This window comes from Xenopus tropicalis, chromosome 7 (genome assembly GCF_000004195.4).
Source record: "Xenopus tropicalis strain Nigerian chromosome 7, UCB_Xtro_10.0, whole genome shotgun sequence".
Classification (NCBI taxonomy): Eukaryota; Metazoa; Chordata; class Amphibia; order Anura; family Pipidae; genus Xenopus; species Xenopus tropicalis.
This window is the reverse complement of record NC_030683.2, coordinates 80,899,098-81,016,041: the sequence shown is the minus strand read 5'-3', so window position 1 is coordinate 81,016,041 and position 116,944 is coordinate 80,899,098. Positions and strand designations below refer to the sequence as shown.

The 116,944-nt window shown below is 40.4% G+C and overlaps 5 protein-coding genes across 12 annotated transcripts; 2 read left to right on the top strand and 3 right to left on the bottom strand.

Moving 5' to 3' along the window:
* Nucleotides 1-9,153: 9,153 nt before the first annotated feature.
* On the bottom strand, nucleotides 9,154-19,068 carry trappc4 (trafficking protein particle complex 4). 2 transcript variants are annotated; one of them, NM_001142905.2, is made up of 5 exons: nucleotides 18,483-18,673; nucleotides 17,159-17,333; nucleotides 11,861-11,964; nucleotides 10,900-11,026; nucleotides 9,154-9,541 (listed from the first exon to the last, which is right to left on the bottom strand). In NM_001142905.2, exons 1-5 carry the CDS (start codon nucleotides 18,655-18,657, stop codon nucleotides 9,463-9,465), a joined length of 660 nt encoding a protein of 219 aa, NP_001136377.1. In that variant the 5' UTR covers nucleotides 18,658-18,673; the 3' UTR covers nucleotides 9,154-9,462. The 2 variants fall into 2 exon arrangements, with proteins under 2 accessions (NP_001136377.1, XP_017950916.1); XM_018095427.2 differs by having other exon boundaries at nucleotides 9,448-9,563; nucleotides 18,483-19,068.
* A 138-nt stretch (nucleotides 19,069-19,206) lies between these two features.
* rps25 (ribosomal protein S25) lies at nucleotides 19,207-23,187 on the top strand. The gene is made up of 5 exons (NM_001005084.2): nucleotides 19,207-19,241; nucleotides 20,289-20,384; nucleotides 21,198-21,381; nucleotides 21,515-21,613; nucleotides 23,118-23,187. Exons 1-4 carry the CDS (start codon nucleotides 19,239-19,241, stop codon nucleotides 21,607-21,609), a joined length of 378 nt encoding a protein of 125 aa, NP_001005084.1. The 5' UTR covers nucleotides 19,207-19,238; the 3' UTR covers nucleotides 21,610-21,613; nucleotides 23,118-23,187.
* An 11,650-nt stretch (nucleotides 23,188-34,837) lies between these two features.
* On the bottom strand, nucleotides 34,838-52,327 carry ccdc84 (coiled-coil domain containing 84). Of its 7 annotated transcripts, none has more exons than XM_004916062.4 (11): nucleotides 52,116-52,321; nucleotides 49,141-49,307; nucleotides 48,107-48,205; nucleotides 47,156-47,222; nucleotides 46,068-46,184; nucleotides 42,298-42,359; nucleotides 41,360-41,486; nucleotides 40,462-40,492; nucleotides 37,707-37,799; nucleotides 36,298-36,430; nucleotides 34,838-35,145 (listed from the first exon to the last, which is right to left on the bottom strand). In XM_004916062.4, the coding sequence occupies exons 1-11, from the start codon at nucleotides 52,233-52,235 to the stop codon at nucleotides 35,085-35,087; spliced, it is 1,077 nt and encodes a 358-aa protein (XP_004916119.2). In that variant the 5' UTR covers nucleotides 52,236-52,321; the 3' UTR covers nucleotides 34,838-35,084. The 7 variants fall into 7 exon arrangements, with proteins under 7 accessions (XP_004916119.2, XP_002932971.3, XP_004916118.2 ...); XM_002932925.5 differs by having other exon boundaries at nucleotides 46,122-46,184; nucleotides 52,116-52,320; XM_004916061.4 differs by lacking the exon at nucleotides 36,298-36,430 and having other exon boundaries at nucleotides 52,116-52,327.
* A 7,205-nt stretch (nucleotides 52,328-59,532) lies between these two features.
* Nucleotides 59,533-86,624, bottom strand: upk2 (uroplakin 2). Its single transcript, XM_004916059.3, has 6 exons — nucleotides 86,337-86,624; nucleotides 66,731-66,841; nucleotides 65,311-65,448; nucleotides 63,105-63,237; nucleotides 60,224-60,282; nucleotides 59,533-60,021 (listed from the first exon to the last, which is right to left on the bottom strand). Exons 2-6 carry the CDS (start codon nucleotides 66,783-66,785, stop codon nucleotides 59,894-59,896), a joined length of 513 nt encoding a protein of 170 aa, XP_004916116.1. The 5' UTR covers nucleotides 66,786-66,841; nucleotides 86,337-86,624; the 3' UTR covers nucleotides 59,533-59,893.
* A 90-nt stretch (nucleotides 86,625-86,714) lies between these two features.
* On the top strand, nucleotides 86,715-116,688 carry bcl9l (B cell CLL/lymphoma 9 like). Its single transcript, XM_002932924.5, has 8 exons — nucleotides 86,715-87,100; nucleotides 104,527-104,833; nucleotides 104,915-105,037; nucleotides 106,117-106,321; nucleotides 106,596-106,680; nucleotides 108,134-110,255; nucleotides 113,668-113,832; nucleotides 114,377-116,688. Exons 2-8 carry the CDS (start codon nucleotides 104,575-104,577, stop codon nucleotides 115,264-115,266), a joined length of 3,849 nt encoding a protein of 1,282 aa, XP_002932970.1. The 5' UTR covers nucleotides 86,715-87,100; nucleotides 104,527-104,574; the 3' UTR covers nucleotides 115,267-116,688.
* Nucleotides 116,689-116,944: the final 256 nt, after the last annotated feature.

Sequence of the window (116,944 nt, the reverse complement as noted above, 5' to 3'; positions counted from 1 at the left end):
GTGGACCCAGGAGAATGGAGTCTGCAGACGTAGGTGTTTTAACTGCTGACCAGAAAATAGGAAGAACCAGAAATCGACCTAATGGCGTCAAGGCAAGACAGAAAGGTGCCCAGATTCTTCGCAAGATACAGAGATCCCCTAGCGGAGGGTGTAGATGCCATGACAGTCCCATGGCGATTCAAACTAGCTAACGTATTTCCTCCTCTTCCCATGCTACCACGGGTGTTGCAAAAGATTGCCAGGGAGCCCGTCACAGTAATTTTGGTTGCTCCCTGCTGGCCCAGGAGGTCCTGGTATTCAAATCTACTAGATCTATCGCTGGAACCTCCAATTCCACTTCCCTTGTCCCCTCATCTACTCGCTCAGGGACCACTGTTTCACCCCAACCCTTCACCTTAATGGGATGGCTCTTAAGGCAGCAATCCTAAGACAAAAGGGTTTTTCAGAGGAAGTAATATTGACCATGATTAAGTCACACAAACTCAATACGTCTAAGATATACCACAGAACATGGGAATGTTACAGATCTTGGTGCTAAAGGGAGGAGCACTGTTTCCAGAATTTCGACTAGCATGGGTTCTACAGTTCCTACAGGATGGTCTTCAAAAAGGCCTCAGACTGGGGTCATTGAAGGCCCAAGTGTCAGCCCTGTCCGTTCTATTTCAGGAACGCTTAGCCCTCAAGGAAGATGTCCGTACTTTCTTACAAGGGGTTTCTCGAGTCTCTCCTCCACTCAGACTTCCGGTACCACCGTGGGATCTCAATCTCATATTGTCAGTCCTTCTGGACGTGCCCTTTGAACCACTAAGGGAGGTGGGAATGGAGTTTCTCACCTGGAAAGCTGTGTTCCTGGTCGCAATTTCTTCAGCCAGGAGAGTGTCTGAGTTGGGGGCATTGTCATGTGCAGAACCATTCCTGAATTTTCATGAAGATAGGGCAGTACTTGGTTCAGTTCCAGGGTTCCTTCCTAAGGTTGTATCATCATTTCAAATCAACACTGATATTGTTCTACCATCCTTCTGAAATAGTCCAAAGAATGAGAAGAAATCCAGACTGCACCACTTGGATGTGGTCAGAGCCCTTAAGGTCTGTTTCTCGGACAAGGTCAATTCGAAAAACTGAAGTACCCTCAGTAACCTCAGGGGCACTCAAGGGCCTTCCAGCCACAAAAACCACAATTGCTAATTGGATAAAGGAGACGGTGAGGCGCACATATCTGGTGTGGAAGAAGGCACCTATGGCAGATATGCAGAGTGGCCACCTGGTCCTCTCCACACACATTAACAAAATTTTACCATTTCAATACTTACCTGTCTGCAGAGGCAGCCTTCGGACGAAAGGTGCTCCAGGCACTTGTTTCCTAAATTGTCAGAGTTCTTCCCTCCCTACTGTGGGCAGCTTTGATACGTCCCCATGGTCCCTGTGTCCCCCTAGATGTGAGAGAAAAGGAGGTTTATGTACTTACCCTTAAAGCCTTTTCTCTACAGTCGTAAGGGGGACACAGGACTTCGTTTCCCTTGTTCTATAGTTCATTGTTTTTTTAAGATTTTGAGAGATGTTCTTAGAGTTCTCAGTTACTTGTTACAAACTGGCGCCCTTCAGGGGCAGCAGGGGATAAAGGGAGAGTAGGAGGGTCTTCAGCTCTTATGTTATCAGTGTCCTGCCACTTACACCTGGGCCCACTGGGAGTTTTCCTGGTATCCTGATGGGCCAGTCAGACACTGCCTGGAATATTGCAACAGGGCCATGTCGGTGTGGGTAAAGTTTTTGCTAATGTTTAGGGTGAAGACACAGAGCTACTAGTAGCAGCTACATGTCACAGATACTATAGTAGACAATGCTGATAATCTACTGGTAACTGTCTCTGGATGTGTTTTAGCAGAGGCAATTCTCAGTATAGTCTATGGCAGAGTATTTTCTGGCGTTTATTAGCTGTGACAAGTAGCTGCTAATAAGTAGCTCCATGTGACTACACCCTTAACTTCAAACTGGGTCTTTTCCATATATGGAGCATCCTGCAGATATGGCAGGCCCTTCATTTTAATCAACTGTAAGAGCTTAAGAGTTTTACAGTATGATTGTTTTAATTTCTTTCCCATTTTAATTTTGGAATCATTATTTTTATAATTTTTCTGTTCCCAGGGCTGTTTAATCAGGAAAGCACACCTGGGGATCGGGCCTATTTTAGTAAGCACAGATCATTTCTTTACTTCCTCTCTTACTTTATTGAACTTCACGTGCTTGAGGTTTATTCTATCACAAATGTCAAATTTTGCCCAGGGCCCACTGGTACCATAAAATGGTTCTGACTACGACTCCTGGATGATATATAGATATATATATGATATATGGATGGAGCTGGTAAACAGCTTGTCAGGACTGTTGCCTTAGGTTTAACATGAGATAAAATATGTTTAGTCTGTGTCCAAGAGAAGGCTGACCTGAAGTGGTGTTTTTCCAGTTTATATGTTAGTATAGTCACAATGTAGTGTGGGTGGATGGCTTGGATGTTCATTTTTAGGTGGCATACTCCATATGCTATGATTATTGTGCTAAGTCAGTAGTGTAAAGTAAGTAATGTAATACCAATAATCATTTTTTTTTATTTAGAAACATTAGGTTTATACAAATTAAACATTTAACTCATCATTGGAAATCAGTAACAACTTATAAAGAAATAGAAACCGTTTGTGTATACACTTGATATATAGAAGTTTGTTCTTTGGTGTGATTTTTATGTGTTTAGACACAACAGGATCAAATGCAGCAAAACTGCTCAGGGATCATCCACTCCTCTTCAAGGTTGTCATCAAGTACTTGGCCACTTTACCACTTTATTTTCTTATAATTTACAATTTGGTAATTTCCCTATGTGACCAAAGTGTAAATTATATCCTTATAAACGGTGCTTAATGTTGTAATTTCAGTGACATGACTCACTAAACCTTGTGTATTATAATAAAGTACCCCCTGTTGTAAAATATGAGGATATTACAAGTCACCTTGGAGTTCTATCACCTGTATATGTTCATGAAACTCATGGACCCTATATTTTACAATAGGGGGTACTTTATTCACTATATATGTTTAATGTATACACCCATTTATTGTATTACACTGCAGAATATGTTGGGTTGTATAAATATGTGTTAATAATAATGGTCAGTGACTACTGACCCCCCTGCTACAACAGCCTGCCATTTAATCTGAACATTTTGAATTTAGAATTTTATAGTATTGAAAAACTGCTCTGCAACACATTCTGGCAAAGAATAAAACCTAGGGGTTCCACCCTCTTGCTTGAACCCATATCTCTTATGTTCACATAACATAGGTTATGTAGGTAGGCTGGTAGGCGATTTGCCGAAATTGCCTGAGCAGCGTGTGCCATTCCACCGGCAACTTACATTTTCACCAGTGGGATGGTAGTTCGGGGAGATTAGTCGCCCGTGACAAGGGAGATTTGTCGCGGGCGACTAATCTCCCCGTGTGCCAGAGCCCTAATGAGTGCTCTCCTCAATTTCAAGTGCTTGTAATTGCACAGGATAGCAGTATACCTGTTTGAGGATTGCAGCACTCTATCTCCTGTCTTTTTTGGGCAGTGCGCTAATATTTTCCAAATATAGCCTGGGTTATATTGTAAGCAATTAAAGCCACTATGAGGTGTCTAGACTATTACCACCCCCAGTGAGTTTACATTTCCTTTTTCTTTAAAGGAGACAGATTGGATAAATTGGAAAAACCATAATTTTGTAGGCAATTATGAATAATATATGGTGCTGGTTTCAATTTGGGCTAAAATTTAATACTGTCTGCAAAAATGGCCCCTTTATTAGAGCTCCCTATAGATCCTATCAGTTCTGTCACTGTTTCAAATGAGAGGTGGGCGTATCCTAACAGTCCCTGCCAGAAGCACAGTAGGAGGGAGAGAGCCAATCACAGCCCTGCACTCACACAAACAAAGACATGCTTCAGTTCCCCATCAGGTCAAGCCTAGCTGCTGATTGGTTCCTATCCTACAGTGCAGTGTACTGAGAGCCGCCGGCTCCCCTGCACATCTAGACAATTCAGCCAGCAGGAAGTGGAACAGATGGGCGGGGCTACTGGGGTTTTCGTGGACTTTCTCAATAAATCTGTCTGAAACACAACTTTTTTTTTAAGCACAATCTTTCTATATTTAGAGGAGTATAATTCACTGGTACATTCTTAATTTTTTATAGTATATGTCTCCTTTCAATAGATATAATTTTGGTCAAAGCAGAACTTGTATTGCCAGACAGTTTTTGAACATTTTGCACTGTTTTACTTTAGGGGGCCTTTCCTCGGGGGGACTTTTAGTTTACCCAGGTAAACAATATATCATTTTTTTTCAGGACAACCTAAGCTTTCAAAATATAGTAGAATTTTGGTGTAATTCCAATTCTGTAACAAGATATAGGCTTTGAAATGTCTAAAATTTTTTAAAAAAATCATATTTTCCATAATATAAACACACATACCAGAAACAAAAATTATTTTATGCACAAAAATACAACTGATTTGGAAAGTCCCATGTCTCCTGAACGTGCCAATATATATGTATATATACGTATATATACATACACTGTATATACTCGAGTATAAGCCGATCCGAATACAGTGGCTTGCAAAAGTATTCGCCCCCCTTGAACTTTTCCACATTTTGTCACATTACAGCCACAAACATGAATCAATTTTATTGGAATTCCATTTACTAATGACTAAATAGAGTGCACCTGTGTGTAATCTAATGTCAGTACAAATACAGCTGCTCTGTGACGGCCTCAGAGGTTGTCTAAGAGAATATTGGGAGCAACAACACCATGAAGTCCAAAGAACACACCAGACAGGTCAGGGATAAAGTTATTGAGAAATGTAAAGCAGGTTTAGGCTACAAAAATATTTCCTAAGCCTTGAACATCCCATGGAGCACTGTTCAAGCGATCATTCAGAAATGGAAGGAGTATGGCACAACTGTAAACCTACCAAGACAAGGCCGTCCACCTAAACTCACAAGGCCGAACAAGGAGAGCGCTGATCAGAAATGCAGCCAAGAGGCCAATGGTGACTCTGGACGAGCTGCAGAGATCTACAGCTCAGGTGGGGGAATCTGTCCATAGGACAACTATTAGTCGTGCACTGCACAAAGTTGGCCTTTATGGAAGAGTGGCAAGAAGAAAGCCATTGTTAACGGAAAACCATAAGAGGTCCCGTTTGCAGTTTGCCACAAGCCATGTGGCGGACACAGCAAACATGTGGAAGAAGGTGCTCTGGTCAGATGAGACCAAAATGGAACTTTTTGGCCAAAATGCAAAAAGCTATGTGTGGCGGAAAACTAACACTGCACATCACTCTGAATACACCATCCCCATTGTCAAATATGGTGGTGGCAGCATCATGCTCTGGGGGTGCTTCTCTTCAGCAGGGACAGGGAACCTGGTCAGAGTTGATGGGAAGATGGATGGAGCCAAATACAGGGCAATCTTGGAAGAAAACCTCTTGGAGTCTGCAAAAGACTTGAGACTGGGGAGGAGGTTCATCTTCCAGCAGGACAATGACCCTAATCATAAAGCCAGGGCAACAATGGAATGGTTTAAAACAAAACATATCCATTATCTAGTAGAATTAAGTCTAAAACAACTGGACTTTTCTGAGTTTTTCTTGAAAAACGTTTCACCACTCATCCAAGTGGCTTCTTCAGTTCAAATGACTGGTAGGGAATTCCCAGGTATTTAAACTCTTGATGGTAGTAGAGTCACAGACATCCAATCACAATGGTTCCATTGAACTTGTTCAGTTAGGTGTTAGCTGAAACTGAAACTGACAGGTGTAAGAAGGTATGATCCAATCACAATGGTACCAAGATTCTCATTGATAAAGGTGTTAATCCTTCAAAGTACATGACTGGAAGTGTGAACTGTTGTGAAACTGCCGTTAGAATGGCCCAGTCAAAATCCAGATCTAAATCCAATCGAGAATCTGTGGCAAGATCTGAAAACTGCTGTTCACAAACGCTGTCCATCTAATCTGACTGAGCTGGAGCTGTTTTGCAAAGAAGAATGTGAACGGATTTCAGTCTCTAGATATGCAAAGCTGGTAGAGACATACCCTAAAAGACTGGCAGCTGTAATTGCAGCAAAAGGTGGTTCTACAAAGTATTCTCAGAGGGCTGAATAATTACGCACACCCCACTTTGCAGTTATTTATTTGTAAAAAATGTTTGGAATCATGTATGATTTTCGTTTCACTTCTCACGTGTACACATATTTGTATTGGTCTTTCACGTGGAATTCCAATAAAATTGATTCATGTTTGTGGCTGTAATGTGACAAAATGTGGAAAAGTTCAAGGGGGCCGAATACTTTTGCAAGCCACTGTATATATAATATATATAGTTTTATGAAGATTTCTCATTTGTATAGGTCAAAAACCCAGCAGTACACTACCAAATTTCAAAAGCAATGCTTCAGAAAGCTGCATACTTCAGATTTCAAGGCCAAAAATTCCACTAACAGAAGTTTATCCCAGAAAATTACACATTTCTGGAAAGAACAGATTCTGGGGAATCCAGAGTAGGCACAATTGCCTGTCTACTCCAAACTATCAAGTCGCAATGCTTTCCTAAAGTTAGTGGTCTTTATCGAAAATGTTTTTAAAATTCGCTTCAAAGCTTTATCAATTATAGGTCATAAAGTAACCAAATAAAAAACCCTAAATATGAATGCCAGGGGTCCACAGGCGTTAGGTTTACCTAAGTATGTGGCATGTAGGGGCCCCAATGTGAACATACCCCCATATGTACTGTCATTTCAGCTCCTGCAAAATCAACACATTTACCTCATTATATGTGGGATAAAGCTAGTAAAAAGTACGCTCACCCCAGAAAGCCATATATTTTTGGAAAGTACACATTCCCCCGAATCTAAAATGGGTACCCATTATATCTGGATATAGTTGGCAATTTTGATGACATTTCTAAAAATCCCCTCAAAGCTTCCACTTTGCAGCATCTTTTCTCCCACATAGCATTAGGTACCAAGAGAAAACACTGTAAATTGAACAGTCTGATGCCCCAATGGGAACATACCCCCATATGATCGGTCATTTCAGCTCCTGCAAAATCAACACATTTACATCCTTTATGTGGGATAATGTTACAAAAAAAGTACACTCACGCCAGAAAGCCATATATTTTTGGAAAGTACACATTCCCCCAAATCTATAATGGGTACACATTTCTTTTTACTCCAAAGTACCAAACCGCAAAGCTTTCCTGTTTGCCGATTTTTATGACATTTCAGAAAAATCGTCTAAAAATGTTGCAATTTGCCACATTTATCTAACACAATTTCTTGCATACGGAGACAAATCAACCCAAATAGAAACACCTAAGGTCTACTGAACAGTTTGATGCCCAATATGCATAGATATACCAAAGTCTGCGGTATGTACTGATCCAAAAATGAAAATGGCACATATGGATTTCTCACCTGCCAACTCAGCTTTTGCACACAGAGCCCCCCTGTCAGCGTATTATGTGCCCTAGCACCCCCTAACTATACACAGACCCCCAGAAAACCAAACATTTCTGGAAAGTACACATTGTGATGAATTCAAAATAGGTAAATTTATTTTTCTACACCAAAGTTACACATGGCAAAGCTATGCTAGAAACAGATCAGGAATACTAATACAGGGATAAAAATGCAATAAAACCACAAAAATTGTGCAAATTAGTGAAATGACAAAATAAGTCACATGACAGTGTAATTAGTGGTCAGAATATCTGATCCAATAGTCATGCTGTCAAAATAAAGTTTGTGTATATGAGTGTGCAAAATGAAAAACAAAACAAACCTGCAAAATTGTGTGCTGTATGTGCGTGTAAATGTGTGTAAGTGTGTATAAATGCACCCTTACCTTTCCTGAAGCTTGCCTGGTCCTCGGTGCTGCAGTCCTTGTCCTCCATGTCGCATGACTCAGTGGGCTGGCGCTGGGAGGGGGAAGCAGGACCAAGCAGCAGACGCGATCATGTCTGCTGCTTGGGGGTCGGTCTTGCGAGATAGCCCCCCTGGCTCGTTGCCCAGGGGGCTGTCATCGCTAAAAACAGAAGCATGAATAAAAAAAAAAGACTAAAAAAATAACCATGTGCCGCTTCTGCAGAGAGTATCTTTATCTGCCAAACAAAGTACGGCGCACGTCGTTGGCAGATAAAGGCTTTTACTGCGATGCCGTACGTCTTTGGCAGTAAAAGGGTTAAATGTGTGGTTATATCTAGAAAGTTTGTTTATATTGGCTAATCAGTCTATAATTCTGTATGGTTTCTTCCACTTCTCAGCTGTCTATCTATATGCAGCTTTGTGTTTGAGTCAGTTCTAATACATTGTCTAGGCAAACAGAGCATACACCATAGATGTATTTGACCTCGCCATAAAAATCTCACTCTAATTCAGAAGACATTGCTAAGAGACAAATAATGTAGTTTTCTTTTCTCCAATTTAAGAACCCGACAATATTAAATGTTTGTGTGTTCATGACAGTTACAATTTAAAGACTCAGTTTCTCAGTTTGCTCTGCTCAAGAATTAACCAGGGTTAATATTAACTATACCATAGGCATTTTTATCAGAAGTCCTATATTCTTAACTCATGTTAAACAAAAGGGTTTGCCACCCCTTTTAGGAATAACTATCATTTAAGAAATGAAAAACTCTGTTAATTACAGGTGCTAAAAGGGGTTGTTTACCTTTGAGATTTTAATTGGTCTTCATTTTTTTTTTTACTATTTCCCTTTTTTGTTAAGCAACTCTCCAGTTTGGAATTTCAGAATCTATCTGGTTGCTAGGGTTTGTGTGTGACTGGAATATAAATAGGAGAGGGGCTGAATAGAAACAAAAGTAAAAAAATACAATCACAACAAAATGATAGCCTCACAGAGCAATATTTTTTGGCTGATGGGGTCAGTGACCCCCATTTAAAAGCTGGAAAGAGTCAGAAGAAGGCAGCAAAATAATAAAGACAAAATGAAAAGTTGCTTACAATTGGCCATTCTATAACATACTAAAAACAAACTTAAAGGTGAGCCACCCATTTAATTCACTAAGAAAAATATAAGAATACAAAAACAGCAAGTCACTTTTTTTTACAGAATAGTTGTATATTTTACAAAGATGTTAAACAGTACATTAAATATCTCAGTGCAGGTAACATGTTAGGAAGATGTGTCTTCCAACTCATTTTTACAATAACATACTTTAAAGCATTTAATATTACAATATATACAGTCTACCCAGTTTGCCATAATGCTCTTTACTCTAGCTGGCAATTTTGCAGAGAACCACTTTTAACAGTTTAGGTCCCTTTTAAAAACTGTAGTTTCTCTTCCACTTCTCATTAAAACTAAGCCTGTACAATTTTTTCAGAATGAATGTTGTCCTAGAAAGGCTCACGAACTAGGTCCAAATGTTCCTGCTTTCTCTGATACCTCCAAAGCTGATCTGAGGTTTTGGTCAAAGAGTTCACACCTGCAACAGACAGAAGGCTTTACTGCAAGAAAAAATGTATCTATTACTAGGCAATGTGACATTCCTAATTTTCAAAAAAAATAGAATATTTTGCTTCTGGAAAGCTGACTAAGCTTAGGCCACACAGACATAACATTTAGTATCCTGAATACAAGTAACTTAATCTGCATGTATGCTATTAGCCTCACAGTGGAGAAGTATGGACAGCACACTGATTAAGCTGATCCAAATTAAAAATCCTTTAAAAATTCACATATCACAACAGTACCAATAAATGTTAAATAAAGTAATTATAACTTGGATCTATTATCCAAGCTTCTCCTTGTTAAACATCATTGGGGGGGTGACCACTGAGGGGCTTGCACAAATGTATTTAAATGGCCAGTTTACCAATGTTCAATATAAGTTTAATAAATCCGGTTTATGTCAAGCATACTTTTTCTCTATTGTCACAAAAAAAAATCAATAGCTACATAATTAGATTACAAGTACACCGATAATCCTCCTGCATAATGCTAACTAAACAGGCACAAGAAAGGGAAGGGAGGGGATTGTATACTGGTATTTATCTGCCTAGTAAGGACCAAACATGAAGTAGATTTAAAATCCCTGTTTGCCTTTGTTTGCTCTATAAATAACAAAAAACAAAAGGCAATAGGTATAAAGTATGTACAGTACAAACCCTGTTTATTGCACTCATGTTTAACAGGGGGGATATACCAGCCCTTTAAGCCAGTGAAGTGCTGACTTATTGCTGTTTGAATTAGCCTAAAGCTGGCCATACACTAATATTTTATATAAAAGATCCTTTAGTTATCGTAGGATCAAGCTTACCCTGAAACGATCATTCAAAAGTACGATTTTGTCCAACAAAAATGACCATTTCAAGCAAAATCTTCAAGTTGAAGCTAGGAAAATACCTGCTTGGTTCTGCAAACAATTGGACAATGGGCAAATCTCATTTTCAGCCCTGCTGTTGGATGACAAGTTGCTAGATGTGTAAAAATACACATTCCTTTTTAATGTAAATATGCCATTTAATTCACTATATTTACAGAATTCATAATTTGGCCATATTCTGAGGACTTTGTGCAGGATTCAAGTCCAGAACAATCTTTATTGCTTAACCAAAATTTAAAAAGGTACATGTCTTTAAAGCACCTGAGACTTGAAGGCAACTTTTTTTTCCCCCAAATGACAGTATTTCAATATGCAAATTAGGTTGTGGCTTCTACTTGGTATTTATCCAAATCTTTTGCGGACTATAAGGGATGCACCAAATCATTTATGCATTTACCAAATATCAGTGATCATGGAATAAATTAAGACTTGTTTTGCTGTGCAGCTCTATTCCTTACCTGATGGGCATCTCCAGAGAGTAAAATGGATTTTTAAGAGCATAATCAGAGTACAATTCATAGATCTTGCGTAAGAGAGTGTCTATTCCAGCCTGGCGGGGGTCTGACAAAACCATAAACTTAATGCCTGAAACAAAACAAGGAAATTGTGAAATTTAGATTAAAGGAGAAAGAAAGGTAAAAACTAAGTAAGCTTTATCAGAAAGGTCTATGTAAATACAGCCATAAACACTAACAGAAATGCTGCACTGACTTCTCAGAAAAAAGATTTGTTGTGTCTGTAATTCCTGTGCCAGAGACGTGCAGCTCTCTGTTCTCTGCTCTCTCCTGCTCCCCCCTCCCTCTTTACACAGCTCAGCGTTTTTTCTTCCTGTTTGGCTTCTGATCTTCTGAACAGGTGAAATATGGGGAGACTTAAGGGCACTATTGAGACAACTGAAGGTATGCCTGCAGCTTGAGATTAACTCTTTATTAGCCTTTCCTTCTCCTTTAATAACTAAACCTAAAAAAGACAATATACAGTTAGGTCCATAAATATTGGGACAGAGACAACTTTTTTCTAATTTTGGTTCTGTCCATTACCACAATGAATTTTATTATATTATTTATTATATATTGTTATATTGGTGTATAGTATTCAGAAGGAGCCAGCATTACACATTAGAACTGGTTTCAGGTAACCTATTGTTATCTGAGTGCCCACTTAGTTTTTATGCTGCATGGTCTGGGGCCAAAATGGAAGGAAATGGTGCAAGAAGTAGATAAACTTACAGACCAAGTGGTGGGTAAGGGTGTGTGTGACCTGAACTTGCAGAGGTAGTGACAGTGGATAAGAAGGGCACTAGGCCAAGAAGTATTGCCTTGGGTGCCAATACTACTTTGCCCCAGCTCTGGCTCAGAACCCATGCCCACTCAGTTTTATTATACATAAGGATATATTTGCATATGCATGCTTTCTCACCAGTTAATGTCTGAAAGCAGTGTAGCTTGAATGTGTCAGTTTCTAACATCTCAATGCCAGAACTTCCTGGCTCGGGGGAGAGCTGAGATCCAATAGCAAACAATCTGTATAAGACAAAAGAAAAACACAGTAAGGCAGTGTGGATCTCTACGCAACACTGGGGATGCAGAACGCGTTCTCATGCACCTCTAAAACTGCTAATACCAAGAACAAATCAGTTTTTACTTTTAAAACTGTACTTAGAAATATTATCATGTATACATTCATTGATTCAAGAATTAATGTACATTATTACACTTTGTTTTGCTTACCTACTTTTTTCTTCTGCATGTATACACTTTTTTTGTGTTAAATTAAAAGCAATAAAAATATTTTAAAAACTAACTGTATTGTATTGAAATATAAAAATGAATTAGTTTCTAAAGGGTTAAAGTAATTCATTCTACAATTTGCAAATTGCCTCATGTGGCTTAGGATGCCAGTTACACGTACTGGCAAGGGTAATAGTGTAAAAAGAAGTAAATACAGTTTAGTGGAAAAGTGGTCACTCTTCTACACTAAATAACCACAAAGCCCAATAAACTATGTGCACATCTGTTCAACACTTTGGGGCACATTCATGAAAATTAAAAACATCTAATCTTGTAGGCAATTATGAATAATATATGGTGCTGATTTAACTTTGGTCTAAAAATTCTTTCTTTAAAAATGGCCCCCTTATTGGAGCTCCCTATAGATCAGGGGTGCCCAGACTTTTTCCCCCGGCAATCGACTTTTGGCTCCTCCCCACATACATACACAACGCAGCATACGTACCCATATCTAATAAGCTTGTGGAAGCACTGCACTTCCTGGCTTCAATGCGTTCCACCAGAAATCCACGGGAGATCGACTGGTGGACCGCGATCAATGTTTTGCCCACCCCTGCTATAGATCTTCTATGGTTCCTGTCCATGTTTTAAATGAAAGTTGGGCATGTCCTAACAACCCCTGCCAGAAACACAGTAGGAGGGAACTAGCCAATTACAACCCTGCAGTCAAACAAGCAAAAACAGGCAGGCTTCAGTTCCCTATCATGTAGCCTAGCTGCTGATTGGTTCCTATCCTACATTGCAGTGTGCCGAGTGCCACCAGTCCCCTGCACAGCCTGGGAAAGGAGGCAGCAGGAAGTAGAACAGATGGGCGGGTCTAGTGTGTTTTTTTCGTTAGCCCAAAACGCTACTTTTTAAAGCACATTTCTTCTATATTTAGAGGTGTACAGTTCATTGGCACAATATTGTTTTTCAAGCAACATGTCCCCTTTAAGTCGCCAGTTCTGCTTCACTGGAATGTCTATTTATTACTGTTTTTCTGCTTTTTTATCTACTCATAAATGTGTTTACTTGTATTTAACAATTTTCTGTGTTGCAATACTAGCTTGCAGAGAGTCAGGCTGTGCCTCATGAACGCATATTGACAGGATGGGGCAATCTAAGCCTGCTTCCACAAAACACTTTGGATATTATCTGGTCAGTGTACATACATAGTAACATAGTAAGTTAGGTTGAAAAAAGACGTACGTCCATCATGTTCAACCATAATGCCTATATATAACCTGCCTAACTTCTAGTTGATCCAGAGGAAGGCAAAAAACCCCATCTGAAGCCTCTCAACTTGTACTAAGAGCTATCTCCCATAACCCTGTATTCCCTCACTTGCTAAGAAGCCATCCAGCCCCTTCTTAAAGTTATATAATGTATCAGCCAGCACAACTGATTCGGGGAAGGAATTCCACAACTCGCACAGTAAAAAATCCTTTCCGAATATTTAAACAGAACCTCCCTTCTTCTAAACGGAGTGGGTGCCCTCATGTCCGTTGGAAGGACCTACTGGTAAATAAAGTATTAGAGAGGTTATTATATGATCCCCTTATATATTTATACATAGTTATCATGTCACCTCTTAAGCACCTCTTCTCCAGTGTAAACAGACCCAACTTGGCCAGTCTTTCATCATAACTGAGACTTTCCATACTCTTTACCAGCTTAGTTGCCCTTCTCTGGACCCTCTCTAATTCAATAATGTCCCATTTAAGCACTGGAGACCAAAACTGAACAGCATATTCTAGATGGGGCCTTACCAGCGCTCTGTAAAGGGGAAGAATAACCCCCTCCTCCCAAGAATCCATGCCCCTTTTACTACAGCTCAAAACCTTGTTTGCCCTTGCAGCTGCTGCCTGGCATTGCTTGCTACAGCCAAGTTTATTATCTACAAAGGACTCCAAGGTCCTTCTCCATTGTGGATTTGCCTAGTGCAGTCCCATTAAGGGACTTAGTGGCTTGCATATTTTTACATCCCAGGTGCATGACCTTACATTTATCCAAATTAAATCTCATCTGCCCTTTAGCTGCCCAGATTGCCAGTTGGTCAAGATCCTGCTGCAAGGATGCCACACCCTGGATAGAATTGACTGGTCTGCAGAGTTTTGTGTCATCTGCAAACACCGATACATTACTTATAATACCCTCCCCCAAGTCATTTATAAACAAGTTAAACAAAATTGGACCCAGTACAGAACCCTGAGGGACCCCACTGAGAACCTTACTCCAAGTAGAGAATGTACAATTAACAACCACCCTCTGTACCCGATCCTGTAGCCAGTTTTCTATCCATGTGCAAATGACTTCACTAACACCAATAGACCTTAGTTTAGAAAGCAGTCGTTTGTGGGGAACAGTATCAAATGCGTTGGCAAACTCCAAATAGATTAAATCTACTGCATCCCCACTGTCCAGCTTCTTACTTACCTCATCATAAAAAGCAATTAAATTGGTCTGACATGACCTGTCCTTCATAAAGCCATGCTGATTACTGCTCAAATTGCCATTCTCCAGTACATAATTTTGTATGTGTTCCCTTAACAAGTCTTCAAATAACTTGCCCACCACGGATGTCAAACTTACGGGCCTATAATTGCCAGGCTGAGATCTTACTCCCTTTTTAAATATAGGAATGACATTCGCCTTCTTCCAATCCCTAGGTACCATACCTGATGAAAGAGAGTCTGAGAATATCAGAAACAAAGGCCACTGTAAATCTGACCCTAGCTTTCTCAGTACCCGAGGGTGTATTTCATCTGGCCGAGGTTCCTTGTTTACATTTATCTTGTGTAACCCTTTAAGCACCATATCCTGTGTCAACCACTGCATAGTTGGAGCTGAGGCAACAGTGCAGCTATTGGGTGGGACTTGGAACTCTGGCTCCTCTACTGTATACACAGAAGAAAAGAACTGGTTAAGCACATCTGCCTTTTCTGTATCCACTGTAACCATATTGTTACTATAACTCAATGGGGCCACACCCTCAACCTGCATCCTTTTACTATTAATATACTTAAACTTTTTGGGGTTAGTCTTGGCCTCTGCCGCAATGCGCTCCTCATTTACTATCTTAGCCTTCCGGATTGCTGTTTTACAACACTTGTTATAGTGTTTATATTCATTAAACGCAGCTACTGTCCCCTCTGACTTAACACTTCTACTTTTTCTTATTAATGGAATAAATTGAGAACAATAATGATTTAATATTTTAAATGACAACCGTTTCTGCTCTGTGTTTTATCAGAAAACATAATGCCTCAATCTATGCCCTGAAGTGCTGCCCTTATGGGGTAAAATTTGCCTTTCTAAAATTCAGTGTCTTTGTTGCCCCAGTGTAAATTTATTTCCTGCACCAAACATCAAATGAAATAACATTATGGTCACTGTTACCCAGGGGTTCAAACACTTGCACATTTGCTATACGCTCTGGGTTATTAGATCCAATATAGCATGGTTCCTGGTTGGCTCCTCAACAACCTGTGACATAAAGTTGTCATGCAGCAAGTTTATAAACTTGTTCCAATTTACTGACCTGGCAGTACTATGGCTCCAGTCAATATCAGGGTAATTAGAATCCCCCATTATTTTCACTTGCCCCAAACTAGCAGCCTTTTCTATTTGCAACAGGAGTTGGGCCTCCTCCTCACTTACATTAGAAGCTCAACCCATAAGGATTCAGCTCCCTCTGTTACCCCCATCACTTCCTCCTTAATATTTGCTTTTAATTCCTGCTTAGAGAACAGACACACTCCTCCTCCTTTTCTATTGCCCCTGTCCCTCTGAAACAATGTGTAACCCGCAATATTAACTGCCCAGTCATGCGACTCATTCAACCAAGTTTCAGCAACACCAATCACATCATATTTCCGCTCCAACGCTAGTAGCTTCTGCTCTCCCATTTTACCAGTCAGACTCTTTGCATTAGTAAACATTCATTTAATACTGGTAAACATACATTTAATACTGGTGACATACATTTAACACAGTGGTGTTCAAAAGTTTTGCCACTCCTGATCAATTAATATGTTAGGATCGTGTTTACCTTAGCAACCATCCAGTGGTTTAAATGAGATACTGTAATATGAATAAGAGGAACTGAATAGAAAAATAAGGAATAAAAAGTAACCATAATAATAAAATTGTAAGCTCACAGAGCAATAGTATTTTGGCTGCTGGCTTTAGAGACCCCATTTAAAAGCTGGAAAGATGTAGAAGACTAAATAAATATAAGAAAAAATACAAAAACTATAAAAAATAAATAATGATGGGCAAGTGCAAAGTTGCTAGGAATAGGACATTTTATAAAATACTAAAACTTAACGTAAAGGTGAACCACCCCTTTAAGGTTCAGGTCTGGCTAACAGCTGACAATCATATTTATCCCACAGTTATTTCAATTATTTGAGGTCAGATTTCCATGCAAGCCAGTCAGGAAAAACAGACTTTAATTTATGTGGTGAAACAGAAGATGGCCTTCCCAAATTGTTGCACCAAACTAGGAAGAATGTAATTATCATTGTAAGTATTTGGGTCCATGAAAATCTGCACCAGAGCTTTATTTCTCCTCCACCAAAAACTTTATAGTCAGCATTCTCCCGACTTTAAGACGGTTGCTTTAAGAATGACCTACTAGTGTGCCATCCATACACTTGCCACACTCTGTGCTGAGGGTTAGCGTGCTATTGTATGTGACATCATTCTTTCCACACAATAAAATGACTTGTTTGTCCAAATCTAGAATTTTCTTTTACAGCACCATAAATGTACTTGTTTTACAAAAATACATCTGTATAAAATAGTACCAAGCTGATAAAACTAAAGGTGGTGAGGCACTAACTTTCCTTATGATGATATAGGGCTCAAAACTGTCCTACGTCTGTCACTGTCCCATAATATAGACTGTTGCAAAATAAAAAATAGGCATTACAAATTTACTCACGAGTGAAACATCGAAGCCAGCATAAGCTTTTCATTGGAAGTGAGCCGAGGTCGACCAAACCGAATGGACAACGGATAGTTAGAAGGGTTACCAAGATATTCCAAAATTTCTTTCCCATCTGCTGTATATCTGCCATTCACATCGATCCCGTTAATAGACAGCACAGCATGTCCAACTACAGGAGAGAATGGAATGCACAAGTATTTCACATCGTCAAGTCTCTTAATAGTCAAATCTCTCCCCTCTTATCTACACTTAATGAGTATGGGATGTATGATCACGATACCAATCATTGAGAATGCTACAAAATAGAGCACTGCCATTTGCCACAGATGTAACCTACTGGAATATAATTATATATATATATATATATATATATATATACACATACATACATACATAGAGAGAGTAAATATTGCCCATTTTATATCTTTTCCTTTGAGCCACCATTTTGTGATGGTCTGTAAGTTCCCTCAGAGATCACCTGACCAAAAGCAAAAGACAGAACTCTGTCCATTAATTGGCTGATGTGACCTAACATGTATCTGTTAACTTGGTTTGTTTGTGTGCACTGTAAATTGTAAGATGAGAGCCCTTACTACTTAAATTGTTAATTTTCTATTTAGGATTGCCCAATGACACATACTACTAAAAAAGTAGATTTTTCTTAATTTTTTAATTAAGAATTGTAATGGGATTGGAATGGAGAGGGGTTGGTGATATGGGCGATAAAAAACATTCTCAGTAAACGCTTTATGGTGATTGCAGCTGCATGTTCTCATAGACCCGATTGTCGTTGAATGCTGGGTTTTCTGGTGCATATTCTAAAAGGCCTTTCTGTGACTAGAGCGGCTCTGCGTTTCAGCAGGAACTGGGAAGCAGTGTTCAGGTGAATAAAATATCATTGCTCATTATACGTGTGTGCAGTGCTCCTATATGGTCGCCAACCTTATCATGCCATTTAGTGATATGGCGCATGAGTGCAGGGACAGCAAAAGGTTAGTAGGGGTGGCAAAAATGAGTTGAGTTAGGGGTGAGTTCATTTTTTTTCCAGTAAAGCAGGGTTTTACATATGAACTGGTTTATGCAATATATTTATATAGAGACATACATTGCTATGGGGTATAGTTTTCCTTTAAACAATTCTTCAGTTTTAACAGCTATGGAATTTTTAATAATTTCGTAACTAAGTTAGCATAAATTTATAGGGGCAAAATCGTCCTTTTATGATGTTTTCCGTAGCAATGGTCCAAATTATTTTAACGCCCTTAGGAGATTGCCTAAGGAGATAAATATGTTTTTCAAGTACATCTTGTCGTCTTACCTTTTATTCCGTCACGTTGGCCAAAAGACACAATAACTCGCTCATCGTGCACCTTAAGCACCAGATCCAAAGGAAAACTAAAGGTTTTCTCGGATTCCGATCGCGGACTCTGGTTGTCCAATTGGTAAATTAACCCACCAGCCTTGTTCACGACATATACACTAAAAATCGCCATCTTGCCAGGTCTCATTAACCACCTGACAGCTCTGGTTCGTCATTTCTGGTCCTAGCGCATGATGGGATATGTAGTCTCCCGTACCTTATCTCAACTGATTGCATTATGTCTCGTAATGGATTAATAACAGGAGAGTTGTCGTTATTTTGTGTCCTTTACGTAGCCCATTTTTCTGATAGTTTTACATAGATTATACATTTTTCGGTGTTCACCCCCTGCCATAATAAGCTTAAAATAGCATCCCTATGTCAACAGTAGAGGTGTTCGCCCAAACTGCTAATGGCACTATTGTGAAAGCAAATGGCTAAAATGGCTTATTTTTACAGTGGCATTACCATCTCCACACTATATCGATAGTATTTAGGTACAATCATCCTGACCAAACCTAGTCTAGAAACCTGTAGCAAAACATTACATGGCGCACATGATCACGTGACATTAAGAGCATCCTGGGAATCGTAGTTTCTAGCCAAATCAAGCTGTAGGCGCTCCGGCGGAAGAACACGCCCCGCACGGGTTCTCCCGGCCTGATTGCGCGGCCTCTCTTCCTTTCTGTCCGACATCTTTGAAGGAGCAGCAGCATGGTGAGAGCAGAGAGCAGGAAAACATTCCGATGGGCTCCGGGAATTGGAATGGAGAGGGGTTGGTGATATGGGCGATAAAAACATATTCTCATTAAACGCTTCATGGCTCTAAATCGTGTGTGGGACGCGCGATTGCAGCTGTATATTCTCATAGGCCCGATGTCGTTTAATGCTGGGTATTCTGGTGCATCTTCTAAAAGGCCTTTCTGTGACTAGAGCGGCCCCGAGTTTCGGCAAGGACTGGGAAGCAACTTGCTTTCCCACGTGTTCAGGGAATAAAATGTCATTGCTCATTATACGTGAGTGCAGTGCTCGTATATGGTCGCCAACCTTATCATGCCATTTAGTGATACGGCGCATGAGTGCAGGGACAGCATAAAGATAGATAGTAGGGGTGGCAACAAATGAGTTGAGTTACGGGTGAGTTCATGTTTTATGCAATATAGTTATGTAGAGACATACATTGTTCCGGGATGTATATTTCCTTTAAACAATTCTTACGTTTTAACAACTATGGAATTAATTTTAAGTTTTTAGTTGGTGTGGCAAAAAATGGCTCATTATGAGATACAGGGATTATATGCTTGGTGGGAATCTCGTTCCTTTCCTAGTGCTAGAGAGGAGTTACTTAGCTTAAACTGGTCAGATAATAACACCACCATACCATGTTTTTCTTTCTTTACATTTTTGGGTACATATTACTGTTATGGGTGCCCGGGAGCTGGTAAAATGACTTGATGTCTGTGTTTATTAATGGGAAAGAAATGTAAAAATATAGGAAATTGGTATATCCTGCAAAATATGGTAACCATAATTACCATACAGTATAGACATTAGTTTGCCCTTGGATTTGTAGGTACCCAAACTGGGGCAGCCTGATATAATGTTTAGGTGCCCAACATAATACTACTGTGTTTATAGCTAAAAACAGTCACTAATGTTTACTCTTTCTACTGGCTTTTCAATTGTTCTCCAATTTGGACATTTTGCACACTGCTTCAGGCATCAGAGTCTGAGTTTTGCTTAATTCTTTTAATTCACATCTAGCCGCCAAAGGACGATAAGAAGAAGAAGGATGCTGGCAAATCTGCCAAGAAGGACAAAGATCCAGTTAACAAGTCTGGAGGCAAGGCCAAGAAGAAGGTAAGACTATTCTCACGGTTATTAAAGACTTCCAATATTCTTTTCTTAAATTAATTTCCTGCAACTGCTTAGATATATCAACTGTACTGGTTAACTGACAGCAGCTAAGAAGCACTATTTCTTCTCATTTGGATGATGTCTGCACTTGATGCCCTTCCTTCACTTATGGTGTGGAGTAGTCATTGTTCAAGTTGCATGTCCATTTTTGCCAGATGACTTGAAGGATCAATTGGCATTTTGCATTTTATTGTTGCCCACCCATATACCTGCAATTCTCAGGGAATCTTCCATTAATATGGTTGCTGCATCCTTACAATGCAGTGATGTAACTTGTCACATCTTATTGAAACCTGTGATAAAGATGTACGTACCTGATGTTCAATGTTAAGACATTCGATTTCATAAGACATTTCACTTTGTAGTCTTGTTTCTTTGGTATTGGAAATCACTTTCTATGTAGTACTTGAAGTAAATGCTTAAGGACAGTGGCACATGGGGAGATAAGTCGTCCACGATAAATCTTCATTACTGCAGGCGACTAATCTTGCTGGTGGGATGGCATACACGTCGCTTCAGTTTCCCCGAAGTTGCCTTGGGCGATAGTGAAGATTTATAGCAGGCGAATAATCTAAAGGTGAAATCTTGGATATATCATTTTAAAGCTAAATCTTAGTATCCATCTTTTCTCCATCACAAATAATAGGATGAAGTGTAATGTAAATAAGACAATTCAAGACAGATATTACAGTGGGAGTGTATTATTTACTTTGTATGTAACAGCAAATAAGCCCTTGTTTTTCTTCTCCTGAGTAGAAGTGGTCCAAGGGGAAAGTGAGAGACAAGTTGAACAACTTGGTGCTCTTTGACAAGGCCACTTATGACAAGCTGTGCAAGGAGGTTCCCAACTACAAGCTCATCACACCCGCTGTTGTTTCTGAGAGGCTTAAGATCAGGGGCTCACTGGCCAGAGCTGCACTGCAGGAGTTGCTCAACAAAGGTAAGAAACCTTCCCAGGTCTTGACTTTTAAGCAGTTTGTGAGATTCTTTAGTACATGAAACCTGAAAGAACTTGATCAAAACAGCTGTTTATAGCTTATGTAATTTTCTTTTATTATTGTGTCCTTCCCCAGGTTTAATAAAACTTGTGTCAAAACATAGAGCACAGGTTATCTACACTAGAAATACTAAAGGAGGAGATGCTCCTGCAGGAACAGAAGAGTCTTAATTCGGTGAGTTTAACAATTTTACCTTTTGAAGAAACCATACAAAACATATTACTGTTGGTCATTACTTTGTATCTTCACTGCTGCATTTTTTCCCTTTAAGCTAAAACCGCTCTATACAAACCCATATTTTGTTGTTCACCATGCAAGTGAACAACAAAAGATCTGTGAGATACTGTATACTATTTACCATATCAGCCATTTAGTCATAGTTTCAAAATGTGATCACCCCATATCTCCCTTTAAATTACCACCTAGCTAGGTATTTTCTCCATTTGGCTTCAGTCTTAGGGGGGATTTATTAACCTCTGCATTTATTTATTTATCTTTTGTGCCAATTATAGTTATGGCTCAAACTTTTAATATCTGTTAAGTGCAAAAAAAATGCAAATTTGATTGTAAAAATTTGCCATCTAAAAGCCCGTGAGTTTCTATAGAAGTCAATTTGCGTTGTCCTTTGCAAAAGTCAATCCGTATTTTTAATTCAAGGTTTTCAAGTTTTGATTTTGTAAACTCAAATTTGAGGTATTAAAGTTTTTTTTTTATTATTTGCACTAGTTTACCCCATTAAGAATATAAGTGTGCATTTGATATGCGATTTAGAAAATCACTAATTCACAAACTCTCATACTGATAAATAAGCCTGGCAGAGCCAGTACCACGTTTTCCGATCACCTGCTTTAAACAAAACATGTTATGAACATAACATGGGCTGCCATGATTCCTTAAAGACGAATGATACAGTTTATTCAACTTAACATCTGGGGCTTTTGTTAATTAATCTGCCTTGCAAGGACCAACAGGGAGTAGCTTCAGATTCCCTGCTTAGCTTCAGTAAATATAATACCAGTACACACAATAAAGGACTAGCTTCAGTTCTGCTATTTGCCCAGTTTAGCCCATAGAAATATAAGTATTTATTTTTCATGAAACAATAGGCAAAATGTTCCCCATAAGCCCTATTCATTAAACTAATGTTGAGGGAATATGCTGCCCCCTTAATACATTGCCATTTCCTCCTAAATCACTTCCATTTGTAGAAAATTTAATTTTAAGATGCTTCATTATCGTTTTTTTGAAGAGCAATCTATTACTTTCTGCTTTACAGAAAAGGTGCTCATGCATGTAAACCTGCATCACGTGCAAGAAAACACAATTGATTGGCAATTGCATAGCATATTAACCTACCAGCATGTGTTTTGACAGAGGGAGAAAATAAGTACCTGAAGGAAGTTAGTGTAACAGCATGTTGTGGCTGAGATCAAAATTGTACAGTTTTTTTCCCTGAGCAGATTTTAAAATGAAATTGGTGCAGCTTTGGAGAGGGGCTCAGTCCTGGCCATTAGGCATCAGTAAGTGTACAGTAGGCTAGCTTTAACTGTGCAGCCTAGTGGCTTTAAGAGTCTACATTATGTTGGAATATTAAACCTGTAACTTTGCTTAATATGATTTAGCGGTAAATATTAAACATTTTAGCTGTCAATTAATTTTTCTTTTTTTTTTTCTTTAGAATTGGACTCTTGACTGGAGAATTTTTCTGTGTAAATGTGATTACAAAAAATAAACTGTTCTGAGAAAAATGCCTGTTTTGTTTACTATTTAAAATAATGTAGTGTAAATTGCCATTTCAGCCTCCCCTGCCACACTGTCGTCCAAAAAGATGGCAGTCCCTGTGCTTACCTTTTCACTGGTAACCTGTGGGGCGCTGCCACCTGAGACAGGTTTCTCAACTTGCCTCGTGGCTGGAGCACCCAAGTGTAAAACCAAAGTTCCAATTGTCACTCATGGATGAACTTAGGTTTTCCTCCAGCAGTGCCCCACTACATTCTGATTCAAAGATTTTAATATTGCTTCCTTAGTGGGCTTGGTGATAAATGTAATTGCTGAACAACAGTGTGATCTCTGGGGGTGCTAAAAATGTGAAAACACTTCCCCATGTCAAATGTTGTCATGGCATAGATATGGCCCCTGGGCCTCTTGTCTCTTCCTACTGCTTATTTCCTAGGGACGGGGAATGAAGAAATTACTGGCTGTAAAAGCCTGTGTTTTGCCTCTGCACTTAAGTGGTTCTGATCGTAGAATCTATGATCAGCAAAAAAAAAAAAAAAATAATATACAGGTATAGGACTTGTTATCCAGAATGCTTGGGACCTGGGGTCTTTCTGTAATTTGGTTTGCCATATCTTTTCTGCTAAAATCAACAGACCCTTCCACACAATGTTTCTCTGTTCAGTCATGTGGCATGGGGAGTGAACAGGGTTTGATGCAGTACTGCCAACAACATGCAGGGGGTGTGCTTATAATAAACCATGCTTTCCCATTTAAAAAAAAAACAAAAAACCTCAATTTTGTTGGATCATACATTTTTTTTTTTTTTTTTGTTTTTCTCTTCAGTCTCCCACTTGTCAGGTAAAATAGACAAGTGTAGTGAGACTTCATTAAAGTGGAACTATTTTTTTTTATTTTAATAATGAAGATATAAAGTCTAGATAAACATTTTGACAATTTTGCACCGTTAAGTTATAGCATTAAAGCAACCTCCCATCCCCCACCTTCCAGAATTTCTGGCTCCCTGGTCTGTTAGTGACCCAGAAATGTGTGCGTGAAAGCTGATTTCCTATGGCAGTGTTGTCCAACTTCTGTGGTGCCGGGGGCCGGAATTTTAACATCCTACATGGTAGAGGGCCGATAATGGAAGCCAGTTTTGACCACTCCCCTTTTTTAGACCACACCCACTTGAAACCACACCTATGTTATCACATGACCATACCCATATTAATGGTGGTAGTACAGCAAAAACCTGCCATACTCTGCCTTCCTTACCCTGCCTGTGTGTGCCATACTCTGCTTGCCCTACCCTGCCTGTGTGTGCCATACTCTGCTTGCCCTATGCTACCTGTGTGTGCGCCATACTCTGCCTGCCCTATGCTGCCTGTGTGTGCGCCTTACTCTGCCTGCCCTACCCTTACTGTGTGTGCAATACTCTGCCTGCCCTATGCTGCCTGTGTGCTGGCACTGCTCCTACAGTTTGCACAATAACTATATATTAAAAAACATTTTAATTGCAGTACCACCTCAGTATATGCTCTTTTTGTAGTGTGCAGGGATTATTTGTGGGTTTCTACTGCTCCTACAGTCTGAGGTGTGAACAGGGGAACAATGTGGGTGATTATAGCCTGAGCCTGAGGTGAGAACCATGCAGGCGGACAGTAAATCTCAGTACTGATACCATTTAAAGCTTACACAAAGGTAAGCCATCAAAGCAATCAGACAGGTGGGGGGCGACACACAGTGGGGTGCGGCCCGTGCGCCGCCAGTTGGACAGCCCTGTGCTATGGCATGTCATGAGGCCACACCCCTCAAAAGCAAACATGTGCAAAGGGAAAGTAAAGGAATGGATCTGGGCTGGGTACTAATGGAGCTGCATTTGTTTTGTTTATAACCGTAAAGCAGTTTATATCTTTCATATACACAGCATTTTAGGCTCTTGCATTTGGGTTTTTGGGCTGCTCACCAGCAGGCTTAATTCTCCTGCAATACAAATCTTAATTCAATAGCCAGTTACAGGTGTAACAAAAGAGTGTATAAAGTAGACTTCCTCCATACCAGTGACGGCGACACATCAATTGCAGCAATATTACAGACCTCTGCATATGCAACTGTGTGTACAGGCACATAGACTTTTGTATGTTGAATCAGACACCTCTCTGTCTTAGTCAGAGCTCTTCTGTAGACTGACTAGCCAGGCTTTTAGGTTTTTTCATTAGCCAGCTGATTCTAATCAGGTCCACCTGGTCAGTAGGTAGCATTTACTCTGCTATAGTCAGTCCATGTTTTCTTAAAGGAACAGTAACACCAACAAATAAAAGAGCTTTAAAGTAATAAAAATAGAATACACTGTTGCCCTGCACTGGTAAAACTGGTGTGTTTGCTACAGTAACACTACTATAATTTATATAATAAGCTGCTGTGTAGCCACGGGGGCAGCCATTCAAGCTGGGAAAAAAGGAGAAAAGGCACAGGTTGCATAGCAGATAACATAAGTTCTGTAGAATACAATAGTGCTTTATCTGTTATCTGCTATGTGCCTGTGCCTTTTCTCCTTTGAATGGCTGCCCCCATACTACACAGCAGCTTATTTATATAAATTATAGACTTTCTGAAGTAAACGCACAACTTTTACCAGTACAGGGCAGCAGCACATTATATTTTAGTTACTTTTATACACTTTCATTTTTTGGTGTTACTGTTCCTTTAAGAATTGGCTATACTATTGATTAGCTTATATACATATAAAGAGTGACTACAATTTTATTGCACAAACAGTAGCGCAAGTTATAGTTCCATCAACATTTATGAGTTATACAAAAGGTAGACTGTAGTTTTATAGGAATAAAATGTTTTATTACAACTCCCAGCATCACCTGCCAGCTTACTTGGCATGTATGTTTAAAATTGCTGGGCCTTTGTGCTAAATTGCTTGATTACTGCTGCTCAAAAAGCAAGTGATATGTGGTTTCTTTCATGTTTTTCTATTAATTAAGAAATAAAGTTCTAGTTGTTTGTTAGTGACACAGGTAAATGAGAAGATAATGAAGTGTCAGACAATGTTAGTGAGAATTGGGTTGAATTTTTAGACCTTCTTCAAAGTCTTTTCCAGGTTTTCTATCAGATCATGAAAGATGGGTAGGTGGGGGTTGAACTTGTCAGTCAAGAATGGTTGGACCCTGCCACTCTGTTTAGAACACAAGCTGCCTGTCAGAATTTAGCCAGAGTAAGCAGATTCCCATTCATAATAGTTCCCTTTAAGCAATGTTTTGTGTCTTTTCAATGCAATTTAAATTGCTTTGCAGAGACCTGTTTACACTTTGATATGGAAGTCTATTAATCAGTGACAAGGGGGGGAAACCCAAATTACGTGTCCTACGACAATAAAACTTCCAATATTTATAGGTGCTGTATAATCAGATTCTCTCAAATCAAGTTCACAGTCTGGTTTCTTTTAGCGTAGTTGGACAGATTTGACAGCTCTAAAGGTGGCGATTTTTGATCTTTCGTGTGACCATCAGTCTCACAAAAGATCGTTCCCACCCTCCACAGACGTTCAGGGCTGAATCATCAGATATGGAGGTAGAAACAATAGGATTTCTACCTCCTCCTGCCGATTCAGCCCTGATTTTGCTCAGGCGCCTTCAATGGCACCGAGTCGACCGTTATCCGCAGCCTTCCGCAATATCGGTCGCTTTGCCGAGTTGCCATACACACAGCGAATATCGTACAAAGATATCATCGGTGCGTGTATGGCCAGCTTAACAAGTTGGCCTAGATTAGTGGTGTCCCAACTGGTGGGCGCACATGTTGCATCTGGCCTGTGTCCCCACACCTGTCTGGCTGGTGTGACTGCTTACTTATGTCTAAGATTTAAATAGAATCAGTACTGGGGTTAACTGGCCCCCTGCATTATTCACACCTCAGATTCAGGCTCTAAGACCTCAGACTGTAGGCATCCGCATTGTTTACCTGTTCACACCTCAGACTGTAGGAGCAGTGCTGATATTGTGTCCTGTACATAGTACAGTACAAACTGTTCTTATTGGAGTGATCTTGATCAGTTACTTGTGTATTCATGAAAAGTTTCCCTGTCTCCTTCCCTATTTTGCCTGCTCTGCTCTTGTGCAATACTCTGCCTGTCCTATGTTGCCTATGTACTATACATGGCCTGCTGTGCTCTACCATGCATGTGTGCCATACTCTGCCTGCTCTGTGCTGCCTGTGGGAGGTGAACTTGGCAGGGGTTTGTTCTGGGAGTTTGTTAGTATTTGGAAGTCGTTGTTAGGGGGTCCCTAAGGTCTGTAATTATGTGCTGGGGGTTGCTGAGCTACCCACAGGAAAGGCGGCAGCATATGGATTTAAGGTTGTGACATAATAAATGTATTTAAGGTGAAGAGAATTCCTGCAGTGAGCACCAACCATTTAGGTTTTTGCTGTGCTACCATCATTAATGTAGGTATGATCTTAAAAGCTCTTGTGATTACATAGGTGTGGTTTAAAAAAATTAAAAATGGGGGGGAGTGGTGAAAACTGTCTTCCATTATCAGCCCGATTTGGAGAGTAGTAGTCAGCACCAAGCCTTGTGATTAGTTAGAAGTAGTGCAGGTTCCCCAATGGCCAATTTCCATCGGCATATCCTGGTACAGAAGAACAGGAACAGCACCTCTTGTCTTTGTAGATTAAAATGCCTTTATTGCAACATTTTTTTGGGGCAAACAACAATAGCAGCCGTTTCAGGTCACATAAGACTTTTTATCAAGCTTGATAGAAGGGTCTTATGTGACCTGAAACAGCTGCTATTGTTGTTTGCCCCAAAAAAATGTTGCAATAAAGGCATTTTAATCTACAAAGACAAGAGGTGCTGTTCCTGTTCTTCTGTTCCATTATCAGCCCTGCAACATGTAGGCCAGAGAAAAATCTATCCCTCAGTACCACAGATGTTTGACAGCACTGGCCTAGATAATGCATTAGAGCAGTGATACTAAACCAGTGGCTCAGAAGCAACATGTTGCTCACCACCCCCTTAGATGTTTCTCCCAGTGTCCTTAAAGTAGGTGCCCCTTTTTAAATCTCTGGCTTGGAGACAAACTTTGGAAGCACAGAGACCGTTTTTCTTCAAGCAGAGCCTGCAGGCTAGCAGTCCACACGGGGCTACCAAATAACTAATTACAGCCCTTATTTGGCACCCCCAAAAAACTTTTTACATCTCAGTGTGGATCACAACTGAAAAAAGGCTAGGGATACTAAACGTCTAAGGATGCTCTATACCACCTATGGTAAGCCATTTTAAGGACTGATCTCCCCCCCAGTACACACTATATGGGCCTCACCCCTAAATAAAGCAAAAACTATAAGTAATCCCATACTGGTCTCCAAAGGTTAGCCAGCATATAGCCATGCCATCGGCCTCTGTTCAACAAATGCAGATTTGGCAAAACTGGAAATTAAAGTGAATTAATGGAGAAGGATCTAGGGGTTTTTGTAGATAACAAGTTGTCTAATTCCAGGCAGTGTCATTCTGTGGCTACTAAAGCAAATAAAGTGCTGTCTTGTATAAAAAAGGGCATTGACTCAAGGGATGAAAACATAATTTTGCCCCTTTATAGGTCCCTGGTAAGGCCTCACCTTGAGTATGCAGTGCAGTTTTGGGTTCCAGTCCTTAAGAGGGATATTAATGAGCTGGAGAGAGTGCAGAGACTGCAACTAAACTGGTTAAGGGGATGGAAGATTTAAGCTATGAGGTTAGACTGTTGGGGTTGTTTTCTCTGGAAAAGAGGCGCTTGCGAGGGGACATGATTACTCTGTACAAGTACATTAGAGGGGATTATAGGCAGTTGGGGGATGTTCTTTTTTTTCCCATAAAAACAATCAACGCACCAGAGGCCCCCCCTTTAGATTAGAGGAACGGAGCTTCCATTTGAAGCAGTGTAGGGGGTTTTTCACGGTGAGGGCAGTGAGGCTGTGGAATGCCCTTCCTAGAGATGTGGTAATGGCAGACTCTGTTAATGCCTTTAAGAGGGGCCTGGATGAGTTCAGAATATCCAAGGCTATTGTGATACTAATATCTACAGTTAGTATTAGTGGTTGTATTTATAGTTTATGTATGTGAGTGTATAGATTGGTAGGTGTGGGTTGTGGGTGCTGGGTTTACTTGGATGGGTTGAACTTGATGGACTCTGGTCTTTTTTCAACCCTATGTAACTAATGACCAATAGTCTCAAGTGTTGCAAACGCCATTGCTTATCTCCCCTATATACAAATACAGAAGAACTAGAACTGTACCTGATAAATAGAGCTTATTATACTATAACAATATAAAGACCGAGTCCGCAACCTTAAAAAAAAAGTTAAAATTAAACATCTTTATTATAATACATTAAACCAAACCCCATGTACACAGCCTGACGCGTTTCATGCTAATCCAGCACTTAATCATAGGCTCAAAGAGTGATTATTTGTACATCTATAAATACATGGTATAAAGCACACCCACCTGATTTAAAACCAATCAATGTAGAGCAGTGCTGTCCAACTTCTACGGTGCCGAGGGCCAGAATTTCTCTAGCATACATGGTGGAGGGCCGCTAATGGAAGCCAGTTTTGACCACTCCCCTTTTTGAAACCACACCCACTTCAAACCACACCTATTTTATCACAATGGTGGTAGCACAGCAAAATCCCAAATGCTTGGTCCTTACTGTGGGGATATCAACCATCATTCATATGTGAAAGAATTATGTCATATTAAGATATACCCTTAAATTCCATATGCCTCCTCCTCCCCTGTGGATAGCAGAGCAACCCCCAGTACATAATTACACACCTTAGGAACCATTTAATGGCTATTTCCAACTGCTAACAAACTCCCACAACAAACCCCTGCCAGGTTCACCTCCCACAAGCAGCATAGGGCAAGCAGAGTATGGCACACAAAGGCAGCATTCTGCCTGTCCTATGCTGTCTGTGTGTGCCATACTCTGCCTGTCCTACCCTGCCTGTGTGTGCCATACTCTGTCTTCCCTATGCTGCTTCTGTGTGCCATACTCTGCCTGCTCTACCCTGCCTGTGTGTGCCATACTCTGCCTGCCCTACCCTTCCTGTGTGTGCCATACCCTCCCTGACCTATGCTGCCTGTGTGTGCCATACTCTACCTGCCCTATGCTGGCTGTATGTGCCATACTCTGCCTACAGTACCTATATCTGAGGTGTGAAGAAGTGAACAATGGGAGTGATTACAGCCTGAGCCTGAGGTGTGAACACTGCAGGGGGTGAACAATGCAGGTATTAAAAGGTGTGAAAAACACAGGGGATTACATTTTTAAACAATACAGAGGGATTACAGCCTGAATCTGAGGTGAGAACCATGCAGGGGGCCAGTTAATCTCAGTACTGATACCATTTAATGCTTACTCAAAGGTAAGCCATCAAAGCAGCCAGACAGGTGGGGGGCCACACAGAGGGGGGTCGCAGGCCGCGTGCGGCCCGCGGGCCGCCAGTTGGACAGCACTGATGTAGAGCAACTCACTGCCCCTCAATTGCAGACATTACCATTCATTAACTCTATCCAGTAAAAAGTCAGTTTTACCAAAGTTAAAAAATACTTACCACAGGGTTACAAAATGAAAATACATGAAATGTAAATAAACAAGTTTTTCACACAAAGCAAGTAACATCAACAGTAAAGTTGAAACCTAAAGGGTATACGTGTATTAAGATAAAAAATTCAAAACACTTCACGTTCACGGAGTTGGGTATCTCCTCCTCTCCTTCCAGTTTTTATTTGTTCAATTGCTTGTACTGATAAAAAGTTTTTATTTTTATATTGTTGCACTCTGCAAAGTGTCTAGTGACATTGCAACAACAGTGATGAAAATTCTTCTCAGTACAAGCAACTGAACAAAAATTGGAAGGAGAGGAGGAGATACCCATACCCATCTCCGTAAACGTGAAGTGTTTTGGATTTTTTATCTTAATACACGTATACCCTTAGGTTTGAGCGTTACTTTTGATGTTACTTGCTTTGTGTGAAAAACTTATTGTGCATTTACATTTTATGTATCTTCATTTTGTAACTTTTAAAAAATTTTTTTACTGGATAGAGTTAATTTAATGAATGGTAATGTCTGCAATTGAGGGGTAGTTAGTTGCTCTACATTGATTGGTTTGAAATCAGGTGGGTGTGCTTTATACCATGTATTTATGGATGTACAAATAATCACTCTCTTTGAGCCTATAATTAAGTGCTGGATTAGCATGAAACGTGTCAGGCTGTATACATGGGATTTGTTTTAATGGATTACAATAAAGATGTTTAATTTTAACTTTTTTTGATGGTTGCGGACTCAGTCTTTATATTGTTTTGGTTTCCCTCTTTTGGTCACTAGAGGGCCAAGTCTGCATGCTTAAAGGAACAGTAACACCAAAAAATGAAAGTGTATAAAAGTAACTAAAATATAATGTGCTGCTGCCCTGCACTGGTAAAAGCTGTGTGTTTACTTCAGAAAGTCTACTATAATTTATATAAATAAGCTGCTATGTAGCCATGGGGGCAGCCATTCAAAGAAGAAAAGGCACAGGCACATAGCAGATAACAGATAAAACACTATTGTATTCTACAGAGCTTATCTGTTATCTGCTATGTAACCTGTGCTTTTTCTCCTTTTTTTCAGCTTGAATGGCTGCCCCCGTAGCTACACAGCATCTTATCATATAAATTATAGTAGTGTTACTGTAGCAAACACACCAGTTTTACCAGTGCAGGGCAACAGTGCATTATATTTTTATTACTTTAAAGCTCTTTCATTTTTTGGTGTTACTGTTCCTTTAAATTTAAATTCAATAGCCTTTTTTTCCTTTTTGGCTTTTGTGTAATATTTATTATACTAGAACCCTACTGCACAAACTCAACCAGGAGATACCCTCACAATAGTGAAAACTCGACCTGCACCCGACCCTAAAATATGGCAGTTATGGATCCAAGAAATTATGCAAATACCCTTTTATAAATATACTATAAATCCACTATAAACTGGCTGTAAATCTTACTATTATAAGAAGATTGTACTGATGTTTTTATTCGTCGTGTGTATACTATGCACTAATAAACTTACCTGAACCAGGAAAAGAGGGTCCATCACTTTTTAGCAAGTGATAAATTACAGAAATACTAAAATTAGCTTTTGGCAAAAAGTTGATTCAGGGTCTGTTTCGATGCCAACTTGGATTAAAAAAGATTTTTTTTTTTTTGCAGGATTAGGCACAATGACCAGAGATTGCTGCCTATACATCAGTTAGAGTCCTGCACAGAACCAATTTTTGAGATCCGACCTGGACCCGCAGCCCACAACTCGTGACTCTAACCCGCTACCTGACCTGCCTTATCCACAACTTTCTGACCACCATTAAATAGGAAGTGCTGTTCCTGCAAACTATACAAAGTTTAATTTAAGCCAACCTAAAGGTGGCCACACACGTGGCGATCTGACGATCTTTCGTGCGACCATCGGTTGCTAACCTTCAGGGCTGAAACAGCAGATAAGGAGGTAGAAACAATAGGATTTCTACCTCCTTCTGCCGATTCAGCGCTGAAGGCAGATTTTGGTCAGGCGCCTGATCTTTTAACTGGCCCGATCGGCGAGTCGATTTCTGCAATATCGGTCGACTCGCCATACAAGCACCGAATATCGTACGAAACGAGGTTTCATACGATATTATCGGTGTGTGTATGGCCAGCTTAAGACCCCTCTAAATTTGGAGGAAGCTAAAATATAAATTTAAACAGTTCTCCAGTGTGAGTGAGAATTGGCCTTGTTGGGATGTCAGCAGACTGGCCTTAGGGGCAGTTCTTTTATAGGAACTGTAACACCAAAAAATAAAAAGTGTTTTAAAGTAATTAAAATATAATGTACTGTTGCTCTGCACTGTTAAAACTAGTGTGTTTGCTACAGAAATGCTAATATGTGTGTTATGTGCTAAGTAACGTGTGTCTTTTCTCCTTTGAATGGCTGCCTCCAGGGCTACACAGCAGCTTTGTTTATATAAACTAAAGTAAATACACTAGTTGTACCAGTGCAGAGAAATAGTGCATTATATTGTAATTACTTTTATACACTTTCATTTTTTGGTGTTACTGTTCCTTTAAAACAAAACCGCTCAATACCATTTTCAGTTGTGCTCCCGGGTACACACATATGCTGCCTACCCCTAGTTTTAGCCCAATTGTAAATGTTTTAGCAATTGTTGCCGGTAGTGTTTCTCCTTATAATCATTGGAGGAAGATCACATAACATCCATGAAAATCTAATACACAGACTATGCTGAAAGTCTGTGCTATAGCAGCTGACAAATTGGCCTCAGACAGACAGACCAAACAATAGAAGGGCATCAAGCCCACATTCACACTGTGGCCCATGATTTTAAATCATGAAATGTACAATGTTAGACTAAGGGCAGTTTTTACAAATATAAATAAGTGCAATTCTCAGTGTATGCTCCTGACTTCAGATACCTTGTGTCCCAGGTCAAATAAAGTTCAATAAATTACTCCAAAGTGCCCTCTTCTGCTTTAGACTTAGCGATGAGGTCTTATAAGGAAAAGAAAAAAAAAATATATATATAGTGCAATACTGTTATTACTTCACGATGTGCACTCTCATGTGCTTTTTAACACCAGTGATGACTTTTACTTATATCACCCTTTTGTGATATCCCTTTCCGATTACCAATCTACTTACAGACCCCCTTGGGTTTATATACGCTGACGCGTTTCGCCACTTCCGGCTTCCTCCTGAGCGATCAGGGAAAGAAAAAGGAGCAGCCACCTGATCCATACCAGTGACTCCTAACATGCGCATCCTATACTCTGTTTGTGAGTGTATTGGGAAGTTTTATTTATATTAAAGTATTTAAGTTTTTACACATATGGCGTATGCATTTATCCCACAGTAAGTGCACAGAAGGGGAAGGGAAACAGAAAGGTCGTGGAATTAACCTAAAGTTGGAAATTTACCTATGTGAAGTGGTTCCTAACACTGCCTGAAATTAAGAGGTGGGAAAGCAGAGAGTCGTGAGCTACAAGCGAACCAACTGGATGCCATATAAACCCAAGGGGGTCTGTAAGTAGATTGGCAATCGGAAAGGGATATCACAATTGGGCACAAAAGGGTGATATAAGTAAAAGTCATCACTGGTGTTAAAAAGCACATGAGTGTGCACATTGTGAAGTAATAACAGTATTACACTATATATATATTTTCTTTTCTTTCTTTCTTCTTTTCCTCATAAGACCTCATCGCTAAGTCTAAAGCAGAAGAGGGCACTTTGGAGTAATTTATTAGACTAAGGGCAGTGGCAGACGCGGAGATTAGACGGAGGAGATTAGAATCTCCTCACAATGCCATCCCACCAGCAAGAATGTAAATTGCTGGTGGGATGGAATACGCGTTGCTACAATTTCCTGAAGTTGCCTGTCAAGGAAACTTCGGGCGACTTTGGGAAATCATATCGATGTGTATGCCATCCCACTGGCGATTTACATTCTTGCCGGGGGGATGGCATTGCTTCTTCTTTGCTGGAAGGACTAATCTCCCCATCTGCCACTGCCCTAATAGGGTAATACAATGACCACTGGCATGTATGCCAATGAGACGATAAAATAAATACCTAATTAATCAGCACATATTCACAGGGGGATCCATCAGACTTCATTGTATAGAATAAGAAACCACCATCAAAAGCATTTAGTTACTCACAAACAATACAAATTACTAACTGTAGGTGTCAGCACACAAAATACATACACATACATACATACATACATAGTGTCCAATTTGTGTGCAAATTATATTTCATTGTCTGGAGCCACACAGAAATATTGCAGAATGGAATGTGCTGTAAACAGTTTATTTGAAACAGATTGTTCTGCCAATTAGTCCTCATCACGCCTCTTCTTTTTTGCAGCTTTGCCTTCCTCACTTCTGTATTGATGTCTGCAAGAGAAAAAAAAAAGCAAAGTTAAAGGATTTGCCCTTATGTCTAACCATTCAGTTCTTTCTGAAGATCCTACAAAAATCTTTCCTTGTATTATACTTCAGTTTCTTTAGTTTAAGCTCTAGTAGAATTCCAGGATCTTGTCTGCCTCCATGTACTGCAGAGGAATCACTACCATAGCAGATTCAGAACAGACTGGAATATGCCCAAAACAGACTGCAAACATTCAGCTGCCCATGCAGAGTTATAAGATAAACTTTTCATAGTATAGTGAGTATAAGTGTTTCCTATTTCTGAATTACTGGTTGTCATTTTAAAATAAATTGAAGCTTTGATAGAAAAGTGAGGCATAATTTAAGAAGCCAGGGGCAAAGTGCAAAAACAGGCACAAAATTGAGTTTTTTATTTTTACACTTTGTCCCATAACTTGCATCAAATGGCAGGTGTTAGGTACAGAAGGCAAGGTTCAGAGTACAACTATTGCCCCTGTTCAAAGGCACTAAAGGGGGACAATATTGTACCGATTAGTGTCCTGCACCTATAAACAAGAAAACGGCTTCAATAACACACTGGAATGTCATCAGATATCTATTAAAACTCTACTTTATTTATCCATTAAAATCATTACGCCTACGAGTTTTGTGCACATGCGCACATAATCATACTCATGCACTTGCATCTAGGGGGATAGACCAAAAAATGGTTTGGGTGCCTTCTTTCTTGTCATCCACATATACTTGTATCACCAATGCCTAAACGCTTCTTGATCTAAGGCCATAATCCACTTGTATTATGCAGAACAATATGTTGGCCCCTAGAAACATACAGGGTCAAAACATCTTACTCTATATACTGACAAGCTTTCCGCAAGTGATACGGCCCACTTGTGGCTAATCTGCGAACAAACGCTCAACCAGCTGCGACAGGCAGCCAATATCCTGCCAATCACTGCTGTTGATACTGGCACAGTTAGTAACACTGAGCAGCAAGAGGATTATTATTTAAAAAAAAAAAAAAAAACTTCCATTCAAAGACATCAAAGTTCCGGGAATGATGGAGGAATCAAGCATGGAAAATAGTCTCTCACAACCAGTACAACCCACCACTCAAAGATGGAACTAAAAGTTAAAAAATCTAAAACTGCCACTGACCTAGACTGCCACCTTCTTCCACTGTTCCACACCCTTCCAAATGAGGGGAGCCAATCTTCATCTGTAATGGAGCTGTGATCAAAGTTTGCACCTACTCTGTTAGGAGGAAGTTTCTTTAGCTTCATCTTCTCCTCTGTTTACAGGGGTGACAAAGCAGATGAAAACAAATCTACTTAATTAATGCTAAACAAGCATCACTAAAATAATTTTAAAGTAGGACTCTTTAAAAAGAACTCTTTAAAAGGGACTCTTAAAAAGAATACTCTTTGTAAATTGAAATAGCTGCCTAAGATGTGTCATTGTTACTAGTTATTTGGTGTCAGGGTTTCTTAAGGGTATGCATGTAACCTGTCACTGGATGGCACCCAAATAACAATGTCTGGATGCTGAATGGGCAGGCTGTATACATACAAGGAATGGATGGGAGACGAATCACCAGGATACTGCTGCTAATACCATGGGTAAGCAAAATGCTGTTTTGGGTGAGCATGAATAGAGACAGCAGGAGGTGGTAAAATCGGCATTATCCATGTCAGCCTAAATGGGAGTGGGCATTGTAAGTATTGTATCAGTGTTTGCATATGACATAAAACTATGCAGACCACTTAATTCCATTCAGGATACAGCATCTTTGCAGGAATATTTGAACAAAAATGCCAATCTGGGTGGCAGTGACAGATGGAACACACTTATACCCTTAATGTATAAGGGTATAAATAGGTTTCACATTGAACTAGATAAGATGCAGATGATGTTTGGCTACTGGAACATGATGATACACCTCCTGCAAATTCAGAGAGGCTAACCAGTCCCCTGTAGCCAAGGCCGTTGTTTCATTTCTAGAGTCTTCATTTTAAGCAGTAACCCCTCTAAATCGATTGGCTTACATGGAGGGCCAGGACAGACTTTAGGGAGTTGTAAAACAGGGAAACAAAGAGGAAGCAGCATAATAGCTTGAAATGTTTGGATGATGGTCCATTTTATCATCCAGTGCTGAAACTGGACAGCTTTTGCCCCCAGGGCAGGCGGGGAGGATTAGCAAGGGGTAATGCAGTCAGGGGCCCCCATAGCAAAGGAATAATTTGCTAAGTGTGAGTGAGTGGCCAGGGTTTACACAGCCACAGGCATAACTGGAGCATGGTCTGGGCTACTCCACTGATGAAGATAAATCATTAGCATAAAATAATTCAAATGTGTTTTGCTATGTTATGTTGTTTTTATAAAATATAATGTTGCCGAATTGGTAAACCAGAAACATGAGATGGTAGTATAATATGTGCAAGGTCTGGTAACCTAAAGCAACTAATCAGTAGGTTACTACAAGTTGCACAGTAATTAAACAAACCTTAAAGTGTTTGAGAAATAATCTCCTCAGTGATTTATTCACTCTTTCTCCCAAGGTGGCTTACTTTGTTTAAGAAATTCTTCAAACGATGGGCCAATCTCTTGCACCGCCTCAGTCCCATCTTCTTCATCAGGAATCATCCAAGGTGGGAGTGCACCTGAAAAACAACAATAAAGTTTGCCTGATGTTGTCTAGGATTGCACTTTATATGCTTCCTTTCTACATTCAGCACTCTCAATTCTTGCCTTTATTAAACATCTAGATAGATCAGAGGATCCCCAACCTTTTATACCCGTGAGCCACATTTAAATGGAAAAAGTGTTGGGAAGAAACACAAGCATGAAAAAGTTTCCTGGGAGTGCAAATAAGCTATAATTGGCTACTTAATAGCCCCTATGTGGATTGCCAGCCTACAGAAGGCTCTGTTTGCATTATACTTGGTTTTTATGCAACCAAAACTTGCTTTCTTACCAGATATTCAAAAATGAGCACCAGCTTTGAGGCCACTGGGAGCAACATCCAAGGGGTTGGTAAGCAACATGCTGCTCATGAGCCACTGGGTGGGGAATACTGCTCTAAACCATTCCTAGGAGGCAGACTAATTAGTGATATTTCCATGGCCTTATGGCATATTGCAATGGCAGAGGTGCAAATTAAGTTGAGCAGGAAAAAAACACTTCTTCAGAAAATGTTTCTGTACTCTACCCAGTGAGATACTTCGCAAAATATCAAACCCCCTCTTTTGCAATCCCATTCATAAAGTACTCAGATGGCACAGCTGCTGATGCTACAGCTAGTACATTTGTGGGACACTACAAAGCACCGTTCACTTTCCACTCAGTCCCAGACCTACCCGGGTATATAGGAGGTATCCTCCTATCCCAGCTCTCACCACAACAAGACCTCCTACCTAGACTAACCAACCACCAAAAGAGTGGACAGGCCATTAATTCCCTTGCCCCTAGTAAAACACCAGGACTATGGATATAAATGCCTATATGACCATCCAATCCCCCCTCTGATAACCACACTGTAAATGGCAACACAGACTCAGTTTCTCTATCTTTGAAGGCAGTAATAGTCCTCATATTAAAACCAGGTAAAATCCTGAACACTGTAGCTCCTACAGACCCATATCATTGCTCAACACAGATGCCAAAATAATGGCCAAAATACTGGTGTATAGGCTGATAAGAGCACATACCTGATCTGGTATACCCCCGCCAGTCAGGCTTCATGCTAAATAAAACAACAGATGTTAATCTGACAAGTCTCTTTCTTAACCTTCCAACAGTACACAACAACTCTAGATCCCGCGTAATTGCCTCCTTAGACTCAGCACGGGCATTCGACTCAACAGAATGGCCAAATCTATGGCCAGTTTTATACATATTCGGATTTGGATCCAACTAAATCATATGGATAAAACTGCTCTACTCAGCCCTAACAGCTGGGGATGCCCTCTCTCCCTGCTACTATGTGCACTAGCCACAGAGTCCCTAGTATCTCTTATCAGACACTCACCTCCATCTGGAGGGGTGGCTCCTGGGGCTGGTGGTGAGAGGGTATCTTTCGATGCCTTAGACCCCCTGGTCTACTTGGCAGATTCTGGCCCTCTCTAAAGGCCCTAGCTGAGATCATCACACACTTTGCAAAATACTTGGGTTTCTTGGTAAATTGGAATAAATCATCTCTGTTTAGAATCAATCTGACACACCCTTCCATGCCTACCGCAGGAAACTCCCCTTGTGACAGTAGAAAATGCCATTATCTTGGAATTCAGATACACACGGTCCTCTCTGTCTTCATATTTCAAAACGTATGTATTATTTAGAGATGTCATTATCGGGTCTACCCGTTTGCTCCAAGCTCCCACTGACCCGTGGGAAAGAAATAATGGTATACCTACCTCAACTTCTCTTTGTGTTCCATAACACACAATAGAGATACCCAAATTCCTTTTTAAAACACTGTACAAGTTATTGATCCATTTTAAATTGGGAGGACAGACTCGATTTGATTTGGACCCCTACAACCCCAACACAACTTTCCGGTAGGCTCATGGAAGGCACTTCCCCTCTACATTTTGAAAACTTGTGGAACATATGGTGGGAGGCAGTGGAATGGTCCACTGCATTTTAAAAGGAGAAGGAAAGGTAAAAACTAAGTAAGCTTTATCAGAAAGGTCTATGTAAATACAGCCATAAGCACTCACAGAAAAGCCTCTGTCAAAAGAAACACATGATTTCTTGTCTCCTTTTTGGGGAACATGTTCTTCGGTATCAGACTTCCTCTCTTTAGGGCTCCTTCAGGTTTGGGGCACGAGTCTGCTCAGTTCTCTCCTCTCTCTTCTCCTGCTCCCACCTCCCATAAGAACTCACTTTCCCCACCCTTAGGATTGTGTGATCTGAGCTTCCAACAGCTATAACTGCAGCAGGAAGCTACCAAGATCAAGCTAAAATGGCAGCTGCTATCAGAGGGAGCTTCTAGGGCTCTTTACTCAGGTATAGTAAAGCTTTCTGCTGAATATAGTGTTTTAGGTGACACTAATGTGGTGAATCTGTTGGCAGTAAAATGCCAAATGTATTTCCTTCTCCTTTAAAGGTTTCTTTATTGTGCACAAAATGGCATAGTTTGTGACAGGGTAACTGCTGTTTTCTGTTGTTGTGTACTGGAAAATTAATACAAGCTTTCTATGGAAAAAAAAAAGATCTAGCTAGGATGACAATGTGATGGCATATTTTTTCCTGTAGATATATCTTTTGGTAGACTGATTATCCAATGTTTGAGAGAGATAACTCATTATGACATTTTCTTACCTGTGTGTACATTCCCCTTCACTGGCATCTCCTGTGGGAACACACAAATGTTAACTGTAAAAATTAAAAATAGAGCCTATAAAAAAAAGAGCTATGGGGAATTTCTCAGCAGAAAAGCATGATGACAGCTCAACTAAGATAAATGAAAAATAATGAACACAGGGATCATTGTACATCAAAACTGTGTAAATCAAAAAGACCAGTAACTAAGGTGCATTTTTTTTATCTATCCAACACCTACAGAAAAATAATTTCTTGGAAACATTTCTTCTTTTTAATATCAGAAAATTGTATTTTAGACATTTATCTTATCTTATTTAGACTTATCTGTTATTTTGAAGGTAATTTCGCACCTTATAGTCCTATTCAGCTTGAATGTCTGCCTCCATGGCTACACAGCAGTTTAATTATGTAAATTTATTAAAACCTCTGAAATATGCAGTTTTTACCAAAGAAAGGTTATGGTAAGTTTAGTGCACAATGCAGTTAAGACACACACTCCACAAAATCTGCTCTTAGGGCCTAGTCACATAAAGCAGAAAGTTCACTTCTGTCTGCCTACATTTCATAGGCAGCAAGAAGCAGATCTGCTCCTACAGTATATGCTTCTGCATGTAGCTCGACTGACAGACACGACATCTGCCTGAGTGCAGCTACATGGAGCAGAGATTGGTCTGAACAACACAAAAGTAATCTCCACTCCATGTAACTGTACTCTGGCTAATGCTGTGCCTGTCATTGGGGCTACACACAGTAGCATATAGGAGTGTATACGCTTCTCTCCTCTGCATTTTTGAGGCTGTGTAACTGTGCCCTTAGCCTGTACTGAGTAATTAATAAATTAATTAGGATTTTTTAGATAAATGTGTCTTTAAACATCTTTGAAGGGGAGACTTACCTGATGCCCGACAAATGTAAGACAAGGTCCACTTCCTGTAGGAGGAATTCCAAGTGCTTTATTGTTGATTCCACTGGGCCCAGCCTCATCACAATCTGTTGGTACTGCTTCTATACAAGTGGTAGCTCTAATAAAACATTTGTTTATTGCCAAACAGAAGAAACACAGCTCCCATTACTAAGCAAACTGGCACAGAGCAACTACAGCGAAAATTTAAATTGCAACATTAATGTATACATTCAAGCCTCTATTTTTACATTCTCACATTCTACACCATTTTTTTGCAGTCCCACCAATTTATAATACATTTCAATGGGTAGTTTTCCCAGATTTTACACCAAAATTATGCCATGGTGTTCCTGTTTGTCCACTGTGAACCAGGCAGTGGTTTGAATGAGAAACTGGTATATTAATAGACAGTGGCTGAAAACAAAGATAATAAAAAAGTGTCTCGAACAATAGCTTTAGGTTGTTGACCCCCTTTTGAAAGAGTCAAGAAAAAGGCAAATAATTTAAATGCTATAAGAAATAAAAAATGAAGACCAACAAAACTTAACTTAAAAGGTAAACTACCCTTTACATTGCTTTAACTTGTTTCCCTGATTTTATACAATTTTTTCCGATCCCCTGAATAAAATAAAATGGAGGTTCTAATATATGTTAAAACTCTGAGATGAGCAGGCCCTGGCTAACAATCTGCTAACAGACTATATTTTATGGATAGGGACAACTTCCTATACACAACTTCCTGACTGATAAACAATGCAACTCACCCAGTGTTTTTAACAGTATCATACTTGGGCATGCACAAAAAAAACAATACACAATTCCTACTATGTGATAAACATGCGATATAGTAAAATGCTCTCAGAGTTAACAAAAAATGCTTTATTAGATGCAGTAGGCAGAAATGATACATTTTTAAAAAGAAGTCTTACCTGCCTGTTAAATGAGCATCATTGCTCCAGACCTCTTCCTCTCCTGTAGGCTGAGTCACTGGCTGGGTATGATTCAGGAAACATTAACAATTTGCCTAGTATTTGCTAATATTACAACTGCAGCTACACATTAGAGATGGAGCTTGGTACACATGCAAGCAGTTATACCAATATTCAGCACATTCCATCCATTTGAGTGAATCAAATAAAGTTTACAACTAAATTAACAATAAATATGTGATATTATATATCCCTACATAATTCAGCAACAAATTTGTAAATAGCTATAATGCAAATAAAAACAAAATATGTCAATGATGTTGAGAATTCAAATGGCCTTTAAAGGAGAAGGAAAGGTAAAAATCACTGGGGGGTGCCAAATGTTGGATACCCCCAGTGACTGTAATTGCTTACTTTTTACCCGGGCTGGTGCTCCTGTTAGGAGAAAACCACACCAGCCTGGAGTAGTTGCGAAGGAACGATCCTCTTCCATCTTCTCTTCATTTTTATGAATACCGGGGCCGGTGCACTCAGTAGGGTGAAAATGGCAACTTTCTTGTTAAAGTTCGGCTTTTCACTCTACTGCGCATGTGCAAACAGTGCAAGGACAGAAAAAGGAAGAGGATGGCTCCCTTGCAGGTACCCCGGCCTGCTGTGGTTTTCTCCTAACAGGAGCACCAACCTGGGGTAAGGTAAGCTATTACAATCTCTAGGGGGTGCCTAACATTTGGCACCTCTAGTGATTTTTACCTTTCCTTCTACTTTAAGGCCTATCATATATATTTTAAACACAATAAGGAATACTTGGACAATTAATTTTTTAACTGAGGGAAAATAAACAGAGTTTAAAAATTAGTTCAATGATGTATATTATGCCTTTAGAGGCAATATAGGTCCAGATTACAACAACTAGTCCCTACATTTGTGCTAAAAGGTTGATTTAGCAATGGTTGGGAAAAAAAAATTATTTCCTTTCACATTAAAAAGTCCATACCAGGATTACTGAGCTGCCAGACTCAAACACCAGAGAGAGTAAAACATTAAAGTTTAAACCTTTCACTGTCAGCCGTTTTGGACAAAGTGGAACTTCTACTGCCAGACAATTTTTGAACATTTTGCACTGTATCACTTTAGGGGCCTTTCCTCAGGGGGACTTTTAGTTTACCCAGGAAAACAATATATCGTTTTTTTCAGGACAACCTAAGATTTTAAAATATGGTAGAATTTTTGTGTAATTCCATTTTTGTAACAAGATATAGGCTTCTAAATGTCTAAAAAATGAAAAAAAAAAATATTTTCCATAATATAAACAGATACACCAGAAACAAAAATTATTTTATGCATGAAAATACAACTGATTTGGAAAGTCCCATGTCTCCTGAATGTGCCAATACCAAATATATATAGTTTTATGGAGATTTCTCACTTGTATAGGTCAAAAACTCCCTGCAGTACACTACCAAATTTCCAAAGCACTGCTCCAGAAAGCGGAAGACTTTAGATTTCAAGGCCAAAAATTCCACTAACAGAAGGTTTATCCCAGAAAATTATACATTTTTAGAAAGAACAGATTCTGGGGAATCCAGAATAGGCACAACTGTCTATCTACTACTAAATACCAAGTTGCAATGCTTTCCTAAAGTTATTGGTTTTTATCAAAATTTGTGAAATTTTTTAAAAATCGCTTCAAAGCTTCCAGTCTATAGTATCTTATCTCCTAAAGGTCATAAAGTAACCAGATAAAACATCCTAAATATGAAGGCCAGGGGTCCACTGAACAGTTTAATGCCCAATATGTATAGGTTTAGCTAAGTATGTGGCATGTAGGGGCCCCAATGTGAACATACCCCCATATGATCTATCATTTCTGTCATTTCAGCTTCTGCAAAATCAACACATTTACATCATTATGTGCTAGTAAAAAGTACATTCACCCCAGAAAGTCATATATTTTTGGAAAGTACACATTCTCCCGATTCTAAAATGGGTACCCATATCTTTCTACTCCAAAGTACCAAGCCGCAAAGCTTTCCTAAGTTTGACGATTTTTATTGCATTTCCTAAAATCACCTCAAAACTTCCACTATACAGCATCTTATTTTCTACAGGTCATTAGGTACCAAGACCAGAGGTCTACTGAACAGTTTGATGCCCACTGAACATAGGTTTATCAAAGCACATGCCACCATGGCACTTAGAGGCCCCCCAAATATACCTTGTGCACACTAATTTCATGGCTTATCTTTACCTAATTAATAAACACACAGCAGTTTTATAAGGGGTAGAAGCTGCAGAAATGTAGGGTAACACCTAAAAAAACATATATTTTTGGAAAGCACACATTCTAACAAATCCAACATGGGTAAAGAGTCCTTTCTACACCAAAGTACCAATCTGCAAAGCTTTCCTAAATTTAGTGGTTTTTATGACATTTCAGAAAATCGCATAAAAATGTAGCAGTTTGCCGCATTTATCTCACACAATTTCTTGCATACCAAGAAAAGGAACACCTAAGGTCTACTGAACAGTTTGATGTCCAATATATATATATATATATATATATATATATATATATATATATATATACCAAAGTCTGCGGTATGTACTGAACCCAAAATGAAAATAGCGCATATGGATATCTTGTTTGCCAACTCAGCTTTTGCACACAGAGCCCCCTGACAGCGTATTATGTGCCGTAACCCCCCCTAACTATACAGAGACCCCCAGAAAACCATATATTTTTGGAAAGTACACATTCTGATGAATTCAAAATAGGTAAAGTTATTTTTGTAAACCAAAGTTACACATGGCAAAGCTATGCTAAAATCAGATCAGGAACACTAATATAGGGATACAAATGCAATAAAACCACAAAAATTGTGCAAATCAATGAAACAACAAAATAAGTCACATGACAGCATAATTAGTGGTCAGAATATCTGATCCAATAGTCACACTGTCAAAATAAACAGTTTTTAGGGAAGAAAAATGAAAAAAAAATTAAAAAAAAAGTTTTTGTGAGTTTGTGTATACATGTGCACATGTAAAAGTTGTGTGACAGTGTGTATATAAGTGTGCAAAGTGGGGGGGGAAAAAAAACCTGTGCTAAATTGTGTTGTATGTGCGTGTAAATGTATGTAAATGTGTGTAAGTGTGTGTAAAAGTGTGTATAAATAAAAAAAAAAATCGCACTTACCTGTCCTGAAGATCAGATCACTAGCCTGGTCCTCCATGCTGCAGTCCTTGGGAGGAAGTAGGTGGGAGGCGGCGTTGGGGGGGGGGGGGAAGGAGGAAGCAGTAGAAGCAGCAGACGTGATGTGATCGGGGGCAAAATCTGTCTCTCTGCACCGGCGGCTTTTGCCAATAATGTAGGTACTAACATTGTTGGCACTTAACTGCTTTTTTAAAAACAACGTAGTACCTATGTTGTTGGCAGGGAAAGGGTTAAACTGCAACTTTAGAAAAATGTAAAAAATAAACAAAAAAAAAAATTGGAATAACATTAGGTCTGGTTTGACACCTGAACTCAAAAAAAGCTTTTGGAAGATAATGAAAAAAAATCCTTTTAAGAAAAGGAAACAGTTCCATCTCATAAATGCACAGAATTCTGCATTTAATTAAACTTGCTAATGGTACCTGCTGACAGTACAAAAGCATATCAAAGTAAAGGTAACCTAAAAATTATATACTTCCAAATTTATATATGTCTGTATTCTCAGATATTTGCACAAGTAGATAAAGTAATTAGCAGTAATACTAAACAGAACTACCATTTTATGGACCAACTGATTTGGATACTGTTCATTGGATCTCAGGAAACAAACCTCTAGAAGAGACTGCAACATTGCAAATCGGCTAGATTCAACCTCTCGAATTTGTGCCGCAACCTGAGAGCAAGAGAGAAATCGCAGATGAGAAAATCTGAATTTGCTGTTCAGAACTGTTCAGAACTGTTCAGAACATACAACGTTGCATTTACTATAGTGTGAAATGTCAAATTTTACATATTTATGCCAAAAAATAAAATTTCCCCATAACATCAGCAATTTACTAAAACCCACCAATGAAATGTGCCAGATTTTTTAAAGTGTGAAATTAGAGCTCACCACAACAAAAATAAAAAAAATCACCCATTATTTATTTATTTCGATGGCACTTTTAGAAGCATATTTATCAATAGGTGAATGTTAAAGTTCCCCATTTGATAAATAAGCGTTTAAAAATCTAATAGGAATGAATAGAAAATGGGTGAAACAGTGGAAATATGACAATTTATCACAGACACATTGTGGCTGGTGAACTCCCATTATAAATATACAGCAGCTACTTTAGAGAAGTGTACCATCATTTAGTTTAGCATAACTTCAGTGTGCTGTTATATGTTATACCCTATGCTACATCTCTCACATTACTCTCTCCCACACTTTGTGTCTCAACCCTTTTTCTTTTGTGCAGGGTCCTCTTTACCTCTTGTATTTGTTATTGGTTGCATTTTATGTAATTCTGTATGTCCAATGTATAACCCTATGTATTGTTAAGCGCTGTGGAATATGTTGGCACTTTATAAATATATGTTGATAATAATATTAACATTCACTATGTCATACCCTCCATGCTTATATCCCGCATTAATATTAATGCGGGATTTAAGTATAACGTTATTAATTTATGATGTTAAATTTGCCAGCATATTTTACTCAACAATTAGCATAATTAGATTGTAGGTGAATTTAGGATGTTGCAATAAAAATACATCTAAAATATTACCCTGAACTTTGGCGGATATAGACAAAAAAATAGTTTACACTTCAGGAAATGTTGCTAAATTGTGACAGAAAAAACATTAATATACTCTTACCTCCTTTATGAGAACATCTTCTGTTTCCTCATAGTTTTCTAGCGCTTTAATAAGTGATGATTTGAACCTTTGGCAGACACACACAATATGAATAAACTTCACAATGTCCCTCTGGCATTACATCTACGTAGCTAATATATTGGCAAAGTAATATTTTCAAAAGGTATATAGCTTCTGAGCTTCTATACACAGGTTTTTGTTAATTGTGAAAAGTGTTAGGGTTTATATTAAACAATGGCGGAATTGATTTAATTTCTCTCTGATGAGATTAGGGACTGATACCCAAAGGCTCAGTCTGCCCCAGCCTGATTGGAAACAATTGGCAGATAATCCAGTTACCCTGGCACCTATACATCTCCCCACCTCAGCATAGAAACAATAGGGGCTTGCTGGGAGGATGGGCCAACAGGGACATAAAAAGAGCCCCAAAGAGATCTTGGAAGTCAGGCTTCAGAGAGAGGAAAGGATTCCTGCACTTCGGATCAACCGCTTCAGTTACTCTTCGGCCATTATTTTCTTCAGACTGTGGATTCTGTGGGATTTTGGAACTGTCTTTTTGCTATTTTACTTCCTTAGAATAATTTGTCACTGTGTGATGTCATTGGACTTCATAAAAATAAAGTGCTGGAATGCTACAAGGCTGTTAGGTCATTTTCATGACAAGTGCATTTTAAAATACATAGTTCTTTTTGCTCCTTTTTTTTAGTATCAATACTTTGTAAACTCTTAAGTATTAAAAAAAAAGAACAGCCCCTATCTGTCTATAACCCCCTCTAATATACTTGTAAAGAGTAATCATGTCCCCTTGCCTTTTTTCCCAGATTCACAACCAACCAGTTGCACAAGCCTATAAGTTCTTTGGACATGCTCCCAGTTTCTTATCCAACCATGCTGTCAGCCCCCTCTGCAACTGAAAATGTATCATTCTGAAATATCTGTAAACAAACTCACCTTTCATATTCTTCAGATGTAAGTAAAAATTGTTCTTTTAGATTCCTCTCTGCTTGATGTATCCACCAGAACTTATTCACTGCTTTTTTGTGCTGTGGACTGTAATAAACAGTAAAAGGATTTTAGAAAGCCATAAGCAAGTGTAAGCACTTGCTGGTTTAAAACTATAATCAAAACTATATTACAGCATTGACAGCTTGACTATTGTTTAATTTTGAAGAACAAATAAAGCTGGCTGTGTTATCTACTTATGACAAACAGTTGCTGTGTCTATATACATATAGCATACAAGAACTCGCATTAGTCTGCACAATAAAGAAGCAGGAGTTTATAAGAAGTTATTCCCCGTTTTGCAGAGTATCACCCATAAACAGACAATTTCTTTCTGGTGTACAGAGTTCTGGTGTCAGAGTTTTTTGTTATTGCTATTTTATTTTTCAAAATCTAGGCATAAGGCTGGTGTGCCACTTCCTCAGTATTTAGTAACCTAGCGCACTGTGAACCCCAAAACATAAGTTGGACAGGTTGAGGGGGCTCTGTCATATGGCTGCTGCCTTGCAATGCAGAATCAGAGCCCTACGCCATTAAGATTTAATATTATCTCTTTTCGTCTCAGGCTTTTCCATAAAGGCTTACTTTTATGCCCCTTCTGTAAGGATCGGCAAGTTCTGCTGAATGTAGATTCTTTACTTTAGTATCCAATACACATTAACAACATATAGACTCATTAATATGTTATTCAATAAAAGGATTTTGAAAGTAACCTACAGCCTGAACTGTTGTTTATTTTGATTTTACATGTTGTAGACTGTATATTCAAGGGCTATAGCAGGTTTAACCACCAAAGGGGTTAAACCTGCTATAGCCTTTAAATATACAGTTTATGAACTGAAACACAACATTTAAAACAGTACTGCTTTACTATGGATTCCAAACCTATTGATCTTTTGCTGTTTTGGTTGTAATATAATACATTTACATTTGTAGACAATAACAAAGTAGAAAGACAAATACTTTATACGTTAACCCAATACCTTTTCATATGCTCCAGCATACCACCATACAGCACTGTAAGGGTGCCATCACTAGTGTGTCTTTTAACTTCTTCTTCACAACAGTAACACCAGAATCTTTGCTCATGTTCCAGAGAATCATATTTTACAACAGAGGCAACCTTTATCATTTTCCGTGCACCAGCAACCTAATGCAAAAGACATTATTAGGCTTCATTTATATTGCATTAACACATTCCGCAGTGCTTTACAGATACATACTATGGTCACTTTTATCAGGAGCCAATGAACCTATCATTATGATTTTTTGAGTGTGGGTGGAATATACCTTCTGATGAAGTGGCTTTGAGCCACGAAACGCGTCAAGCTGGGGAGTTTCAGTTCTGCAATATTTGTAATATGTTTTTAATGGAAGCGACAAATAAAGGATAAATATTTTATTTTTACTATCACAGTAGTCCTGGCGTGCTCCATCCTACCATATCTATTTTTGTTGGAAATCCAATTGCCCAGAGGAAATCCACCCAAGCATAGGAGCAGCTTATAAACTCCTTGCAGATAATGCTCCATTTGACACTGAACCTACAATCCTGCAATGCTAACCACTGCATCTTTGTGCTGCTATATTTACAAAAAAGAATAGAAGAGGTAGAAATAATTTAAATAGTACACTGGCTTATTCAGCAGACCAGAGCTATACTGACCATTCATCATTCTCAACTCATTAGTTATCAAAAAGCCTGCCAGGTGGCACCTGTGTTGATCCCTATCTGAAATGCCTCTAAGGAAGTCTGGCTATAAAAATATGCAGAGCGCATTTTGTTGGATCTTACAGAGTGCACGTGGTCCCATCGTCTTATTGAGAAGTCAGTGTACAACTGAGCAGAGTTTTATAATGGTAATTTTGATAAAGTATTGAATATAATTAACATTCTGCATGATAGAGCTGTTATTGGAGAAGGATAGAATTCATCTTTTACTTCAAAATATTTAATGTTACACGTCCTTTAAACAACTGAAGAAATGTGTGAGTTAAAAATCAACATATTTGCAAAATTTTATGTATGTATATCAAAGCATAGGAACAAAGAAAATAGCAATTGTGGTATGTGCAAAGTATGGGCACCCTTCCACTAGTCTAGTTATAAACACTTTTTGCAAGGTCCCTGACCCTAGTTACTTTATTAGGCCTTAGGCTGATGCCACACGTGGTGTTTTTACGCTGCGTATTTTCTCAGCCTAAAAACGCTGCACAAACCACACAGCCCCTGACTATGGTGTTTTTCAGCCTAGTACTGGTGACGTAGCAAATCCCGTTTCCATGGTGCTAATAGTGTGAAATAGTAAAAAACACTGCATATTTCCGCTAGGTCTGGCAGCTGCCTTTGTGTATACATAGGAATAGCTTGCTGTGCAAATACTGGCGTATTTCGGCAAACGCTTGAAAAATCCGTGCTAAGGCGTTTTCAAGCGTATTTACGCTTTGTGTGGTTTGCTCTGGGTCTTTTCAAGTTATTTCTATGGATGATGAAATTTTTCAGCTGCCGAGAGAATTAGAAAATACGCAGCGTAAAAACATCACGTGTGGCATCAGCCTTAAAAGAGAAGGAAACATTAAGTCACTTATCTGATACCCCAGGCAGGTGCTCCTGTTAGCAGAAAACTGCCTTGTATTTCTGCAGAAGTTCTTTGGTGCGATCTGTCTTCCTGTTCTCTCTTCTTTTTGCCAGGGCGTGGTGTGCACATGCACATCAGAGTAAAAAAGCTGGCATTTCTAAGTTTGGCTTTCACTCTTTTGTGCATAAGGATGGTGCTGAGATTCTTCTGCAGAAATACCCTGGGCTAGTGCAGATTTAGGGAACTGTGGCACCTGCCCAGGGTATCATGTAAGCGATTTTTATCATTGGGGCGTGCCTAACATTTTGGCACCCCCCAGTGATATAAAAATTATCTGAAAATTCAACTAAGAAAGCCTACAAATCAGGGGGCTATAAACAGATTGCAAAATGCACACTATTTCCTTTGCCTGTATGGTCACCAAAAAGTATCAGAAAAGGGGAACTTGGGAAGTCAATGCAAGACATAGAATACCAAGAAACTTTTTAGAGAACTGCTCATTTGCTAGCCAGAAAGGCAATGGCAATCCTTAATAGGATTACAGAGGAACAGCAGGAAAATTTGGCTGACTCAGGGATGGTGTTGCACCTTTCCATGATGGAGTGTTGCCTGCACAAACATGTGAAAGAAGAGGAAGACCCATCAACAACCTCATCACAACCTCAATGCAAAGTACTCAAAACAGCATATACACAAGCCAGAGGCCTTTTAGAAACAAGTTCTGTGGACTGAAGTAAACTAAACTCTTTGGCCAATCACCAAAGGTTTGTTTGGAGTAAAAAAGGAGCAGCACTTGATGTAAAAAACACCTTGCCAACTGTCAGACATGGGGGTAGATCCACTATGCTTTGGGGTTGTGTGGCAGCCTATGGCAGGAAACATTGTATATGTGGAGGGAAGAATGGATCCCACTAAATAAATATCAGGTAATTCTGGATGTCAATGTGAAACAGTTGGCCAAGAAGCTGAAGCTGTAAAGGGGATGGCTCACTGAATCCTAAATATACCTGAAAAGCTACAATGAACTACTTGAAGGAAAACAAGCTTTGGAATGACCCTCACAGCGCCCTGTGACTTGAACAGCAATTACTATTTTATTTGTTACTGTGTTTTAAAGTTTGTGAAGCAACAAAATGAAACTTTGCATTTATATTTGCAAATATGCGGTTTTTCCTATTGTAGTTTTATTTTCCTTTCTAAAAAGAACCATACATGCATACACATACTCACTATAAGTGCAAGCTTATTTCTTGTGCTAAGTAATTACAGTACACAGAAGCAAACAGTTTACTTCAGCAGGGATCAGTGCGACTTTGTCCACGAACAGAATTTGAAACACAGGATGGCATGTGAGAATTAGCGGCATGCGGTGTTTGTACCTTGCTGCTGAATCCCTTTAGCAGTCCCGCAAGCCGCTCTCTATGACTTCGTTCATAAACGTGTTTCCTCCTGCCTGTGAACACAGACCGTTTGCATACGTTGCACTCATACACTACCATTTTTCTGTCAGAGCTTATAGCCGAACCACTGCAGTAAACACTTCCTTTAAGGCGCTCGTGATGTCACAAACATGTGACCAGGATGTAGTCGCCTGAAGACGACGTCATAGAGAGGCGGGTTATGTACTAGTGACAGGATAAGACCTGCGGCAGCTCGACCAGGGAGCAGTTATGTTTGAATGTACAATTGTGGTGGGGGCAGAGCAATAAATCCAGAAAGATATAGCATTTAGTACGTCAGTTTGTATGAGACGTAGGTTGAGGTTTTACGGGCCTTAGGGAGAAATGCACCTTACAAAAAATGGGGGAAATGGAAGCTGTTGGGGGATAACGGGGATCTGTAATGTGGTTTTGGGCAAAGATACTCGATAACAAACTGCAATTGTTAAAAAAAAAAAAGACCGCAACGCAGGTAGTAATGTTGAATGGTGGCTCCTAGCTGAAGGGCGCAAAGCATTTAACAAGTAACGTGATTATATTACGATTACAAAACTGAATATCAAATTTTAAGAGGCACAGACTGCAGGGGCTGCATAGTGGTATGTAAAGGGTTTCAGAGGTGGCACAGTGAGGTATGTACAGGGCTGGAGGGGTGGCACAGTGAGGTATGTACAGGGCTGGAGGGGTGGCACAGTGAGGTATGTACAGGGCTGGAGGGGTGGCACAGTGAGGTATGTACAGGGCTGGAGGGGTGGCACAGTGAGGTATGTACAGGGCTGGAGGGGTGGCACAGTGAGGTATGTACAGGGCTGGAGGGGTGGCACAGTGAGGTATGTACAGGGCTGGAGGGGTGGCACAGTGAGGTATGCACAGGGCTGGAGGGGTGGCACAGTGAGGTATGTACAGGGCTGGAGGGGTGGCACAGTGAGGTATGCACAGGGCTGGAGGGGTGGCACAGTGAGGTATGTACAGGGCTGGAGGGGTGGCACAGTGAGGTATGTACAGGGCTGGAGGGGTGGCACAGTGAGGTATGCACAGGGCTGGAGGGGTGGCACAGTGAGGTATGCACAGGGCTGGAGGGGTGGCACAGTGAGGTATGCACAGGGCTGGAGGGGTGGCACAGTGAGGTATGCACAGGGCTGGAGGGGTGGCACAGTGAGGTATGCACAGGGCTGGAGGGGTGGCACAGTGAGGTATGTACAGGGCTGGAGGGGTGGCACAGTGAGGTATGTACAGGGCTGGAGGGGTGGCACAGTGAGGTATGTACAGGGCTGGAGGGACGGCACGAAGTTATATGCACAGGGCTTCAGGGGTGGCACAGTGAGGTATGTACAGGGCTTCATGGGGGGACACTGTGATACATTCAGGGCTGCCACAATGTAATATGTATAGGGCTTTACAAGTGGTAAAATGTTATATATACAGGGGTAACACATTGTGAAATGTAAAAGGCTGCAGGGGTGGCATGGTGTTGATATGTACATATTGATGCCACCTGCACAGTAATCCTTGCTGCCAATGTTATTAACAGGAAAAAAGCAAACATATAGGAAAGCTGGCATTTTTTCAAAAAAAGGTGGCAATCCTAAATGTACAGGAGTGGCATAATGTGATATTTACATTGCTGTAGGGGTAGTGCAGTGTATTATGTACAGGGCTGCATGGATGGCACAATGTGATAAGTATAGGGCTGAATTGGTAGCACAATGTAATATATATAGGGCTCTGGAGAGCACACAGTTTTGTCATGAGGTTTGCCGGGGGAAGAAGTAGCACTGAGTAATCTGTACCAGGCAGCTGGGGGCAAACACGGTTTTATATTAAACCGATGGGGGAATACAGTGTGTGATCCAGTACTCTGCTGCTTAATTGCTACAGGATGATCAAAGTTCAGTCTATAATGGGCATCTGGGGTGGGGAGTGTGAGCTTTATAGTATAAAGGTACTGTATAAACCATACAGGGCTGCTATGAGAAAGTGATATCATCTATACAAGACTGCTAGGAAGTGTGCTGTTATACAAGATAATTTGATGTAATCCATACTAGAAGGAGAAAATGGTAATTATCTGTATCAACAAGGAAAAAACTATTCTAATTTCCATTCCAATGAAAAAAACAATTCTAGAGCCAGTAATGTATATTTTTATTAATACAGTGCTACTTATGTACACAGCACTGTGCAGCAATCGATCATGGCAGCTTAATATTGGTTTAGAGCTCATGAATGCTAGTGTTGCTTTGTGTAGCATAAATTCAGGGTCTGTTAACTGATAATAATTAGCATTCAGCCTGATATTAATTATTCTAAGGACTCTACACACAGGAGATTTTTGTGCGTTTGAGCACATCAAAAATGCCTTAGCTAATTTATTACATTTTATTGAATCCCTTCTCCATGCAGATACAAATCTTACTTCAGTAGCCAGATACATGTGTATAAAAGAGACTTGCTCCATACCAGTGACAGTGATACATCAATTGCAGCAATATTACAGACCTCTGCACAGGCAACTGTGTGTGTGTACCGGCACATGGACTCCTGTATGTTGGATTCACAGACAACTCCCTATGTCTCTCAGAGCTCTCTTGTGGACTGACTAGCCAGGCTCTCAGGCTTCTTGATTAGCCAACTTAGTCTAATCAGGCCCACCTGGTCAGTCTGTAGCAATTACTCTGCTATATTCAGTCCATGTATTCTTAAGAAATGGCCATATATTCTGTTATCAATTAGCTTGCATACATATCAATTAGCTTGCATACAATGTTATTGCACAAACAGTAGCACAAGTTACTGTTCCTACAACATTTATTTATAAGTTATACAAAAGGCAAAGTTATTGTTTAATTGCAACTTCCACATCACCTGCCAGTTCACTTGGCATGTATGTTTCAAATTTGCTGGGCTTTTGTGCTAAATAACTTGATGACTGCTGCTCAAAAAAACAAATTATATGTTGCTTATTGCATGTCTTTCTCATAAATAACCAAGAAATAAAGTTGTAGTTTTTTTGTTAGCGACTCAGGTAAGTGAGACAGAAAGTGTCAGACAATGTAAGGGCGAATTGAATTAAATTTTTTTAGGTTTTCTATTGAATAGGAAAGATGGGCAGGATTGCGTTGCACTTTAGATGTCAGTCAAGAATGGTTGGACCACTTCCACTTTTCTCTGCTCAGAACACAAGCTGCCTCTCAGTTCTGAGCCAAGTTAAGCAGAAAACTTATGATACTTTCATGATACTTCCTCTTTAATTTTATTGTCACCCATGCAAAATGATTGGGATCTCAGAATATTGACTGAGATGTTTTAATTACTAGTACAGATTCTAGAGCTACTATGACCAGCTTTCTGTACAAATTTCTGTATCTTATGGTGACAGTACTACCCATGGGGTCAGATTTACAGGTTTGTAGAGTATTATATATTTATTATAAATTTTTTGTATAAGTATTATGGTCAAAGTACCACTCACCAAGGTTATAACAAAATATCTTTATTGTGTGGAGTTAAAACAAATTATATACAAAGTACAAACAGCCAGTCAAACATACCCTCACAGGAATAATCTGTACAATTAATGCATCTAAATATAATGTTAAGTATATGTGATATATGTGTAAGTGTCATATATGTGTGTGCGTGCCTGGATGTGTGCCCCTCTTTCAGTTATAGATCTGTCCATCCCTCCTGGGAAGAGAAAGAGCAAGAGAGAGACTTGTGTCCTATAGTAAATGCCTGGTGTCAGTATGTCCCTACCCCCCAAGTATCTATTAAAGGCAACATATGTTAACAGAACATATGTTAAAAAGGTGTGCTCAGTCCTTTCCCAAATTAATTTACAAGTATGTGTGAATGGCAGGTATACATTTCATATACTGTGGAATTGTAATTCTGAGAAAATGGTTACAGTTTCTTTTTGGCTAAAATTTACCCATCTAGAATAAAACATAATAAGTAAGTGGTGCATTGATCCATACATGGACCCTACAAAATATTGTGCTGTTGCATGAAGAATCACATCAATTCTATCCCACAAAATCTGATGAAAAACGCTCGTCAAGTTTAGCCCTTAGTGAAGAGCAGGCGAGGGGAGGCAGTATACCATTCGATTATGGGGTGTATTCATCAAAGTACGAGTTCGAATCCCGAATTGGGAAAAATTCGGATTAAGTACAATAATTTCTGATGATCGCAAGTATCACAAAAATGCTTACGAAAAAATCGTATTAGTCACGATAATATCGTATTGGCGATCACAAAATTTTCTGAATCTGAATTATCGTATACAGCAGGAAAACCTTTCTGACTTTGTTCCATCTGTGTATGATTTTGGAAGCCTCCCATAGGACTCAATGGCACTCTGCAGCTCCAACCTGGCCCAAGGAAAGTCACAATACCGAAGATTGAATGAATCCGAAACTTTCGCACTCGGCACAACAAAACGATTTTGTCACAAAGTACGAAACAGTTGCAGAAAATATGCACAGTACAATCAAATACAAATTTTTTGTAGTTCGTACCTGTCATTCTTTAATAAATAGGCCCCTATGTCTTAAAACATGTATGCGCTCTTCGTGGTTGAGCCAAAATTCATTTTTGGCTCTTAAAGTTAACAGGAGTGGATTTTTGCCCTGCCTAGTAACCCATGGGGCACTTTCTCAGCTTGCCTCATGGCTGAAGCACCACTGCTTTAACAAGAATGCATACAGTTCTGTAATTCTGCACCCAAACATAGAGAGTATAAACATGTGGAGGGAATAAGGAGAGGAAGGGAGAAAAAAAGCTGAAGTATCAGATCATGGAAAGAGACAAAAATGGCATAAATATATCCAGTTGTTTTGCAACCTCCCAAACACCCATGATCCATGATAATGGAAAAGGAATACAAATATTCCTAAAGGAGAACTATACCCCCCGGGCTATAAAAGCCCCCTTAACTAGAACTGCCTTGACCCCCTCACCTCTTCCTTGCCACATAGTTTCTAACTTTAAAAACTGTCCCTATTGCTAACCCCAACCTAAAAGAGCAGAGTAGCGCAGCTTCGTACTTGGGTGACATCTTCCCTGCAAGCGAACAGTCTTCAGGCTCTCTGCCGATACGGACCCTGCTTGCGTATAAGCAGTTGGTGGTAGCAGGAAACCCACTTAAACCGCGCATGCGCAAGCATGGTCTGTGTCGCGGTGAGACCCGAAGACTGTTCACTTGCAGGGAAGATGTCAGCCAGGTATGCAGCTGCGCTACTCTGCTTTTTTAGCTTGGGGTTAGCGATAGGGACAGTTTTTAAAGTTAGAAACTGTGATAAGGGAAAGGTGAGGGGGGGGTCAAGGCAGTGCTAGTTAAGGGGGCTTTTATAGACCGGGGGGTATAGTTCTCCTTTAAATGCACTTCAATACATTCTCCCCTCTTTACGCTTAACCATCCAATCTAATAAAATAATGGTTTTATGCTGTATACTAATGTGTTAACCAATGAGATAACAAAATTACTAATATGTAATTACTTATGATAATGATGTTTATTCAAAGAAAATGTCACGGAGGGTGCAGACAATGTTGTCAGAAACGGATGAATGCTGTACTGCTATTCTATGCTTGGTGCAACGATTCAAGAAATCTCAAGGTGTCTTGTGTTGGAGAATAACCTTTGACCTCTCAATTCACATACTTATAAGATTTACTGGTGAAATGTCACAAAGTATATGAAGGCCCCTGGCCAGTTTCAAAGAATATGTTTCATAGCATTCATAGATGTGACTAGCAGCCAATGTTTTTGCTCCATGCTATTCTGCTTTTCTGCCTCAATACATACTTTGCATGAGCAATTACATTTATGCAATCATGTGCCATTGCCCTTAGATCTGTAAAATCTGAGAATGAATGATACATTAACTATGGGCAGAGGCTGAATTGCTAGAGCACTTTACAGCCCATACACAAAGCAATTGATTCCGTATCTACAGACTGCTCTCTGCGCCAAATATCCCGTGTGTCTCAGTTATGAAGAAAGACTGGCTTGGTTGTTTTTTTTTACGCTGGAGAAGAGGCACTTAAAGGAGAAGGAAAGGTAAAAACTAAGTAAGCTTTATCAGAAAGGTCTATGTAAATACAGCAATAAGCACTAACAGAAACATTGCACTTAATCCTCTATCAAAAGAAAAAAGATTTCTTGTCTTGTTTTTTTTTTCCTGTTCCAGAGTCTGCGCAGCTCTCTCCTCTCTCCTTCTTTCCCCTCCCATTAGAATGATAAGAACTCCCTCCCCCCTTAGGAATGTGGATCTGAGCCATACAGCAGGAAGCTTCCTCATAGTCTTACAAACTAAGCATGTACAGGGGTCTTGGTCTTGGTGTGGGAGCGTGGCATTATGGGAATTTTCTTTACAGAGCTTAGCGTTTTTTTTTCCTATGAGGCTTCTGATCATCTGAACGGGAGAAATATGGGGAGACTTAAGGGCACTATTGAGAGAACTGAAGGTATGCCTGCAGCTTGAGATTAACAGTTTATTAGCCTATCATTCTCCTTTAAGAGGTGACATGATAACTATGTTTAAATATACAAGGGGATCATATAATAACCTCTCTAATGCTTTATTTTCCAGGAGGCCCTGCCAACTGGCACGAGGGCACCCATTCCGTTTAGAGGAAGGGAGGTTCCATTTAAATATTCGGAAAGGATTTTTTATGTGAGAGCTGTGAAGTTGTGGAATTCCCTCCCTGAATGAGTCGTACTGGCTGATACATTATGTAGCTTCAAGAAGGGGTTGGATGGCTTTCTAGCAAGTGAGGGAATACAGCGTTATGGGAGATAGCTCTTAGTACAAGTTGATCCATGGACTGGTCCGACTTCCATCTTGGAGTCAGGAACAAATTTTTTCCCCTCCGAGGCAAATTAGAGAGGCTTCAGATGGTTTTTTTTGCCTTTCTCTGGATCAACTAGCAGTTAGGCAGGTACATATACAGGCATTATTGTTGAACTTGATTGACGTATGTCTTTTTTCAACCTAACTTACTTTGTGCTACCTCTCTTTTATTCAGTTCTGCATATAGAGACAACCAAGCCTTTGTGTTTGATTCTCTATTAAGGCCATGCTATATGGTCCTACTTGTAGGTGTTTTGCCCACCATGTTTTCTAGTTGCCTAAATGTGATGCCTAAATTCTGAAATGTCAGTGTATTTTAATTCTAAGCACTTAAACTAGAGCTTTTTGGCAACTGTCAAAGAGGGTAGTGTTTTGGCTATTAAACACACAGTAGGTAAATGCTATTATGCTCTATCTCCTCCCAGTTTTAGCAAACTGATATATGTATTAGTGAAATCCTTCTGTTATGAGACTAGCAATCAAGAGGCATTTTCTATTGCTATGTTATGGATAATAAACATTTATTACAAATAAACCACTGTTCAATTAAAACACATAACAGTTTGTATACATTATCAAGAATCCCCGCATACATGGTGGCACATTGATTCACCAAACACCAGTCCATTCTACTTTGCCACTCTCCCACCACAGTGCTGAAAGGTGGAGAGTTCAATTCTATAAAAATCATGGTAAAAAAAAACTATTTACACAAATTATTTTGGTTTTGCTATTGCTCAAGATGAATATGCATACTATTCTATTTAAGATAAACATAAAAATATTTTTAATGTTAGATGAACATCCATTAAAAAGGACACAGAAATCTGTTAGCCCTCCAAGGCCATCCCCTTTCTGTACTCATTTCCTTCCAAGAATAAGAACAGCGATTAGCCCAGCCAAGAGCACGAACATCGCAATGCTTAACAAGACAGTGATCACCACCATGCCTCCACTGCGAGCCATTATATTTGCGACAGCTGGATACACTACAAGAAAGGAGAGATTATATACATTACATTTGGGGCAGCTAGATAATGCTATATATTTTATGTGGATCCCTCTGTGTAAGAAAGAGTGACTTATAGGGTTAATGGAATATTTTGCCATGAAGCTATTTAAAGGCTTAATATTCAATTATGAAATCACATTAGATGAATACAATGAATTTTGCCATTTGTGTCTACTAACCTGTTCTTGTACTAAATTGGAAGGATGGTCCAGAGATTCCACCACTTGAATATGTCGCCCTGGAAGAGAGTCATATGTTTAATGATTTTACAGGAACTATTATCATACATCAGAGGTTCCAATGCTTGTCTATAAGTATTTATAAGTTCATGTTAGTAAGAGGACTGTTTTGAAACACAAATCATATTTGCCAGCCTGTCCCTTTGAATTGCAGGTAAATTTATCAAACAGCTATCAGACAGGTTACCTCAGTTTTTATTAGGTGAACTCTAAAAAGCCTATACAAGTGATTGGAGAACTGTGGTATTTTCTCTGACAAACAGTTGATTCAGCTTTTAATAAATGTCCAAATGGAATTCTTTTTTAATCCGTTTAACATGACACTTCCATTCAGTCACGATCCAAATGTAGTACAGGTATCGGACCCCTTATCCGGAAACCCGCTATCCAGAAAGCTCCGAATTACGGAAAGCCCGTCTCCCATAGACTCCATTTTAATCAAATAATTCAGAATTTTAAAATTGATTTTCTTTTTCTCTGTAGTAATAAAACAGTACCTTGTAATTGATCCCAACTAAGATATAAATAATCCTTATTGGATGCAAAACAATTCTTTTGGGGTTAATAAATGTTTTATTGATTTTTTAGCAGACTTATGGTATGGAGATCCAAATTACGGAAAGACCCCTTATCCGGAATACCCTTGGTCACGTACATTCTGGATAATGGGTCCTATACCTGTAGTTGTCCCTGAACCTATACACTTTTATTTATACACTAACATCTGCATATTACAGTATTATTAACTTTGGTAATTCATACTTAGATAAAATATCTATACAGAGGAGAGCATCTATGGCCTTTAAGCTACACCAATGCTTCCCAAACATGCCCTCTGGGTGCACTGGCAGTGATGGAGGAGGGGCTCAGCCTAAAGGCCAATTAGAGTGAGATTTGGGGAGAATAATTTACTGTCCTACATATACCTTAAATGCCAGAAGGTCTAATTATGTTTAGATATGGGGTAAAAACATATTTTAAGTCTTGGATACTACTGAAACTGTCTTAAAGACTGGTACACTTATATCTATAAACTTGTTATTAGCTAAGGGTCCTAACTAACGAACACAAACAGTTCAACAACCACTAACCTACATTCTTGTTGAAAAGTCAGCATTTCAGCATATGTGAAAGAATGTGTTTTGTCTTCTGTTGCCCAGTTAAGTAAAATAAGATAATGCACCGGGAGAAAATTGATTATGTTCTCCTATAAAATATTCACCATTTAAAATCTAGATTTTTTTTTATATATTGTATAAGAATGCCATTCATTCTTTCCACTTATCATGTATACGTATAAGTGGGGGTTCTTATATCACTTGACACTGCTAGGGCAATTACCATTATCTGCTACAACATTACTTTATTTATCTATTAATGGGTATTAAAGGAGAACTAAAGTATGACTAAAGAAGTAGGCTAGAAATGTTCTGCATTATGTTTTGGGCTTCTGTACCAGCCCAAGGCAACCACAACCCTTTAGCTGGGAAGATCTGTGCCTCCAAAGATGCCCCCAATAGTTCCCCATTTTCTTTTCTACTGAGCTTAGGGACCAATGCACAATATACTGTATATATAGAATATAAATATCTCAATATAAAGCTGATTAATAATTAATCCAGATAATTACTACATAGCAGTTCAGAAACCAATGCAATTAGCATCAGCATTTAATCATCAGCCTTGAAGCATCAGCTTAAATTATAGTCCAATCTCATTTTCTGCTTGATAATTTGTGAAGACCCCTAAGATTATCAACAGCTGCACAGAGCACACTTAGGGGCTGATTTACTAAGACACGATTTCGAATCCGAATTGGAAAAATTCCGATTGGAAACGAACATTTTGCGACTTTTTCGTATTTTTTGCGATTTTTTCGGCGTCTTTACGATTTTTGCATAAAAACGTGAGTTTTTCGGCGTCTTTACGATTTTTGCGTAAAAACGCGAGTTTTTCGGCGTCTTTACGAAAGTTGCGCAAAGTCGCGATTTTTTCGTAGCGTTAAAACTTGCGCGGAACGTCGCGCCTTTTAAGTTTTAACGCTACGAAAAAGGCGCGACTTTGCGCGCAAGTGTTAACGCTACGAAAAAATCGCGACTTTGCGCAACTTTCGTAAAGACGCCGAAAAACTCGCGTTTTTACGCAAAAATCGTAAAGACGCCGAAAAACTCGCGTTTTTACACAAAAATCGTAAAGACGCCGAAAAACTCGCATTTTTACGCAAAAATCGTAAAGACGCCGAAAACATCGCAAAATTACCGATCATTACGAAAAAAACGCAATCGGACGCATTCGGCCCGTTCGTGGGTTAGTAAATGTGCCCCTTAGTATATACGTTTTGCTGACACTTTCCAAGATGGGATCCCCCATGACAAGTTTGAAGTTCTGGATCATTGATGCAATTGAGAAGCTAAAACTTTAGGCTTTTGCAGTAAGTTCAGTATATAAAATATGGCATTTTAGCCATAATCATTTTCAGGGTTTAGTTCTCCTTTCATTGTACATAAAAAGGGTAAAGTACATTGTCTTGGAATAGGGTACAGAGCTCCAGAGGGACTGCAGTGGGCCTTCAGGTTCAGCTATACAAGATTGGAGGTAAAGGGAGGCAGAATATTTAAAAAAAAAATAAAAATAGAAAAATAAAATCAAATAAAAAATTATCTCAGAAAATCAGTGTGCATCATAGTAAAAGTTTATTTGATCACGTTTCAAGAGGTGCACCTGACCCCACAGCCTTTTATGGCCACACTTGATATATGTAGTGTAATGTTTCTCTTTTTTAGCTATACAGGATTACAGGCTGATCAGGTGAGATACTTACATGTAGTTGGTACCTGGCTGTAGGTTTTGGATCTGGTAGCCCACATTGACAGTCTGCACATTACCGGACTGTCCATTATTAATCACAACAATATCACGTTTAAGGCGGCACTGTGGTACCTGGAAGGTAGCATCTGCAAGAAACAAGACACAATAGGTTATCCTGGAGAAATACTGACCAAGAACAAAATGTATGATCCAAATGATGTATCAGTATGTGACATTAATGCAGGGCATGGGGATTTTCTTCCAGCTGTTTCATCACATATATCCTTTGTTTTTTGTACCTTTCAACTCATGCCAAAGGTTGCTTATTCAGAATATAGGATTCAGTTTTGATATTTGTATATAAGGGTGCTGTACTTAAAAGGCTTGCCAAATTAGGTTTGCTTTCAGTAACTATAACCTGCATTTTCAAAGGCATGCAATTAATTTGTACAGAGATATCAGTAAGGGTAAGAACAGAAGGTGTACTTTGTTGGCTAAGCGAAAAAGTGCCTGAAAATATCTTTCTGTTGGTATGAATTGATGCTGGTAAAAAAAGTTTACTTGGGTACTTTGAAATTGCCTTCTCATGCTTTTTTGTTCAGTTGCGTGAGTAACTGATTCTGCTTTGCGCCAATACAGGTATTTTTCAGGCACGTTCTTTCGCAGGCAGCAGGGCCCTGTCTGTTCTTGGGCTGAACTCACATGGGAAATTAACATTGTGGAATTACTTGCTTAGGACGGTTGTAACAGCAATGTCTGTAGATAAATGTGGATATATTGCTTATTAGATAATTTATTAGCTATAACAGCAAGTTTTAGTTGGTATGAGAAATTATTTTTTTATTACTTTGTGACAATTTTTCTAATGATTAAAGGAATAATGTTATGTAAAAATATTTTTTTCATAACACATCGCTTAATAGAGCTTCTCCAGCAGAATCCAGCATTTAAAAACAGAAACAGTTATTTTTATATTTAATTTTGAAATTTCACATGGGGCTAGCCATATTCTTAATTTCCCAGGGTGCCACAGCCATCTGACCTGTACTCTGATAAACTTCAGTGATAAGCTGCAAGTTGGAGTGATATCACCCCCCTCTCTTCTACCCCCCCCAGCAGCCAATCTGCAGAACAATGGGAAGGTAGCAAGATAGCAGCTCCCAGTAGATATCAGAATAGCACTCAATAGTAAGAAATCCAAGTCCTGCTTGGGACTCATCCAGTTACATGGGAGTAGGAGAAACAAAAGGTTATCTGAAAGCAGTTCTAATGTGTGGCACTTCTGAAAGCTCAGAATCAGACACAATGCACTGAAATCATTGCATACATACCAAACTAAAAAAAATTCATTTGTTGCTTCAAAAAATGAAATTTCAAATGGTAGTGAATTATTTGCTATGCAGTGTCATTTAGAAATAAAAAGTACACCATAAAAATCATGACAGTATCCCTTTAAGGGTAGCGGCACACTGGGAGATAAACACTTTTAAATCTCAGCTACAAAGGAAACTTTGCTCAACTTTGGAAAACAAAGCAAGGCATTTGCCATCCCACCTGCAATTTTCTTTATTGCTTGTGGGAAGGCATTTGGAGGAGAGCAGAAATTTAACTGCAGGTGACTAATCTCCCCATGTGCCACTGCCCTAATAAGTACAGGTATGGGATCTCTTATCCAAAAACCCACTATATAGAAAGCTGCGAAGCACAGCAAGGCCATCTCCCATAGAGTCCATTTTAAGCAAATAATTCTAATTTTTAAAAAGTAGTTCCTTTTTCTCTGTAATAATAAAATAATACCTTGTACTTAATCCTAACTAAGATGAATAAATCCATGTTGGTGGAAAAACAACTGTTTTTATTTAACATTTATCTTTTTGAGTAGCCATAAGCAATGTTCCCTCTAAATTTTGAGGCCAGCACCCAAAACAAATTAAGATGTGCACATAGAATTTTGTGTGAAAACACAAAATTTTGAATTCATTCTGACTTGAGCACACCGTTTTTAAAAACACACACACAAGTATGGTGATCTAATTTATGAAAAAATATATTACCCTGAAAACCCCAGGTTCTAATCATTCTGGATAATAGATCCCATACCTATAGTTATAAATTGTAATTGTGTACTGTGGCACATTACATAACTGGAACTGAATGGTATAGGTGAAATCCAGTTTGACGGCTGCTTTAAAAATATTGTAAATAGGAAATTATCATACTTTGTATAATAGTAGCAGTAGATGTGCTGTTAGTTATGACCAAGCTAACAGTCTGTCCTGAGTAAGTGCAGTCTGGAAAAGCAAATATAGCAGATGTAGCAAGTGGAGTAAGAACCCCTGTCGCCTGGGAAACATTCTCTGCAAAAGAAAAAAAAAGAGATTATTAAGATGTAGAGCAGTGCTGTTCTGTAATATATTCCTTACCACACTTCACTTAAAAACAGTGTTTTCTTGTCATTTATTTTGCTTTTATTCCAGTGCACATGCTGTTATATGAAAAGGGGCATTGCAATTTGGGGAAATCAAGACAAAGTCCCTTGACCAAAAGTCTACATAAAAGGTTAATTAACTCTAGCTATGCCTCTGATATAAGCCACAATTTTAGTAGGTAATTAGACTATACTTTGAAGGAGCCATTCAAGCCAAGTGGAATTATGGTATCATTAGGATGAATCTGCTAGTGACCTATTATTTAAACATATTTATATAGTTTGTAATTCTTAACAATAATAATGCTGATCATTCTAGTTATCAGAAATTATACTGGTGGTCCTTGGCAAAAAACAAACAAACAAACATATATGGGAAAATCCCATAGTTAAAACAAGAAAACATTTTCAAGGTTACTGGTATCACTGGTGTAACTACCAGGGATGCAGACCCTGTGACTAATAATTATTAGCATATTTGTCTCCTGGGTTCCCTGGGTGGTGAGCTCTGCCAACAAGTATAAAGGATCTCAAATGGGGAAAAACAGGCCCCTAACATGCATAGCCACGCCCCTGATCTGAACAGCCACACCCCACTAATGTGAAAACTCTACCCTCAATCTACTGCAAGCCTCACCCTGTTCACAACCTGCTAATCATGCTTTTCCATCTTGGTGCCCCCTCTGCCAAGGAGCCACTGACTGCAGTACCCCTGAACTACTGTCAGAGGGGCCAATAGCTGGATGTGTGGATTGCACAGACTCGTGAGGCTAGGGGTGGTTGGGGGGGGGCTGGAAATTTTTATTTTGGCAGGGCCTCAGAACAAGGAACTTATGACCCTGGGGTCTAGTATGCTTGGATCTTACATCAGGGAATACACTTTATACAAATTATATATGTTATAGATAGTCATGCGACACAAGTTACATCACTAAGTATCAATCGTAAGGATAACAATTTCACAAGTTATTCATAGATTTTATATATAACACCTAAAAATAAGCTATAGAAAAAAAACATCTGTTGAAAGACCCATTCTTTTAAAAAGTAACATTTTCTGATAATTTGAGAATATTATAATTTCCCTAAGACTTCTAACAGCATAAGGCAGCTTTAGGAGAAGCTACTTTTCATTGCATTTATAAATCTATATGCTCAATCTCCCTGAAGCTCTTATTAGATGAAAGGTACGTGAAAATGTCCAAACTTACGAGCTATGGCACCAGAGATGAGAAGTAGCACGGTGATGATCCCCAGGAGCTGCATGCTGATGTCTCTCTGTGACTGCACTTGTTTCCAACCTGCTTCTACAATGCCTAGAACTGCCAAAGTCAACAGATTTCTGTCTCTCCAGTTAGTTTCACCTGCCTTAAACAGGCCAATCAGAAAACTAGAGAGGGGTAGGAATGTGGTCCTTCTGGAAATTCACCTCCCTCCCCCATTCTACACACCCTGAACTTCTTTCCTTTCCCCCAGATACATGTCTTATCACCCTGATATCTCTGCTCCGAAACCCACATATGTAACATACCTCATAATACTGTAGTTACTATCTGAATTTCCCCCACAACTGTCTATGAGTGAAAAAGTCTATAAACTTACATTTGAAACCCAATAGCACAAAAGAGATTTCAGCCATTTTCTGAAATTACTCTCACTGAAATAAAACAATTGGAAATAAACTGTAAAAAAAAACTCTGTTCTTTCTAACTCATAAAAAAGTTGTGGCAATAATATCTCTTTTTTCCCAGGTACTAAACAATGTAACTATGTTTCTATGACATTCGAGTTGACTCAGATGGTCAAAAGATTTCTGGGAAAAAAACAGGCTAATTTACAAATTATTAGTATTGTTTTAAACCAAGTAGCAACAGTGGTTACGAAAATCAACCTCATGTATATAAAATAGGAACCAGCTTCATGTTATATGTTATTATTCTGAATGCATTGTTTATATATCTATGTTCCCTCTGTGACATATAGTGCTCCTGGCTACTCAGGAAGTGCGAACGCGCAAGATTCTAGCTCTCCCATGAGGGCGGCAAGAATGCCAAATGTACTATAGTATAGAAGAATTGTAGTCAACACAGGCATCTACAGATAGATTGGGATTCATAATAGGCTCTGGCACTCCAAGTAGCCAAAGGCCAAGGTCTCAAATGGGCAGGAAAAACAAACGACTGAAAAGACTAAAGGTGGCCATACAGGGGCAGATTTCCCCCCCTCCCAGAGTACGCATGCAGGAACACACACCCCCGCGGCAGCGAGCGCGCATGCGTATACATTTAAACTCCCATACGGAGTAGTGGTGAGAGGTCCCCATTGCTCCGTATGGGAGCAAAATGTAAAAATTTAGTTGCGGCGGGGCGTCATGCCGCCCCTAAATTTCTGCCACCCTAGGCCCGGGCCTTTGTGGCCTCTCCACAAATCGGGCCTGTGTATAGGCATCCCTTATGGGCCAACCCAACCAACATCTGGCTTAAAATTGGGCAGGTTTGACTTTCCATCAGATTTGGGACTGCATCGGCTCCTTTTTGAATTCCTTGGTCCAACGGCGCCTGTGCCCTCCGTTTTAATAATTTGGCCCTAGAGACAAACAATCAAATTAGTCAGATGTCTTTGGGTGAGGTCACCTAATGGGCAGATCACAGTGTGTATGGCCACCTAAAGCAGCAAACTGGTAAAAATCTGACCTGTAGGAAAAATGCCATTTGTAGTTTAAACACCAGGGAAAAAGCATGACCTTTAGTAAATCTGTCCAATAGTTAGTTGTGTACTGCAATATAGCAATACTTAATACACCAAATGACTGGTATATATACACATTTTCCTCAGCGCAGACACATTTTTTGCAGTGCTTTATAGAGATTATCATTCACACACAGTCCCTATTGCATTTACTCATACTATGATCAATGTTATAATGAGCTACTCAACCTTATTGCCAATGTTCCCTCTAATTTCTTGTTGGCTGTGTACACAAAAAATGTATTTTTAAAACAGTGTGCGCATTTAAAAAAAAAAACAGTATGCGTAATACAAAATTCTTTGTGCGACCCACAATTTATTGTGTGCGCTGGTCTCAAAATATATGTAAGTGCGCACTAGTGCACAGCTTGGAGGGAACATTGCTGCATGTCAGTTCTTGATTAGCTGGCTTATGTTACTTTATTTCATAAGTCAGAACCAGTGGTGCAGAAAACATAAACAACCAGATAAAAACTGTTTTTAATAGCGTTTAGTCCCCCCCCCCCCCTCCAGCTAATAGATAGCAGCTGAAATTTCAAGCATGTGTGGGCCAAAAAAAATAAAAAATGAAGACTAATTATGAAGTGACTTAGAATACTGCTGTTGACATAATACAAACAAAGTAATAAAGGTGTACTTTAATGCTTGTGGATCTAAAGATTAACTGAAAAAAGATCTCCCTCCTCTCTTTATACAGGCCTTTCAATAATTGCCCTTTTGCATTGCACAGTTCCCAGCCTCTGTCTTGCACCCACCCCATAAAGAGCCTCCCAAAGATACACTGTCTCAACAAGTCTTGTTTTAGTCTTTTAACTAAACATTTAGTTATACAGGTATGGGATCCTTTTTCCGGAAACCGGTTTTCCAGAAAGTTCAAAATTACGGAAAGGCCATCTCCCATAGACTCCATTATAAGCAAATAATTCTAATTTTTAAAAATGATTTCCTTTTTCTCTGTAATAATAAAATAGAACCTTGTACTTGATCCCAACTAAGATATAATTAATCCTTATTGGAGGCAAAACAACCCTATTGGGTTTATTCAATATTTAAATAATTTTTAGCAGACTTAAATTATGGAGATCCAAATTACGGAAAGATCCCTTATCCGGAAAACCCCAGGTCCCAAGCATTCTGGATAACAGGTCCCATACCTGTATAGGCAGTTGTAAACTCTGGGTAGTGCCTACTTTTCACACAGTTTATTTACAAGTAATGCTCTTTTATTGGATTCTACCTGTCCCATTGAGGCACACTATTCTTCTTAATTTATAAGATTCTGTAGAGCACAGCCAGGGCCTATATATACTAGATAAAAATCCCTACACAGTATGTATTCAGTGTGTTTATGTCTTTTACTTAAAGCATGTTTTAGTTTTAGGAATGAGGGTGGTGTGGTGGTTCTATTCAGATACTCTGGGAATGTTACTTCACCTGTTTGTCAAGTCACATTCTTTCAGTATGTGACCAGAATTAGGCAGAACGAATACCAGGCATTCTTATTAGAATAACACATGGGGTAAGATAAGGGTTTCATGGGAGCAGGAAGGTAAATTAAAGAGATAAACTGAAAGATGTAAAAGGCCTCATTTACAATTCAGGACACAACATGCAAAGTGCAAAAAAAGGCCCCATTCAGCCATTTTTCTGAACTTTGCAGGTTCCGTCCTACAATGTGTAAATGACCGCAGGCCTCTTCACTCTTTTTCAGAGCGTATTAGGCAGCTCTCAATCTAATGGTGGCCATACGCATTACAATTATGATCTTTCCTACGACCAAGATTGGTTGCCTCATCTAGCGCCATACACGCACCGATACACGTATAATAATATCGGTGCATGTATGGCCACCTAAAGAGGGGCAGGTGAGGGGACGCAAACAGTTGAGTAAAAATGGCGGGCATACTTGCAGTTGCATAGGGGACCGGATTAATGAGCGGATGTAGTCCCTGATTCAATGGAAAAATCAAACTTGTTTGATCAAGATCTGGCCAACTTCGGGGAGGCTTGTCAGTGGTGCCCATACACGGGCAGATAAGCTGCCGAATTGGTCTAAAGGACCTCTCTGCAGGGGACACTGGATTTTTTATCCTGCAGCATAATTACACCTAAAATGTGGCTGATTCAAACACCTGCAGGTAGGAAGGTGTTTGTTAAGACCCCCATGGAATCAAAAAGATACCAGTAAGTCAATTGTTTTAGTTTTGAGGTGTGTCAATTTTCAGTGTGTCCTATTTAGCTCAGCCTCAAATGCATATATCAGCTTTGTACATGACAATTCTGCTGATTAACATATGCATGGTCCATAGAACAAATGAAACCTCTAGTTTCATGCCTTATTTATTAATCAAAAAGAGTTAAAAGGGAACTCATTGCAAGTGGGCTGGGGGCTTTAAGATTATTGTAAAAAATGATGCATAAATAGCTGAAATAATTAACATTACTTTTATTGTAGATATTGCCTATGTCTAATCTGTGGCTACAGTTTTTGATAACTGCAATGTCCCACTAACAGATAATGCAGATTTTTCCTCTAAAGGATTCAGTATACCTGTTTTTGGATAATTTGCTGTGCAACACCATGCGTATTACTCCTGAGAGTTGCTTATTACTCCCTTTTCTAATAGTATTTATTTATAGTAAGTCATAGGCTTATTAAGTCATGAGGAGCAAGATCCTACCCTTTAGTGCTCATATAACAGACACACCCCAGGGAATGCTGCTCTTTGCTCCTTGTGCTAAATTGAAAATCTGGTGCAAGTTAAGGTGGCCATACATGGGCCAATAAAAGCTGCTGACAGTCAGCAGTTTATTGGCCTGTGTATGGGGACCTCAGACATGCCTACCTGACTGATATCTGGATGAAAATTGGCCAGATGATGATTGGGCAGGCTTAAAAATCCCTTTGGGCAAGGAGTGCACTGACACGTTGATGCAGTCCTTGTCCAGAAGGCCTGTATCCTGTCAATGTGATCCAAGGGCCAAACAACTGGATCAGTCCTATTTCTCCCACCTTAAGTAGGGCTTATTGAGAAAACATCCACTTGTTTGGCTATGTTTGTCAAAGGAACAGATCTTTCTGTGTATGGGCACCATAAGAAGATGGGTGGAGGTGGGATGGGGGGATGTCTATGAGTCTCACCCCCTCCTTCCCCTCATGAATATAGCACTGTCTAATGCAGTCCATGCTATATTGTTCAGGGCAGCTGCAGGTTTCTGTTCTCCGAAATGGAGTGAAGAGACTTGAGGCAGTACCTGGCTTGACTTATGCAACCTACATATCAACCAATGACAGTGCAGAGCAGGAGCAGTAAGGAGTGTGGGGTTTAAACTTAGGGCAGGCTCTGCTTGTCCCTACTTAACTGACCGTTAATTAGCCCATAACTTAATAGAAATCCTCATATAAATTGCTTATTGTAGAGTAACATTAGCTGTTTATATTGCTCACACAAGGGGCGTGGCCAAAATTTAGTTACTGGGTGCTTGTGATCACGGTCCCATATAAATAACTTGTATGGGGCCCTATAGTTTCTGATGTTAACATTACATGCACTAAATAGGGCTTATTTATGAAGAAGTGCTATGTGCAAAGTACTAAATAGTGCAAATTGCCAATGTTTTTATCCACAATTTAATATTGTACCCAAAATTTTCAGCATAATAGTAAACAGCTTCAAAATAACTTGGTTCACTAATAGGACCGCACATTTTATGATTTCCTAGCTTCTCAAAACCACTGTTCATGATTTATTGGAAGTAATTTACCGAAATGTACATATAACATTATTTACAAGACTGTTCCTTTCAAGAAGCAAGGTGAGTGCATGTATTATAATTTACAAACACAAGCACAGATTTTGCTTACAACCTACAGAATTGCACACTAATGGTGTCATTGATGCAGCTCACCGTAAATTATGCCATTTAAGCAGAAAGTCTGGCACCACAACTTGCACTTTGTTTACTAAATCAAGTGTTTGTCCACTGCATCAAAATGTTTCAAAAATGAAAAAAGTCATAGGTACCCTTTTGTTAATGGTATAAGGTGCAGAGATTATTAGCAATTATTTTCTTGTTATTTATTTTCAAAGTGATATAGTGAACTTTTAAGGGTTATTTACTTACACAAGTGCAGTGTGCAAAGTGCAATTAGGGATGTAATTTGCCATGTTTTTTACCCACAATGAAGTGTTTCCTCCCACAATTTTATCATGTCAACAAATGAAGTTGTGTCCAACACAATTGCAACCAATGCAACAAAACATGCACAAATGTGCTTATTATTGGAGCAAAACTGGGTGCAATTGTACTGAAAAATCAGGATGGGTGTCACAGGCACACTTGTGAAAACACACATTTAAGACCCTTTAACATGAGAATAACATGGTAAAATAAGGGACATACTGCAGACACCAGTTAAGGTGTCTCCAGGTTCTTTTCCATGTTCCACCCCCAAGCACCCAATCTATTCCCTTGTAAGGAAGGAATGGGGAATGTGGCTCCCCAGTTATGTCACTGCCTTTCTGTAATGCTTACAAAGCATTGTTGTTCTCCTTGAACTTACCTTTTTGTTCAGCAGCTCTCCAGTTTGAAATTTCAGTAGCAATCTGGTTGCTAGGGTCTTGTTTACCTTAGCAACCAAGCAGTGGGTTAAATAAAAGATTGGAATACGAATAGGAGAGGGGCTAATTAGTACATAGTAAGTAATACAAAGTAACAATATTAATACATTTGCACAGAGCAATAGTTTTTGGCTGTCAGGGTCAGTGACCCCCATTTGAAAGCTAAAAGTTGCTAGGAATAGAACATTCTATAACATACTAAAAGTTAAGGTGAACCACCCCTTTAATTTATTAGAGACTTGCAACATTTGTCTTTTTACTTTGTGGTGAAACATAATCACTATATCTTATCCCCTGGTTAGGTGTAGACATTACTATTCCACTGATCTTACACTTATCAATTTGCCTCCCTCTCAAACCTTGTATTTTTTATTTTTGCTACATCCTCAGCTTCCATGTTTGCTTTTAATTTCCAGCAATCCCTGGCTAGGGATATCACCTCTCTGGCATTTTACAAAGCTGGTATAAACAATACCCCCTTCCAGATGCCCCTCCTCTCCCCTGAAGTGTTTTGCCTCTCACTGGCCTTCTTTTCTTATTTCCTCCTGCAGATGCCATATATACCCTACCATGAGAGCCTACTATGTGCATGAAGGCAAGGTATTTGTCTGAAAGACTTAAAATGTACACCTCAATGCTAGCGAATCTCCCTGTTTCCCTGTCAGCGCACACATTTCCTCTCCTGCACTGATTTCTCTTTCTGGCCTGCTCCCTTTCTCTAGTTCCTATATAGGAGGGAGGAGATGCCTGTGTCACAATAAGAGTCCCCTCTCCTTGTATTATTCTGCTGCAGAAATTCTGCATTCCTACAGAGTGATTATGATAGGAAAAAACCTTGACTGGAAAAAGAAAGATAATGCTAGGTTACTCTCTGTTGCAGAAATATCCATTGAAGCTTACTGTTTAATATTCTCCACAAGTCATAATTCATAAGTGGGAGATGCCATACTTGTTGCTCTGGCTTGTGTATATTCCCTCCAACAGTCTCCCTTAAATATAAAGCTGTTCTACATAGCCCATGTGTTTTGCCTCAACCTTACCTTTAAAACTAATGAAAACAATTGTTAATAGGCCGCACAAGTTTCAGCAAAATGCTGTGCCATGCATTTTTTTATTAGTAGGTCTATTAAAAGTGTAATGTTGCAAGGCATGCTATTTGAAATCTGGGGTTCGCTTCTGAACAGGGCACAATCTTTACCAGTTTGCAGCCATATTTATAATTAAACAGTGCCCTCTAGTGGCCACATTCACCTTCAAACTGGTAACATTTTAGTCCCCTTGTCTTATTCAGTAATAAAAGTCCCACACAAACTTTTACTACTAAGTCAGAAAAGTGGGCAAGGACAACAACTCTGCATTGATGTCCTCACCTAACTGGTCTGTGTAGCAGAGATGTCAACTTGGGGAAAGCACTCATTGGGGGAGAATGTGTGGCAGGTGCAGGTCGCCACTGAAACATTTAAGCCAAGATCTGGAAGTGATGTCACCAGAACTAAAAAGGATGTTACTACACATGCACACACAGTTTGCATGCGAACAAGCTCCCAATGACATCAATGAGTACTTACTGTGCATGACCGCACAATTCAAAGGAAAAACTGTAAAACCCGGCTAATGACATATGGTGACAGGAGGCTGGGGGAGGGATTAAAGTCATGTAGCTCCCAACAAAATCAGGGAAGTTGACATGTCTGGTGTAGGCCTGCAGTATGATCCGATCATAGGCCCCCAGGTAAAGATTTAGATCAGCCTGATTTGGGACAGCATATGGGTAAAGGTCTGCTCAATTAACAACCTAGGAGTCATTTATATATTTTTATAAGAGGGCCACAATTGCAGAAAAGTCAAAATTAACTATTAAAAGAGAAGGAAAGTCTAAATCACTAGGGGGTGCCAAATGTTAGGCTCCCCCCAGTGATTGTAATTGTTTACCTGAAACCCCCAGCCAGTGCTCCTAGGGTAAATAAAGGCAAGTGATCCTCTTCCTCCCTTCTTCTTTCAGAGCAATCCCGGGCCAGAGCATGCGCAGTTGAGCGAAAAAGCTGCCTTTTTTGTTAAAGTTTGCCCTTTCACTCTACTGCGCATGTGCGAAGATCGAGGAAGAGGAACAATTGCTTGCATACACCCCGGCTGGTGCAGTCTTCTCCAACAGGAGCACCAGCCAGGGGTTTCAGGTAAGCGATTACATAACTAAATGACTAACTTTCTAGGAGTGTAAGTCAGTTGAAGTTGGAGCAGTTCTGAGCTCCAACATAGGAGTAGTATATTGGAAGTATCTCTCCTAGGCAATATTGCCAGTGGATAGGGAATCATGAATGAATTTCCTCGAGATGATCTAAGCCACTACTGGGTGTCGCAGAGGTGAAGTGAGGTTCCTGCCAAGTCTGTCCTTAGGGGAGTGTCAGCCTGTATTACACTCTATACATGATGCTGGTGTACCACTTGCCCCAGAGAAACTGTTCTGTGAGAAAACCCTGTAAATGTTAAATAAACGCTTTTTGTTTTGTTTGCAAGAACCTCTGGCACCCTCTGCCTTTATTTTCCTGTATAGCAGCAAAAGAGGTTTAATTGCAAAACACTCTAACTTTCCTCTTCCACTTAGTAAAGGCCCATTCTCGGTAAGAGCATCCACATTCTACTGGTACTAGTTATTCAGCCAATTATAGTAATTAAGTCAGATTCCCATTAAAGCTTAGAAAGCAGTTCCATTTGCATTAGAATAATCAGCCCTGAAGCGTCAGCTTTTATGACAAATTAACCTTGTCTGCTGCTTGATGATTTGTCAAAACCCCTTAAAGGACATGAAAACCCCACACACAAAAAATTAATCAGTGAACAGCCTCTTTGAAATCTTTCAATACCCTGCCACACTGGTTGTCCAGAGGTTAATAGTAAGGCTGCAACATATACTTAATCACTTAGACTTCCTTCTCCTCCTGTAACCCACTCAGCCCCCTCCCTCAGGAATTGGCTTTGACTTCTGGCTTGTGGGCATGCTCAGTTGTTCTAATTCAGATTACTAAACACGGCCCCTAGTCTAGCAGCCAGTGAAGAGATGGCATTGCTGGTTCCCATAGAAATTCAGCTCTAGCTGTCTGCTTCAATTTTTTTCTCCTAACTTTCTCTCCTGAGCTCAGCTTTACCATTACAGTGCTCAAACAAAGCAGAACTTTTATCAGAGACAGTTCTGCCTGTGTGAGCCTGTATTCTTGATGAAATGTATGCTAAATAAGGGTCTGTGTGTGTGTATGCTGTTTACAGATTTAAATGTATCTGATTATGTATCAGAGGAAAAATGGCCACAGAGTGAAAGCTGCTATTTGCTTTAGGAAAATGTGATGGTGCTGGCAAGCGGAGGGGATATATGCAGTACAAATCATGCCATTTGGGTGGGGGAGATGTGCCTAACTGACATACATTGTAGGTAAATATATGCTTTACATGTCCTTTAAGCTTAGCTTCTCAACAGCTGCCCTGAGCTCACTGAGCATGTGCATTGTCACAAGATGTAGAGCCCCACAACATTAAAGGCCTGGGATATTGCTGTTACAGAGATGCTGAAACTAAAGAAATTCTAGCCAGATTCATTTTTAAGGTTTAGTTTAGTTTCACCAAACAGAATTAGAATGTGGTTTTGTAGGAATTCATGAAAACATTTTTTAAAAATGCACCAATACAATTTCCTGTTACCGGAAATATTTTTGTTGTTAGAAGAGCTCTTACAGTGACATAACTGGAATTTCTAACCATGTCCACACTGCCCATGTCATAGGGATATGACAAACATTTGCTGAATCATGCTGAATGTAAATCAGGTTCAGTAAGTGTCCTCACTTCATACACTAATGGCTAGACAAAATAATTCTAGCCTCTGATAAAGCTGAACCCCAATACTGAAATACTAAAAGTGTCTTTTTTAGTTTATTTTTTTAATTATTTATTTATTTTAGGGACAGCAGCGGGCTTTGATTGGCAGCACCGGTCACTAATCTTAATTTCTTTGCAGGGATGGGGCACCTGGGCTCACCAGGAAATCTGATATCAGGATTCCCCTCTCACAAACATTAGACATAGTTAGTGCTGAAATAATAAAGATCTAATGAAGATTTCCTACTCTGGCCCATTACAGCCTTGGCCCAGAAGAAGATTCTCTATCAGGATGGGGGAAAGTTGCCAGGCAGGTGGGATCTAAGATTAAATCGTTTATATACATAATCATTAAAGTATGAGATCATTCAAATAAAGTTTATGAACCCAGGAAAAAAGAACAACTCAGACCCAGAGAAGGGAGAGTTTGATAGTAAATGTATTTGTAACTGTCTGGTACATTGGTCATACTTCCAACAATGTTAAACATTTGCAATTTGGTGGCAGTTAACACAAACTAGATGTATTCCTTAGTTGATGTTGTTTTTAGTAGTGATTTCAAATATGGGGGCTTGGTACTTACCCATTATTTACTCCAGAGTTGGTAGTTTATTGGCTTGTGTATGGGCACAATTGATATCTAGCTGAAAACTGTCCAGTTTTTGATTATGAAGCTTTTAAAATGACATTGTGTGAGGACTGAATTGGTGTTTTATGTGGTTCCTCTCCTAACTGGTCTCTCTATGCCCCCATTATAATACAGTTTTTTGCCCAGAAGCCAAACCATCAGATTATCCTAATTTGGACCACCATAATATGGTCTTCACAATCAAACTCTGGCACTGAAAGATAGCAATACTAACCACTGTATGCAATAGCTCAGTTTATAAAAAGTACTTGCTGCAATACAGGCTACAAAAAACTTGTGGCAAAGTATGCGGAGTGTGAATGTGACACACATGGACAAACGCTAACCTGGACATAACAGTAATTTCAGTGTTTCCCAATGGTTAGAATCCATTGTCGTGCACTGGAATGCATAGTGTTAGAAATGCCATTATCATGTGTCGCATTAGATGCCAGTTAACTGTGTATGTACACAAAAAAAGCAAGTGGAGTCCTGTCAGTTATTTCTCTTCCTTACATTTACTTAGTTCAGTGATCCCCAACCAGTGGCTCGTGAGCAACATGTTGTTCACCACCCCTTTGACGTTGCTCCCAGTGGCATCAAAGTAGGTGCCCATTCTTACATTTCTGGCTTGGAGACAAGTTTGAAAGCACAGAGACACAATTTTACTCCAAGAAGAGCCACCAACAGGCTAACGGTCCACATGGGGCTACCAAATAGGCAATCACAGTCCATATTTAGCATCCCCAAAGAACTTTTTTCATGCTTGTGTGGCTCACTAACATCTAAGGCAGGGGTCAGGAACCTTTTTGGCTGAGAGAGCCATAAACACATAAATGTAATTCCGTGAGAGCCATAGCATACAATATGTTTGGCCGCGGATACTGCGGGGCAAGGTAGGGTGGGTCCCAAGGATGCCGGATGCGATGCAGAGGAGGGCAAGGCCTGCGCTCGGCAGATAGAAGATGTGTTCTAAGGCTTAGAATACGTCTTCTATCCGCCGAGCGCAGGCCATGCCCCCGTTATTTTTTTTATTAAATATTTGGCAGCGAGCCAGATGCAGCCATCAAAAGAGCCACATCTGGCTCCCGAGCCATAGGTTCCCTACCCCTGATCTAAGGTGTGGCTCGCGGGTAAAAAAGGTTGGGGATCCCTGACTTAATTCATAAAAGCAGGCAGAACTGCCAAATTGGTTTGAACTTACTTAAAAAAAATTATTTAAATAGTGTTCCCTTTAGTCTTGTGTAGTGTGGTATATATAATACCTAATCCTCAGCGCTCTTGTAGTGATGAAATATCGTGTATAGTAAAGACAATAGAGTTTTTAGCATGTGCTGGTGATCTTGCAGCTCCTCCTCAGTTCAACCCCTTTGACTGGGTCCCTTTAGCCTTGAAGTTTGAAATCACAGCAAGCAGGCAGGTGCCATTTTGGGGACTTGTTTATTAAGGTAAGTTTTGTATCACACCAACATCTTGTGTATGCACCAGAATGAGGTACCTTATGCCCAAGCCCATGTGTAGGAATGCAAGGAGTGCAGTAACATCTAGGAGTGCCGAATGTAAAGTGTATATAATTCACTGCCCCTGCTCTATGTCTGAGGCATAGAGGTGGGACAGGCAATATTTGATTGACAGCTCAGATTTTTTTCTTATTTACATTTTGACTATTATTGAAATATGTAAAAAAACAATCCGGTTCAGCACACTTATGATACATTAACATTTAACGGTACAAGTAATTCAAGTTATCAGGGCCGGCCCTAGGCCGATTTGACCTATTGCTATCAATCGTGATACACCTCTCTTTTTTTTTTAGCCCGGGTCCCCATTAAAAATGACGGGCCTTTTCATTGGTGGTCAGCGGGTAATTTGATTGGTCACGCCCCGTGCGTACATGTGACATCAGTATGCACGGGGCGCAACCTTTAAAAGTGAGGATGCAGTGAGCCGGAGGATGCAAGCAGCGGACAGCTGGAGGAGGAGCAGGGGGACGCTGAGAGAGAGCAGGATGAAGCAGGTGGGCACTGGGGGTAGAGTTGGGGGAGCTGGAGGATGCCTGGGGGAAAGCTGGAGGAGACCTGGGGGAAAGTTGAGGGAGCTGGAGGATGCTGGGGGGAGAGTTGGGGGATGCTGGGGGGGAGAGTTGGGGGAGCTGGAGGACGCTTGGGAAGAGTTGAGGGAGCTGTTGAATGCTGGGGGGAGAGTTTGTGGAGCTGGAGGACGCTTGGGGAAGAGTTGAGGGAGCTGTTGGATGCTGGGGGGAGAGTTGGGGGATGCTGGGGGGGAGAGTTGGGGGAGCTGGAGGATGCTTGGGGAAGAGTTTAGGGAGCTGTTGGATGCTGGGGGGAGAGTTGGGGGATGCTGGGTGGAGAGTTGGGGGAGCTGGAGGATGCCTGGGGGAGAGTTGAGGGAGGTGAAGGATGCTGGGGGGAGAGTTGGGGAAGCTGGAGGACACCTGGGGGAGAGTTGAGGGAGCTGGAGGATGCTGGGGGGAGAGTTGGAGGACACCTGGGGGACAGTTGAGGGAACTGGAGGATGCTGGGGGGAGAATTGGGGGAGCTGAAGGACACCTGGGGGAGAGTTGAGGGAGCTGGAGGATGCTGGGGGGAGAGTTGGGGGAGCTGGAGGATGCTGGGGGGAGATTTGGTGGAGCTGAAGGATGCTTGGGGGGGGAGCTGGAGGATGTTGGGGGGAGTAGAAAGGAGCGGGCCATAGTATGAGGACACTGGGGGAGGACCAGCAATGTTTTGGGGGGCCTTCGGCTGGCTACCAATGTTTTAGGGGGCAGGGCGTGGGAGGAGGGGGGCCCAGAAAACTTTGTTTGCTAAGTTTGCTCATAGCCTGTATAGAGAGATACCATACAACTATGGCAGCATAGGGATTCCCCTGTACTAAGCACAATTCAGCAGGAACAGCCCACTAAGTTTGCTCTTAGCATGTACAGAGAGATACCATAAAACTATGGCACATAGGGATTGCCCTGTACTAAGCACAATTCAGCAGGAACAGCCCCCTAAGTTTGCTCCATATGATGGCTACATGAAAGCTGGTCAGTGCTGCTCTGTTCTGCTAGTGTTCGGTGAGTCAGGGAATGGGAGTACACTGCAGGGCATATTGCATTCTTTCCATGGGCATGGCAAAAAAAAATAATTTCCCCAGAGCTTTTAGTCCCTATTTACATTTTTTTAAATGTTGGGAGGTATGCCTGTATTAAGCACAATTCAGCAGGAACAGCCTGAAAAACTATGGCAGCATAGAGATTCCCCCTGTACTAAGCATAATTCACAATGTACTAAGGGGGCCCCGCAAAAATGGTTCCAATTGGGCCCCGCAGTTGGTAAGACAGGCCCTGCAAGTTTTGTATGGTCTGTGGAAGCACTGATCATAATGGAATGATGATGCATATTAACAGTAGCAACTTTTCCAATGTGTGGGATTCCCATTGGCGAATACCAGCCCTGTGACCCTCAATGCTGGAAGTGTTTTTCTTAGGTATTGATGACTTAATAAAAAAAAGAATCTGGGTTTCATGTTTTATGCACTTTTTTAAACAGCTTTTTATGTCTGATTGACAGGTCTCCTTTAACTTATGAGTGGTGAGTGGTACTTTTATCATAAAAACTTACAAACATTTTAGCACACAGAGATTTTTGTTAGATAACATGCATTTATGTTACAGCAGTACTGGACCAGATTGGTTGAGGCCCTTTAGGAAACCTGAAATAATGTGTGAACTAAAATAGTTCTCTCTACATTAAATAAACGTTCCCTTTTCCCTCCTTTCGTTACCATTTTCCACTCAATATTCAACTCATATTTTACATTTTCTTCTCTTGATTTCTCTTATTCTTATAACCTGTTATCCTTCTTTTTGTATTTCTCCTAGTTCTGTTCTGTTCAGCCCAGCTATTATGGCTTTATCTGACCAAATCGCTTTTCTCTCTCTCTCATTGTTAAACCATAAATACCACATTTCCCCATTATTCCTTAAAGGAGAAGGAGAGGTAAAAACTAAATAAGCTTTATCAGAAAGGTCTATGTAAATATAGCCATAAGCACTCACAGAAAGAGTCCTCTATCAAAGGAAAAAGTTTTTTTTTTCCTGTGCCAGAGTCTGCACAGCTCTCTCCTGCTCCCCCCTCCCTCAATAATGCTAAGAATTCCCTCCCTCCCTTAGGAATGTGTGATCTGAGCCATCACACCTCATAGTCTCACAAACTGCGCATGTACAGGGGTCTTGGTCTTGGTGCATGAGCGTGGCATTATGGGAATTTTGTTTACAGAGCTCAGCGTTTTTTTTTTCTATGAGGCTTCTGATCATCTGAACCGAAGAAATATGGGGAGACTTTAGGGCACTATTGAGAGAACTGAAGGTATGCCTGCAGCTTGAGATTAACACTTCATTAGCCTTTCCTTCTCCTTTAAACAAGCTAAAGGGAATTGCAAGAAGTGTGCATAGTACCTGGAACATACACATTACTAGAAACTTTGGTCACTCTGCCTGTTGTCTTTAATTTTTTCAAAGCCTGAACCTTATGAAGTACAGGGTAAGTGGAAATAAGAAGGTATAGTATTGAAAACAAGACAAACAACTCTTCCCCTAACATATCAATATATAGCAAAATCTGAAAGCATTCACCTCTATATTTTTAACATATTTATCTTATTCCAAGGATACAGTATTTCATATTCAGGGGCTACTAGGATTAAACATTACTCCTCTCCTATTTGCATTAAATCACAATTGCCTTTTGCAAATGGCTACTCAAACTATAATGTTTAAATTCCTGCAGAATGTGGTTTACAAACACACATTGATTAAAAATGAAAAGCTATAACATTTATAAGTTTTTGAAGTTAATTAAAAAGCTTCAGGTGATATGTTCCCTTTATGTCCTCTTACACAGGGCCGGTCTTACCAACTGCGGGCCCCAATTGGAACCATTTTTGCGGGGCCCCCTTAAGGTGGCCATACACGCACCGATATTATCGTACGAAACCTCGTTTCGTACGATAATCGGTGCGTGTATGGCATGTCAGCGAGCCGACCGATATCGCAGGAAGCTGCTGAAATCGGTCGGCTCGCCGATCGGCCAAGTTAGAAAATTTTGATCGGGCGCCATAGAAGGCGCCTGACCAAAATTCTCCCTTCAGAGCTGAATCGGCAGAAGGAGGTAGAAATCCTATTGTTTCTACCTCCTTACCTGCCGATTCAGCCCTGAATGGTGTGTGGCGGATCTGACGATGTTTCGTGCGACCGACGGTCGTACGAAACATCGTGAGATCGCCACGTGTATGGCCAGCTTTAGTACATTGTGAATTATGCTTAGTACAGGGGAATCCCTATGATGCCATAGTTTTATAGTTTTTCAGGCTGTTCCTGCTGAATTGTGCTTAATACAGGCACACTTCCCAAAATTTAAAAAATGTGAATAGGGACAAAAAGCTCTGCCGCAATGCAAATTTTTTTTTGCCATGCCCATGGAAAGAACACAATTTGCCCTGCAGTGAAGTCCCATTCCCTGACTCACCCAACACTAGCAAAACAGCGCAGCACTGAGCAACCTTCATGTAGCCATCATATGGGCTGTTCCTGCTGAATTGTGCTTAGTACAGTCTTCCAGCTCCCTCCCAGCGTCCTCCAACTCCCCCCCCAGCATCCTCTGGCTCCACGCTAGTATCCTCCAGCTCCCCCTAGCATCCTCCAGCTCCACCCTAGTATCCAGATCCCACCTAGTATCCTCCGGCTCCCCCCTAGTATCCTCTGGCTCCCCCCTAGTATCCTCCAGTTCCCCCCCAGCATCCTCCGGCTCCTCCCTAACATCCTCCATTTCCCCCCCAGCATCCTCCAGATTCCCCCCCAGCATCCTCCAGATTCCCCCCCAGCATCATCCAGCTCCCCCTAGTATCCTCCAGTTTCCCCCCTAGTATCCTCCAGATTCCCCCCCAGCAGCCTCCAGCTCCCCCCCCAGTATCCTCCAGCTCCCCCCCTGATTTTCATGACAGACACAGTGACAGTCCCCTGCTGCATACAAAAGAAAGCAGGCATATTACACAGTGAAATACAGTGTATACTAGGCAACCAAATATATTATCCACCGAGAGCAGAAACAATGCAGTCAGATTATAAAAACTGTTTATTTCATTGCTGCACTGGTAACAGGGCATTTCAGTGTACACATAGGACACAGGCCCTCAATCATATATACTATAGCTAAACATAAATAAAATGTGAAAACTGAAGACCAAGCTTCTAAGAATAGGCCATCCTATACAGTGCTGTCCAACTGGCGGCCCGCGGGCCGCATGCGGCCCGCGACCCCCCTCTGTGTGGCCCCCCACCTGTCTGGCTGCTTTGATGGCTTACTCTTGTGTAAGCTTTAAATGGTATCAGTACTGTGATTAACTGGCCCCCTGCATGGTTCTCACCTCAGATTCAGGCTGTAATCCCTCTGTATTGTTTAAACATGTAATCCCCTGTGTTGTTCACACCTTTTAATCTCTGCATTGTTCACCCCCTGCAGTGTTCACACCTCAGGCTCAGGCTGTAATCACCCCATTGTTCATCTGTTCACACCTCAGAGCAGTAGAAACCCACAAATAATCCCTGCACACTACAAAAAGAACATATACTGAGGTGGTACTGCAATTAAAAAGTTTTTTAATATATAGTTATTGTGCAGACTGTAGGAGCAATGCCAGCATTGTGTCACTGTAGGCTGCCTGTGTGTGCCATATACACAGGCATCATAGGGCAAGCAGAGTATGGCACACGCAGGCAGGGTAGGGAAGGCAGAGTATGGCACACACAGGCAGGGTAGGGCAGGCAGAGTATGGCAAGTTTTTGCTGTACTACAACCATTAATATGGGTATGGTCATGTGATAACATGGGTGTGGTTTCAAGTGGGTGCGGTTTCAAAAAGGGGAGTAGTCAAAACTGGCTTCCATTATCGGCCCTCCACCACGTAGGTCGGAAAAATTCCGGCCCTCGGTACCACAGAAGTTGGACAGCACTGCTATAACATATTAAAAGCATATTAACCTATTAACCTGAAAGTGAACCACTCCTTTAACCCCAGACTTGCTAGTAAAATCACTGCCAAAATAGCCAGTGAGCTCTCCATTAACCTGCATAATGGATTTATGAAAACTATAAAAAAAGGATGAACAATATAAGGCAAGCCAAGGTCCAAGATAAAAGCATAAAACAAGGTACAAACAATTGAATAAAATAAAAACAGTGTCAGACTAATTTACTGCAATAGTTAACAGTTGAAGGTGGGAGGTAAGGACCAGACCAGAAAGCATGATCCCCAATCCCTATCATATCACATCATCATAAAATAATTAAAAGATAAATAACATAAACTGATGACTGACATATTCTCAAATCAAGGCTCTCAGCCATGATTGACTGTAGTAAGTCAGTTATCAGTAGAATGATTTCTGCATAATAGAGCAGGTCAGACAGACTCAGGAGGTTGTCAGAGGGTGAGGAGAGAGGAGTCACTAACTGTGACCCCCCCTGGCTTACTACTTGAAGAATGCAGACTGTGGAGGCCTGGAAGTGCCAACAGGCCAGCTAAGCGGCAATTTCCATTTGCAAATTGTTGGTACAGCACAGAGGCAGCAGGCCAAGCAGACAGTACGGCCGCAGCAGCTAGCCGTGCAGTGAGTGAGGTGACAGTACTGGTACAGTACAGGTACTCCATCGTCCTCTATCTTGCGTAGATTCTACGTCCTGTGGCACTTAAAGAGTTATGGGGTAGTTCACCTTTAAATTAACTTTTAGTATGTTACAGAATAGCCAATTATTTTAATTGGTCTTCAGTTTTTATAGTTTTTTATTTGCTTTGTTGTTCTGACTATTTTCAGCTTTCAAAAAGTAGCCAGTAGCCAAAAAAACTATTGTTCCATGAGACTACAATTGTAATTTTTATTTGATACTTGTGGGGAGCTGCTGCCTGTGGCAGAGTTTTCAACATGGTTCATGACAGAAGCACCCCTGGCTCTGGACAAATGCCCTTTTTGCCCATTCATTAAAATTGCCCCTGCATAGCCTCTCCAGTTCACCCACCGGGGATATCAGAGATCCAGCCAGCACCTCTAACGTAGCCAAGAAAGCAGTAATGTACTGGTGTGGGATGGAACACTTGGGTGCACCATGCCTGATAAGAAATTTTAGGCTGGCCAAACATGCTCAAATTTGGTCAGGAAGTCTGGAAAATTTGAAACAAATTTGCCTCACCATCAGGGCATATATGGCAAACATGCTGCACCCAGGCATGTAGGCCAATTTGCTGGATACCACATGTGCCAGGCTATGTATGGCCACTAGTGATGAGCAAATTTTTTTGGCAGGCATGGATTTGCAGCAAAATTCCTCATTTCAGTATTGGTGAATTGTTTGGCAAAACTTCTGCGAAATTGTGTAAATAAAAACCGTGGTTGTGTCAAAAAAGTTGCACAATGTTTCGCAAATTTTCCTGCTCTTTCATCAATTTTTCTGTTGTTTTGAGAATGTTTGGCAAATATAATGCCTACCTTTAGTGGATATTGTAAGTGCAAGTTTATATGTATTTACTCTAGTATTGTGAGTTACACTATTGTTATATCACACTTATATGTTTGATTGTGTTTCTTCATTTTAAAACACTAATGTGGTAATTTTATGCATATCTGTATCTGATACACAATAAGCAGAGCTCTTTGTCTTGGCAGAAAACTATAATCCTTTGTGTTTTGTGTATGGAAAAAGTCAAAATTAGTTGCACTAAAATTATTTTCTGGTTTTGTACAACTACTATTTGAAACACAAAATGATGTGTGCCCACATCTCCTCATACCAGGAATGATGAATGATATTAATCATTGAATGTTTTTCCCATTTTCAGTGTATGGATCTATTACCAGGGGGTTGAGCTTCGGTGCAGGTATTTGATTCTACATACCTGCTCTGTATGTTCTATTGCCTCTTAGGAATTTATCTCCTGTCAGGCTCTCTCAGTTGCAGTGAATGCATCCGCCAAGGGTCCCTTTTCTTATTTCAGCATATAAGCTATTACTAACTACGCTCCAGCATTCACCCCCATTTGTTCTTATTTTATGTCTTTTCTATTGCGCCTAAGCATGAGCCACATCGTCTCTCTGGCAGCCCACTTCCACCGATTCGCCCAGCAGGCCCATCTACGATGGACTGCTACTCTTTCCGCCATGTGGCTTTGCCTGGCTTTCCCTGCCTTGCTTTCTCCCAGGTGTGCGATGAGGCAGGGACGGACTTTGCTCAGGAGGGGGAGGGAGGGCGAGCAGGAAGCAGTTAGGGAGGGGAGGCTCTTATTTTGACAGCGGGCAGCCTAAGTGGCTGGAGGATCCTGTGTCTTCTCTGTACCGAGAGGAAAGGAACGTGGGGGGGATTAAAGCTGCTCTGGGGGATCGGGAAAGGAACCCAGGGGGCACAGATTAATATATCCTTTGCAGCCCAGCGGCCAAGTCTGAGACGGGGTTTGAGGAGCAGGCTGCTTATATGCCCTCAGACACCGGTATTCCTGAGAAGGGGGCAGGATGAGAGGGGATGATGCCTGGCTCGCCTCAGTGGCGACTGTTTTATCTGCTCTGCCCCCATCTGCCAGGCTTTGAGTGTGGAAGCCTAGCGACACTATACAGCAGGCTGGAGAGAGCGAGATATGGGAGGCCGAGGAGGAGAAGCCTGAGGAAGGTAATGTTGTCTCTAGCCTGGCATGGGATGCTGAAATCAGGGTTTTACTGGATCTACTGGAACTTAATCGTCGCCTCCTAGTTGCACTGACTCCCTGGTGTACTAATGGTACTGCTTGCCTAGTGTATACTGCCTGCCAGTTGTAAAAATGGCACTGCCTTCCAGGTGTGCACTGCCTGCCAGTTGTAAAAATGGCACTGCCTTCCAGGTGTGCACTGCCTGCCAGTTGTAAAAATGGCACTGCCTTCCAGGTGTGCACTGCCTGCCAGTTGTATTAATGGCATTGCCTTCCAGGTGTGCCCTGCCTGCTTGTTGTACTAATGGCATTGCCTTCCAGGTGTGCCCTGCCTGCCAGTTGTATTAATGGCATTGCCTTCCAGGTGTGCGCTGCCCGCTTGTTGTACTAATGGCACTGCCTTCCAGGTGTGCGCTGCCTGCTTGTTGTACTAATGGCATTGCCTTCCAGGTGTGCGCTGCCCGCTTGTTGTACTAATGGCATTGCCTTCCAGGAGTGCGCTGCCCGCTTGTTGTACTAATGGCACTGCCTTCCAGGTGTGCGCTGCCCGCTTGTTGTTCTAATGGCACTGCCTTCCAGGTGTGCAGTGCCCGCTTGTTGTACTAATGGCACTGCCTTGCAGGTGTGCACTGTCCGCTTGTTGTGCTAAAGGCACTGCCTTCCAGGTGTGCACTGCCCACTTGTTGTACTAATGGCACTGCCTTCCAGGTGTGCGCTGCCCGCTTGTTGTATTAATGGCACTGCCTTCCAGGTGTGCGCTGCCCGCTTGTTGTACTAATGGCACTGCCTTCCAGGTGTGCGCTGCCCGCTTGTTGTACTAATGGCACTGCCTTCCAGGTGTGCGCTGCCCACATGTTGTGCTAAAGGCACTGCCTTCCAGGTGTGCGCTGCCCGCTTGTTGTACTAATGGCACTGCCTTCCAGGTGTGCAGTGCCTGCTTGTTGTACTAATGGCATTGCCTTCCAGGTGTGCACTGCCTGCCAGTTGTACTAATGTACCACAACCTCACCTAGGCATACACCTCCCGCTTTTGTACTTTGTGGCAGGTCTGCTTGCCAATTAAGTAAGTAAGTAGAGTTTTATTGTCATCCCAACACAATACTCACAAGTACACATTGGGACGAAATATCATCCTTCTAGATCAAAAAGGTGCAATACACAAGATATATACATAACTATATTAATGTGAATAAAAAAGTGCAACACAGAACTGTGCAACACGAAATCAGTGCAGTGATGATAATAGCTAAATAAATAAACAGTGCAGTACAAGAATAGTGCAATATTACAATTATTGAAGAGGGGTAAGCAGCATTGTAAACATTGTGGGTTTGTTTTTTTTGGTTTTTTTTTTTCCTTTACAATAAATGTGCAATATGCAAGTGTGTGCAAAAATGTGACAATGTTCAAATAATTATGGGTGTAAACATACAAACTTATAGCTATATTAAGTAAAAGAAAAGTGTTATGTACAATATTATATAGTGTTATGTAGTCCAGAAAAGGTGTGAAGTAAAGACTCTAATTGTACTACTGCCACTGCGTACTAGGAGTGCATAACCTTCCTGGTGCTCATCTGACACTGTTTCCTGGGCACTGACACTGCTTTTCAGATGTGCCAATGATGCTGCTTCCAGTGCTAGTGTTTCTCACCCAGTTCAATACTGGCAGTGATTCTGAGGTGTAGTTCTGGCACTGCTTTACAAGTGTAGATGTCTGACTCTTTATCCAAGGCGAATTACTCCCTTTTCAAACAATCTGACACTTGACTAACTCTGATTCCTAGACTTGGTACTAAGATTTTCTCAGCCACGCTGTAACAACCTCCGCAATCAATTAAAGCAAATACTTAGGAGTAAGCCACCTGATACATGGTCAAAATACTTCCTGACACCTAGATGATAATATACTAATGCAAACGATAGTAAGTATCACACATGAAAACATTTATTCGGTGCAGGAGCATCTTCTGATGAAGTGCCCAGAGGCATGAAACGAGTTAGGAGGGAGAGGCTCAGGTATCATAGAGCACTGAGGAACCTCTTTCTGGGCCTATAACTGATTCTGCTTCCAGGGAGTATTAATTTTGCACTTGCCTGATCCACAACCCAAGTGTAATAGGGACACTATATCCTAGGTGTACTAAGGATATTAGTTACATAGTTTTGTACTACATGTGGTTTTCGATATTAGAAACATAGTTTTGTATGATTGGTACATGTACAGCCAGCTTTACTGCATGCTTCAGAGGTGCCATAATGACTCCTTCTGTGTTGCCTTACCAACTGTTTCAAAGGTGTCTTTCCGACATGGCCTTCAGGGTATAATACTTAGTATCTTGGGTGCTTTATTGACTTTGCTTTCCAGGTAAAATATTGACTCCTTTCCAGATGAATTACTGGTACACTCCCCATATGTACACTGACTCTGCTTCCCTGCTGTAATAATTACTTGTTTCCAGGTGCATTACTGCTTCCAAGATGGAATATTAAAGGGTTTGTTAATCTTTGAGTTAACTTTTAGTATGATGTAGAGAGTAATATTCTAAGACAATATGCATTTGGTCTTCAATTTGTATTATTTGTAGTTTTTTAGTTATTTCATTTTCAGTTCAGGAACTTTCCAGTTTGGCGTTTCAGCACTTATTTGGCTGCTAGGGTCAAACCAGGGAGTGGTTTGGATGAGAGGCTGTAATATGAATAGGAGATTGCCTGAATAGAAAAGAAAGTTACAAAAAGTAACAATAACAATAAAACTGTAGCCTCACGAAGCAATAGTTTTTTGTGTGCTGGGGTCAGTGACCCCCATTTAAAAGCTGCAAAGAGCTGCAAGAAGAAGAAGGCAAATAATTCAAAAACTATACCAAATAAATAATGATATATTATTTATCTGGTGCATTAATCTGATTACTTTCAAAATTTATTGCTGACTGTCCCAGATGAATCTCTGACTTTGTTTCCCAGGTTATAAAAATATAGCTTGCCAGTTGTCACTTGTATGATTTTTCTAAAATGTACCACAAATCATATTTCCAAGATGTGCTACTGAAATAGATACATAAAACATTTAGGGTTACTCCTTTTAAGTTAGTCTGACTGTGCCTATACACACATGTATACAGTTTTTGGCAAACTGTAGTCTCGCCCAGGAAGATTAGCTACAGTGCCATGGGTTGCAAACTTCTTGATAATGTTGCGCCCTGTGGACAAAGGCAAATCTAGATCCCTGGAAATGGACATGTAACCTTGAGATTGTTGATATTTTTCCATAATTTTGGTTCTCAAGTTCTCAGACAGCTCTCTTCTCCTCTTTCTGTTGTCCATGCTTAGTGTGGCACACTCAGACACACAATGCAAAGACTAAGTGAACTTCTCTCCTTTTTATCTGCTTTCAGGTGTGATTTTTATATTGCCCACACCTGTTACTTGCCCCAGGTGAGTTTAAAGGAGCATCACATGTTTGAAACAATCTTATTTATCCACAATTTTGAAAGGGTGCCAATAATTTTGTCCAGCCCATTTTTGGAGTTTTGTGTGACATTATGTCCAATTTGCTTTTTTTCCTCTCTCTTTTTGTTCTGTTCCAATACACACAAAGGGAATAAACGTGTATAGCAGAACATGTGTTACTGCAATACTTTTCTGTGAGAAATACTTGATTTTCTGGAAAAATTTCTGGGGTGCCAACAATTTTGGCCATGACTGTATATATATACATGTGGTTTGAATTGGTCATAATAAAACCTCTGATCATTTTGTATCTCTGTGACTCTTGTGCGAAAATCCTGTGTGTGCCGTCACTCCATGCCTGTATGATTATTTTCCTGCACAGGCACCCAAGTATCATCAGCGTTTTTTGGTGTGCAGCTTCCTAGCTCTCAGTATTATACATATATGTGTGTGTGTGTATAGGCACAGGTTAAATAGCAGATAACATAGCATAATACATTGGGTTTAGTTCTTACACTACTTACAGTATTCTCAGGCCCGGATTTGCCAAGTCTCCCTTGTATGGTGCTCTTCCGTTCTGGGAACTTAGCACACAGGAGACTTAGGGCTCTGGCACACGGGGGAGATTAGTCGCCCGCGACAAAACTCCCTGTTCGCGGGCGACTAATCTCCCCGAGTTGCCATGACCCTCCATCCCGCCGGCGATGGCACACGCGGCGGGGCGATTTGCGCAAAATCGTGCCGCCGCGTCTGCCATCCCGCCGGTGACTTACATGTTCGCCGGTGGGATGGCAGGGGTAGGCAACTCGGGGAGATTAGTCGCCCGCGAACAGGGAGTTTTGTCGCGGGCGACTAATCTCCCCCGTGTGCCAGAGCCCTTAAGCAGCAAAATGTAGAAGCGGCTGGCTGGCATGCCGCCCTTTATTTTGTGCTGCCCTAGGCCCAATCCTTTGTGGCCTTCCTACAAATCTGGACCAGAATTTTGGCAGCTAGGATTGGTCCGTATATGGCCAGTTGGTGATGGGATGTTATCTGTGGTTTTCCTGTGGTCGTGCCTTCCCCATGCTGACACAGAATGCTACTTCTAGTGGATTCGGAGCACCGCATTTCTTCATACAAATCGTAACAGAAGTCCATTTTGCTGGCGTAAATAACATCAGTTTCAAAAAGCTGGAATTAAATTGTCAGAATTAAATTGCCTTTTCTCCATCTGCTTGGCAAAACAAAAAAATGTGAGTACAGTGGTAAAAAAAATTTGAGTAAAATGGTGTTCAGATGATGAATTTGAAAAAAGTCAACATTTTACTTCAGTTAAAATTATGTCATTCATCTTAAACGGGACCTTTCACCCAGATATGAAAAGCTGTATATTAAAAGTCACTTTAAAACATGAAACTCAAATTTTTTTTTTTTTTGCTAAAAGCATCAAAATGTGTTAGAAAGGTATATAAAATCTCAGATGTCAATCATATAATGCCTACCCAACCTCTTTTCCTTAGTTATAGAGATAGGGTAGGCAGTTACTTTCACTTTTCATTCAGCACTCCCCCTCCATACTCAACGTCTATAATTAGTTAAAAACATTTAAACAACATAAAAAATTCCCGCTGCCTCTATTGGTCTTATCATTGATACCTTTTAATGGACCAAAATTAATGAGACCCTTTAGTTCGATACACGTTCAGAGGTACATATTTAAATTGATCATATTAAAAACCTAAAATCTAGTTATTAAATACATTGTACAAGACAACACGCAAGGGTTCAGTAATAGTAATGCTGCTCTTAATAAGAAATTTACTCTTAATGCTGCTCTTAACACAGTTGAGAAAGATTTCAATAAGGAGTGTATTTCCTGTTGGCCCAGAGGTAGTGGATCAGGGAGCTGAGAAAAGTGGTGTGAGATTTCTACACACAGCCTATCCAGTGGTGCAACTGTACTGGGACTAATACTGCCTACCCGCAGATCGTTTTCTTCAGAAAGTTTAAGTCCCTGTACATCTAAACACGGATAGGCTAGAAGGATTCACCCTGCAGTTTATCCAGTTCCTGTTCAGCTGTACTGGGACTTAAGCTGGCCATACACACAGCAATATTATTGTACGAAACCTTGTTTTGTACGATATTCGATGTGTGTATGGCGGCACAACGAGGCAACTGATATCGGAAAAGGCTGCGAATATCGGTCGACTCGTTGATCAGCCAGGTTAAAAGATTTTGATTGGGCGCCATTGAAGGCTGAATTGGCAGAAGGAGGGGATAATTCAGCCCTGAACGTCGCGGGCGACTAATCTCCCCGAAATGCCATCTCACCAGCGAAAATATAAATCGCCGGTGGGATGGCATACGTGGCGCCACGATTTCCCCAAAATTGTGGAAGTTGCCTTAAGAGCAAACTTACGCGAATTCGGGGAAACCACGGCACCGCGTATGCCATCCCACTAACAATTTACATTTTCGCCAATGGGATGGCATTTCGGGGAGATTAGTCGCGGGCGACTAATCTCTCCATGTGCCAGAGCCCTTAGTGTGTCTGTTAAATCTGCTTTCATGGTAGTGCCTTCTTAAAGGAACAGTAACACCAAAAAATGAAAGTGTATAAAAATAATTAATATATTATGTACTATTGCCCTGCACTGGTAAAAGTTGTGTGTTTGCTTCATAAACACTACTACAGTTTATATAAATACCCTGCTGTGTAGCCATGGGGGCAGCCATTTAAATTGAAAAAAAAGGAGAAAAGGCACAGGTTACTAAGCAGATAACAGATAAGTAGCATAGATTCCCATTGTATTCTACACAGTTTATCTGTTATCTTCTTATGTAACCTGTGCCTTTTCTCCTTTTTTCAATTTAAATGGCTGCCCCCATGGCTACACAACAGCTATTTCTATTAACTACAGTAGACTTTCTGAAGCAAACACACAACTTTTACCAGTGCAGGGCAACAGTACATTATATATTAATTATTTTAAAACATTTTTATTTTTTAGTGTTATAATTTTTGTACCATGGCAATTGGTTGTTTGGTTGATTGGACAGGTTAGGAAATTTTCAGTTGGATAACAATAAAATCTTTGCATTTATTGTTTGGACAATATCCTTGGGGGACCTACAATGCATTTCTGGGACTTCACTTTTGTACGATTGTTGTCAATTATTTTATGTTCAGAATATTCACTGATTTGTTATTTAAGTACTTAATCCTACAATTTTAATCTGAATCTTAGTTTTTAGGTCGTTGAATTTAAACATACAACTACCTTACTCATAACTGCTGATAGTGACAGGTGATCCACCTTTTAAAGGGGGGTTGGGATAAAGACACTTTGTCAGTAGATGGCAAGTGAATGGGCTAAATACCTTTTAATCAATAGTCTGTATTTTCTGCTGTTCCTACATTATATTTTTTTTCTTGCGTGCCAAAACTGGTTCAGTAATGCTCTCGGCTTGTTGTCCATATGTATAATCATTTCTCAGATGAATGTGCACTTCAAACACCAATGGAAGGGGTTAAGAAACAAAGCTTTATTTAACATCAGTCATGCATCAATTGGTGTGACATAAAGTTTTGTTTCTTAACCAATTCTGTTCTATGAAATTGTGCTTGTGACTGCTGGGTCTCCCATTGCTACGGGGCTGGGGTGCTGCACCCGGAGGATTGGATCAGCGTGGTGAGTGGCCCTGAAAAACTTTGACTTGTGTGATTTTTAAATAGCTAATCATGGAAAAATCCCTGAGTGATGGGTCCAGGGTAAGGCATCTGGACCAATTTTTTGAAGTGGTGAGCAAAAGCTTATCAAGCTGCTTTAAATGTGGTTTAATTGATTGAGTGGCTTAGAGCAGACCTTGAGTATGTATGTATGATAGCCTATAAAAGGAATTAATAATTGTCACTTAAAAATCTCCTCTTTATTTTGGGACCTGCTGGGGTATTTTTCTCAAGTAGCTAGTCATAGGTTCAATAACAGCCAGGGCATCTTCAATGAGCTTGTATGTTTTCTTTGTGATTGCATGGGTTTCCTCCATGTACTAGGTACTAGGTCAGTGATGAAAACTGACCAGTAGTATTCGTTAATGTGGTAAGAACCTTTGACTGTAAGCTCCACTGGGCCAAGGGGCTGTGTAAATGATTCATAATTTATGGTAAGTGATATATGCCAGCACCATATATTAAAGAATAATAATATTAAGGGCCATATTTAATTTAATTATTAAAGTAATTTCATAAAAAATCCTGTGGAGGGCATCATTTATCCTGGAAACCTTCTGTTATACAATGTTGCACTATTGTATGTGTTTGAGGCCTTATTATAATACAGTGATTTTGTCAGAGAAGGCCATTGAGCCTTTAGGGCCATGACACGGGGAGATTAGTCTCGCCGCGACAAATCTCTGTTGTCAAGGGCGACTAATCTCCCCGCAATGCCATCCCACCGGCTAGAATGTAAATCGCTAGTGGGATGGCATACATGGTGCCGCGATTTTCTGAAGTCGCCAAAGTTACCTTGAGAGGAAACTTCGGCAAATCGCCCGTTACAACGGAGATTTGTCGCAGCGCGACTAAGTGCATCTGAACATTCCAGTTTTTGCAAAATGGTACTAGGTCTGGTTAAAAGTTCACTACAAACCCTGGGATAATCAGATTAAATAGCTGGTGTGCCAGCGAATCTGGAAAATATGTGACATCAATAGCAGCTCTTGTTTGTGTTTTTAAAAAAAGGTTGCTGTTTCCTGGTGACACGGGTATGTAAGTAATACTACATTAAAATCAACAAAAGACAAGTAAACTGTATTGCAAGTGACTTTATAACTGAGCCTGAACATAACTAACTACCACTACTAACAGATTCACATTGTCCCTAGTCTGTGACACTGTGACAAGGTTTTTAAAATAAGGTAATACACGTGCCATTTCTGAGAAGCTTGTGTACAATAAACAGGTGTTTCGTTGGTTTGTTAGGTACATTTCTAAATCATTTGTCATTAGTTTTCCTTCCTTTCTTTTTTGTTACAGTGCAATGTGTAGAAAACAAACATTAATGGGACACACAACACTTTATTATCAGGGTTCAAACAGGAAACTTATTGCTCTCCAGGAAAGAAGGAGTTTAGGGGGAGAGGGAGCAAGCACCAGTTGCAACCCAAAAGGGGAACAGCCCACTCCCAGAAAGCAATCCCAGAAAGCAATCCAGTGGTACATGTACATAGAAGAGAGTCTCCCTAGTGGAGGTAACTGTACAGAATCCACAGATTAAAGGTGGCCATACATGGACTGATAAAAGCTGCCGACGTACCAAGTTGGCAGCCTTTTGGTCCATCTATGGGGCCCTTGATTGAGCCTACATGACTGATTCCTGGCTATAAATCACTCAGATGTTGATTGGGCAGGTTTAAAAATCTTATCAGGGCTAGGAGTGCATTGGCTCCCATCGTTCCAACACTCCACTGACGTTCAGGGCTGAATCATCAGATATGGAGGTAGAACCAATAGGATTTCTACCTCCTTCTGCTGATTCAGCCCTGAACATAGATTTTGCTTGGGCACTTTCAATGGCACCTGATCAAAATCTTTTAACCCGCCAGATCGGTGAGTTGACCGATATTTGCAGCCTTCTGCGATATCGGTCACCTCGCCGAGTTTCCATACACGCACCGAATATCGTGCGAAACGAGTTTTCGTACAATATTATCGGTGTGTGTGTAAGGAGGCCCGGGCGCGCTGGTCCCCACGTAGGCGCACACTGTCCCTAGGCGCCCGGGCCTCCTTACAGTGTGTATGGCCAGCTTAACAGTAACACTAAAATTTATAGTGTTATAAAGTAACTAAAATATAATGTACTGTTGCTCTGCCGTGGTAACACTGGTGTGTTTACTACAGAAATGCTACTGTAGTTTATATAAACAAGCTGCTGTGTAGCTATGGGGGCAGCCATTCAAGTTGCAAAAAGGAGAAAAGGCACAGGTGACATAGCAGATAACAGATTAGCTCTGTAGAATATAATGGGGCTTTATCTCTTATTTCTTAGTAACCTGTGCCTTTTCTCCTTTGAATGGCTGCCCCCATGGATTTGTTTATATAAACTATAGTAGTCTGTCTGAGGCAAACACACCAGTTGTACCAGTGCAAGGCAGCAGTACGTTATATTGTAATTAATTTTATATACTTTAATTTTTTTATTTTTTTTTTACTGTTCCTTTAATGGGATTTGATTGTTTGGCATTCGGGCCAAATGACTGATTGAATCCAGTGTTGCCCACCTTAAGGTGGACATATTGGGAAATGATCTGCTTGTCTGGCCACCTTGCCAAATGAGAGGATGTTTAATTGTAGGGCCACCTTAACAATACTTAATATATATAGATTTCAATCAGCACATCCAACCAGATATTGGAGAGAGTCTTCTTACCGCAGCTGTAGACTCCAGGGAAGTTCTGGAGAGTTGTCCTGCTGCAGTCAAGTTGCATCCCAAAGTCTGGAGAAAATGTTCCTATACAGACGCTGCACATGCAGTGTACTCCACCCCTTATGCAAAAACAACCCTTACTTCACAGACTATTAGAACTTTGTTTCTGTAACCCTCTATATCATAGTATTTTACAGTAGGTTAAGGTTAGTAGATCATGTAAAAACCAGGGAAACATCTAGGAAACCCATTTACAATATCTGAACTGGTTGCACTGAAATAAAATGCAGCCCTGCAGCTCAAGAAACAGCATTTATTAGTGTCCTTGATTTTTTAAAACATTCCTTATGACCTTAATCTTTTTATAAACCAACTGCTGGTCTACAAGCCGCCTTCTTAGTTAAAAGGTTACTATAGTTCAGAAATCATTATGTGCTTTGCAGTGTCACTTTTTGCCATTGCCTGCTGTAAATATGCTGTGTGTGCCTGCACCCAGGTGGCGCCAGTGCTCACGGGTGCAGGCAAGATAGCAGGCTGGTGTCAGTGGAGGGGCTGATCTCGGCTTGTGTTTTTCCACAGGCTACTTTCTCCATCTGCCTACAAAACATAGGTGTAGAGAAGCAGACAACTATTTATTTGGAATGTGGCATATCCCTAAGCCTGAAACGTTGTAGAGTATTTTGAGGATATGTCCTTTGTATCATTACTCAGAGGCAGATGACTAGTCTTAACTACTAATACAGTGTACTAGGGCTTTTTTTTATTGTGTCAGTTTAATAAACCAGCAAAGCAAATAATCCCTGTCATTGTACCCTCTATATATCATGGTATTAGTGACAAAAATATACAAATATATACTATACTATTAAGTTTTCTATAATGTCCTTGGCACACTGTCAGTGCCAGCATAATAACAGTGAGGGTGCTGATGTACAGAATAGCAAGTAGTACCTGTACAAACCTTGTGTGACTGAGCTCCTATTCTGGCACACAGCAATTAAGCTGTGACATATATTCCCAGATGAAGCCGGCACAATAGATCATATGGCCAGCAGCAACATTGACTTCCATTTGGGAAAAAGATTTTCTCTGTATGCCAGCTTTATCTGTAGCCTTAAATGACTTAGCCCTAAAGACTTTAGCATGCAGTACCAAAAAATTCTATAAACCTTTTACAGATTGCATTTTACGCGGTATCCCAACTTTATAAATTGGCAATCATTGGGGCACCGTCAATCACATGCCGAGGGCTGCCATAAGTATCTTCTTTTCTAGCTAAAACATTGGCATAGCTTTTTCACTTTTTCATGTTTTCATGTGTTAGCCAGTTTGCTTATATAATTTTCAGCAACCATGCTTTTTTGATATCTTGGGCAGTGTACATTTGTGACATGCAGAGCGTAGGGGTGTTTATGTGATTGGCAGTAAGACTACAATGACAAGTTTTAAAGGATAACTAAAGCTTAACTAAAGAAGTAGTACAGAAATGTTGTACATTATGTTTTGGGCTTCTGTATCAGCCCAATGTGACTACAGTCCTTTAGCGAGGAAGATCTGTGCCTCCAAAGAAGCCTCAATAGCCCCCATCTTCTTTTCTGCTGATTCCCTAAACATGCTCTGTGCTGATTTTAGTTAATGAGCTTAGGGACCAACTCACAATATACTTTGTTTATAGAATATAATTCTCATGATATAAAGATGATTAGTAATTAATTCAGATCATTGATATATTGCTGCTCTGAAACCAATGCAGTTAGCAGAAAAATGTATTAATTAGCCTTATAGCCTGATATTTTTGCCTGATAATTTGCGAGGACCCCTAAGCTTAGCTTCTCAACAGCTGCCCAGAGCACATTCAGCAGGTGAGTGTCAATGACAGCCTAACAAATTCCAAGATGGGGAGTTCCTGTGACAACTTTGAAGGATTGGATTACTGCTGTTATAGAGGTGCCAAACCTTTAGGCTAGTGCAACAAGTTCAGTATATAAAATATGGCATTTCATGCCAAAATATTCATTTTGTTCTCCTTGAAGCTGTATGTGAAGTAGAAAGCTCTGTGTGGAAGAACTCTACATGGAAATATGCAAAGCTCTGGGTGTATCTGAAATAACACAATAGAAACCAATATGTGTGAGAGTGCTAAGCGTGTATGACAGCATTGTGGGTGACAAGGGTTCTGATCCTGTGGGCTGAGTGGATCCCCATGGTGTTTAGAATGGCTGTGTGCAGTAACCCAGGCAGAGTGACTAAGAGCAGGGCGGGTGTACAAGACATATTTATCAGTGTCAGTGAGGCTCTAGAGCTCCAGGTTGTTTCTGCAGAGCAAGTTAATATGTTTCTTTCCAGTCCTAAATATGCTTCTCCTTTTTGTGTTCCACGGGTGTTCAGTAACACCCCTCCCCCCCCAGCTACCTACAAAGGTGGTGCAGCCCCTGGCAGTACTGCCTTTCTTCTTCTCCCTGCTAAGTCATATTGCTGCCTCTTGTCACTTTTCTTTACTGTCTGCCAGCAAATTTCTGTCTACCGGCATATTTATATCATTCATTTCTTCAGCTTCTTCATTGAAGCTCCATTTTCCCTTCTGTGCACAACGAAGGATCTTTGCTAATCGCTGGCAGATTTACCTGCAGTTCCTCTTCTTTCTACAAAGCAGGGAGGCAGAACGAGAAGATGAAGGGAATAAAAGGCAACATAACTAGGGGGGAGGAGATAGCAGGCATTGCATAGCACATCTGTATGCAGAGTAGCACATTGTCTGCTGTCTTGTCTGCTCATTAACAATAAAAAGGAATAAATAAAAAAAATGACTACTTAATGCCTCCAACTGACTATAGGTTTGCATTATTTTTTTATGTCATATCACAAAGTTGTGCTACCTAAAATGTCCATTTTAAAGGATACTGTATGTGCTATGCCTAGTGTGCTCTATACCATCTCTGTAAATACTTCATATGACATTAATTTATGTAGCCTTCTTCTAGAGTGCCAATTGCACCACAAAATTTCAACTGTAAGGGTAAAGGGCTCCTTCAAAACACGTACTTATGTCTAGCAATTTAGCATCCCTGCTCTATAGAAAACTCACCAGAGTAAAAAGGATAATCCAGGTGCTCCAACGCAAACCCTCCGCTCAAGGGAACGAACAAACCATTGACACAGGAACAAAAAAAGAAAATAGGGGGGCACTCTGAAAATTCAAAAGACAGGCCTTTTAAAAAGTTAAAAAAGAAAAAAATCTTTATTATACACTCATCTCATAAAGTTTAAAGGGCTCCTTCACCCAAAAACGGCTTTTTGCATATTGAATGTACATTTAAGCAACACATTCCATTCTTAAATGATGTTTCATTTATAAATGTTATTGCAATTGAATGCAGTATTTTTTAATCCCTTTCTATTCTCTAGATATAAAACAATGTATTTCAGAATTTCAGTTTTTCTCCAGATCTGTTAATCTGCCGATTTGCTACATTGTTTCAGGATTCAGTCTGGTGCAGAAAATGTGAACAGTCACGCATATATTACCTTATAATAACAATTATATTTACAAATTTTTTCAAATTTTTAATGTGTATCAGAAAGATGCTCAGAATTACTTTTCATCTGTTAAAGTGTAGGATTCAGTTAAAGACAGCACCACCACCGAATTTAAGTCAAAATGTGTGATTATCAAATAATAGGGATGCACCGAATGCAGGATTCGGCTCAGGATTCAGCCAAGATTTGGCCTTTTTCGGCAGGATTCTGGCCGAACCAAATCTGAATCCTTAAAATCATGTGATTTCGCCACATAATCGGAGCAGTTGAAAATTTTTCACCATGGGCTGAGCTAGCAATTCTTCTTACACCTTTCGTGCCTAATTAGGCTTCAGATTCAGTTCGGTATTTGCCAAAATCTTTCACAAAGGATTTGGAGTTCGAATCCCAAAATAGTGGATTCAGTGCATTACTACTAAATAACAGTTGGACACAGCACGTAATATATACTATGTTATTTTATCAGACAGTTTCTGGTTACACATCATCCAAAGGCTGTAGCTTAAGGTAAATATACTGTCCAACCCTAAATCCCTGAACATATCCTGTTTATATTTCCTACAGAATGACTGAGCTCCTTTTAGCATTTATGACTGTCTCGGCATGTGAATATAACATATAAGAAACCCATGAAGCAATCTTAAAGAAACACTTAAGGGATAATCTATTGAACTTTTATGTATAATAAGGTTATCATATTTTCAAAGTAAAATTGTGGGGGGGGGGGGGATAGAGGTGCAAAGATTTTGCAGGCCAAGCCTACTTTTTGGCATGCCCCCTTTAACCACTCCCACTGAAGATAAAGCAAGTAGTGCAACCATTGTCATAGTGATTGCTCACGAATATATATATATAGTCAGTGCTCATTGTGGCCCATTTTTTACAAACCAAACATATATATATATATATCACTTAAAAATGAGTTTGTTTTATTTGTTAGGGTTACCTATTGAATTTTAAAAAGAAAACTACACAGCTGCATGAAGAGAGACAAATAGTGTGGTGGGTAGTGAAGTGTAACACCCAGAAACAGTACAACATTTCTAAGTGATACTTAAAAAGTTTCTTAATCTCATGATAGTTCCCTTTTAAGTTTCTCCTCTATCCTTTTGGTACCAGTACCTTTCCTCTCCTGTATAACTTTTTACTTTGTCCTTGCTTTTTTTTGCCTCCCATGATGATGGTGACAGTCCTTTGGCTTATTACGCTTTCCTTTTTATGTTCAAGTTCAGCAGCTTCACACTGAGGAATCTGTATAGGGCCTGTTGCAAATACTTTGCATTAGCTTGTGTGCAGACAGATGGAGCAGATTTCTGCACAAAAATGCATAATCATTTATTTCTGTGCCAAAATCTGCTCCCTCCATGTGTCTGCACACAGACCGACGCAATGCCTGTTATTGCAACCACAGCTGCTGTGACCTAAACAATTGAACGCAAAACTTTTGCTCCACTGGCTGTATAGTTTTTAATTTATCTCAAATCTGAATATGAAAATTGTGATTTGAATTCAGATCAACATTAGGCCAAAAATATGGATTTGGTGTATAATAAAATACAAATTCTATATTATCAGACAAATGTCCTAGTTAAAAGACATGTTTGTAAACAGGTTTCTAAGAAGCTTACTGTACTAGCATCCTGCTGTGTTGGAAACTGCCCCAGGTTTTATACTGCCCAGTGGAGATAAGTAGAAAAACAGGAGAAAGCAGTGTCCACTACACCTCCTGTAAGGCTATTCCACATATCTATTATTTTCTTAAAAAAAGAAGAAAAAAAATTATACAGTGGCTTGCAAAAGTATTCGGCCCCCTTGAACTTTTCCACATTTTGTCACATTACAGCCACAAACATGAATCAATTTTATTGGATTTCCACGTGAAAGACCAATACAAAGTGGTGTACGCGTGAGAAGTGGAACGAAAATCATACATGATTCCAAACATTTGTTACAAATAAATAACTGCAAAGTGGGGTGTGCGTAATTATTCAGCCCCCTTTGGTCTGAGTGCAGTCAGTTGCCCATAGACATTGTCTGATGAGTGCTAATGACTAAATAGAGTGCACCTGTGTGTAATCTAATGTCAGTACAAATACAGCTGCTCTGTGACGGCCTCAGAGGTTGTCTAAGAGAATATTGGGAGCAACAACACCATGAAGTCCAAAGAACACACCAGACAGGTCAGGGATAAAGTTATTGAGAAATTTAAAGCAGGCTTAGGCTACAAAAAGATTTCCAAAGCCTTGAACATCCCACGGAGCACTGTTCAAGCGATCATTCAGAAATGGAGTATGGCACAACTGTAAACCTACCAAGACAAGGCCGTCCACCTAAACTCACAGGCCGAACAAGGAGAGCGCTGATCAGAAATGCAGCCAAGAGGCCCATGGTGACTCTGGACGAGCTGCAGAGATCTACAGCTCAGGTGGGGGAATCTGTCCATAGGACAACTATTAGTCGTGCACTGCACAAAGTTGGCCTTTATGGAAGAGTGGCAAGAAGAAAGCCATTGTTAACAGAAAACCATAAGAAGTCCCGTTTGCAGTTTGCCACAAGCCATGTGGGGGACACAGCAAACATGTGGAAGAAGGTGCTCTGGTCAGATGAGACCAAAATGCAAAACGCTATGTGTGGCGGAAAACTAACACTGCACATCACTCTGAATACACCATCCCCATTGTCAAATATGGTGGTGGCAGCATCATGCTCTGGGGGTGCTTCTCTTCAGCAGGGACAGGGAAGCTGGTCAGAGTTGATGGGAAGATGGATGGAGCCAAATACAGGGCAATCTTGGAAGAAAACCACTTGGAGTCTGCAAAAGACTTGAGACTGGGGCGGAGGTTCACCTTCCAGCAGGACAACGACCCTAAGGGCTCTGGCACACGGGGAGATTAGTTGCCCGCGGCAAAACTCCCTGTTCGCGGGCGACTAATCTCCCCGAGTTGCCTTCCCCCTGCCATCCCACCAGCGAACATGTAAGTCGCCGGCGGGATGGCAGACGCGGCGGCGCGATTTCGCGCAAATCGCCGAAAAAGACTCGCGAGTCTTTTTAGGCAATTTCCTGAAATCGCCCCGCCGCATCTGCCATCCCACCGGCGACTTACATGTTCGCTGGTGGGATGGCAGGGGTAGGCAACTCGGGGAGATTAGTCGCCCGCGAACAGGGAGTTTTGCCGCGGGCAACTAATCTCCCCGTGTGCCAGAGCCCTAAACATAAAGCCAGGGCAACAATGGAACGGTTTAAAACAAAACATATCCATGTGTTAGAATGGCCCAGTCAAAGTCCAAATCTAAATCCAATCAAGAATCTGTGGCAAGATCTGAAAACTGCTGTTCACAAACGCTGTCCATCTAATCTGACTGAGCTGGAGCTGTTTTGCAAAGAAGAATGGGCAAGGATTTCAGTCTCTAGATGTGCAAAGCTGGTAGAGACATACCCTAAAAGCCTGGCAGCTGTAATTGCAGCAAAAGGTGGTTCTACAAAATATTGACTCAGGGGGCTCAATAATTACGCACACCCCACTTTGCAGTTATCTATTTGTAAAAAATGTTTGGAATCATGTATGATTTTCGTTTCACTACTCACGTGTACACCACTTTGTATTGGTCTTTCACGTGGAATTCCAATAAAATTGATTCATGTTTGTGGCTGTAATGTGACAAAATGTGGAAAAGTTCAAGGGGGCCGAATAATTTTGCAAGCCACTGTATATATTATTAATGTTACCGTTGTTGCCTTTAATTATATCTTATTGTTTTACCAGTTGTTTCCTTTCAGATATATATATAGAAAACATTTAGGCCATGCTCTAGTTGTCCTTCAGTTGTCCTTTAGTGAATTATGAAAAATAATGTTAATATGTATTCCATAAAATATATGAAATATCATATTTCTGATACTCTTCCAACATTACCTGTGTGTACAGCCTTCTTATTCACATTGTAGCCATTTTATTTGGTAGTTATACTGTTTTCTCAGTCTCAATTGACCTTTTTTGAACTATGTTTTTGTCCTAGGTTCTCTGATTCCTTCCCCTGTCACCATATCTTGCTACGCTTAGTCCGATGCACCCTGAAAGCAAAGTGGCCAATCATGGAAATGTTTCCAGCAGTGGTGTAAAGTCACAGACTCCAAATGTGAACCAGGGGACCAAAGGGGCTGGGCTTCTTAGCCCCAAAGCCAATAATGCCTCTCCAAGTGGAGTAGGTCTGATAAGTGGACAGAATCAGGGGTCCAACCAGGCTAAAGGGCAAAGAGATCCAGCTGGAGATGTGGGTGAGCAAGGAGAAACAGGCCCCGCCCCTCTGGAGCAACACCCCAAAGGTGAGATAAGCATCTGTATTTAAATACTACCAAGAGGCCTGTGGAATAGAGGTTTGACCACTACACTTGGTCAATTTCCAGGAGAGTTGCCTTCCCGTAGTAAGCGTCGCTGTGTCTTGGAACGAAAGCAGCCATATAGCGGAGACGAGTGGTGTTCAGGAGCGGACAGCGAGGAGGATGAAAAGACCCATGCTGTCACCCGCAGTAAGTAAGGTGCCAGTATTCGGCATATTGTCAGAGACCATCTAGTACAGTGCTGTCCAACTTCTGCGGTGCCGAGGGCCGGAATTTCTCTAGCATACATGGGGGAGGGCCGCTAATGGAAGCAAGTTTTGGCCACTCCCCTTTTTGAAACCACACCCACTTCGAACCACGCCTATTTTATCACAATGGTGGTAGCACCTCCTCCTCCCCTGTGGATAGCACAGCAACCCTCAGTACATAATAACACACCATTTAATGGCTATTTCCAACTGCTAACAAACTCCCACAACAAACCCCTGCCAGGTTCACCCCCCACAAGCAGCATAGGGCAAGCAGAGTATGGCACACACAGGCAGCACTCTGCCTGTCCTATGCTGTCTGTGTATGCCATACTCTGCCTGTGTGTGCCATGCTCTGCCTGCCCTTAGCTGCCTGTGTGTGCCATACACACAGGCAGCATAGTCCTGGCAGTACCTACATAGGTACCTACAGTCTGAGGGGTGAACAATGGGGGTGATTACAGCCTAAACCTGAGGTGTGAACACTGCAGGGGGTGAACAATGCAGATATTAAAAGGTGTGAACAACACAGGGGATTACATTTTTAAACAATACAGGGGGATTACAGCCTGAATCTGAGGTGAGAACGATGCAGGGGGCCAGTTAATCTCAGTACTGATACCATTTAAATTTTACACAAAGGTAAGCCATCAAAGCAGCCACTGCTTACTTGCAGTGCACCTCCTGCTGGCCATGTGTGGTAGTGCTGCCCTCTCTCTGTTATTTTTGTATCTCTTCAATCTTTGTTCTTTACCATGTATAATCATTTTTTCTGTTTCCTGTAAAGGTAATGTTTTTTCTTTCCTTCCAGCTGTTTTCTTATTGACACTATTTGCATAATATTTCCCATACTTTACTTTTTCAGAACAAACCTTTAGAAACCTTCCCATGAACTCTGTTCCTTTATCAATTTTTTTTTTTTTTTTGCTAGCTATTTTTTCTAATTGGACCATTGCTGGCAAAGTAATATTACTTGCTCACTCTGATTCCTGGTATCCCTTTTCATTCTCTCTGTCTTAGACTGCAGTGCAGGTGAATCAGTTATGTCTACACCAACATTACCAGGCTCAGGATCTGCTTCTCTTCCTGGGATTAACGACACTAGTTCTTCTAGCACCTCCCATGGAGTTGGCCCCAGCCTGCGTGGGGATGGTGGAGGGTCCTTAGGTCCTTCCAAAACCCCTTCACAATGTGTTTATGTCTTCACAACATTCTTGGCAAACAAGTGAGTACTGCACCAATAAACAGGAAAGTTTAAAGAATACAAGTGGAGAATTGGATTAAGGGAGTAACCAAAGAGAATCAAATTATTTGCAGAGGAGATACAAATACAGCGTAAACTTACGTAACTGATTTCCTTACATTAATGTATAAAAATAAACACTCTATATATAAGTAAAGATAAAATCATGTGGTAGATCATATTTATTTACTTTCCCCCTTAGCAGTGATTATTAATTTCTTACCATCACAAATATTATAATCATTTTCCCTTTCAGAGCAGCAGAAGCTGTTTTACAAGGACGTACTGACTCTATCCTGATTTACCACAAGCAAAATGTGCCCCGTAGAAAGCTGGATGAGGTATGGCACTGCTTACTACACACACTGATAATGCTTATGTCTCTATAAAATTTCACATTTGCTCTGGTCCCCAAAAATTGAATAACAAGATTACAGACAAAAAAATGTATTTTTTCTTCTTTTTTTTTTGTAATTCAACTATCATTCCAAGAATATCTGGGACATACAAAACCTCACCCAGAACTGACCTTCAGACAGGGCTTCCTTAAAGAGACCCAAATTTCAGGAACCATTGATTTAAGGGGTGTGTTACACGGGAGGTTGTGATCTATTACATATTTCTTTTGCTGAAACATGGAATCACAGGTTTTTTTTTTTTTCAAAGAAAAGTCTCATTGGTGGGCTTATTTAACATTTAAACTTTGGAAGATATGTTGGAATATGGACTACAGCTTGTATTCATAGGAAATACTCTTAGTGAAAGGAGGGCAGATAATGAGGCTTGTGCTAAAATGGCTATTTAAGATTAATTACCCGGAAATCATACAGGATGTGCATCATACAGGATAATGGAGGCAGTATATCAGAGCATATGGTCTTATTAAATGTCACACCCATATTTTGTGATTTGTTGGATTAATAGAGCAGCTCACCGGATAGCATTGTCTCCTAGTATCAGGTAGCTAAGGAGTGTGTCACTGGAAGAATTCGTAGAGGAAAGACCTCTCCTACACCTCCCACTGAGGAGAACAGTCACTGGGAGTGAAACAGGACTGGACCAAGTGGAGGAGTGGCAGGGGTGTCAAGCTAAGCTTCTACAGCAAAATCATGAGGCAGAGGAATGGTCAGACAGGCAGATGGTCGGTTCAGGCAGCACGGTTCAGAGTCAAAGGTCAAGCCGGGTCAGAAAGTCGAGGATATCAAAGCAGGAATAAGGCTTAGTGTCTTTACTAGCGTAATGATCACTTTGCAGTGATTCTAAGCCCTTGGCGTGCTTTTTATCGCAATGCACATGCGTTGGCGTCAATTCGCACGCATACATACGCCAAATGTGCGGACGCAAGTGTCGGCCTGTATGCATTTGCGCAACAGTCCAGATGCGCCATGTTGAGCCAGGGCAGGTACACCACGAGGAGTGTGCCCAGGTACCTTACACCTAGGCTTGATTCCAGTCAGAGTTTTTTCTAGAGTGGTTTGTTATTTTCTTTCTGCATCTGCATGGCATTCATATCCTATTTTAAAAACATACTGGTAGGATAATTGGCTTGGGATAAAAGTGACCAGAGTGAGTGTGAATTTTTTAAGGACCTTAGATTGTTTCCCACAGCCGAGCTAAAGAAGAACCCAAACGATTAAAGCAACAACACATTGTTTATTATAATAGGATTATGTTAGAGCAGAATTTATTTTTAATCTTGTTCAAATTGAATATTGAAAAAGTGACTGTATTGTGTTAAAAAGTAGTAATATATTTCATATTCTGATTAGCTCCTATCCCCAATATTTAATTCAGGTTTTAACCCAAAAACCTTCAAGTACCCAAGATCCTGGAGAAACGCTTCCTGTACCAAGCCTTCCCACTTCTGCACTACAAAAATCAACAGAAGACCCTTCACCTGCACCTGGTCAGGGTCCTGCAACAATAGTATCGCAGGAAATCGGTACTGATGAGACAAACCAAGAGTTAACTCCGCTAGGTAATGGCAGCAGTCACCCTGCCAGTGGACACTCTGATCCACCACCACCCCTGTCCCAACCACCCAGCACTCTCTTACCTGGGGATAATGCACATTTGGGTGATGCTAACCAGGGAGACAGTGTGACATTAAGCACAGAAGGTCTCTCTAAAGAGCAGCTTGAGCATAGGGAACGCTCTCTTCAGACGCTTAGAGACATTGAAAGGTTGCTTCTCCGAAGTAGTGCAGCCAATGAATCCTTTCAAAAGCACACCTCAAGCACCGGTGAGGGACCTGCCAACACTCCAGGTCATATTAAGAAATATGAAGAGCCTTTGCAATCGATGATAACACAGACACAGAGCTTGGGGGGTCCAGTAATGGAACAAGATCTGGCAGGCAACCAAACTGGGCCTGATATGGGGCACCAGATGAGCCTCTTGATGCAGAGGATGGGTCATGACAGTCTCACTCCAGAGCAAGCTGCATGGAGGAAATTGCAGGAAGAATATTATGCAGAGAAAAGGAGAAAAGAGGAACACATTGCTATACATGGAAGATCGGGGCCTGAAATTATTCTTCGGGGACCACCTCCACCTTATCACAGCAAACCTGGAGAGCAGTGGCCTGGTAATCGTTTACAAGTACCCATGGAGGGCCAAGAATCAATGCAGCTTCGGAGTGGGGGAATGCCATTTCAAGGTCCACGTTTCTCTGGCAGATATGGAGCCATGCAAAATATTCCTTTGGATGGAGTGGGAGTCATGTCAAGACCAGCTCGCTGGGGTGAGGATATGCCACCCATTGATGGAGGGCAAAGTAACTTTGCACAAATTGGTATGGCATACTCTGGAGGTATCCAAGGGGAAATGGAAAGGTTTCTTAACCCTCGTGCCCGTGAGGAACTGCTGCGACAACAGTTGATAGAGAAGCGTCCAGGAGTTATGCAAAGGCAACTATCCATGCCTTGTGGGCAGGGAATTGAAATGATGATAACCCACAGGCAAGGTGACCCTTCCATGTTCCCTGGAGAAACCATGGGAGCAGGTTCTGCTGTGGGCATGGAATTTGGGATGTCTAGAGGAATGCTGAGTCCTACCCTTGTTCAGTCAGGTACAGGGAGGGAAATTGACCCTACAATGGGAGGAGGAAATCTTAATATGAACATGAGTGTGAACATGAATATGAACCTTAACCTCCAAATGGCTCCACAGCAGCAAATGCTTCTGCCCCAAAAAATGAGGGGAGTGGGAGACTTAATAAATTCCCAGGGAGGTGTTGGTTCAGAGGATTTGGTGCGGACAGCACGAGCACAAAATGGAAGTGGCATGGTTGGGGGACCCCAGAAGATGATTCCTGGCCAATTTCCTCAAGGACAGGCAGGGTTTCCCCCAGGGCAAGGTTCATATCCTGGCATGCAGCAGGAGATCAGTATGGACATATTTGGACCAGATCAAGGGCCAGTGGTGGGCACTACAAGGCTTAGCCACATACCAGTTTCCTCCACACCTGGTACCACTACTTCAGGTATTGGGTTAGATCACATGGCTACCAGCAGGAACTTGGTCCGTAGAACTACAGAACTTACAGTAAATGCAAACCAAATGGAATCTCCTGTTATAAGCCACATTAAATCCCCACACCAAGGTCAGATTCATTCACCCATTGTTTCTTCCCCTTCCTCTAACCTAAAGTCTCCCCTAACTCCAGGAAATCAAATGGGTGGCTTGCCTCTGTCCAACCCTCCAGATTCTCTCAAGTCACCCCAGGTGTTGGGCTCATCAATTAGTGGACGCTCACCAAATGCCTCTCCTGGAAGGCTAAAGTCACCACAGATGAATGCACCTTCTCCAGGGTGGGCTTCATCTCCTAAAGCCACCATATCCAGCCCTGGTATACCATCAAGCAAGCAGGGAATGGGCCTAAATCCTACAGCATCTCTTGGTGTTATGGATCAGGGTAAGACTTGAGATGGTGATGTGTGCATCTGTGTGAATATGCTGTATAGTATAAATTCTCAGGACACATATGAATATACTTATTAAAAAGCATTTGTGCACCTTTTCCAAATACAGTATTTTGCTGCCCCTTTTCAGTAAATATATTCAAGTGAATTGTGACTTGCCCATTGGGTAGTATTTCACTTGCCTCTATTTCCTCCAAAATAATTTTTGAATTTCAATACCATAGAGAGTGCCCCTTAATGCTCAATTGCCAAGCACTTGTGCCCCAGGGAATGCTGCTTTCTGCACTTAGTGCCAGATCAAAAATTCAGTGCTACATGCAGAAAGAAGTGTCAAGAGCCCTGTGCTAAGGAAGGCACTAAGGACAGGCTTCAACGTGGGTTGACCCTCTTGGGTAGAGTGCTGCCTAACACAGAGAATGCTCTTTTAAAGGCGCAAGCGACAGGGAGCATAGAAGCCTGTGACAACTTACAAATTGCAGAATGCAATCTTCTATTTCAAGACCAAGTCATTTCTAAATATGAGCTTGGATTTGCATATTTAAATTTAAATATAATTTTCAAAATCCCTTCCTTATGTGAGGAATAAGTGTTTTTTAGCTATCTTGTGCAGTTAATTTAAATGATAAATGACTGAATGCAGACATTTCTACTGAATCAGATTTAAAGAGAATTAAAGCCTAACTAAAGAAATAGGCTCGAAATATTGTACATTATGTTTTGGTTTTGTACCAGCCCTGGGCAACCAAAGCCCTTTAGCAGGGAAGATCTGTGCATCTAAAGATGCCCCAGTAACTGCCCATCTTCTATTCTGTTGATTCCCTGCACATGCTCTGTGCTGTTGTCAGTTACTGAGCTTAGGGGCCGACTCACAATATACTGCATATATAGAATAGAAATGTCACAATATAAGGCTGGTTAGTAAATAATACAGATAATTACTAAATGGCAGTTCATTCCAACCAATCCTGTTATCAGAATTTAATAATTAGCCCTGTAGCATCAGCTTATATTACAGGCAAACCTAATTTTCTGCTTCATAATTTGAGACAACCCCTAAGCTTAGCTTCTCAACAGCTGCTCAGAGCACACTGAGCATGTGTGTTGCAGACAGTTTCCATAATGGTGACCCCCTGTGACAATCCTAAAGTCTTGGATCATTGCTCCTATTCAGATGCTAAAGCTTTGGGCTGGTGCAAAAAGTTCAGTATATTAAATATGGCATTTTTATCCATATTCATTTTCAGAGTTTAGTTCTCCTTTAAAAATAAAAAAAATGCTTTAGCCCAAGTTAAAATCTGGATTTGGCTGGATTAAAGGAAAAGTAACACTACATTTTTTTAAGTAAAAAATCTATTCTACCTTGCACCAATAACTGCCCTATCCTGCAAACTGCTTAGAATTTTGAATGCTTTATTAGAAAATACCTGATTAAACTGGGCTTCAGGTCATTTGAAGTAAGGCAATACGGCGAAGGAAGGAGCAGCATCCACTATGCGACGATTGATTGATCGAGCCTAGCCTGACTCCTTCCTATACAGAAGAAAGCTAGACTTGATCAATCAATCGCATAGTGGATGCTGCTCCTTCCTTTGCTGTATCGCCTTACTTCTAATGACCGAAAGCCAAGTTTTAGCAGGTATTTTCTAATAAAGCATTCAAAATACTAAGTGGTTTGCATGATAGGGCAATTATTGGGGCAGGGTAGAATAGATTTTTTACTTAAAAAATTTTAGTGTTACTTTTCCTTTAAGTGAACCCTAAGGATGAAAGCATATCTAATACAGGTATGGGATCTATTAGTCATGAACCCATTATTTATATACTGTACTTCCAAAATATGGGAATGTCATCTTTTAGTAAGCGGTAATAAGTGGGGCCTGCTGTAATATTTGTATGTAATCTGTATGTTTTTATATATGTGTTTAAATTTGCCATAGAGTCCTTTTTAAAGAAACTTTTTTTTTTATTTTGTACAGTACTGTGTATTTGATGTTAATTAAGCTTGCCAAAATCTATGCTGATTGCAAAACAATCCTATTTTTTTTAATCATGTGGAAAGACTCCTTTTCCATAATTCCCCTGGGTCCTAACAATTTAGATAATATATTCCATACCTGCACTGTGCAAATCAGCTAATTGTAAATGCAATACAACTATAATACCTGCATTTTGGGTAAAAAACATGGGGAATTGCATGAGAATTGTGCACCCTGCACTTGCTTCCTAAATGAGCCCTTATGTGTACTTAATTGTGTGATAGCCTATTATTATTATTAACATGGATATGGACATGGCTGAGCAGGAGCAGAGACTCTGCAATACATTTGAAAATTACCGTTTTTTGAACAGTGTTCCTTACACTAGCATTCCCTAAACTTTTTTGCAACTCGGACTGGTTTCAAGCAAGACAATTTTTCCAAGGACCGATGGGGAGGGGCACATTTCAGGAGCATAATAAAACACCATAAACTAGTGTTATATAATTTAATTTTAACATATATAATGTAAATGTAGCTAATACATTTTATATTATGTACTTTATTCATACTATTATTATTACACTGTAATATATAAAATATAATACAACTCACCATAATACCGAATCAGTGGGAGACCTGAGATTTTTCCCTACAACTAGATGTACCCAGCCCCTTGCTCTTCTACTCCCACCTAAGTGGTTATATTTTCAGCCACTTTGTACAGAGCTTTAAGTATTTTGGTCCTTGTCTCACTCAGTAGAAAGTTTTTGCCACTTTGCATGTAACGCCGTGTAACTCCTGTGAGGAGTTGGGATCGCAGGTAATTGGGGCAGTTTTCATTGCCTTTGAAGCTATTATAGACTGCAGCCAAGACCAGAGACCTGGTTCAGCACAGCCCAAGGCCTGGCACCGGTCCACAGCCCGGTGGTTGGGCACCCCTGTCTTACACTGTTATGCATTTATTACCCTTTACTTTACACTGCCTATATACTGGCATTAAATATGTGGTAAGTTACAAATCAGTCCCTGTGAGCTCTGTCTCTGCTCAAATGTATTGGCCTTGGTCCTGCCATCAAACTCCACCTTTCTGGCTGTCTAGGTGCCTGTTCCAGATATGCAGCACAGCAAGCTTAGCACTGTCTCAACTACCTTGAACTTACACTTAGCATGCTGAAAAAAAACATGGCAGAGCAATTCCAAAAATCACTGTTAACACTTTGCTTTCACTGAGTGTCTTTGCAGCTATATACAGAATGCTTCTGACTGTGACCTTTATTCTGGTATTACCAACAATATGTATTTTCTAGATATTTACATAGAATAACAAGTACTAGTATTCACCCCCATAAAACATACATTGATGGTGTGGTAAGATCTGATTTCAGAATCTGTATACTTAATTGCCTGTTTACTTTTATTTATTTAGATGGACTTACTTCTCAAAATCCTTTGTCCTTAATGATGTCCCAGATGTCCAAATATGCTATGCCTAGCTCTACTCCACTGTATCATAATGCCATCAAAACCATTGCCACCTCGGATGACGAGCTTCTTCCCGACCGTGTACTCCTACCACCAGGAAATCAACACGGTAAGCCCAGAGAGATTTTCAGTGTAACTTTACCAAGGAAGCAGAGGACTGAGAGAATTACAAGTACATGTAGGTGGAAAGAAATAGAGGTGGAAATATTTACCCCCATATATAATAAAAGGCACATAAGTTTGCTCATGTACAGTAGCTCATAGCAAACAATAGGATTTTTGTATTTAAACAGGTTATGAGTACACACTGCCTGATGATTGGTGATTAAACCTGGACCAAACATTGCAAACATTTATTATAAGACACCCTTAAGATCATCAAGAAAAAACTGAAAAAGTAGGGAGTTTGGGAAAACTAAAACTGATTAGAAAATGTGCAGGGTAAGCGACCACCTCTATACAGCAGTGATAACATGGTAATACAGGAGATTTACCCTTATTTAAAAAACAAAAACAAAAACACAGATAGCATTATGGAGAGAAATAGGTGGGCAAATGTGGTAGGTTAGACAAAAAACTGAAGATTGCATTACATTTCTTGCTTCATCCATGGACAGAGATATTTTACATGACATAAATACACTCTCTTTCAGGCTCTACGATGAATCCTCCTATATCTTTGCACTTAAACTTGAACTCCTCACAAAGCCCCATAGGGAGCATAAATATTCCAGGACAGTCAACTCTTTCTCATGAGCCACCATCTCTTCTCGCTGCCCCTGGGCCTCCAATGCATCCATCAATTGGACCCTCCATGCAGAACCCTTTATTAATTTCCTCAGTAACACAAGATCCTTGTTGCCCTGGTCCTGGCACACAAATGATGTCCTCCAACCAGCTGGTCTTCCCATCACGCTTGCAGCCTGGGCACCAAGGAGGGGGAGGCAGCTCCATGCAACACCATTACACAGATGACACAACTTCCCAGGCACGTTTACCCCACAGGATGTCAGATCCTTATGGCCATGTTCTGCCTTCAGTGCTTACTGACCCAGAGTTGGGAGAGGTCATTCGACCATCAGCCACTGGCATCCCAGAATTTGACTTGTCAAGAATCATGCCCTCAGAGAAACCCAGCAGCACTTTGCAGTACTTTCCTAAGGGGGGTACACAGACACCAAAACCACATCCAACGAACATGCACCTTCTGGGACTTCAGAATATGATGACTGAACAACACCCAGGCCGTTTAGGACCAAGTCTTCCAGGCCCACAGCGATCAATTGGAATGCCCTCACTTCCCACCATGGGCAGGACAGGGATGGTGCCTCCACCACAGATGGTGCAACAGAACTTTATGATGATGAAACAGAGGAGTGTATCAGGGGAGATGTACCCACAGGGTGCTCCAATGTTATCTCCCCAAGGCCCTCTTGGTGGGCACTTGCCTGGACAGCAAAGCATGTTGGTTGGACACCAAATGAGGCAGCGCAGTGTCTCCTTGGATACCTATATCGCAGGGCCTGGGCACCTACCATTCTAACAGCAGAGAATTGCCAACACCAACTCCCTCTGGTAGCTCATCAGTGCCAACTTCCCTTGCCAGCTTCTCTCCTAAGTGCCAACTTATTTTTTCTCAACTTTCTTGCTAATATTTAATTTACTACATCCTTCTGTACTAAAAGATAAAGTAATTATTTCTCATTTTCCTACCCTTTCCAATTCCACATCTTTGCTGGATATCAATGAACTTTCCTACTATCCTAATCTTAAATTAGAAAGTTCGATTGCTTTGGTCAACCAAGAGTGACATTGAAGTTACGCAAATGTCTTTTCCTAATTCTAGGTTTTCTTTAGCCCGCTATCTGTGACTTGTTTTTATTGCTGCTTTTTGTACCAGTCATTTTACTGTTATGCTCCTTTTTACAGTTTTTTTTTTTTTGCACCATTACTCATTTTATTTTTTATTGGCATGTTCCGTTAGTGTTTGTTTTCTTTTTTTTCTGTTAGAATTTTCTAAATTTGTTTTATATTATAATTATAAGGAATTGCTGGCACAAACAAGCCAGGCCTGTCTTTGGTGCTGGTGGGTGAAGGGGTTTATTAGAACATGTCACCACCTTAGGCTGCCCCTCCATTCTTTGCTGATAGATACACTCGGCGTGCATTACAAGTATTTACAGAAGCAGTGGGGCAACCCCCTCTTATCTTTTTATTTCATTGCACCCTAGGCACTGACCCATGGGTTCCAATATAGAAACTACATCCTTGCATAGGGCTAGGAGCAAAGCATACTTTATTGGGGCCTCATAATTATATGAAGTATGACTTCCAATATGAGTTCCGTAAGCAATTATTGTACAACTTGCAGCTTCCCCAAGGGCCTGACTGTTATAAAGTATCATTGTTGCAATTTTGTTCTAGAGTCTATTATCTCTGCAACTATGAGAACTGAGGCACTAACTGCACAGTCAGGAAGTAAATTTATGGAATAAAGCTGTTCCTCTAAAGGCCCCAATAAATGCAATGTCAGGGCAGTTGCCCTTGCTTCACAACCCCTAAAGACAACTCTGCCATGATCAGCTGTGGCCAAAGACAAAAAGGACATAATTTTATTTTAACTGTAAATGAAAATTCATAGTATTTCACCCTTTTATGTACCTTGGTTCTTATGTCTGTCCATTCAGATTTCTACCCTACGCTTTCCTTCTGCATCACTCAGTCTCAAATATTACAATTGGTTTGCCTTTATCCATACTAAACTACTGGCAGGGAGTGTGTCATTTCGTCTTGAATGCGTTGGGAGATGGGTGCCATGTCTTATCTCTGCTCAGCAATGTCTCATCATCTGTATATCTTTGTGAGTGTGGCATTTTTTTCTTTACTTTTTTTAATTAAAGCAGTCAAAATGTGCAACACGTTTTGATGTAAATAAAACAAATGTAAATATAAGAGGTGAAATCTGGAGATGTCCAATGCTGTTTTGTCATTACTTGGAGTGTCAGCACAAGTATTAATGTTGAATATTCTGTTCAGATTTAGGTGATCAGAGTGGTAGTTCATTCCATACATTTTGGACAAAATGGCCAGCCAGGTCAGTCATGTTTGTAGTTGTGTTCAGTGCCACTTAATTCTTTCTGTTTTCTGTTCCGAAATGAGTCTGCTAACGCCTCTTGACATGGTGGTAGCTCCAGGTTTCCCTTTGTTCCCAGCGCCAATAT

Bases quoted from the DNA above. Each gene is read 5' to 3' on its own strand.
- trappc4 (NM_001142905.2), bottom strand. From the start codon at position 18,657: ATGGCGATTTTTAGTGTATATGTCGTGAACAAGGCTGGTGGGTTAATT. The intron at 11,027-11,860 runs GTGAGAAAGCAT...GTTTTGTTTCAG, and splicing joins CTGCTTTCAGACATTAACTG to GCATTAAGTTTATGGTTTTG. The intron at 9,542-10,899 runs GTAAGGAATAGA...TGTCTGTTGCAG, and splicing joins TCTCTGGAGATGCCCATCAG to GTGTGAACTCTTTGACCAAA.
- ccdc84 (XM_004916061.4), bottom strand. From the start codon at position 52,235: ATGGTAGTGTATGAGTGCAACGTATGCAAACGGTCTGTGTTCACAGGC. The intron at 48,206-49,140 runs GTATTGGGTTAA...TGTTTATTACAG, and splicing joins ATGCTGGAGCATATGAAAAG to TCCACAGCACAAAAAAGCAG. The intron at 42,360-46,067 runs GTAGTTCTGTTT...AATCATACCCAG, and splicing joins ATCAGTTGGTCCATAAAATG to CCAGTGACTCAGCCTACAGG.
- upk2 (XM_004916059.3), bottom strand. From the start codon at position 66,785: ATGCAGCTCCTGGGGATCATCACCGTGCTACTTCTCATCTCTGGTGCC. The intron at 65,449-66,730 runs GTAAGTTTGGAC...TTTCTTTTGCAG, and splicing joins CATCTCTGGTGCCATAGCTC to AGAATGTTTCCCAGGCGACA. The intron at 63,238-65,310 runs GTATGATAATTT...TGTTTCTTGCAG, and splicing joins TACTGCTACTATTATACAAA to ATGCTACCTTCCAGGTACCA.
- rps25 (NM_001005084.2), top strand. The intron at 20,385-21,197 runs GTAAGACTATTC...TCTCCTGAGTAG, and splicing joins GAGGCAAGGCCAAGAAGAAG to AAGTGGTCCAAGGGGAAAGT. The intron at 21,382-21,514 runs GTAAGAAACCTT...GTCCTTCCCCAG, and splicing joins GCAGGAGTTGCTCAACAAAG to GTTTAATAAAACTTGTGTCA.
- bcl9l (XM_002932924.5), top strand. From the start codon at position 104,575: ATGCACCCTGAAAGCAAAGTGGCCAATCATGGAAATGTTTCCAGCAGT. The intron at 104,834-104,914 runs GTGAGATAAGCA...GTCAATTTCCAG, and splicing joins TCTGGAGCAACACCCCAAAG to GAGAGTTGCCTTCCCGTAGT. The intron at 105,038-106,116 runs GTAAGTAAGGTG...TCTCTGTCTTAG, and splicing joins GACCCATGCTGTCACCCGCA to ACTGCAGTGCAGGTGAATCA.